Source organism: Diadema setosum, chromosome 9 (assembly GCF_964275005.1).
Source record: "Diadema setosum chromosome 9, eeDiaSeto1, whole genome shotgun sequence".
Classification (NCBI taxonomy): Eukaryota; Metazoa; Echinodermata; class Echinoidea; order Diadematoida; family Diadematidae; genus Diadema; species Diadema setosum.
The window spans coordinates 18,686,164-18,796,048 of NC_092693.1; the positions used below are offsets into that span (position 1 = coordinate 18,686,164).

Consider the following 109,885-nt stretch of genomic DNA (forward strand, 5'->3'; position numbering starts at 1 on the left):
ACTATAATACATACGGCCTCACGTTAATATAATGCACAGTATATTTGGTTAAAAAGCAATACTTAGCATTACAATAGTCATGGCCATAGAGACCCTGCAGTATCTTGACATTTTGAGGCTATTCTCAATCCTCTTAACGACATGCAATAATATTTTAGTCACCGTTTCGTAAAGAATTCAACAGAAGACTGTAACGGGGATGATCTTATTTGGAGGTACACATAATCACTAGTGATTCAGTATTTTTGAGGGGACATACAACATCAATCTTTCTATTTCCCTAAAAGAAGAAATGGGTAGGAAATATACACAGATGTGTGATTCCAACCTGTCTTTTCACCATGATAAATAAGTCCATGAAATCAAAATTATGCATACCTCAATTATATATAATTCTGCATTTCTCTATACCTGATTGTATCATAAACAGCAACTTAATAGGTTTGGCTATAAATATATTCTACAAGTTAAATAGGTTTGGCTCCAAATGAAATAGCATTTAAGGGTATGACCTAACCTTGCTCGACTGACAAATGATAATTGATGCAGTTCCAACAATAATTATCCATTATATAGTATCTGCTCCTGTGCTGATGCATTTTCTTGTGAGTTTCAACTAAAGAAAAAAATTTCCTTGGGCTTGATTGGGCAAGTATTGTTCAATGTTTAACATGTAAAAGGGTAATAGACATGAAACTATTTCTGTGAACATATTTCATTTTGCCATACCTAAACAACATCATTGATATAAATGAAACACACTTCAACTGAAATTTGAACTGCTTTAAAAGCGTCTTCAAAACATTTTCATAAATAATGACTGACACAACAAAGGCATGCCAAATTTGCAATTACACATTATTTCACATAATGGACAATTACAGGTTAGTAATAACCACAAAAACAGAATGGTACATGAAACTTTGGTAGGGCCCAGAGTTCATATTCACCTATCCTATTCCGTTACTTCCCCTACACAAATAAATGCACGCTATAAATTCTGATAACTTTCCATTTCTTTCAAATTATACAATATGCAGGACTTTGCCGGGAGTAGCGTATGCGCAGGGTCACATATTTTGTGCTGAGAATTATGATGGTACACACCCTGTTGTCTACTCATATATTTACTTTAAATCATATTGGCAAGTAATCTACTAAAAACTGGAATGCATATATCTATAAATATATATATAAAATCATCTCTAGGGAAGGAGTGACTAGCATACTAGGGGCATCCTGATTGCCTATATTACGTATTCAAGATCCGTCTACGTATGAAAGAATTACCACACAACCATGGTGTTGCCCTCTATCTAGGGTTAATAATGTTTGCTGATACATAGTCAATCAAGCATGATCGATGAATGCAGAAAACATTTCTAAAATATAGTTGAACTTACATAGCATATATATGCATGAGGCTAAATAATAGTACAGAATACTCCATAAAAGGTACATTGTATTGCCTCAAGATTTGTTTTCCCCATTTTAAAATTATTGGATACATGGTTCTGTAGAATGTATAATGGTCAAGAATCACTCCGGCTAAAATCATATCATGACTTACAACATCAAAGTATTTAAGGAGAAAATGTTTGACATTCAACTTCAGGGGGTCAAAACACAAATATTTACACAAAACTTCCATAGTATACCAACACATAAAACAGAGTTGAAAAGAAGTAACTGTCTCGCTGAAAGCGCATGTGTACATTTCACATACATGTGGTGCTAAACAGAATTGAAAGTTGATGCATACAGATGTATGAGAGTTTACTTGAACATTTCGTATCACACTCAAAATAATTCCATGGGCGTTAATCTCTACGGTCTCAACACCTTTGCATCAGATCTGGTCTTGTGGTCACATACAAAACCCTCTAAACTGCAAGTATAATTCCGCCTGTATATGAAATTTGACACGGACATGGCACTCATAAAACATTAGGCTGAAGGACAAAGGTGTTCATAATGAGGTCAGAAAATGCTTCTTCAATTTCATTCATTATACATGTAACTCCAAGCACTTCATACAAAACCTTTTTGTAGCATCTTAGTCTGAATGAGACATGCACCAGTATTTACAAATAGGAGAACCATTTGCATTTGAAGGTTATCATTTCTGAAGCTGGCCACTGATGGGATGATCATCCTACCTCATTTGGATGGAAAAGCATGTACACACATGACACATTGATGTAAACGAACATCTAAACATGCAAATGTATGGCTGAAATAAAAAATAAAAAAATAAAAAATAAATTATTGACAGCGCTTGCACACTTTTGCCACTTCAAGTGCGCCCTCTACAGTTCGGGTAAGAAAGGGTAGGTCATGACTGGTCATATATACCTGGTATTACACCATAATCATCATTCCCCATCTTTTAGTGTTTCAGTATAAAACAGGTAGGATGACCAAACAAAAAAAAAAAAAAATCAAACAAAGTCACTTACTATCCCAGTTTGGTATAAGGAAATAAAAAATTGAAAAAAATAATAATTCTCAAAGGAAAAGAAGTATACATTAACTTTCTGAATATATTTTCCACTTCAGGCTGTTTCTCATCAACTGTTCTGTGCAATGACTAATTTGCTTTTTAAATTCAGCTCAACATTAAGACACCTCTATTCCCTAATGTGCACATCGAGTTTAAAGTCAACGCCACGGTGCTAGAAACCGACTACTTTGAACGAGGTAAATGATCGACTCCAGCGAAAGATATCTCAGCCAGCAAATAAGTAAACAGTGTTCACTCTCAGGGGGATTACCTAAACAATGAAAACAGTCATGCCTACAATTCATTACAATCCACACACAGAGACAATGACAAAGCATACCAAATACAGAGAGCACCCACATTGCACTCTGCTGCATGCTAGAAAACATGAATGCGGCACATTGTATGTGAAAGGATAATGTAATGAACTGCCCACCTATTTCTCTGTCTTACCACATCCCTCCCCCTCCCCCCCCCCCCCCCCCAATCAAGAGGGAAAGAATAATTTAGTGAGTAGGTAAAACGGAAATGTTAAGGGTTAGGACTGAGTGATGGGGGAAAAAATTGGTACAGAAAAAAGACACAAACACACAAAAACACACATTTTTCACTGGAAGCAACCTTTGATGTATACCCTGGCACACAATGAGTGTACAAAATTAATCATCATACCGACAGTATCAAAATGGTATACAACTTCCCAGTTCTTGCCTCCCTTACTTCCTAGGCTGCAAAGATTTCGGTCCGTTGGTGTGTGGCGACTTGTGAAGCGAACGTGTCGGGAGGAAACCGTCTGCTCAGTCGCTCTTGATTTTGGCCTGCGACAGTTTGGGCTGGTCGACGAACTCCGTGCCAAAGACCCCCATGAGGACGATGCAGACACCGGTCGCCGCCAGCCAGAAGAGGATGTAGGCTATCTGCAAGTGCAGCTCAGCTGTGGTGTACATAGACACAAAAAAAAATCAACCGTCACTACACCGCTCTGTTACTTTTTTTGTTCTATGAATGCATGCTATAGACCAATTTGATTTTAAAACACTGAAGCCTATGCAAGACATAAATGGGGGGCTTTCAACACAAGAAGAAAAGATGATGCAATGTATTATGCAATGAGTCAGGTGCATTGCTATGTCAGTGCATAAATAAACTATTGTTTAATAGCCATACTGAAGCTCCCAAGTTATGAAATAGACATTACACATAAAAACAGCATCCAAACCCTATGGAGTACCATAGAGTACCATAGACTGATATCAAAGACATTCATTACCATGGAAACTGGTCCTAAACACTCTTGTATAGCCCAAATATCTGTGAACACAACGGTGGCTAGCCATGCTGGTACCCTGTTCCAATCCATGGCCCAAAGCTTTGCCCGAGAATATCTTGTCTGGAACCAGCACTACACTACGACACAAGACTAGTATCCTTAAGTCAGTGCTAGTCCCTATACAGAACAGAAATTTAAAAACAAAACAAAACAAAACAAAAAACACCCTAAAATCCATCAAGTTCTGACAATTCCTTCTTTTTTTTTCCATTTCAAACCACACACAAAACATGGGCAGATGTCATTCATGAGGAATTCAACATGAATACAGATATCTAATAAATCTCCCACGTGAACTTCTGTACACAACTTTTTCTGTATTCTAGGTGGTTTGAATTTTCAAACATAGAGCCAAAGAACAGAACATAATATGGTTGTAATTCTTCCTTTCATCCTCAAACTGAACTCACCGGATGGAATGAGGACGCTGATAAGCAGCATTGAGAAGGCAACCATGGCGATTGCTGGTAACTATGGAGATGAGAGAAAATGATGGGAGAACACGTAAATTACAAATTTGAAAGCTACGTTTCCATATGAAAGGCTAAACCTTGATGTTGTCCTGTCTGTGCATGCTGACTTTGAATGAAGAGAAATGCCATCACATTGAATAAATTGCCAAGAAGTCACATCAGTTCAAAGTGAATCATATCAAGTAGGATTTGGAAGAGACACAATTAATGCACATCGCTTTCAAAAGCAGTGCCTCTCACATCTTTTTAAAAAAAAAAAAACAAGAAAAAAAAATCCCTTCTACTTCTATACACTACTCATCCCTTGATATTGCTTGGCACTAAAGATAAAAATGTTCACACTAATAACAGTGTTTCCTCAACCCATGCTTCATATCATACATTCTCACATTTTCAAATAACCTTCAGGTGTGTGTGTGGGGGGGGGGGGGGACCATAGAGATTATTTTGAAATATTTGAATCTGACGATTTGAATTTGATATTTGACGATTTGAATCTGAATTGATTTGTTCGCAGTGATTGCTAAGGAAGCAATGAATGTTTGTAAGATATCTACCATAGGACCAACTGCTTAAGATCCCCACCAAAGCTAGGCAATGAGAATAAATTATCTTGCTTTTGGGTATAACTGCTGCAGCCGTGGCACTTGAAGCACAGACCTTGCAACTGACAGTTCATGGTCTTATCCACCGAGTCTCATCTATAAGGAGTGATGATTACGCGTATGGAACACAATCATGTTAAAAACCCTCTGAGCGAGCATAGTCTGCAGTTTGTCGTCTTTGAAACCTAACCTCACATTTAATGTATGGGACTATGCAGTGCAGCAGACTTTCAACTGATGCTGCTTGATGAGGGAAAACAATTTAAACAAAGGTGTCACCAAACTTTCTCGACAGGTTGTTGTCAAAATTGACATTCTGACAAGGGATAGTAAGTGCTATCATGTATTTTGAGAGACATTAAAACAAGAAAACAGAATGATGCACTGACTTACAGTACAGTATGATTTTCATTTGGTTCATGAATCTTAATCTTACCAGCATGAACTTGGCATCTCTGCTCTTGCGAAGCGGAGAAGGTCGTACCACCCCTTCACCTTCCTCTATTTCATAGTTGCCAAGCAACAGGTCGATGGCATCCTGAAAAATAATATATTCCAGCGCAAACAATAAAAAATCTTACTCAGACAATCACAAACATGCATACATTCTTGGGAGTTGTAAATTGTAAACTGCTACTTGCGTTGAAACAGAAGTGAGGACAGACATGACAACATCGTCATCTGCTGTAGAAGTTTGTGTGGGTGAATGGAGACTCATCCAAATCTGCCAACCCACCTGCCTATAGCCGTCCACAAAGTTGTTCATGTAGTATCGGATTAATGAGTTGACACCGTCCCTGACCAGGCCAAACCTGGTCCTCTTTCCAGTCCTGTAACACAGATCAGAGAGTAAACAGGCAACACATCATATATATATGTAATTATGTACACACACAAGAGGGTGAAAGTTCCTACCTTCTGGTTACTGAAATTAAGGGGGAAAAAAAGAAACACTAAAATTTGAACTGCACTTTCATTTCTAGCAAAACTGCAATTTTCCTTGCATCCTTCACATTAGAGATTGACAAGTCTTATTGAAAATATAAATGTTGTAATTACCTTTAGTATCTATGATCTAGATGAAGGGGGAGAAGGTTATATATTCATGGAAAAGGGTTAACCAAACTGAAACTGTATTTCACGCAAAGTATGAATAAAATCAGTTGTCGATCTGACCTCCTTCAGTTATTACATTTCATCAGGTGGAAAGCCGAGACTTTCATTGAACGACGTGGTCAGTCTCCAATTTTAGAACATAGAAAGCCAAGCTGACAGAACTGTGACTGCCCAGCTCAAAACCCACAAAAAGTAGGCCAAAGTTAATTTCCACATTTCTACATAGTTTAAAAGAGTAAGCTCTATGCTTTAAAATGTTATATAACTTGTTAAACTTGGATCAGCCTTACCCACTTAAAAAGATATTGTAATGAGAGAGAGTTAGGAGGTGCAGTTTCATAGAAAAAGGGAGAAAAGAGGATTTAAGAGTAAGGGTCACTCAAGCATGCTGTGGAGAAGTACCAATGAAATCATTTTCGATTTTCCTGTGAAAGCAGCACTGTCTGAAAAAATATGGGTCCAGAAAAACTGGTAACATTTCAATTTCTGTTTGGTTGAAGCTGTCAAACTTTGACAGCAGGTAGTGAAAAGATTACTCCCCCAGGTAAGACAAACTTAGAGAATTTAAGTCGGTCAACCCATGTGACTTACTTTGGTCCATTACAGAGAATTCTAATCTGCGGCTTTATTTGGGTTTTGAGGTACAGTTGTAGGTGGTCACAAATGCAGTCATTGGGAGGTTGGGGTAGAAGGAGCGGACACTGTACCTGGTAAAGTCTGTCTTGAGAGCTCCTGTACCAGCATACTGTCTTGAGCAGGCATCTGCATTGTCTGCCCATGCTAGAGACAGCGAGGGAGAGAGAGAGAGAGAGAGATGGAACACCCAGGACGACTTTAATCATTTCACTGGTTTCATGGCTATCATGCAACAAGAAGTATGTACGCCCATGATTTTTTATCATGGTTACTACTAAAACACTGATCAATTCAGTGCTTATTTACATCGATGTAGGGCAATTTGTCAATCAGTTGCAAAGAAGTATGAGGTTATGCAAATGCAATCACAAAACATGATGACATGACAGCAGAGAGGGATTCTAAGGATATTGTCTGCAGAAAGTGTAATTGCAATAGGGTGCACCTTACCAGACAAGCATTAGCTTCTTATTGGTGTTACCCAAAAGAAATCACTAAAATATTTTACCCTTTTTAATGCAAAATAAATGTGAATTGAATTGAATTGAAGGGCCCATGAGGCATCCATAGTACAATTGTTGGTTTGGAGTTTTTTTTTCACATTCAACTAGTCATATCTCTCTTATTTGTTCAATATTCAGACAATTTTTCACTGATCTGTTCTACCAAATCACTGTCTGCTGTTAAAACATCTCTGTGGGGTAATTTCTCCTTGATAAAAACAAACAAATCAAACCCAGACTAAATTTTGCTCCCAATTCACAGTTCACTTACTGTTCTTAAATGTTGATAGAAATGTGGCATTGACTGCATCATCAAATCTCTCGCCAGGTTTCAGCACTCCCATTTTCTGAAACAAGAAGATGAAGGAGATTTAAAAAATGGGAGAGAAAATTTCTTACACGTACAGTTAAATCGTTCATTCTAACACTTGTCCCATATACTGAAGTAACTTGATTTGAAAGACTGAATAAGTAAGATATAGCTGTAAATACTTCAATGTTTCTATTGCACTTCAACTATCTCATCTCAATCACAAGTAATTTTCTGCAACAATGCAAAATCACAAAATTGACTGCTTTTGACCAATATCTTTTAGGACAAAAAAATAATGCTCACTGTGCAATACTTCATATTCATACTGAAAATATTTATACCAAAAACTGAAACTTATTTGTATTCTACACTCTATGTGTAGTTAAGAAACGCAAATAAAAGCTGATGAATACAAGTAATATTTACAGATCTTATTCCACAGCGCATATTATCTGAGGATTTCTGACAAGTAGCATAGAACACAACTGGCCCTGGTTCCCATGGCAACTCACCAGGAGCTGGTCCTGTAGGGCTCTTCCAGCCAGAAGACTTTGGACCACATTGGTCCTATCTAGGCAGTCCATGCAGTTGGTCCTGAATACACCAGTCTGGTGTGTCACAAGTTCATTGTTGGCATCCATGAGGAAATACCTGACGTAAAGGGGAAATACATTACATACTTAATCAAGTAATCAATCTCTAAAATTTTATCATCATCATCATCATCATCATCATCACCATCACTATCATTATTACCAACTTCATCACTGGCACTGCTATCATTGCCATTTCATCAACATCATCACTATCATCAATCATCACCACAGACATTTTCATCTTGATTACCTTCCTGTCATAACTGAAGTAGCTACAACAATCACCACCATCAAATCTACTGACATTTGAAATGCTTAGATTTTAAACGAGCATTTGAGAAGGAACTGAGATACGATTGCTGAAATTGCCAAGACCTTTAATGTGCTGCTAACATCTTGTAGAAACAGTCTTAAAGGGATGGCTAGTAACTGATCAGTGGGAATCAGTCGGAATACTGGGGGATGATTGTTCCAATCCTTGTGGGATTCATTTTAGAGTACATTATATATCTATTGTTGCATGAAAATTATTTGCTTCAGAATGGTCTCATATTCAAGTAATGTGCAGTTTAATGTTTCCAGGTCATCATTACTACATCACCGCTATCATTACTTGAGACTCTTATGCAACTTTCAGGCTAAACTCTTTCTGTATTGCTATTATCAATTCCACTTCCTCCACGATAAGTGAACTTGCCGGACTCTAAATTTCTGAATACAGTGCACTCCTAATGCAACGAACATGGTTATAATGAAATTCCAGTTACAACGAAGTAAAAATTCAGGCCACAACATAATCGGCTCTAAGTTTTTTATTGTTTATTTGTGCAGTTATAATGCAATTTGGATATAACAAAAGAAAACTGCCGGTCCCAAGGATTTCACGTTAACGGGAGTCCACTGTACATGTGAATGTATCACAAAGGGCACACTAAGGTTCGCATTTCTCACGCAAAGTGTTCCTGGTCCTTGGCTAGTCTGTCCATGAGAATAGAGAGTCGGTCCCACCTCATCTTGCGGCATTCGTGGTGGAAATCAAACGATTCATACCTGGGGAAAGGAGACGGTACACAGTGCAATCAGGGAAATAATAATGGCACAACACCATACATGTAATGTTCACACTTTTGCATGGTCATCGATTCAAAATTGCAACCAACAATTCACTCTTTACCTCATCATGCTGTTTGCCGACTCATACACTGTTTTGGCAAACATCTTCTCCAACCGATCTTCAACTCCCTTGTGGTCAATCTGAAATAAAACAAACAAACAAAACACCAGAATTGAACAACTACAGTATTATGGACAAACTGAGAATTTAAAAAAAAAACCCTACATAATATGAAGCTTTCTAATGGGGCTACATATAGTTTTAAGAGTGAAATTCATTTCTCAGTTTGTGAGAACAATACATGTGTCATGCTCATGACTTAAATAGAGAAGAAAATGGATATGCTTTTGACATAATTTACATCAAAAACTTGAAGAATCTAGCAAAACATCATTAAACAGACACTATCTTTCCTCCACAGCAAGATACAATAATGTGGAACGAACATTCGTCATTTGTTAAGAGACATTACTCCTGTGGAAAATGGGGGGGGGGGGAGTGTGGAAGGTAAAAATAGGATATGTAGGAAACTGGAGAGGAAAAAATAAATGTGAATATTACCCACCAAGTTGATGAGAACTTGGTTGCCATAGTTTACAACTTGGTCATCAAAGTGTCTCTTAAAGGCATCCAGCTAGAAATAAACAAAGTAAACAAAATAATAGAACATTAGCAAGCTATTAAAACAGACTAATACCACAGACTTATAGCCCTACTTCAAGTCTTTCTTACCTGACATGATTTTGTATTACTGGCATGCTTACACAGCTTTCTTTTTTGTTTTATATGACTTTTTTTTTTATTACAGGGGAAAAGTTTGAGACTGAATTTCTCACTCATAAATCATAGACATCAAATGAATATCCAAATTACAGAAGGTGAGGTGTGCATTTCACCAAAAGCTATGATAAAAGCATTCTCATGGCATATATGAAGTTTTATACATTTGTATCACGCTACTCTTGTCATTTTTATGAAGGGTTTAAGAATGTTGATGACTTCACATGCTTAAATTGCATTTTTAACACTGCTTTGAAGGTAAAGTTTCCCCATGTAACCTATTTGTGAATTCAGCAAGTGCACAGAGATAAGCAACATGCTCAGAGAAAGTTTAGGGAAAATTGGATGCCCTAGCAATGCAAATTTTGTGAAATTCCTGTTTTCCTTTAGAAATCAGTATTCTACTATGCTATTCCGAAAATGCTGTAGAGTCCCCAGCTAGAGAGGACAGCATACAAGGAATTAACTGAATAACCAAAACTATATAAGTTCATTCAACTGTTTGTCAAGATTGTTTTCCTCAAAGTTTTACCAAGTGCTTCGCACCAATATTTCTGCATTCACTGAATCAATATTTCCCTTTGGAGGTAACTTCCTTATCTAATGCAAATTTCTATTATTTTCATTATGGCTACTACCCAATACACGGAATTAGTGTTAGCTTACATTAGTGAAGGGCAATTTTGTCAATTTTGTGGCAAATTTTCTCTGTCGTGCTGACAAAGGAGAAGAGCTCTGTATACTTCACTCTTGACTCATCGCGGATGGGCTGATTTTGCTACAACGCGCAATTCCCATAAACACTTTTCCGGGGATACTCGGGACTTGTCTACACCGGGTTAATTACTGCAACACTACTACTCACATGGTTCTGTGATTCACTGATCTGAATGACAGGCTTGTACTTGAGGTTTGGTCTCTGAGACCAGAACAGAGGAATGGACCCTCGTGTCTGTAGCGGGGAAGGGAAATCATGTTGGAAGGCATAATAAGCTTGTATGTTTACTTTTTAACCCATTGAGGACGGACTGATTTTGCTACAACATGCATTTCCCACAAACACCGGCCTGAGGATACTCGGGACTCGTCCTCAACAGGTTAAGGAGACAAGATAATGTATAAAATGCACAGTAAACATTGCCTTTGGTCAAGGAAGCCAGACAGCATTTAAACATGAATATGAGATACAACAGTGGGAAAAAAAAATACTTTGCCAATATCTTATTTGTTGGTTTCAAGAATGATGTCAATAATGCTACCAATCATTATACCCTTGAAGCTAACTACCATCAATAACAGTATAAACTGTAGACCAATTTTTTTTTTTTTCATAGAACTAATGCCAAATATAAGAGAGCAGAGAGAAAGATCCTTGTAAACCAGATATTGGCTTCCAAGTACAACAATTACATCAGATTTCTGCTAAGATCTCATTGATGTGCACAAAGTAACTATGACAAAATGGTTTTCCATAAAAGACACTTGAAGATGATGGCAAAACTTTCAAACAACACATAGGATGATGTCACTAATAGCAAGCAATGGATTTGGTTATTTCTAAATGGCATTTTTCCGGACATCTCTCGACTACTTCTATTCTTATATCGTAAGTCTTTGGTGAATTCCAAAATCACCTTTGCAACGTACCTGGACGAAAGATGCACGACTACCGTTGTATTGCACGATCTGTTCCGTCTCCACGAAGTTTGCCGCCTGGCCGACCTCATCCAGACCGCGCATGTAGAAGCGTGTGCCGGCCCGCAGGCAGCTTCGCCGCGAGATGACGACGTAATCAAATCGTTGCCTGTTCACTATGCCAATTCTTATTGACACGACTGATCAGAGATGAGTGCTAAGGAAGTATTTCGGATTGTTTGCTTCTCCTGAAACTTTACTAATGTGTTCTACAAATATTAACGTAATCAATCAATCCACATGTTCATTGGGGAAACTTGCCCTTAACATGGATGCTGAAGTTTCACCTGAATGAAAGATATGAATTTCTTGTCGATCTTACCAGTCATTTAAAAAAAAAAAAAAAAAAAAAAAATTAAAATCAAAGCATTTTTGGAAGCTGACAATTACATTCCAAATCAATTCCCCCCCCCAAAAAAAAAAACAACAAACAAACAAACAAACAAATTACCTTTGTTATGACACATATTCTTCAAGAGTCCAATGCTTTTGTAATCCAAATTAAACCCTAAATGGGCTGGAGTGATTGATGAAGGGGAATAATAATTGTAAGTGATTTTCACAACATTCAAGAAAATATCTATGACCCTAGGAAAAAAGAGCACATAGCATAACTAGAAAAATCACCCATTCTCATCCCTTTCCTGTTCATGCAAAAAGAAAATCAAAGTGATCAGCTTGAATGCCTTTTGGTTTTGAACTTTTCAGTGCTTATCCAACACCATTATTATTTTTCACAGTTATATTATTAATAATTATGAACATTTGTATATGTGCATATGATTATTATGTATTGTTTTCATCCAATTATAGCATTTCATATTTTATTATATACACAGCTGTATGTCACTCTGCAATTCAGCCACTTGGCTGCCATGGCAGTATTGTGAATAAACCAGATTGAATGATTGAATGAATGAATGAATGAACCTTGGAAGCGCTGTACATCAATTTCACACAAATTCTCTATTCAAAGATAAAGATCACTTTGTTCACCATTTTTCATCTGTAAAGGATACAACCAACCATGACAGGCAGAATGAATTTGGCAAGCTGAAATGAAAAACAGAAAAAATGAAAATGAAAATCAGTTCCCTCAATACTAAAATCCATTTCACATGCATCAAACATCTGCTACAATACTACTATGCAATGTGCTTTACATATTATTCAGTAATTCATTGTTAACTCTTACTCTGCTTTGTTCACAAATTGGCATGATTGTCCAAACACTTTCTTTGACGATTGGCACCTGTAGATGTCTGAAAAATATTTTCCACTGAAAGAAATTGGAAAATCCCTTAATGGGTCACCATTGCCATCCTGTTGGACTAAGGCATACTGTTACACACGAGTGGGCAAGCTAACTTTCACCAAGGACAAGACTGGAGGAAAATACAATACCCAATGAAGTAATGTAGATTCTTCGCCAGGCAGAGCACAGGCTGATTTTGCTTAACATGCATTTCCCATAGACACCTGCCCAAGTATACTGGGGGACTAGCCGTCAACAGGTTAAAGTGGTAGCCTCCCTCATAAAATGTAACCAACAAACCTGGGGCCTGTTTCACAAAGAGTTGCCATTAATCTTACACTCTGTTTATTAAGCGTAACTCGGTGAATCGAGCGTAACTTCAATATTGAGCTTAAGTCCTGTTTCATAAAGACACGCTTGATTTCAAGAAAAGTCAAGCATAACTTTCAGTAGATTGAGCGATCAATCGCAAAGTTGTTTATGAAACGCAATTTGTGATTGACTTCAACTTACGCTCAATCTCTAAAGAAATAGGCCCCCAGAAAAAGTAGTCACGTATACTTACCTCTGGTTGGGCTATGAGTTCTCTCAGCATGTGTCCATTCCAGACATATCTCTGATCAGCCTGGGTAGCAATAAACACCAACATAGGAAGATTAACTTATAATAGCAAAATGCTAAGTGTATGACAATTTTTAATAATGATGATGATAATATGAATTCATATTGCGCCAAATCCAGTCTGTAAGAATGCTTCAAAGCGCATACACACTATCCTCACCCCAATATCTGGATACATGATTTCCCGCCAGCACTGACAGTGTTCACTCTCCGCTCTCTGGGAGGATTCCAGCCAGTCGCCATTTTACAGGTGTGCACAAGCTGATCAACCAACATACACATTCTCATCCTACCAGGTATCTATTTATACTCCTGGATGGAGAGCAGCAATGTGGATAAAGTGCACTTGCTCAGGGGCAAATAAGTCGGGCTTTGTGGGGCTCGAACCTAAACCATGCTCATGTGATTCACAAACGTGCGCTCTTATCCACTCAGCCACGACACCTCCACACACCTATTTGAAGTGACAAACCTTTTTCACATCTTTTTGTAATGACAAACAGACCAATAGCCAATGGCTGGTAAACATGGCCCAATCAGATGAAAATCATAACAAATTCTGTAGTCATTCTGTAGCCCAATGATACTAAAGTTATACTTTTGAAACGGATTAGATGTGGTATGACGTACCCTTTCAAAGAGTGGCATCTGCAGGAACTCAGGACTGGTGTTGTACAGTCGTTGCAGCGAGTGCGTCAGGTCAAAGGTCGTTGAAAAGTAGAACGTGTTGCACTCCATGGCGTACTGCACCATGGACTCGTACGTCTTGTTGTCCTGCTTCTACTCATGATCAAAGCAGAATACAGTGCACTCAAAATTATCATCTATATATTTCTATACTCTTTATTAGTTCAGATATAACAAAATATTGATGTAACGAAAGAACACTGCCAGTCCCAAGGACTTCCTCATAACAGGAGTCCACTGTATCAGTAGCAGTGACAATTCTTTTACCAAAGAAGTGTTTACTGTATACGCAATATATTCATTGAGTCTAAATTTTCTTGAGTTGGGACTTCCCAACAATTACACAAGTGGTTAAATTTGTGACCATGGAGTACAGAAATCAACAGAATAATGCGCGCATGCATGCACATTGCATTCATGTATGGACTGGAGTTAATATTTTCATGTGTTGTTGAATTCGCGAATAGGACCCAACACACAAAATTAAAACCCTGCCAAATGTATGGCATATACAGGGTTGCTTTGCAGATGACATATGTAAATCTCACATCTAGCTTGACAAACTTTGACCAATACATTCTGACTGATTACCTCGAAGAGCATACAAAAATATGTGATTCAAATTTAGGTGGGACCCATCTTTTATTACGATTACTTTGTTTTAACACGTGGGGTTGTTTTTTTCATATCTCAGCCATTTTAAAACTGATTTTCATCAAATAAACTTTGAATTCTCTCTTAGAATTGTATGCTTTTTAACATTTCCTACAGTAGTTTCTAAGTATCTCACAAAAAGTTAAAAGCTGAATCCTCACCTCAACCAATACTACACCATCTCTTTAAAAATCCATCACAGATATCACAATCAAATATTTGCCAATCTCATTCTATGGTATAATCCATGGATTTTAACAGAGTTTTACAGACTGGAAGAATGTAACAGAAGAATGCAGTGAGCTCGGCATGAGGAAATTTGTCATTCTTTCTTGCAGAAACTGCAAAAATGTCTAGAGACTGCTCCCTTACCTGTTCCTCATTCAGATGTAGATCAGTTTTCTTGTAGGGTATAGTCTCTGTTCCAGCCACCTTCCATACTACTTGTCCATTGATCTCACCAACTTTTTCTTTCTTTGTGATCACCACAAGATACGGTCCTGATAAAAGTTATAAAAAAACTAGAAATGTCGCTACGGCGACTGATGCCTCCGCCATAATGCATGATTCTCCCAATAGGTGTATAGTACAATGTCTTCACAATGTGTGATGACAGTTTCACATACAGTAACTGGCAAAATATCGAAATAACAGGTTTGTCAGAAATATCTTGAATGTTCACTTTCCACGAACTGGGTTTGCTATAATTGTCTATTAAAGAGTGCAGGTACACATATTTGGGGAATTGAAAATTTTTACTTGACTTCTGACCGACCTTATTATAAGTTTATGCATTGAGTATAATTTTCAAGGTATGAAGAAAGAGTGTAATTACAGTACAAAATATTTTTTTATCATTTAAACCTGACCTTTGACCCTTAACCTTTGACCTTTGACCTTCTGGCTGGAAATTTCCAAGAGAATCTCCATCAAGTAATACATGTACATATATTAAACACTTTTAAAACTAATAATGCAATCATTGCATATACTAGTATACATGTATGAGGGAAATACAGTAGTAACATTTTGAGGAGTTGACCTTGACCTTTGAACCCCTGACTATTGACCCATGACCCCTAAATTCCCTAGATAATCCCTGCCAGTCAGTACATGCATATGTACCATGTTCCATGAAGATACATTGAACCATTTGCGAGAAAAGTGATAATGCAACATTTTCACCTAACCTTTGACCTTTTGACCTTTGACCTTATGACATGAAACTCTCTCTGGAGAATCCTTACGCAGTAGTACATGTCTACACTAAGTTTCAAGAAAATAACTGCGGGCATTGCATAGACATGGGGGAAATAGCAACATTTTTAGCATTTGACCTTGACCTTTTGACCTTTGACCTCTTGTCAATGTCACTAGAATCTACTCAACTAATTGTCCTATCATACATCATCCTTGGACCAAGTTTGGTGAAAGCTGCTTCATCCAGTTTTGAGTTATCACATAAACAGATAAAATTTAGGATTTGACCTTGATCTTTGACCTTTGACCTCTGTCCGATTTCACTGAAAAACTAATCAAGTAATCGTCCCATCATACATCATCCTCCAACAAAGTTTGGTGAAATTTGCTTCATACAGTCTTGAGTTATCGCGTAAACGGATACAATTTCATGATTTGACCTTGACCTTTGACCTTTGACCTTTAGACGATTTCACCCAAAATCTTATCAAATCGTTGCCCCATCATACTTCATACTTGGACCAAGTTTGGTAAAATTCCAGTAAATATTACTCAAGTTATCGCGTAAACGAAAGCGGACGGACGTACGGACGGACGGACGTACGGACGTACGGACGTACGGACGTACGTACGGACGGACGTACGGACGTACGTACGGACGGACGGACAACCCGAAAACATAATGCCTCCGGCACCACTTCGTGGCGGAGGCATAAAAAAACATATGAATGAATGAATATACAAATGTACGTGCACATCAGATGTATTATGTTGTGATATGCTAATATCTTTATAGATGTTGGAGTTTCACAATAGCATACAGCTAGAAAAGTATTTGTTTTGTTCAAAGCTGAACTCACTGTCTAAACAAACAATAATTTTTTTGGGTATTCTGATATGACTGGATTGAAGATTCAAATTTTCCCATAAACTTTACTAAATCATGATCACACTTTAACCCGTTGAGGACGGACTGATTTTGCTACAACACGCATTTCCCATAGACACCTGCCCGAGTATACTCGGGACTCGTCCTCAACGGGTTAATGTGATATAACTCCAAAGTTGCAGAGACTTTTTGCTAGAGTTGAATGAAATATCAAGGTATGCTTATTCCCTGCTTGTGACTGGTCCTCTCGACATCAATACATTTTATGCAAAGACCAAAAAAAAAAAATATATATATATATATATATATATATATATAAATGATGAATTAATAAAAGAAAACACAAAGGTGTGATTTTTCTGACTTCACCCCATTTTCCTTTTCCCCTTTATGATGTGCATGCATGGCCACACACAAATAGGCAACAAAAACAAAGTGATCCCAAAAATTCCTGTAATATTCTGGATTGGAACATCTAGATATACAGCTATACTTGCTGGGACCTTCCATAGCTATGGTAAACACTTCAATTACTACATCAACCTACCTCCCTGGTTTAGTAATGGGAACTTTCCAAACCTACAGCTGTATATACCCAGAGCCAGCCTCCTTAGCTGCATGATAAAATACCACATAATTGCAAAGAGCTCCGTATGCACCAGAATCAAGTACATTCTCCCTACAGACCGGGCACTGAGTGCCATTTTTTTTCCCTCATCAATTTCTAAAAACGTGAACTTACATGGGGGGATTGATTTTATACAGTCAAGTAACCCTTCAGCAACTGAAGATTCTGTACATTTTGACGTAGGTTCCCTGGAAGATATGTGCAGCAATATTCCTCTCATTTCGACAAATTTCTAAATGATGTAAAATAGCTCACTGCGTGTTTATTTTTGTCCATAATAAGTTATGTTTATTTGAAAGCCTTTTATGTCTTTACTGAGAAAAATGGTGCGTCACCGAAATAATTCTGACATATTTTTGTTAACCGTTGACCTCTTTCAAATTACATAATCATATAGTCTACATGAAAACACAATATTGGTAAAGCATAAAACTATTTTTTTTTTTAAACGGAGGGGCAGTTTTGGGCATTTTAGGGAGTATTGAGACGGATGGTTTTGGGCGTTTCAGTTGCTAATGGGTTACTGAAAAAAAAAAATCCAAGGAATGATTGTAAGTTATCAAAGCTACAAATCACACAAATCAATGCTTGAACAACACAAGCACAAAATTAGCACCTCTCTATTTTTTTAATCTATTTTAGGTGCCACTGAAATGTACTGTACCTCTGAGGAGTTTGATGATACCCATGAGGCCATGGACAGGTTTTCTGCTGGCTCCAGCAGGGATTGTTGTTCCATTTTCTGGAGGAGGGATGGAGAAGAAACAGTACTACTTAAAAGGCCTACGGAGGCAGAAAAATGTAGTAATTGTAGGAGCTCTCCTAAAAAGAGAACATTTTTTGAAATCAAACCACAATAAGAAAAAAAAAAAAAGAAGAAGCAAAAAGAGAAGTATCCACAACTGCCTTGCTCACATTATTTTGTCATATTCAAAATATGTGTTATTGTTATTTATTGTTTGGTTCACATGATGCTCCATGGAATTTATCATATCTGTTTGACAGAAATGACTTCTCCTTTATCAAAAAAAAAAAAAATGAAAGAAGAAGGTCACTTAGATGCATGTTAGAGAGACACAAAGATAAATGAATTTTATAATTTTTAACTATAAAACAAAAAGATACATTAGTAGTGAACTTCATGGCAAGGAATACATGCGGATTTCATTAAAAACTTTCATGAAATAATGACTGCTTTTAAGACGAAATCAAGATGCCACCTATAAAAAAAAAAAAAAAAAAAAAAGTTGCCTATCACTGAAAAAATAACGCTTCAAAACACCTCAAACCATGATAATCTACCCTGTTGACCAAAAAATGCGTAATACTTTTTAGGAATCTTTCAAATTCACTCATGCAACTTTGTGTTTTTTGTTTCTTTCTTTGTTTTGGATGCTAATCACACTTGTGTCATCATGCAAGTCTCCAAGATATAAAAGAAACAGATCTGTGGAGGGTGTTATAATGGAGTATTAAACAGTGTTTGTTTGTGTTGTTGTTGTTTTTGGGGTTGGTTGTTTTGTTTTTTTTTTTTTTGGTTATTTTTTTTTCTTCCAAATTCTTGCAACAATCAAAGCATCCTGTAACTAACTGCCAGACATTGTGACAGTTTTTTTTTTTTTTTTTTCATTCCTGAAAAATCTGTTAGGCAAAGGGATAAGCTTTCTTTCAATTTTCTCCATACTTTAATGTATGTAAGCTTTTAGCCTTTGAATCTTTCCGTAAGAGTGAAAACAACACTTTCTTCACCCATATAGGCTGTTTCACAAACATTACCTGTATTCTTTTCTACAATTCTTTACACGATTTGTTTGTTTTAATAACATCTTATCCAAAAATGTGACAATGAACAGAGCAAATGTGCTCCTAAAGGTATTGTCCCCTCCCTGTTGCTGTGCTGTGCAAACTTTCTGTCTACATGCTCCATAAAATTTGTGAATAAACTGAGATAAATTGTCTGCAGAGCGACATCTTGTGTACATAGCATTCTCTGGTTTCAATGACTAAACAAGCTACACAGGGCTGCCAACATTCACCCATTATCATCAGGGAGATTCCAACAACTTGAGGACAATCAAGGAGATACTTGCATGTAGCATGCATCTCTACGGGCAAATGGAATTCCCAAATCGAGGAGATTTTTATATTCTCTTATCCAGATATGAAGGGTTTATATAGAAGTCTTCAGGAGGCCTCCTGTAGAGTCAGGAAATCTTGTTCATTGGCAGCTCTGAATACAACCAAGTGAGTTGAAAAATTAGTTCCTCACCTTCTAGAATGATTTCTTGACTCAGCCGGTCTATGACTAGTACCTCCTTTGTGCCGGGATCACGACTCTCGACAAAAAATTTGTCATCTTGGACATGTCTGTGAAAGAGGTTCAAAAGAGACTGAAGTCTTGAAAACTCCTCCCAAACCCTTGAGACATTATATAGATGATGACTGGCGGGGAAGGGAACATACCGAATGTTCCATCCGAAGGGTTTGAAATGCTATTGAGGGAGGTTATAAGTCCTGAGACGAAGTCGAGGGACTTACAGCCTCTCGAAATAGTATTTCAAACCCTGAGGGTCGAACGTTTGGTATGTTCCCGACAACAAAAGTCATCATCTGTTATATTATATGGGTTAGTCAAATACCATCATTATCAATTGATTTCACGCTCTGAAAGTGGCGCATCAAACCATACACACACCGTACCTTATTGATATCATGGTACACTTAGGTCCAGCACGCGCAAAACGCACTCGATCGCGCTAGCTCGCGCAGAGAGCCAAATTCACTGTGCGCGCGGGTATTTGTTACGTGAAAATGTTTTCCCATGGGAGAACATAACAAGAATGTTCGCCCATGGGCGAACATAACGAATGTACCTCCATCACGTGACTGTGTTCAGCCATTCACTAACCAGTATTTGACTAACCCATTTAATATAATACACTATTCCCATTTTCAATTAATTCTATGCATGTACAACATCAAGAATGTGTACTTATCACAATTCACTATCTGTATGTGCCAGAGGAAACAGTAAGATAATTCATGTACTTGTAGAAAGAGACACATCATTGATCACTGACACTGTTTGTTTGTTTGTTTTTTAGACTTTTTTTTTTTTTTTTTAGAGAGAGAGAGTGGTAGTTATATAGAATGACAACAATATGTTGCAGAGAAGAGTATGATGAACACTTTATTTCAGCTTTCAATATGAGGGTTGGTTAGGCCTTTGAATGATCTTCCTCAGCATGTAGAATCTGTATCCACTGTCGCTACATTTCAGAGGAGATTGGGGGCCTTTCGCTGTGAAGAGAAAACTTACTTGCTCTACCTCTCACAAAGTATGCTAAGAAAGACATTAACAATGTGAAAGAAAACAATGTCTTTTACTGTCAAACTGCATAATTTCAATAAATTTTAACTGGATCTAGTGTTGCTGCCTGTCTCAAAAACACTATCCACCACACCATATCTAATTAGTTCTGTGCCAGGGCCAGAGTTCCAAAGGTAGAACCATCCACTTAAAAAAATAAGAAAATAAAATAATAATAATAACAATAAATATACATAAAAAAGAATAAGAAAGAACAAAAGTTCCAATTGATGATATGATTTATTTGCCCGAGGACAGTTTATATATAGGCCCTATATTATTTTGTGATGAACACGAATAAGGCACAGGGTAAGTGCTAGTGATGGATCCTATGATTTAGTATGAATACTATTAAATTCAAACCAATTAGGGGCAACTTGATACTCGATCAAGGTTGGTTTTGTCATTCTTACATTTAGGACTCATTGGCCCGAATTCACGAAGGTGGTACAAATGAAACCATGGTTTAAACCATGGACAAAAACCATGGAGCGCCAAGAGTCACACGAAATATTTCGTTACGAAAGTGGTCCTTTCGTCGACAAAATAGCCGTTTTGTTAACGACATTATCATTTCGTGGACAAAATGTTCACTTAGTTACAAAATGTTGTCATTTCGTCACAAAATAATCATTTCATCGACGAAATGACTGATTTCGTAACGAAATATTCCATGCGACACTTGGCGCTCCATGGTTTTTGTCCATGGTTTTTAAACCATGGTTTCATTTGTACCACCTTCGTGAATTCGGGCCATTGGGTGATTATATTTAAGATTACAAGAGCAAATGTATTGGCTAGGTTCAAGTAAAAAGGTATATTTTTCTACTTAAAACTCTTTATCAACAAAAATGTAAGTGTTCAGACTGTGGTCTTTACGGATAAGACAGTTGAAGGTAGCTAGCTAGCTAGCCATCAATCACATCGCGCTATCCGCATATCGCATCCGCTGCAATTATGACTCCCGTGAAGCCATAGTTTAACCACCACAGATTTACATATATGGGACCAAGTATTCGGAATAATTGACAGTGGAAAAACGAAATATGCGTTTCTCGTACCTCCCTTGAGAGCAAAGGTACGATAAATAACATGATTTGGGAGAACAAATAATACCAAACTTACAGAATCAGTGTTTCGTGAACTGCCATTTTAAAATCTCAGGAAAGCCGGAGCAAGAAAGCGAGGATCACAGTAGGTACACCGGCCGACACTCCGCCATTCCGATGCACTATCGTAATTCCTTGAGGATCGATCCTGCTAGAAAGATATCGAGAGGATCTCAGCTAGGGCCATGCTGTAAAGAGGAAATTGATAAAATAAGAACAACAGTACGAGTCGTTATGACATAGATCGTACACGTCATTCATCTGACGTATATATGTAACCATAAAGATATTAAGGGAGACATCAAAAATTATAATAGCTTGATAAAAGTGGGGGGGGGCAGTTTATACTTATCTGCTGCCACTACGGGTTTCATCAGTTCCATTAATTCACCAGCAAAAAAAAAAACAACAAAACAAACAAACAAACAAACAAACAAACCCTTCAGCGCAATTTATTGGTTCAACTTCCGGGGTTAATCGGCTGACGAGCAAAATCAACTTTAAAAGCTTAACCACATAAAGTAAAATATAAAAATCAAGAATTTAAATTCTAAAAAAAAAAAAGTTCGGGGAGGGGGGTGGGGGACAAGTGGTTAAGAAAAAAAAAACTCAAATAGCAATGTGGATGTAAGTGAAAGTGGCAAAATTAGTAGAACACGATATCAGTGAAAGTTTGAGGGAAATTGGACAATCAATGCAAAAGTTATTAATATTCAAAGTTTTGGTGTTGTAATGATTGGACAAGGAGACTACTAGAGTTCATGACGTCATGTGTGGACAACAATGTAAAGAAAATATAAGGAAAATTCCACACAAAAAATCTAAAAAATTACACATACAATCAACTTGATACTGACATAATATATTATGCTAAGGGTAGTAATTATTCCCCCTGCTTTCTAAAATCGGTTAGTTGAGTGCTCTTCCATTACTCTAGAAAAATGAAAGCATGTTGAAAAAAAAAATCATAACTTTTCTTTGATGAACGACAAGAGCAGTCAGCAGTTCCTATGTTGTCATTTCTTTTATTTACAGTCGCTGAGCGGAATAATGGACTGGATATCAAAAAAATTGGAAAGTTATAAGCATTGATAGATGGGCTCCCTCTACGTCCTTGATCACATACATGCTTCATATCTTACTTCCACTATACTTTCTTGACCCCGGGGGCAAGGTCAAGATGCGAAATTGCCAAACTATAGGCTCATTTCTTTGTATACTAGGCAGATTAAAGAGAAAACGGATGTAGAATCTTTATATGCAGGAAAATGTCCTCCTAGATAAGATGTCTTACACTGTACACTTCAACTAGATGTAGGCCTATATACACCTACACTTGGCCCAATGTCTCACTAATAAAGACACTGAAACGCATAAAACAATCATAATTATAAATACTGAGCAGGGGTCGCGGAACCGGGGGACCGAGTAGCGGCTATACGTGCACTGCCATTGACCCTTGAAACCCCTCCTCCTCCCCCCCCCCCCCACCACACACATACACTATTTTCCTAATACAATGTACCAACTAACTTCTAAGCTCAAAACAACAGTACACAATAATGTATTGGTAGAAACCTGCCCTGATTAACTCACAATAAACAGATAGATTTTGTATCCTTAGTACTGTTTACAATAAATAAATGAATAATTATGTAAATATAGGGCCTACATTATTATATATAATAGTTAGATAGTTTAACATTAATAATGATGATAATAATAATAATGATAATAATAATAATAATAATAATAATAATAATAATAATAATAATAATAATAATAATAATAATAATAATAATAATAATAATAATAATAATAATAACTCTCCACCTTCCCACAGAGGATAAGAAGATCGCGATGTGAGACAGTTTCTCATCATGATTACGTCATCGCACAGTGGGCAGCAGTCCCGAAGATAATCGCAGAAAGTAAAACGTCCCCCTCTTGTGGCCAAATAAATATTGTGCCATCCATGGATGCGAATGTTTCTGCGATGATTTTCCACGGCTATTTTGCCCGATGGCAATTTAATAATCAATGCGTGTAGGACCTATTCCGTCTCCATTTCCTGCAGATGTAGCTTTTATTAGTATCATTCTTTATCATTTTTTTTTTCGGGGGCAATTTATAGAGTAATGTCACATTAAAATTCATGACTGACTCCTAAACTCTTTGGTAAGTTCTTTGCGTGACACAGAAAATCCCTTTTTGTTATACATGTCCATAGTAGTGCCTACAGGATAGTAGTGAGGATGGAAAGGAATATGTGTTACACCGTTAGTCTGTTTCAATAATAGCATTCATAGGACATGCGATTGAAGACGACAGAACCCAAACCAGAAGAGTTAATCCGACGTAAATAGAAAAGTAACAATAGTTAGATAAAGTAAACATTTTCTGTTTGTTATATATTATCTTCGTTGAAGCACTATGACGGAAGCGCACAGTCAAATTCGTCTTGTACAAACACCAGACAAACATCATTATTACCATTCATAAATGGCAGACATCGTATACATAGATTTGTTTACCAATCTACAAGATATAAAGGTTGACGCGACCTTCGCGGTGAACCAGTCATGTTCGCCGCACTCGTCCATGTACACTGAGTGCTTCACACTGCCACATTATTTTGTCATCGCCGCGCATGAAAACGAAGTCAAAACTAAACCCATTATCGCGCGTGGGGAAAGAAAATGATGTCTTTTCGTCAGGTCTGTTCGCATCTCGAAGAGAAAAATGATAATTATATTAGTCAGGTGGTGGATGTTATATCATTGGAAAACATCCCAGGACAAAACATGTTTTTAGTAACGATGCAGAAGATGTGGTGTAATAATTGTTTTCCAGCCAAGTACCCTCAGTAAAGATGCACAAAAACAAAATTGTACTCGTAACAAAATGCAAGTACATAATGATAACGTCATATAGGATGCATGCTCTTTTCGATTGCGTGTTGTCACGACGAAATGTTACAAAGAGCGCGGCAGGAAGTTTGAAGGGGGAGGAGGAGCGAGGCGATGGAGCAGGGGAAGATCGAATCGGGAGTGGTTCAGCAAGGAGCTAGATAGAAGAAAGAGAGGGGGAAAGATGTTGAGATTTCTAGTCAATTGAGTGACAGCAAGAAGAGCTTGTGGGTAAGCCAAAAAATCCTTGTGGCACAGATGGTTGCTAGGGCTTGAGGGTTGACTATACATGCAAGGGATGATTCACGGAGTGATATCAGGGGATGATCGGCTGACAACGCGAACCGCGACTGTCTCCCTCGCTCTTCCCTCTGCCCGGGAGAGATCGGGGCATCCTTCCTGTCTCCATAGCAACGAGATACACATGCTGCCAGCTCTTATATCACCATGGCCATCCTCCTTTTTTTCTCTTTGTCAATTTCGATATTGCCACTCTCGTCATCATTATCATTATCACCACTCGATGATAATGAAGATGATGATGATGATGAGGAGGAGGAGGAGGAGGAGGAGGATAATGATGATGATGATGGTGATGAAGAAGATGATGATCATGATGATGATCATCATCATCACCAACACTGTCTATACATCATCCCCATGGCCATCGATACCATGATCTTGATTTTCAAAACAAAGATGAAAGCACTTATTCTTTTCGTATACATAATGAAAATGAATGTTACAATGTATGATCCGAAAGCAAATAATTGTCATCTTATGAAGCACATATTGTTTTATAACCATGAGGGGAGCAAAGAGAAAAAAGTGGGGAAATGATATAATTGCAATTGATAAAAGAAAATATGCAGTCTTAAGATCGCCACGCATTTGCTGTTGTCATTTTGGAAATTAGTTATTCCAAAACACAGCGGTTTGTGTCTCTGAACACACAGAGATAAAGAATGGATCGGCAGTCTGTCGTTCAGACATCTACATAATTGAATTGACAGAAGGCATACATCATGAACTATGTGAGAACATACCTAAATGTTTAATGTGCGGATACAAAATCAGAAGTCGCATAAAGACATTAGTTTTGATCTAGTGGAGTATTCTCCTTGAGATCAAAATGTTGTCATTCCGCCTTCCGCGGTTGCAAAGGACAAGAAGACATGGTTTGGGAAGTAATGAGTGTAAGGTTGGCCAACATGTTTCCACTAAATTATCTCCAAACATGTATGTTGTCGACAAAGTCTGTGTTAACGATGCTTGAAAAACAGTTATGTAATGCCTCTACATGTGTGTGTGTGTGTCTGTCTGTCTGTGTGTATGGTGTGTGCCCATAATAAATAAAATAATGATTTTTACAATGGCGATGCCTGAGTGGGGTTTGTTTCTATGTTGGTTTTTTTTTTTATGAGTGTTTGTGTTTAGGTAGAAAAATAGTAAAATTGTAGAAGGTAGGGGTGGGAAGGAAAGGATAGGAAACTAAGTAAGGGAGGAGTGGAGGTTCCTTTATTCTTTTTTTTTGGGGGGGGGGGGGGGGGTAGCTCATTGTAAAGTAGTATATTATGGTTAAGAAGGGTAGTTAGGTTAGCTAGGGGTGGGTTTTTATTAAGATATGATATATTTTCATTTTTTTTTCCTTCGGTGATTGCTGTACTACTGCCATTTTACTTGTTATATTGAAAAATGAAAATGTATAATTATTTAAGTTATCTTTAAAACAATAATTCTCTTATGTTTGTATATTATTATACCAAAGTGAACTGATGTTTCTCGTGATCATTTGATTGGAAGTGAATGAATATTATTTGAAAAAAAAAATCCATGGTCTCAGTTTCTGACGTCATAGGCAAGTATTATTGTTCTATAAAAGGCCGTCCAGATGAAATGCGCTTTACGCACTTTGCCTGTTTACAGAGAAGCCTCCAAAAATTGAGAAATTATGGAGGACAAAGGAAAACGGAGTTACAAGGGAGATAAAGGAGTTATCGCTTCAACATTCAATCTATTCATTCCGTAAAAACTAACAAAAGAAACGGTACATTTTCGGAATTAATCCGATTTTAATAGACTGACAGTCTCACCAATGATTTCCCCCCATATCATTATTTGAATCATTATAATTTCTTATCAGATCACTGTCATGATTTGTTGTTTTGAGAAAAGCGACATTATTCCATCTGGCATGACATCCAAGACGAAAAGTCTGAAGTAACTTCCGCAGTGACACGCAGGTGGTGACACGGAAAACTCAAAATATTCTTTCATGAGAAAACAGAGCAAATTTCACGCAAAGACAATGTTTCTACGATTTCAATTCTTCGGGTGACTTTTATGAAAATGTTAGGGTCTCATTATACTAGTTAGTGTCCAGGTATCCAAATGAAACTGTACAAGATACTTACATTTCTAAAGAAATCTATCGAATTTCAAGTCAAAATATTCAATACCGGAAGTTGTAGCATAATTATAATACGACGATGAACAAAGTCAGTTTTGCACACTTTGAATTATAATCTATCAAATTCATGCATTCTAGCTGGTACACCAGACTTCATTAAGTTCATTTTTCCAGACAAAGAAATAAGTAGAGGCAATTATAGAAGTAATAAGAGGAAGAGACAATTCTACTTATACAGAAAGATTATTGTACAATATGGGAGCAGAGAGACAAGCATTGTATGTAGAGAGATACAGAAAATAAATATAATCATCATGTAGATAGATGGATACTAGTAGATAGATAGATGTACAGAGATAGATAGATAGATTAGATGGATAGATATATGAATTAGATAGATAGATAGATAGATTATGATGATAGATAGATAGATAGATAGATAGATAGATAGATAGATAGATATGATAGATATATATCTATAGATAGATAGATAGATAGATTATGATGATAGATAGATAGATAGACAGATTTAGATAGATAGATAGATATAGATAGATAGACAGATCGATAAAGATGGAGAGAATGTGAGAGAGACTGGGGTAGTGATGGCTGCGCAATATCAAACGTCTTCCATATAAAACTCCATCCTCATTCTTATGTACATTATTCAGCCACAAACATACACACATACAATATATAAGATATATCAAAGTGGGTCGCATCCCTCTGTGAACGCGGAAGTCAGCTTGTGATGCAGGGAAGCGTGGGGCATCGGATGCCACAAGGAGTGGTGGTGGTAAGCGATTGATAGTATGGCGATGGGGTCAACGCGTTAACTCGGCGGATACTCGCCGCGCAGCTAGGCGGAAGTTTGTGATAACCATAGAAAGAGGGCCAGATCGCGATTTCCGGTAGCTCTGTGTTGTTGTTATTGTTGTTGTTTTTTTCATTATTCTTCTCCTGGTTACCTTTGATATTTAATACATGATGAGGCACCCGGTTCCTTTGTTCTAGGGGATCAGCGCCTATACACTATCATCACTCTGCACCCTACATTTCACCATTTTGTCTGTCACCATTATCGAAGTGGGATCACTTTACGTCTGGGCTCCATACGAGCATTCACTCTTTCGCTTACATCGTTTGTAAGGTATTGTAATTGGGTGCTCTACTTCCAAGTCAGTTAGCCACTAGCTGCTAACTATAAATTTCACACAACCTCAAGTGCGCTTTTCTTGAGAATTTATACTCCACTTTCTTGAGATGCCTGAAATGATTTGATATGAAAAAGGTTCAAATCTTATAAATTGTAAAGAATTCAGATTCCGTGTTAATGTACATCTCAGGGATCTCATCCAACACTTATCATGCAACTGAGGCTTCAAGATATTTCGCGAGCATTGTGTTCCGTATTTTTCTTTGTCTGTTTTTTTTTTTTACATTTCCCATCTAAAACCGAATGAAACCGAGTAAAAATAGAAATGCCTTCTCTGAAACCGTATATATCTTGTATAATCACATAAATTTCTTCAAGAATGGAGTTTGTTTGCAGGACACTTGGAATGCAAGTAGGGGGGGGGGTAACGAAGCTGCCATAATGTTTCAGCCCCTCATCTCTTAAAATACCTTTAAACAATTTAATATGTTGACCACCATAGTTATCTGTGTCAGTGACAAAGTTGACTCGGCGTAATGAAGTTGCCGAAATATGAAATGTCCAATATTCAAATATCGTGATGGTCATTGATTAGTGTGCATACATTAGTCTTCAAAATGCCTGTGCATGATTGTGTATTATATCCATCACAGACTCGCCAGCTCCTGTTTGGCTCTGTTCATTAGTTCTTGGTATACATTGAGAGTTTCAAGACCTGTTCCGAGTATACTCGGACAAAAGTGTCTATAGGGAATTCGGCCAAACGTCAAAACGTCAAAACAATCGGCAAATCATTGCCATTACTTGTGCTCATATAAGCAAATATGCCTTTTAACCAGGGAGGTGAGACCTCCCTGCTTTTAAACGGAGCAATGCATATGAACCGTGCTGTACATAATCTATCTCGAGGAACATACGTAGTGCCTCATCTTTGCATGGGTACTGTGTGAGCCACATCATCTCGGCTTGAAACGGTAGCAGTAAGGAACAGTTGGTCGCACTGCGCTCTCCTGGCCTGTATTTATCCGACTAGGATATCTAATCGGAATCTCTCAATTATTAATTCTGGCTTGACAAAGTCTTCAGTAATAACAGACGGAAAGGAGTAGGAATTAAAGTCAACGTCTAGTTGCTTTGCACCCCTCTTCTCATTACACCTCCCTCCCCCCCCCTTCCTCCCCGGTGCAGTTTGATTCTTGTCCCCTCGCATGGTATAAATAACCCCAATCTCATCATATTGCTTCATTGTATCTACCTGCTCTTGATGACAAAATACTTTGAAGTCAGTGTATAGTAATTGTTGTTGTTGTTGCTGCTGAAGTCGTGTTTTTTTTTTTCGACAGTCTTCTACTTCATACACGTACACTGGAAGATAGTCTTCGTTGTGACATCATCTTTCCTACCCAAGAGGAGAGGAGCGGTTCGCTAATCAAGCGCACACAGCTGCAACAAAAGGCCTTCCCAGCATAGCCAAGGACTTCTTTCATCTCTGGGGGTTCTTTAACGTGTGGTTGCAGGCCGACATTTTTAAAACACCTCTTTTATCGCTCGGCGCACAAAAGACAAGGATTTCGGTCCCATTGTAATTTTGGGTCGTGGAGCGATCATCGGCTCTATAAGCTATTATGCGCGCATATCGGGTGGACGTCTCCTGTTTTTTAAAAGGATGCGCTCGTGAGTCGATTTATGGCGCACATCTGAGCTCTGAACTCGAGCCCAGACGACGTATAGCCGCACCAAAAGCGACCTGAGCAAGTCATTGTTGCCATGACAACAGCAACAGCAGGAAGCGGAGTGGCAACAGGTGATGCTACGCGGTGTGATATCTGTTGAGGGGGTAGGCATGTGTGTAGATGGAGAGGGAGAGGGAAGAAGAGAGACAGGCAATGGAGACAGATCAATACTGGGAAAGAAACCTGACAGCATGTGCGTGAGAGAAGATGTGTGTGTGGGGGGGGGGGGGGGGGAGGGGAGGATGAGAGGAAAACGCACAGGGATTGTATGAGTCTGTGTGGGTGGGTATCTGTGTGTGGGTGTGTGCGTGAGAGAAGAGGGGAGGGGAGGGAGATGAGAGAGCATGAAAGAGGAAGTCAGTTTCTTATTCTCTTGAAGTGTAACGGTCGAAAGATGAAATAGGCCCTTAAGGAAATAAAACAATAAAGATAATCAACATAACAAAAGTAAAGAACAAGCCGGGGGGGGGGGGGTTGTCGGTGACAATTATGGGATAATGTATAATGTGAATAGATTATGATACAGATACAACAACAACAACAACATATCTACAGCTATGTCTGCCAATGATTTCTCTTTTTTTTCCCGACGGCAAATATTATAATGTTCTTATCAGTTACAATCACAAGATATTGATCTTAGTTTCAAAATCATTTCGCCCTCCTAACGTTAAAGTGATCGTACAGTTTTGGTTGAGACCTAATTTCAGGTTTCTAACATTTTTTGGTGAGATAATGAGAAACCTCTTATGAAATATGAAAAAGAGCATGTAATTCCATGAGGAATTCAACGTTATTTGATTAAAATTGATTTTCAAATAGCTGAGATATTCAAAACAGAGCGATTCTAATGAGTGTGGGCCCACACTTTATGACGATCGCTTTGTTTTACTTTGTTTTTGGATGTTTCAGTCATTCCAAACCCGATTTTCATCAAATAACTTTGAATTCCTCTTGAAATGGTATGCTATGTACTATTTCATAAGTGTTTTCTTGGTATCTCACAAAAAGTTATAGGCCCAATTCTCATCTCCACCAATACTGTACCATCCCTTTAAGTGTAGTTTCTTTATAAGCCATTGTATGAAGATACATGTAGAGGATTGGAATTTTTTTTTTTAAAGCAGTGCCCTTTTAAGGTCTGTTATAGGGTTCCTACAATCCAAATGATCTATAGATGCCTTTTGGTCTGTACATATACGCATCATGATATTATATTCTTGACTTTTTTTTTCTTATTTTTTTCTTCACAGTGTCAAGCCCCATCAGCCCTAAAATCATCATATTCATATTTCAGCAGTGATATCTTCTTCCTGTACACATGAGCTGAACAATAGACACGTCCAGTTATGTGTCTTTGCACCATTCACTGCTATCATAACTGTACTCACAAAGTCATCACACTTTCATTCTTTTTATGCAAATGTTTCTGACAAATTTTTGACACAGCAATGAATGATAAGGCACATAACTGTGTCTATTGTTCAGTTTAAGTGTTACAAGAGGATGATGTCACAGCCAGATTATGAAGGAAGATGATCTGGATGATTTTTAAAGAGGTGATGGGGCTTAAAAGGGTACAGAAAAAACAATGATTCAAAACAAATGATGCATATTTTCATGAAGTGTTTAGTGATTGGATAATGGTTATGTACAGACGAGAAGGCATCAGCAGAGGTCAACATACATTTGTATTGCAGGGACCTTTTAAACAACAGAAAATGGCAATTTCTTTATGTGCAAAGCATTGATCAATATCTTCAATTGAATTCGATTCAATTTATTTCTATCGAACAAAAGGTGATACATATAGTACAAAGTGTATAAGCAAAAGTATACACACTTATATAAAGAATAGTACTATATGACCTGTGTGTGCGAATGAATGAATACGATAGTATAAAAAAAAAAAAAGAACATGCACTTTGTTTGCTCATTTCCATCTGAGCAGATGCTGGATAGCCCATATTCAGCTACGTTAAGCTGGTCTTCCATGGGATCCAGTTGGATGCGAGTTGGGACCACTTCACCGGGTTAAACATCCTGGTCTTTGCGATGAATGAATGAAGCGGGATCTTTTACGTGCATGAGTTGTTACTCTCTCATACACGGGACCTCCATTTTATGTCCTAGTAGGAAAGTATACAAGCTCCATTAGAAAATTATCTAAGCTGTTTTATTTCTTTGATCATGCCAAAAATGAAGAAAATTTATTGAACTCTGTTCACTGTTCATTGAGAGACCTGTGAAGTATAACATACAATCCCACTATCATTTCCTCAAATTTGCATATGATTATGTGGTTGCGTTTATAGTATCGCTGTTTTGTGAAAATATTTGAGGAATTTTGAGGTACAAATTCTTTCTCATCTTTGTCCGAATTAAAAAAAAAATGATCTTCTTCTCTTCTTTTTGTTCAACTTTTTTTTTTTTAATCTGGATGTAAAAGCTAACTCAAACATGACTAATATCTACATACATAACTGCATTGGACATGTTGTCCTTTTTTCTAAATTAAACGAAAAGCAATTCATCGTCCCTAATCTATAAGGCAAAATTCAAAAGATATATATGCCTACCGTCTTGTTTTCTTCACTTGTATACTCTGCAAATTGGTTTTATTTTGTTTGAAATCAAGACACTGTAAGGAATGTTATTGACACATTATCATTTAAATTTACAGGACAAAATGCAGTTCATATCTCTTGATAATCAAACCTCTAATTATTTTTTTTTCACCTCCTCACTTTCGACAAAAATCAAAAACAATGTCAAGAATAAAACAAAAACAAAAAAGAAAAAACCCAGCAACATAAATAGGCCAGAACCCCCATCACCAATGTGCGCTATCCTGATATTCTCCATGCTTGAAGTCAAAGAACTCCCCGAGGTGGGTCCTTTCACAATACAAACTGCAAGATCATCGTGCCAGTACGCATACTTCATTGTCCATATCAAGAAAAAATTATCTCTGGTATAGTTTATAAAATGCACATATTTATCTTTGAGTCCCATCCTGTATGGAAGAAGCTGATAGACACATGAAAATAATAATGATTAGAAGTGTCCGTTGCATATCATGTGAGAAAACATTATAAACAGTAATTGAGTTTTTAAGTTTCTGAAAAGGAACCGCATAATGTCCATTTATTTTCTATTTCATGACAAGAAAAGATGTGCTTATTATTTGGGTCAAAAAAAAAAACAAACAAACAAGACGGTTGAAGACTTGCAGTCTATTTGCGAGGAATGAGACACCGTCAGCTGCAAACGTGGTTTTGGAATCATAGGTGGGTGTAGGCTGGTATTCCGCCTTCACGCAGTTTTGATCAGGGATAATCGAAAACGGTGCGGTGCCACCCGGAGGAAAGAATGAGAACGCGATAATAAAATGCCTATTATATTAAGCGGGCGTATTAGACGTACTGTATACAGTGAGCTCGTGCAATCTCCGAGGCCAAATTTACCATGAGTCTTCTTATATACAAGACATAGAAAAAGAGTAACATGTTTGATCATCTGATATCGTTAATATGCTTTATACTGTAGGTTTGTGAAAGAGCCACGCACCCAGACACAGCCCTCGGCGACCCCGCTTTGCCCCTTGCCCCCCCCCCCCCCACCCCCCCCCCCACACCGCATTATACGCCCCTCTAGCTGCCCTCTTCTCCACTTTTCTCTTTATCCTCTCCCCTTCCTCATCTACCGCCGCCACTACCACCACCACCACCACTACCACCATCACCTACTTATGGCGTCTTCGCTGCGCTTGGATACCACGTTTGCCAGGTACCCGCATCGTATGGTAAAAAGCGAGTCACCGCCTGTATCTCCGCCACGGTAAATTTGCATACCAAAGTGACAATCGCCGAAGAAAACAGAATTACGAAGAGATAACCCAACATGCGGTTTACACGCCCGTATTCTGTTGTGTTCGCCCAATGATTAGCGTATTCTCGATTGTGTACAAAGCATCGGATGCACGCACAGTGTTATATGCAAGCATCTTCCACTGTTACGGTAAAGTTCCATGGGAACCAGTGATGTTAAGTTTTCTCCTCAACCAACATCTGGCGCACAATCATGCCATTGCCCTCTCTCCCTCTCTCCCTCCTCCCTAGCTGCCTTTGCCAAACCCCCATGCATTAGCTATTCAGGTTGGTAACGAATGACCCAGTTGTGTTCCTTCATCAGGTTGAAAATTCTGTCGCCATTATTATAAACTTATAGTTGGTCGACTTCTCATGTCTCTTTTACGTGGATTAACTGTGACAGTTTCAACTTATTTTTATGATTACAAATTTAATTCAGTGCAATATAATAATTTCTATCTTCAATGGCGCCAAAGAGAAATAATCTAAATGCATTCACTTTCAGCACATTAAAATTCATGTACCCATATGCGTTCATTATACTGATGTGTACAATGCGTCTTTACAAGAACACAAATATACAAAGCAACATTAATTGTTGAATAACAATCTGATATGATGATTAAATTGTAATTTATGCATATTTACATAGCATTGAGTAAATGATGGTTATGGACCGCGAGAAACAAAACTCAGTTATAATTGGGGTCCATTAACATATTAATGATATGTACAAATTAAAATGTAATCATATACAGATTGATAAAGAACAACAAAAACTCAAAAACAAACACTGAGGACGCATTTGTATACAATTAAAGAAATCCTCATCAATTTGAAGCCATGGCAAATACAGCAAAATAATAAAAAGCGCCTTTATGCAAGATTTTTCTAAATTTTGATAATGCTCCTCTAGACTTTATATCATTGCAAGACCTGAGATATTGACAGGTATAATACCGTTTTGTCAATGTTGTCTACGGTGTCCCATTCATCATTTTTACGATGTTCATTATTTTGGAGAACGTAGCTCTTCCGCTGCTACCTGTTCACACTGAGAAAGTAATTACCGTATAGTTCACTTTTTGCTATAGACCTATACATTATAACTTAATTCTATTCGTCACTTGTCATCTGTTCTCTCCCAGTTCACTCTGTCTTTTTCATGCACTTTCTAATACTTCCATATACATTCGGTCTCTTTTCTTTCTCTCCGTATATACTCTCACTTTAATTCTTCCTAATTGTTTCCTATAGGTTCATTACTATGAGCCTGTGTTAACGTCAAGTAGTTAAGGATCAAGCCGATATTGATGGAATCTAAATCTCACTAAAATCACACCAAACGACATTCCATATCATAAAGACGGTCCCTATCGCATACATATAACCTCCGATTTATAATATAAACTATACTGGAAATTAAGAGAATTATATCAATTAAGAGAGAATAAACATACATGAAAATGCTTTCTGAGAGAAAACCCGTTGTCTATACTTGGGCGATATTGTTTCTATTTCGTAGCAAGAGAGGGAGAGAGAGAGAGAGGGGGGGGGGGGGGAGGGATACAAGAAAGAGAAGGGAAAGAAAAAGATGGCGATGAAGAACTTATAGTAAATGTCTGATAACCAGTGATTTATCAAATAAAGCAAGAGAGAGTTTGAACATACCAAAAAAAAAAAACACTATCTGTTCAAAAAACAAACCATTGTCTGGATTATGCAATATTGTGTCTTTTTGTAGCAAAATGAGAGAGTTATAGGAGACAGAGAGAGAGAGAGAGAGAGATAGAGAAGGCAAAGCAATAGATGAAGATGAAGTAGCAATGAGAAGAAAAAGAAAAACAACACGAACGGGACGAAGATAAACGGAGTGCCAAGAAAAGCACAGATCACACGTGTGCACCTTGTCCCTTACAACGTACCCACGTCTGTTTTGATTGTAATTGATCTGCTGTTTCGAAATAATGCTATACGGTTTCAGAACTTGAGAATTCATCAAAATAAACATATCGTACATCAGCATTGCGTCATGGTCACTATAAAATGGATGTGGTCAAAGCTATATATAAAGGGAAATTGAACATCTTCATTTAAAAGGTATGAAAGCACATTCAACGTGAGGAAAAAAAAAACTAATAAAAACAGACTGACCATTCCTTGTTGAAAGTCGACACAAGAGCCAAAATATTTTCATAAAAGATGTTAGGATAGCAACTCTTGCTGGAATGGCAACTTCCCATAGCAACAGCCAATCAGGAGGCTGGAATCTTGTCGTTACCATGCATGACAATTGCCATTCCAGCAACAGTTGCTATCACATCAACTTTGTTTGAAATGGGGCCCAGGACCGTACAGCGCATTGTCAAAACGTTTAAAAACTGTACAAATATATCTAATGTATAAAGGATTACCGTGTGACCAATTCTCTTTTACTCTCGTCGATTCATAAACAGTGTGGAAAGATAGTGTAATAGGCCTACTGACGTCTGTCGACGCCTTCATACCCTCTGCGCGTCATTGAACGTGTACATGATGGCCCTTGAACTGTCCATTGAATAGGCACCTAAACTTGTGATTTGTCCTTACTAAATTGGATACATTGAGAAAGTGTGTAAAGTGTAGATAGGAAGAGCTTGATCTTAAAACGAGTTGACGCCATTCTTGCCAATTAACGATATTTGCGATTAAACCTGCTTGAAAAAACCCAGAATATGATAAGAAAATATGGGATTTTTAAATCATAATTCAAGAAGGTGCTTTGTTATGTACCAAGTGAGGTATCATTGGAAAGGGTTTTGTCTAGTTTTGTTGTGTTTTTCTCTTGGCGTCTGATTTTTTTTTTCTTTAAGTGGCGTTTAACCCGTTTTGCGATAAAAACCCTTCATATTTTTTAATACACATCGCACTATACCGCATTGCTGATGGAATTCAGATAGTTGACACCGGACATACGCGCGTAATACTTTAGTTATGACAAGTGGTTTCTGTCCAAAACAGCGTCACCTCATAACCTCAGATGGCAACTTATCAAACTTGTGTATTCATCTCAAATAGTTGATATTCACGACGAAACGGCATCTTTATTAAAGACAATCTGTTTTTTCCCCAGTGATACTTACATACAATACTTTCAATTTAACAGGATATGCTATAAGAACAGACTTGATAGATACAAAAACTGCATTTGCTATCATTTATTTTTGTCTTCTACGCAAATGAACTCTTATCGTAGGGAAATAATACATTTTGAACAAAAAGAAGATTTTCTTTGATTAAAATTGTATCTTTGCATCATCATGGTTAATAGCTCCAGAAAACTGGATGTGGTCCTCTCCTCAAGATTTTGTTCTCCCGTATTCATCAGAAGGTGCATGCTGAGACGAGTCAGGTAACCTCGGTGATCAGAACGTCAAGTAAAGAGACAAGTATGACTATGGCATCATCATCTCTTGTGAATTTGCATAGCATCATATAGATGATGCTTTTAGTGTTACTATCTTGTGAAAACGATTGAAACTTTAAATGTCCATAACTTTCTTATCAGTCATTAATATAGAATAGGTCCGAGTTCTATAAACATTCTGTCATTCAGTTCGCATGGTCTTACTGAGTGGGGCTTGAACATGGTGACGTGTTGTCTCGGTGCCTTCTTACAAAGGTTGCGGGTCGACTGATGGGCTGATGATGCTATGGGTGAGCGTGCATCAAAGGCTCCTTCTTGTGTAATCTCTCTGAGGAGAAAATTTAGAGTGAAGAGGGAGAGACACACACACATAATAAAGATGATCTCGTATAAAAGAATCGCTCATCCGTGCCTATTCACAGGACAGCCTCTCGCTCATCCGTACGTGTATATAGGGGATTGGAGCAAGCAAGGAGGTACACAGCGAGTGCCGTGATGGTGACAACGAGGAAAAGAAGACCCTCTCCCCCTTTCACTGATTGCAAATAAAGACAGGAACAACAACAACAAAAACCCACACACACAGAAAAAAAAAAAACCTAACTCAGGTGCCTTGTTGCTAAACTCCGAGCTTGTTGTCATAACTATCTTTGGCAAGATATCGTTGGAGTGAAATTCCGAAGCAGACTCCGAGCTCCCCCCCCCCCCCACCCCTAATGAAGTATCAATTCTTAGCACGTCCTCCAACACCTATTGTATCAAGTAATTGACACAATGACCTTTGACATTGAACATTCATTGTCACGGTTGCTCTAGAAAAACCTGCCGTGACCATGAAGCTCCATGCCGTGACTGCCCAATCATGACGTCATAATGACACCCATTTACCGTGAGCTACCATAGCAACTATAGCAATGAGCGTTCGCCGTTTCACCCCTCCGTTGGGACTGCTTTGCTACTAGCTGACAGAAGTAACCAGAGTGATACGGAAGTAGGACTACATTTTACTTCAAACTGTAATTAATTCTGAGGCAGATGAACCATCTAGATGTTAGATCAGGGATCCACGTCATTAAGAAAATGTACAAATCAAATATTTCAAAATGAGTGATGGCGTATCTATTGACAACAGCCGGGAAATTGCCAATCGGTTTTGAGCATTTATATTGCTGTGATAACGACATAATATTATCACAATTAGGCCTAGCTCTAACCTAAAAAGAAGTAACAAATGTACGGATACCTTCTTTTTTTTTAAACCCTTTCTGTGTCAGGGACTTCGAAGAGTGTGTGTACAACTTCTGTGGGTTATGTACCAATCGGACCTCGAAACGCACAAAGGGTTAGGTAGGCACCAGGAATGAAAATCAAACTGATAACCAGTCTTAATTCACTTTTTTTCTGCTTGGGAAGACGGTTTAGTCTTCGTTTCACCTTAGAAAGGAGTGTCGTGTATAACAGTCGTAGTCACAATGAGGATCACAAACTACTCGTGGCAACCTGGCAACTGTCACAAACCGGCCACATCCGACTGTTTCAGTGGTAGGCCTGTGTGTGTAGTAATTGAGTTGCAATCTAACCCGTCCGTGCTTTCCTGATGTTGGTCAGGAACTTGAAGGAAACGGAGAGGAAGACTCAGAACAGACAAGCATCTGTATTCTGAATAATGTAGTGATTTCTTCTCCTCTGTGTGTGTGTTGTTATGTACGATCATGCGTACATATTTCCGCATCTCTTTTAAGTGGTGCATAATTATGACTATATAATAGTGTATGGGCCTACGAGGTGGGGGGGGGGGGGGGGTGCCGCCACGTCAACTCAGATTGTTTTTTTTTTTCCTGCAGGCCTATAGGTGTCTTGTAGCCTTTCAGTCTTCACGTGTGCTTTGACAGATTCCAACACTGTGGGATCAGGCCTGTAACATTTTACTTGTACTTTTGATTAGTCTGATCTAGACTAAAAACTTGTTTGGGACGTTTATGAAAGAATGCTCTCAATCTCCTTGCACTCTTCTCATTATACCACCTTACATGTCTCAAATATTGTTGCTTATATCTCCATGAATAAGAAAGCTCTGTAGCAAATGCATATTCGATTGAAACTATACAAAATCATAGTTCCCGACTAATTGCAAATGAGGGTGGCTGGAAATATTAGGTACTACACACTGATTACAATACAAGGAGGACAGAATGTCAACTAACAACATCTGTATAGACACAGGATCAGTCGTGGTAGGTAATCTAGTCCCGTAGGGCTTTTAATTATAAGCATGACAGATATAATTTATCATTCGGAGTGGGTCGAGGAAACATCAGATGATTGAAACAAACTCAAAGCCAATTCATCATCCTACGTCGATGCGGCATGAGATGTCTTTTGGGGATCGCAAGAATTGTGCGAGAAGTTGCTGGAGAACTTCAGGAACCCTGGGATCATGAGCAACAGAATGAGCTCGTTTTCAAGTTCGGGCCTGTGCGCCATATTGGCGTATCCTATCCTACAGCAGTGAGGAGGTTGCGTGTGGAGCATAATGTGAGCCATGCCGTATCTTTTACAAAGTTCCGTATAGACATAACCCTTGCATATTTGCACATCGATATACCCTCCGCTTGAATGCCCAGGTGTGAGTTCAACTTCCAGCCCGCATGACAACGGAGTAAAGTTCTCCTTTGCATCACATGATAATCTCGCGCTGCCCTTATTTAGTTCTCTTTTTCTAGTCGCTAAACACCAATGAACCAAAGAGCACGATCCTAGCGCAGCCCGCGCGCCGAACGAAGTACAAGATAATAGTCCCTCCCTATCCTCTTATTGCTCGAGCGCTCAGCGATGGATGGGTTCCACTTCCAACCACATGTTAGAGAAAGACACAAGAGAAGAGGAGACAAGTCTACTGATGAATTATTCATGACTCCGCACTCTCCGCGACTATGAGCAGTGGTTGGTCTCTGTGTAGTGTGTGTGTGTGTGTGTCTCGCTCTGTGTGTGTGTGTACGGTGTGTGTGTCTCGCGGAGGTTGAGAATGTGATGTGTATCCAGTGTGTCTACGTAACGCCTGCAGTGCCAGAGAGCAATCGTCGTTTTGTATTGCTGTAAGCGAAATCCCGCATCCTCGATCAGTCAATGCGAGCAGCGGAGCTATTGGCATCATGTCTCGGCGTAAGCAGCCCGCCCCGGTCCGACTCCCCGGTAAGTTTGCCTTCTACGTTTTTCTCCATCTTCTTCGAACTATTTCTACAAACCAACTGTAGAGTTACTCTTCGTACTCCGCACTTTTCTCCCCTTGGAAAGTATAGATGGAGATTTGGATGAATGTCTGCTGCGGTGTTTACTGCGTGATGCTGCGGTATTTTCTAATTCTACACAATACTGCGTGCATCCTGAGTGATTCTTCCCTCCCGTGGTTGCGCGGAAGTTTTGTGATAATATCCATTGGAATGCAAGCGAGTGTGACCGAAAACGTGGGAGTGAGTTTGTAATTCAGTCCGTGTCATTGTTAGATATCAGCTTGAGTATGTTTGCTGCAGATTTGGGGAGTGTGGAGATGACTGTTCATGCAAAAGATTTTGTTCCAAAGTTTGATGAAGGTATTACCCAACATCATGGCGGCAGAAAATGCCGTTCAATCACCGCTCATTTGTACATCCTCCCATTCCAATGTGCGCTTCCTTATTCGTGAAACTAAAGTAAGTCTTCCAGTTTAAAAGAGTCCCTGTATCAGTATCACTTACACATGCAGCAACGGATTTGAGAGCATCTCAGAATCTTTGGTAAGTGCAAATGATAAAGCACCCCTCCCCCCCCCCCCGCTCCGCAGAACACCGGCCATCTTTGTATAGGTTACGTTCAACCCCGACTTATAGCCCCGCACACCTTACAAGTCAAGTGAGTAGAAGAGAAAGGATTTGAAAAGGAAGGAGGAAGTTTGCATTGGGGAAGTGAGAATTAAATGACCGTATCGCCATGACCGAGGCATGGCACAGCGCGCGTTAATCGTTCTCCTCCTTTTATATCAGAGCTTCTATGATACATAGGGCTAGTGTCTAGTACGAACTGTACGAAGTCGGAGTTACATTTGTATGTTTACTCATCTCTTCTTTTGTTATGTTTCGCATTCCTTTTAAACCGTAGGGAAGTGACGCAATGTCATCTTTATGATGCGACTTTTTACGTGTTCTTTAACTATGAAAACTATGAGAAAACCAAGTGTTGGATCAGTACTGCATAAAGTGTCTAGGTTCGCTCCTTCTTTCTAAACTGCTCCGTCACACACAAACAGTAGTATTCATGGTAATTACGTTTCCTCCTTTTTAAAGCTCTCTCCACATATAACCTGACTGTGCATGTGATACACACTGCACTGTTGCCCGTGACAGAAATTACTAGTTGGCTGGTATATCAAGTGATGAATGTAACGGTGTACCTACCTGTCCTTCTACTCTGTGTGTGTGTGTGTGTGTGTGTGTGTGTGTGTGTGTGCATGTGTGCATGTTTTTGTGTGAATGCTTGAAATTTTCCTTTTTTTTTTTTGTTGAGATAACTCTAGGTAGATCCGTGACGTATCCTAAATCTTGCATGCCGTTGTGTATTTTCGTCACAATCCCGTACAATAAAACAATGGAGATTTATTTATTTATTTATTTATTTATTTTTAATGAGGATGCGCGATGCATGATGATGAAGTGCCGCAGCGCGCGCTATGTGCAGATGTGTGTGAGTTCGCGCTATGTGTTCGAGTATGGTGGTGATGTGGATGCAAACTGCATGGGCAAACTTTGAACCTTTTGCGTGAAGAGGACGGACATGGAAAAATCGGCCATGCCACTGCACTAGCGCGCTAACCCGTGGCGGGATCGTTTGCGCTTGAAGACCCGATTGTTCAAGATTTATAAAAGAATGAAGAGAGGAGGAGGGGGAAATGATCTAAACCCTCGGCGAATCGAGGAAAGCTTTAAAGATGAATCAACAACTTTGTCCGATCTTTTGATTTGATGTAAACAGCAAGCTACTTCCTTGATTCTTCCCTCAATGATCTTGTGATAATATTTTTCCCATTTTGCGTTTTGTAACGTTTCGCCGGAATTTTCTGTGCATCGAACTCGATGCATAGATGAAAGATTTCGAAGAGGTACATAAACTCTACTGAGTAGTACTGTAAATCGTCTGGAAATCTGTGCCTGGTGGTTCGTGAGTTTCAAGAAAAGTTTGCTTTGCTGTTTGCTTGATATTTCTTGTTTAATCTGTGGTAATGCCCGTGAAAATTGATGTAGGTTTGAGCTTTTGCTGAGTTATCATCACAAGAAGAGCTTTCAATAAAGTTTCATGATTACGCGTGATGCTCGATTCTGTCTTGGCACCCTTTCCCCCATAATAACGTCTCGGCTGTGCTCTCTTGGTGAAGATAACGCTGCATTGATAACTCGCGGTGCTTGTGTCGTGTGTTGTTCTCGACAACGCCCATTTTACGTACGGATCGCTGTGCCTTTGGCCTCGATTCGGTCGATCGCCCGTGCACCACAGAACTCCCCATCAGCGAAGTGGGCTGTAAAACGCACTAGCCTCGTATGGAGGAGACCTGTTTGATACGTGTAACACCTTCAACATAAAAAAAAGAAGAAAAGAAAATAGTTGTGGTACAAAGAGAAGCGAGGATAAACTCGGGCAGTTCTGCCAGTTTGCTAGAGCTGGCATGCAGTACAGCTGTGCATGGTCTAAAGACAAAAATTGGAATACCATCTGAACTTATGGGAATGATTCGACTTATGTTTTTGTTTTGATTTGTTTATGTTTCAACATACTCTGTGGGTCTAGTCAATTCATGATTGTCTCTTTGGTAATAATATGTCCAGAGAATCAGTTTGATACTTCCTTTGAAAAGTACAAATAAATTCTGCAATAGCCTATAGGGATGATTCATTTCTCTCCTTTTTATTCTCTCTCACCTGGTATCAGTTTATAGGGAGAACTTCAATGAAAAGAAAGTTATTGGTATAGCTTCATTCTGAAGATGAATGCTATTTAATGACAGGCAACATCTCCCAAATCTGGTTTAACAAGGAGATCAACAATGGGGATCTAAAGTCAGAGATTGGCCAAGAGAAGGGAAGTTCGTGGAGTCGGGACTTGGTCTTACTGGCCAGATATTTGGCCCAGTGTGTAGATAACCAAGAATTCTTTGCCATAAAAGTGAGTGCTGGCTGATTCTCGCCCTTATCACTTGTTGCCATCACTTCCTTGAGCACCTTTTTGTACATCCTGCCCGTCTTCCCTCCATCCTTCTATAGACCTTACCCCCCTTTTCTCCACTGACCTTCATCAACTGTGCACTCCACCTGACTTTGCCTTTTGTCTTTTTATTCTCTTTCGCAGTTCATTCTTTTTCTCTTCTTCTTTTTTCTTTGGTCTTTTATTGTTGGGTTTTGCCGTGGTTTGAGATGCACACACCTTGACCCTTATTCGAGAGATATGAAGAGTTTGTTGTTTAGAGGGAGCGAGGTGACTTTTGTTAGCTCAGCGTCTGCTGAAGAGGGTGTGCATATCGTGGGTCGAACTAGGTCCACACGCCGCACTCTTGATGGGAAGACCCAACTGTGTCTCTCTGCCTGTAGTCTGTACACATGTATGCAAATCTGCTGCTCAACCATGCCCGCATTAGACTATTATTGATTTGTCGTCAAGTAAGTGAGGCCATTGTGTCGCATGAGCAGCGGCAGAGTGAGGGGCCACGTTATCCTGATGCTGGAGTTCCGAGCGAGCAGCCCCCTGGTTTGAAAGGGGGAAGTGAGACAGGGACAGAGACAGCAGAAAGAGAGAGAGAGGGAGAGAGAAAAAGAAAGAAAAGAGGGTGGGGGTAGTTAAACAGAGACAAGAGACAAACAGAAAGACTGAGGCAGAAGGGGCATGATGCTGCTGGGAAAGAATGAGGAGTTATAAAAAAAAAAAGTTGCAAAGAATTGAGGAGAAAAAGAGAAGAGGAGGGGAGGCAGAAGAGGGGATGGAGCATATTAAAGAATAATCTCTGAGAGAGAAATAGAGGGTGGGGCAATTGGGAAGGGGTATTGAACACTTCATCTCCCCCCCCCCCAAAAAAAAAAAAAAAGAAAAAAGGGGAAGATGTATGTCAAGGCTGCCCAAAGGATGATGTCCATCCAAGTAAAATTAAAATTGTGATGACGGTTTCATTTTCATAATGCAAGGTCTTTTTCCTCACCTTGGATTGACAATCTAAATCAGCTTTGATAGAGACACCCTTTTCTAAGGAGCTTTAAAGAGGAAATCCACCCCAAAAGTAAATAAACCCCAAAAGAAGAGAAAAAAACCCTACAGAATGTTCAAGAAAATGTAAAAAGATCAGATAAGAAATAATGAAGATACGACATCTTGAAATGTCGTATCTTTTAGGAAAACAACTCTTGACCAGTCCTTATGAATATTCAAATAAGCAAGTTGATGATGTCATGCCCTCACAACTTTTCATGTATACATGTTGTACATATAAAATTTGTAATAGTTGTTATTTTTAGCTAATTACAGGTAAAAGCATATTCCCATGCTAAAATATTTCAGAGATAGCATTTCTTTTTTTTTTTTGTAATTTTAGGTGGTTTTATGGCAAGTTTTATATTTATACAGCTGAAATATAAGATTTTTGTCATTTGTGTATATGAAATGAATAAGAAATTAAGTGAGAGCATGACATCATCAACTGGCTGATTTGAATATTATGACTGGTCAAGAAGTGTTTAAAAAGACTAGAAATTCCAGAATGTCGTAACTTCCTTATTTCTTATCTGATTTTGATCATTTTTACACTGTTCTGCAGATATTTTTTTCTTCCTTTTGAAATTGATGAAATTTTTGAGTGGATTTCTTCTTTAAGGTGGCACTAAGTGGAGGTTTTTGTCATCCAAAAGTTTGTTTTGAGAGGGAGAAAAGATGAGTAGTTATAATGTATGAAGAAACATTCTTGTATTGATTTACTATTCTGACTTGTTTAGAACATCCTGATGATAAAGGAAGAAGGAAAAGAAATGGAAACACAAGGAGTTATGTCAGCATAGTAACGATCTATATTTGATCCTTAATAAAACACACAAATATATATATATATATATATATATATATATATATATATATATATATATATATATATATATATATAAAAGGGATCAAGAAATAAACTAGTAATGCATTATTTCGCCAATAAGAATGAGTTTATTGAACAACTCAAATTTTCGGTGGCCTCCACCTCCTTCAGGAGTCTCGACGGGGAATGTCAATACCAAAACATTACTAGTTTATTTCTTGATTCTTCAAAAAAGCATTAAAGCATTAGAGCATTAAAGCATTAAAGCATTAAAGCATTACTAGTTTATTTCTTGATTCTTCGTTATATTGGAGCCAATACGTGAATTCGCAACATATATTAAAGGGATGATATAGTATTGGTTAAGGTGAGAATTCAGCTTTTAACTTTTTTTGTGAGATAGTTAGACACCACCTTATGAAATGTTAAGAAGCATACAATTCTAAAAGGAATTCAAAGTTTTTATTCGATGAAAATCGGTTTTGAAATGGCTGAGATATCCAAAAACAGAGTAGAACAAAGCGATCCCCCCCCCCCCCCAAAAAAAAAGGTGGGTCCTACCTTTTATTAGGATTGCATGTTTTGCATATCCCAGCCATTTCAAAACCAATTTTATCAAATGTACTTTTGATTCCTGTTAGAATTATATGCTCTTTTATATTTCATAAGAGGTTTCTCATCTAAAAAAAAAAATCATCAAAAAATGTTGGAAACCTCAAACCCCATCTCGATGGAAATGCCACCCCTTTAAAAAGAAGGATGTACACAGCAATGGTGCTGTTATTTGGTAGTGTGTAGTAGAAAGGGATGAGGGGCTACAATCATTTGTGTTTTCTCAAAGGGTTCTTTTCCTGTTCTCCCAACCCTAACCCACATATTTCTCCCTTCCTCTGTTAATTATGCTGGTATCTGCTTCTCCTCGTATTTCTTTGCATCACATCAAAATACTTGACAGGATTTCTTTATGGCCTTTAGTCTCTATAGTTTGAAGGAAACGGTGGAAAAAAAAGAGACCAACATTGGCAAAAACAACAACAATAACAACCGAACTTTACTCCAGACTTAGACATCCTGAGTTGTTTTCCTTTCCAAATATGCGAGCTGCACTCTGCTACGAAGACTGCGTGTTCATAAAAGCATGTCAGCCTTGCTGAAGAAAAGAGAAGAAAGGTTGGAGCTGAGAGCTGACTGCCTGGACCCCAATGCAAAGAAAAGGGGGAGACGCAAAGAATTCTCTTTTGCTGTAGCAATGGAAAATAAGTCATCCATTCATGAGATTAGATGGAATTTGCCGTGTGCCATGGCAAGAGAAAAAGTGGCCACGGTGCATCCTTCCCGTGTGACCTCTGTGTTTCTCTGGCAGTAGAGATTGCTGCCTTTTCCCTGTCTCACCAACCCGACTACAAGGATAAAACTGATGGGTACCTGCCAACATGTGTGACATACCGTCAAACCAAATCTAGTGAAGTCAGTCGCACAGGCAGTCGACCCCGTAGGCATGGAGCCATCATTTCCTAAATGCCTACAAGAGAAGATGATGCCCGAAAAAGCAAAACCACCCACCCACCCCACACACGCACGGAATAAGGTGCCTTTCCATTGCATGCCCAAGTGTACATTAGACAGTATTGCAATGTAACTAGCCTCTGTTTGTGTTTATTTATATTCATACTGAATGATGATGAATTGATGTGTATCAAATGAATAAACTTGTGGTCACATGTATCCAACAATCATTTCCTGTAGAGAAGAAAGTATTTGGTAATAGGCATATTGATTCCTAAATTATCAAAGTTACCTTTTAGAGCTTGTGTCATGTGTGTTCACACAACAATACTTTTAAAGAGAAACTGTTTTCCTAATTTCTGAATATCATCTACCAGTACCCGAAACCACCAGAAGTAGAAACTTTTGATGAAACCTTTGAACACCTGTAAGTTGCTAAATGAATTTGTGAATATGTGGGACTTGTGTAATTAGCATCTGATAGGTTATTGCAGTGTGTTAGTACTTCAAAAGTCATGCTTATTGTAGTCTTTGAAAGAATTCCCCATGGGGAGGATGAATTAAAAATCATATTAAATGAAAGGAAAGAAACTAAAGGAATATAACAATCTAAATAACATCATACTTCTCAGGCATCCATCTTAACACCTCTATCTTATGCCAGTTATACATTTTGCAGTTGATATGACCTGACAAGATTGAAAGGAAGTATAGAGATTGGTGATTTTTACTGGCTGACACCTTTGGAATTTATATACTATGTAGTATTTTGGCTGTGGATCAACTGGATTCCCCCTCTGTGCAATAGACTGTTTGTCATGTCATAGCAATATCAAATTCATAGCTTTCAGTTGCCTGAATGTAAGATGCAATTACATACATTATATTTTGCAATTTTTAAATGATTCTTCCAGTGATATATATTAAGGTTATACTTGTACATTTGTACAAGGAAATTGGTTGCTTTGTAAAGGTACTTTCAAGAAAAGTTATTTATTTGATTGTATTTTGAATGAATTAAGTTGAGGAGTGCTATGCAAGCAGTGTCACTGCAGTATTTAATAGGGAGGGGACTGTGATTTTTATGTAAAATGTCTTATTGGTTCATATGGAAATACTTATTCTTAGATTTGTAAGGTGTCACTCAAAAGTTTTATTGAGAAGTAGTCACTTGTTTCATTGATTTCTTTCAACACCTGTTTTTCATGATGGCAGCTCCTCCCCCAGGCATATTTTCTCGCTCGAAGGGTTCTTCTCAATTGTCTCATTGTTTGCTTCATTAATGAAACACCTGAAATGAAGTAATTAATTCTTTTTTTTTCATCTCTTTTTTGTGATTTCCTGAAACCAACCATTGACGAGAATTTAGTGAGAGCGAAAACAAGATTGAGAGATGAAGAGTAGAATGTCATCTCTTCATCTGGACCACTTGTCCCTCCGACTTGGCTCCATGGCTGGTTGAGTTAAATCAGTGAGGCTCAAGTTCATTTGTTATTTGGGGATTTGCGTTGTTGCAAAGGCCCTCAACCATCCAATGTGACAATGACAATGGCAATGGCATTCCCTAGAGTCGGGATCATGAGCGAGCCCTGGCAAAAAGCAATGGAGTCCTCCCATTGTTTACGCCAAATACAGGCTTGTGCAGCAGACCGTGGCCTCAGCTTGGAATTCATCTTCCGTTCAGCCTTGGTCATGAATTGCGCGACATTCCGCAAGTTTTCAGAGCAGGGAGATGCACGGGGCCTGTGATCCATGCATTGCTGGTGTATCCCGTTGTAGATGATTGTCCTAAGCTTCCTCTTTTTATCTTTCCCTCCCTCTCTTTGGCTTTGGGCGCCTCCTCTTTTCTACCGGAGTCTGCATGCATCACTTGGGTTCTGTTTTCATCTTCTCTAGAGCTCTCCCCCCTCCGTCTCCCCCAGTCAAAGCTCTTCAGCATGGCTTTTTGGTGAACTATCCAAACAAGAAAACTGAAGACTGTTTGAACAGTTTAATCACTAGGTTTGCTGCCAAGCAGGCAGTCAAAAGAGATTAAAGACCGCCTCTTTTATCTTCATTTTTTTCTCCCGCCCGAACTCATTCACAATCTTTCTTCTCAATGACTGGTAATTATCAGGTTTATCAGGTTTGGAAAACTTGATAGTATCATACTCCTAAACCAGTACATGGTTCTGTTATGTTTCAAGTTTCAGATGAAAGAAATTTTTACTTTGTGCAGCAATTATCTCTCTGCCATTGCCATATGATCCATTTCCCTTGTGAAACAGATTTTGATTGTGTGGTTCACAGCTCTGCATGTCTTTAACGCAACTGCAGTGCAGGCGTGCCAAATTTGTTTCTCTGAGAAGACATCAAGCGGTTGTCCAGACCGTGCAGAATAATACTTTTTTTAATGTTTAGCCCCAATCTCTTGGGAGTACACCAAGTGGAAACATTTAAAGAATCCATTTAGGGATATTCTCCTTCATGTGTTTGAGTTCTTGTGTGTGTGCATATGTATGTGTTAATTTATCATGATATGACTTCATCGTGGATTAAAAGCTGACATCCATTCAAGCATTTGTGAAAGGTCAAAGGTCACAGATCTTCAGTACGTTCTTCAGATGTGCAGGCACATTGTCAGCATTATCCCTTGCACTCAGTGAATGGCTATTGATTGATCAGGATAATTTGGCAAAATGACCTCTCTTCAAGGTACCAGTAATGCTATATTGGCAGATAATACACTATAGAGTTAGTCAGTGAGAAGAAGAGATTCAGAAAGTGATGTGAAAACAAGTGAACAAAACCAGGAGAATTTACCCCCAAAAGTGAATTCATAAGTACTCCTTTAGGGCACTCAGTAAAGAGAAAAGCAACATGGCCATGAGCAAAGAGAGGTATTGGGAAATTGGTCAAATTTTGTTTGTCTTCTGTTGTGTTCATTTGGCTCCTTGACGAAGCAGTGGTATTACAGTGATGACACTGGCATGATGTATACACAAAATATTATTGGTGTTGAAAATGCAAAAAATTGTGAATATTCACTTAAAAGACCTAATCATGGTGTCAGTATTCAACAGAGGACGCATTATGAATCTCCATAATCCATAAGAAATTATTAACGACCACATGATGATAACAGGCCTTTGTTTAAGATAATTTTTGTGGTCTTTTCAATCTTTAGCAAATGTGAATTTTTGGGCATTTGATATCAAGATGTCTAGATGCCAAAATGGCAAATTTTTGTTGGGGCTATAGGAAACTATGTTAGATGATTTACTGACATTAAGATTGTCACATCTGTAGTGCTCGCCACACTGATGCATCTTTGATTTCACTCGTTTCACATAAAGCAATTTTGTTGTTGTTGTTTCCAGGAAGTGACTTTCTCGGTGTGGGTCAAACCCGCCTCCTAACACAGAGGCAGGAATATCCTGGTAACACATACCAGTATTCCAGCATGACAGTGCTCATTGAATACTGCAGCCAGGTCAAAGTTCATCAAACCATGACAAGGACTGTACCTGATACATTGTATGATCTTCATAGTGATCTTGAATGACATCAGTGCAGTAAAAGAAACTGCTGACTGAGAGAAATTGAGTCAAATCAGGCAAACTTATGAGCATTACGACAATTTGAGTGTCAGAACGAGAAAGTCACAGAAATCTGTTTAGATAGGCTGAGGGCATCTCAAAATGGCTGCCCCTGTTGCATTGCATTACAAGATGTCCTTAGCAGAGGAGTCCTCACATGCTTGTGGTATCAAATACTGCTTACTTTATTGTCCTCAAAAGAAACCAAATCTCTGATCCTGTGCCCAAGATACATCTAAGATGCTGTGTTTCCACAATGGTGAACTCTCTATGAAGCACAATTGTAGACAAGTTTGCATTTTGGACCATTTCATGTGCAGAGGGAATGAAAAATGCTGGTGTTTACAAGAGGTAGTTACAGTCCCATTACCATTGGAGCCTCACCAAACAGTCAGTCACATCACATTTTTATGATGTACGGATGTGCAGTGGGTCATTATGTGTTTGCTATTGCTCAATATTTTCAATTATCTGAATCGCTGCTCATTTCTTAACATTTAAATCACTCTCAAAATCGGTGTGATCCTCATGAAAATTTCCCCCATTACAACAAAACTGTAGCGGAGCCAGTACATGACTTTGGCCTGTGAATTGCAGCCTGAGTCCAAGCTCGCCACATCATGTACTGTGTGTGAGCCCAGTGCATCATCAGTTTCTATTGTGGAGTGTTGTGTTATCCAGGAAATAAGACCATGATATTTGATCATCCTCACTGTGTTTATGCTGGTTAGCTGTGGGGTGAATGGGTTGGCAACACTTATGGCTTGTTTCAGAGTTGGTCAAGAGCAGAGCAAGTGAGCTGACTGGATGGGATGCTGAATATCATCTTCATACGATCCCACAACATCTGCCTTGTACAATGTAGGCTTTTTATATGCCTGCAGAGTAGTCTTGAGTCATTCCTGCTCATGATTAGTGAAACATATCCTCAGGAGATGAGTGAATATAAAGCATCAAAAGCCAATCTCATACCAGTACAATTCTAGCAAAGTATGGCATGTGTAGAATGGTATTTACATTCATGTATTATACATGTGATTAATATTTACTAGAATCCAAAGATGTAGGTTAATGAAGTATACAATGTACTGTACATGAAATGAATTGCATGCATTTTCAAATGCAATACTTAACCCAAACGCATCAGTGTATTATGTTGATTGTATGACATATTCAAGTAATTTGTCATTACCGGATAAGACACATAATGGGCAGTTAAGGAGCACATTTTTTTCATGCAGACCAAGGTGTATTGCAGGTGACGGGACAAGCTATGGCAGGCCATAATTGTCTCGTCGTGAGGTCGAAGCCATCATTCGGTGATGCAGGTATACACTCACTACCTGTAGAGTAGAGAGAGATAACCAGGATGGGAAGTTTAATCATACCAGCAAATTAATTTTCTTCCCAAGCGCACTGAGAGTGTGTTGTCTTGGTGCAGTCTCTTCTTGTAGGCATCCCAAACACTGTTGCATTTATCCCACAGCACACTTTGTTTTATTCATGCAGTGTCATTTTCAACAAAATTATGAATGTACAAAAAGATCATGCTTAACCCCCCCCCCCAAAAAAAAAAAAAACCCAAAAAACAAAACAAAACAAACAATCAAACAAACAACACAACAACAACAATCAAACAAAAATAAACAATGATGCATAAATTGCATACATGTATATGCCAAAATATAGTATAATCACACAGAATCATACATTGTAAAGCAAGGTACATGTACACGATGTTTACTATTTAGTGTTCCACCATTTGCACATTTAAAACCTTATTGCCATATCTGGATCAGGATTGTGGAATCACTGCCCCTTGTATCATCTGGGGAAATTGAGTGACTTACAAAAAAAAAAATGCTTTTGGGTTTGTCAATATCTTACTCGACATAGATCTATATTTTTATGTGCTGTCACTGACTGTATAACAAAATGAGAGGAACATCATGTCAGTTGCACTACAAGAAAGTTTGTAGACATGATGAAGACACTTGGGGGAGGGGGCTAATCTTCAGTGTTGAAACTTGACTGGGAAGTCTTCATTCATGCCAGAAGATAATTTAATGCTATTATGGCTACAATTCATAATCTGCACTGTCTACATCTGTGCTGTTCTTGTTTATTCTACTTCATGATTTTGCACATGAGTTATGTTGTTATTTGACATCACTTCTCTCATCATCCTCAATATCATCATCATTATCATCATCATCATCATCATCACCATCATCATCATCATCATCATCACCATCATCACCATCATCACCATCATCACCATCATTACCATCAACATCATCATCAACACCAGCATCACCATCATTGTCATCATTTACATCATCAACATCAACATCATCAACATTATCATCATCATCATCATCATCACCATCATCACCATCATCACCCTCATCACCCTCATCACCCTCATCACCCTCATCACCCTCATCACCCTCATCACCCTCATCACCCTCATCAACATCATCAACACCAGCATCACCATCATTGTCATCATTTACATCATCAACATCAACATCATCAACATTATCACCATCATCATCATCATCACCATCATCATCATCATCATCATCATCATCATCATCATCACCATCATCAACACCAGCATCACCATCATTGTCATCATTTACATCATCAACATCATCAACATTATCATCATCATCATCATCACTTTCATTAATCCTATCGTCTTTCACAATGTGCATTGGTATCATCCCACCTCCAGATTGTCATGCAAGAAAATGAAACTGCCTCCCATACTGTTGTCATTTCCATTCTATTTTGTTGTCACGATCATGGTCCATGTCCTTCTGTGTACATCATCTTTTAATACCTACATAAGGTGGCCTCACACTATGTGGTTTTTTCGATCGCAGTGCTTGCGATCTGTTGCGGTTGCCAGATCGCAGTCATCGAGTCGCATAGTGTGAGCGCAACGACCGCAAGGCTTGCGAAATTTCAGCCGGTCGCAAGGGTTCGCAGAGGCAACCGCAGACGATCGCAAGGTTTTGAACATGTTCAAAATTTGACAGCAGTCGCAAGGCTTGCGGACGCCTCCAAGTCGTGAGAAGTCGCATGCGGTCGAGAACCGTGTGCGACTTCTCGAGACCGCAAGCAGTCGCAAGAAAAAACCGCATAGTGTGAGGCCACCTATATGTATCAACATAGATCTCATCTTCACTGTCACTATGGTGTGATGTGTAGTATGAAGTCATGCAATATCATATTTAATAAAAAGAAAGTTGATGACACTTCGTGTACATGTAAACAGTAGTGTACACACTCCAAAATGTACACATGGAAAAATAAGATCGAGGTTTGTCTGACTATAATGATCAGTCATTTATCAGACAGATTTGCTCATCTACAGTTGATTTATGGTTTTTATTTGATTGTGTCGGATATTTAACTTCTTCTCTGTGCCTACCTCCCTAATTAGGAAACTAGAAGCATCTAATGTATGTGGCAAACCTGTGCTTCTCAACCTTTTCTTTTTTTCTAACCCATGATCCACATTTTTTAAAGATAATATAAAGTTTTGGTACCTCAAAAGTTTCCCTGAGTTTCCTTGTCTAAGTTTGTGTTTCAGGTTAAAGTACCTTTCATATAACTAACACTGTGAGACTTACTCGCCCCAAAGTGCTCTCATGTCTTAGTAATCATGCAATAATGGTTTCATACAATACGTGTACATTGATTATCGCGGTACCACGTCGAGTCAAACTAACGGCTCGTTCTAATTTTTCAGAACCCGCTCTGCTCTGGTACGAAACCATTATTGCATGATTACTAAGACATGAGAGCACTTTGGGGTGAGTAAAGTCTCACAATGTTAGTTATGAAAGGTACTTCAACCTAAAACACAAACGACAAGGAAACTCAGGGAAACTTTTGAGGTACCAAATTCTATATTGTCTTTAAAGGCCCAGTTACAAATCAGTTATTGATCTCTTTTCATTTCATTTTTGGTCAACATTGCAGCCCACTAGTGGGCCGCGGCCTGTTGAGAAGCGCCTGTGATAGTGGTATGTATTTTCACTTTCAAGAAATATCATAACTTACAGTGCAGTTAATGATTCAAGACAAATCTGTCATGATAGTATACAATATATTCATATGTTTACATAAATTTCTGAGTCTCGGCCATTGTGAAACTAAAACATTTGAAATGGATGTAAATGCAGACAGAAGTGATCTTCAGTGCTTCATGCTGCATTTATATGCTTTCTTTTTTAGAGAGTCCATTTTCATTTTACCTTGTTTTGTGTGCATATGTGAATGTGCATGTGTGTGTTTTTTAAATGAAATTACATGCAACTATGCAAACAATGCTATTTGAATAAGATTTGATTCAAATGCTATTGCCTATAAAGTGGAGCTGCTGGTTATAATGAATTACATAGAATCCTCTTCAGTTGAAAGGTGAAAAGAGTTTGTGGAAAATAAATTCCTTCAGATCACACTTAAGATTGGACCGAGTTAAGATTTATTTTATTTGGCTGCTTATCAGCGGCCACGTAAAGTAGAGCTAGGAAGCAGAGAAGATGACACTTGTTGGCAGTCAACCATGGGACCGATAGCTGAAAATTGCTTCTGAAGGAGGGCATATTTTTTGAAGAATTCTGAAAGGTAGATGCGTGCTGGAAGTCAGTGAAACGTGAGCTCTGGCATTTTCTAGAATGATGTCAAAATCTATGCAGGTTTCCTTGTTCATCCACTCTCCATCCTTTACAGATCTATAATGATAGAATAATGTGAAAAAGAAACAAAAACCAAACAATTTGCAGTAAGAAGACACACTGTACAGAAAGATGACTTGGTATTATTTCAGTTTCCACCAGATGTAAGCAATTGTTTGATGATGCTTGGATAGAAGTTTCTGTTCCACTAGAAATGAACCCTATGAAAATAATGCAAGACCTTTTTTTGTATATATTCCTGATCATGCAAACTAACTTTATAATGGTGAATTATCTCAATGGTTTGACTTTAACTAAATGTAACTGTAGTTAAAAAAAAAAAAAACAAATGCCAAAGACTTTGTTCCCAGAGTACACCTTTTGAATGATGTAATTCTCTTAAATACCAACATCATCCCCCTCAATGACATTCCATGAGAGCAGATTATAAGTCAAAACCAAATTGGAATATGCGATTGCTTTATGAGGAATAATATACAGTGATTGTTGCTTGCTGTTCATCTTCGAACTGAAGAGTTGTCAGGGTCAAAGTCCTATTCAAAAGCACTCAGGGTTAAAGTATCAGAGTGGGTTTTTTTTTTATCCCCCTTTTTTTTTTCATGTAGTGAGACAAGAAATACAGTACTAATGACTTTGGTATTTAGATTCACATATAGGTAATTCCATGAAGTTGGGGCAGTGTCCATGTAGCATCGTGATATTTAAAAAATACATTTTAGCATAACTCAATATTAATTATGCTATACATTTATTGTTTGTAGGCTTTACATTTGCATTGAGGCCACACATTTTCCTGGAAATTTTGTGCCATTCAAACTCAATTTTGATGAAGTTATTAAACAATATGTAACAGTGTCCTGTAGCATCATGACGTGTCCATGTAGCATCGTGATATTTTAAAATTTGGTCCTAAGAGACAAATTATGGCAATTAGCTTGACCAAAATTTGATGCAATATGCATATTTACAAGATATGAATGAGATAGCTAAATATCTCAAATTTCCCGTACACAGTTTTAATTTTAAAAGAAAATTACAAAATGTATCACGATGCTATGCGATGTCCTTTTTTGTGACATTTGGTGGACACCGCGTAGCATATTGACACATTGTGTAATTTTCTTGTAAAAGTAAAACTGTGGAAAGGAGAGTTAAGATATTTAGCTGTCTGACTAATCTAGTAATTATGCATATTATATCAAATTTTGGTCAAGCTAATTGCATTAATTTGTCTTTTAGGACCAGATTTTAACTATCACGATGCTACATGGACACGTCACGATGCTACAGGACACCGTTACCTATCGTTTTAATAACTTTATCAAAATTGAGTCTGAATGGCACAAAATTTCCAGGAAAATGTGTGGTCTCAATACAAATGTAAAGCCTATAAACAATATATGTATAGCATAATTAGTATTGAGTTATGCTAAAATGTCACACTTTGTGCCCCAACTTCACGGAATTACCCATTTTAGCCTGTGCACCTCATAAATGGAGTTATGATGTATTTATATTCCTCCACATTTTCATTTCAAACTCTGCAAGACTAAAAAGAGGAATGCATTGAAATTTGTCGCACATTTGGAAAACATGTAATGAAAGCATACAGCGTTTGCATGAGGAGTGTAACAAAATTGCCTGTAGACAAGTGTAAAAACCTGTGATTGGACTTACTTTATGCGGTTGCTAAGGAGGTTCATAAATGCTAATTAGCTAGGCACCAAGGGACCAGCGTCTTTACCCAAGTCCCTTCCAAAGGACAGAGTAATGAGGGTTAAGTGCCTTCCCTCGGGGCACAGTGGCTGCAGCCAGGGGATTTGAACCAGGGACCTTGTGTATGTAGAGTCTATGGTCCAATATCTACTGAGGCACTGCGACTCCTCAGACATGCTTTAGTCTTAAACATTGGTATCACATTGTTTCCCCCCCCCAAAAAAAAAACAAACAAACAAACAAACAAAACAAACAAAAAAAAACAAAAAAAAACCCAGCAACAACAAAAGCATACATGTATACAAAAAAAGAAAGAAAAAAAAATGACATTCGGGTGTCTGCAAGGAGACCATCATTGCAGCCATCATCAATTAACTAAAAATACTTTCTTGTGAGCAAAAAAAAAAAAAAAAAAAAAAAATCAGTGTGATGTTGGTAGCCTATTGAGTTCATTCAGTGATACTCAACAAGTTTTGTAAATCTCTTTTCATCTGGCTGATCTATCAAATCCAACAAGAGCAGGCGATTAACAATCCATCTGAATCGCCCTTACATTGTTTTTTTATGTGATTTAATTTGATTTTAATTTGTTTCAACTCTGTGTTCACAAAAACAGAAACAAGCATAACTGAATTATAATGATTATTACTAAACAATGTCATTTTGTTTGTTATGACATAAGAAGATGAAGCATATTTTAGAAAACAAATGCTTTAGCAGCAAATGTAATATGATTCATTAGAACAAAAGTAGGGGGGGGGGGGTCTAATACCCCTTTCATAAACTCAATAATGCGGATAATATCCGCAACATTTGGTCGTAAAATCGGAGCGGGGATAGAATAATGCGCATTATTTCGACCCTTCTATTATCCGCATAATAGCAGCGTCGGGACCAGATTTTGAGTTTATGAACGCAAACCCAAATAATGCGGATAATTGCTGGGGTGCGGTCAAACGTCACCTATCTTTCCCGCAGGAGGGACGTGTGCAGTCACCATGACGATTATCCGCCTTTTTCAGGACGGACGCTCGTAAAAATAATGCGGATTATTTTCAGAGTTTGTGAACGCATTTTTTATTGAATTGTCCGCATTATTCTTATGCGGATAATAGGAGGATGAGTTTATGAAAGGGGTATAAATTAGAATGTATTACCTAGGCCCCTGGAAATTTGACACACAACAGAGCATACCCGTATACCAAAATGGTCTAAATTAGATTATTTTTTTTTTTAAATTGAAGCTGAAGCTCTGCTTACGAGAAAGATAAAGGAAGAGAGAGCAAGAAATTGTGGGAATAGACAAGACAATTTGAAATGCGAGGGGAATAAGTTTTTTCTCTCACATTCTCTTTTCCACTATATATATGAAGGGTTTGTTTGCAAAAACCGATAAGTCCATATTTGCCAAATGGAGATATTTGCGATTAAAGGTCAAGAAAAATAAAGAGAATAATAAGAAAATTTTTGCTTCTTTTGACCAATACTTCAAAAATGTACCTTTATATGTAGTGACCAATATATCATTTGAAAGGTATTATTTTGTACTTTATTACAGAGACCGTACTTCAAAATCTTCAAAAATGGACTTATCGGTTTTTGCAAACAAACTCTTCATATGTATATCTATTTCTCTGGGTTTTTTTTTTCTTTTTCTCCTTTGTAGTATTGTATCTCTCCTTCATTTCTGCTCCGTCTCACAGGAATTAAAGAAAATTGTTGTCCAAACTTGGGCTTCGGGATGCGTCAGGGGGATAGCTCAGTTGCGCCATGCCTGCTTAGTTGTGATTCTGAAGCTGGCGGTCTTCTTTCTCTTACTTTCCTCTCTACTCTTAGTGCCAAGCCTCTTTGATAGTGAGCCAAAAACAATGGGGCAAGATGGAGACCAGATGTCGCATGAGCATTTTCCCCCCATTTCTTTCATTAATAATCAGTGCAGCAGCAATGATCAATGCGGGGTGATATTTGTCAATGCACCACTAACTTGTAGGAAGCCACTGCTGTAGATTACGCTGTGATTTCCTCTGTTGAAATTGTGTGTTCTATTGTAGAAGTGTGATATTTCACCAGCATGATTGATGATGATAGAAAAGAGGGCAACGATTAAAAGATGATTGATATTCAGGTGGAGTTTTGGTGAAGGTATACAGATTCTGAGAGAAAAGTGGCAAAATTTTTATTTTGAGGATTGATAGCTGATTACAAGATGCTTCTGTAGTCCTGATTGTATGGGGCTAGGGGAAGCGAAAGAAATGGTATCTGAAATTTTCTGAAGAAGACGTACAACTCTGAAGGGTAACGCTACAAGTAGAGGAACATGTTTGGTATTTTTGTCTGCTTGTGTATAAAGATGAGTAAATGGATTATAGATTTAAGTCCTAAAAGTGATTTCATTGGTTAAAAGTTACTTGCATGCACTTGATGTCATAATGGGGAAGGAAAGTGAAACTGTGATCATCTTTTAGGAAGGATTATTCTTAATCTTTAATATTATGAGGATACTACCATATAATACAATACAACAAGATAAAGAAAATATAAAGGGAATTCCACAAAAATTCATTTTTCATGAAAATTACACATTCCTTCGATTTGATACTGAATTATGTTAGCAATTATTCCCCCAGCTTTCTGAAAATGGTCAGTCAATTGCTCTTTCACTGTGCTAGAAAATTTGCAATGTGAATTTTTGTGGAATTCCCTTTACATTTTCTTTATTTTGTTTTCCAGACATGACATCATAACCTCTAGTAGTCTCCTCATCCAGTGGTTCCAACACCAAAACTTTAAAAATTCGTAACTTTTGCATCGATTGTCCAATTTTCCTCACACAGATGTGTTCTACTAATGTTGCTGCTTTCACTCAATCCACATTTCTCTTTGGGTTTTGGTTTCCTTGAAATCTTGAAATGTGTCTTCTTGCAGTAGACTAGAAGAGGGATTCTGGTCCTTGACATTCATTTTGGCATCACATCACATCCCTGAGCCAAATGCAGTGCTTTGTTGGTTTCAAGTTTTAATCTGTTTCTGTTGGATTGCCCCTTTCTAGCATGCGATGCCAAGGATTTCTGGAATATTTGATGATGCATTTGATTATAAAGAGATGATTACAATTTCTACATCATAAAACAAAAGGGAATGGAAGGGGAAGCTTTCAGATTGGTCATCAGGATGACAGACAATTGCCAGAGCATAAGAATTATTGCAATTGTGTTGTGTTGAGATAGAAGGAATGGGGTAGAAAATTGATAAACAAATAGAAAGAAGGATGGATGGATAGATGGTTTGAAAGAGAGATTGACATAGATTGATAGTGATGGATGCAAAGAGAGGAAGAGAGAGCAGGGAGAGAATGAAAGAAAAATAGGAAGAGATGCATTCAGTGGAAGAAAGATTAATAATGCTGAACTGGTATGATGATGGATGATGCAAATATGAGAATGCACAAAAGAAAACCTGTATTTGCCTGCACACTGGTAGTGGTTTTTAATAGATGTTCAAACACTGGCAGGAAGATCATCACAACTCCCCCACATAGACCAATGCAAGTGCTTTGTGTAATGTGTCTGTGTGTCTGTGTGTTTGACTGTGTGTGTGTGATGTTTTTTTTTAGGGATGCCGTGCGAGAAAGAGATGTATATTCTCCACCCAAGTCTGAGGGGGCAACTAGGAAGAGCAAATACAGAGTAGTCAACAGTCTTGAAGCTAGGCTGCAATATGTGAAGTATTAGTGCCTTGATAACACAGTCTTTGCAAATCACTCTTGAACCCACTGAGGTTAGGCTGACTTTGCTACAACATGCATTTCCCATTGACACATGCCCAAGTGATACTGTCTATTAGACATTTATGTCCTCATAATCTCTCGACGTGGTTTGTAAACATCTCGTGACATTTTTTTCTCCCAAAAATATCAGCAACAGGTGTGTTTTCTGTCTGTGCCTGTGCTTTCATATGTATGGCATGAAGTTCAGACATTAATTTAAAAATGGTAGTACAAAATATGTATTTAGTTGTCATTGTGAATGAGTTCCTGTGAAGAACTCTTGTCGACGTAAAAATGAGGCAAGCATCTAATGAGCTTCATTCTTTGGTACTTTGTAACGCCGTGATGAGGAGGAGTGTTTAGATCTTCTTCGTAAAAGTTTGAGTGGCGATGTTGTTGGTGCATGCTACATACACAAGTGATGATCCCCCATAGAGGCAATGTCTGATTGATCCGAGCATCCCTTGAACAGGCAGGCGATGCTTGCTGCCAAAAACCACTTCTGCCCGAGAAATTAAGGAAACAATGTAGCAACGCTTTTCCAGATAGCTTTGTCCTCACACGCATCCTGCCACTTCCTCTATGCAAGCAAATAAGGTTGGAAAAAAAAAAAGTCTCTGCCCTGGCTGATACATACCAGTAGATGAGTGCATCCACTAGATAAATCCATCATATGGTGGTGTGAGCCCTCGTGTACATGGACTAGAGCATTACCAGCTCAGTGCCATGTGATGTAAAAACATATGACTCCCAGGAACTCTGCTGTGCGGACAGGCAGGGATACCTTTTCGTTTCTCGCTGCATCCCGACTGGCAGTTCTGTTGGAGTGGTTCCATATCTTGTCGTGCAGGATTCTGTTTTCATGAGTTTCTGATTGAGTTGATTTTCTTTGTTTAATCATGTGTATCATCATTAATTTCCATTTTGATTTATTCATGTAATCATCAATACATCATCTCTTTGGTTAATCTGGTGTATTCATCTAGTTGTGTATATTCCTATTGTGGTCCAGTAAGGAACTGGTTCTTTGACCTTAATTAGCTTTATCTATATTGGGCTGGCTTAACTTCAAGTTAACATAAAGGTTATAGCCAACTTTGATGATAGTGGGGCCCAAATAGACTCAATTTTCTAATTAGAGCCAGGGAGATTGCTCTTGCATCTTGGGTTATCATTGATATTTCTAACCACTTTATTTTTTTCTCGTGGTAAATCATGGATAACTCACTGATAGTGCAGCAACCCCCCCCCCCCCCCCTGCATGCAGCATCATAGTTGGAAGGCCAATGTGAAACACAGTAATCATTGAGTTCATGGTCAAACTTGACCCATAATGCAAGATCTGAATTACTCAGAACTGGTAAATGTACTTTTACACGACAAAAGAGTCTGGAGTATTCTCAGTTCTCAGTGCGCTGTGAGCACAACTAGTAGTTACCACCATTGGATGAAGTGGCTGCGCTTTCTCCTATCCACTTCATAATCTTTTGTGTTTAATTTTCGCTGTGTACATTGAAATGGAGATTGTTGCATGCGCTGCAGTTATATGACATTCTTCTGTATTTCATCGTTGAATGGTAATAGTTGATGAAAATACACAAGATTTCTCATTTATGATAACTGCCATGTGAATAGGCTCGTAGCTTAGGAACACATTCACCTGCCACCGATGGTAGCTGTCGCTAATGATAAGGCTGCCTCTCAAAACACAGCAATTCTTGGCAAGTGGCATTCAAGTGTCTGTTCTATCTTCTTTCAGCTGCTGCTGTCCCTTGGAAATGTGTTTCCTCCTCATTGAAGATAAAGATACATGCTAGTAAAGCAGTGGTTTAAAGAAATGGTTTCTGAATGTTGCCTGTAGTATTTCATTTGCAAGGTATATGCATAATGCATGCATATGTATACATTCTATAAATCCAAATTTGACTTGAAATGTTTCAATTTTCCATGAGGTATATTGCTGTTTATGTACAGGGTAAATTGATGATAGGTTTAGTCCTCGTTTATTCATTATCAGCGCTTAAACACATAAAACATGGCAAATACACGTACTTCATGAATCTACAGTGTATGTAGGACTGCTCTACTTCAGTTGTGTGCAGATGACATCAGTTTGATGCACTGGTCCATGTAAAGTTCATAGAGCGTTGCTGAGTAGAGCATAAATGAGACAATTGGTTGAGGAGGCAACCTTGCTTCATTTCCTCAAAAGTGAAACTTCTGATAATCAACAGCACATAAAAGTCATGCATCTCTTTTAATGGAAGGTGAGGTAGGAAAATCTGTCGGATGCTTGGGCATATCAAATTGCAATGATGGGGGAAATTTGTACACCAGATGCACGCCATGATCCTCTTCTTCTAAGTAGCGCAGCTGACGTGTGCGTGAGTGGAAGCGAAGTTGTGAACCGTAGTGGCTGCAAGCACAGATGTACCAGTAGATATGAAGTGTTCTGCAGGCTCGCCTCAGTGTGCTTGCAAGCTGAAACCGAAAATTGCTCTCTGGCGGACATCCTTTGTACGGCCGTGCTGGAGTAGAGTGAGATGTGAGCTCACACTTTCCATGCCAGTTTCCTTGTTAATTCTATTTTTTTTTTTCCTTTTGGTTAGTTTACAGAGTGGATGATGTGATAATTAATCAGGGATGAAAACAGTCGGCACACTTGCACGCTCACAGCTGAGTGGACCTCCCTGGAAAGAAAGATATTGGTGGAAGTGGGCTAATTCACCATGCAAGAGTTTTAGAATGGAAGATTCCCAGCATTTCTAACTTGCGGGATAATTTCTTCAGTACAGACGGTTTGGGTTACCAATCATAACTTTTTAGAGCTCCATCAAGTAACAACAAGCAGGGAGTGGTTATACAAGGTATGGTGTAGATAAAAAGAAAGAAAGACAGAAAGAAAGAGAGGAGTGTCAACACCTCAACTCAAGCACTCCGCCCAAAATATCCCATCATCTCCTCCTCAGTTTTAAGCCCTCATCCGCAGTGAACTGTGGGTAGTTTTCAAACAGCTGTTCTTCCCATTCAAGCTTCCAGGGGTGACTTATCAAGGCAAGTACAGGCAACATTTTGCTCCTTGGTCAGACTCTTTAACATCAACATCAGTCTTTGCGATCCTGAAAAATCTCAAAAAAAGTGCTCACAGAAGGAGAGGGAAGAAAAAGCATCAACCCAGAGGCTATAGCTTGATGAAATACTTTACTGGTAATAGTCTTGATTGAATTTATCATGGTGATGATCCTCTGTCTTGAAGGGGGGGGGGAGCAGGTGGTAGTTTCAAGGAATGGCTGCCTGTTATCTTTGAGATGCTTGGTTTGCTCAGGTGACTCCCCCTTTACTTGGGCTGTTAGACATTGACCTTAGCTGACCCCTGAATGACCCTTGTACAATGCATGTGCCCATCTTTAAATGTGCACTTCCTGTTGATGGTGTGTTGTATTATTAAGACTTTGGATTGTGTTTATGAGGTCCGCCGATGAAGTGTCTTAAATCACAATGGCTGATCCAGTGGGTGGTGAGGTGAATTCCAAGCTAACTAAAGTCATGCTAAGAAGGGTTGGTGAATCTCTACTAGGAGAGCATCTGTACAAACATTGTGACTTCCTTTATCAGAAATGTTGGTATTAACCCATTGAGGATGGACTGATTGTGCTATAACATGCATTTCCCATAAACACCCACCCAAATATTCTCGGGACTCGCCCTCAATGGGTTAAATGTAATCTTCTCAGACCCCTAGTACAATACTATTGACAATAGGCCTATAATTTGCAGTGTAGTTGGCAAAGATTTTTCAAATTTAAAGTAAGAATCTCCATCCCTTGTACTGTTGCTTAGTTGCCATTGAAATGAGATCCTCTCCAAAAAAAAAAGATAAATAAATAAAAAAATTTATAAAAGAGTGTGTGGAGTGGTTACTGCACATATCTTAAGTACAACTTAGTTGAGAAGTTGTGCAATCTGAAATGTTTTGCAAAAGTGTCAACATTAATCCAAAGGGGGAAAGTGATGGGGCAATGAAAAACTGGAAGAACATCAGATATGCATGTAGGTTCATAAAGAACACCAGGACCATCCAGATGCCAATGGAAAAGCTACCTCAATCTCTCAATAGTTTTAACTACTACTAGTATCTCAGAACAGCAACAATGGATTGTATGCTTGTGATGAAACATGTGTAATTGTCTTTTGGCTTGTACATCGAATGCTACTTATGTATTAATTCTCTCGAAGTTTTTAAAAAAAATATATTTCCATGACTCCGCAAGAAAAGTGTTTCTTTATAGTATTATGATTTTATCTAATCCATTGTATCGGGGAAGTTGATAACTTGCAAACTGTGGAGAGAAAGACCCAAAAGCCGTGTGTACAGATGGCAATAAACATTCGATTTGGAAGCAAACGTGCGAGAGGGCAGATTTATATGTTACAAGAAGGCCAGCTGTGCGATAATATCTCTCAGGAAATACTGTCATAGCATGGCATCAGCTGCCAAAGAGGTCCACGGCATCGGTGGTACACAGTGCCACATAGCAGTTTGAACTGGTTGGTTGGTTGTTGTAGGCCATGTCCATATTACTATAAATGTGCCTATATATATCTATCAAAGCAGTGCCATCTTCCATTGGTCATAGTTACAATTAAATGAAGGCCTCCTCTCATCACGTCTTCATATTTTGCTACTAATCGACATGGTGGAGTCATGCCTGTATAGTGTAAAATGAGGGATGTTCACGTGCATTTTGATTTCGCAAATTTTGCGAGAGCCAAGATTCGCGAAATTAAAATGCATACACAGCGCGTGAAAGTTCTTATCTACACTATATGCATTGAATGTTAGGGTCAACTCTAGCATTACTGAAGTTGATGAAAACCAAGAAGCTGAAATGTGACTATAAAAGATTGTGGAATGTTATCATGATATAACTTCTTCTGTCCCATAGACTGACAGACATATATTGGGAAAAGAAACGGTGGGGGGGGGGGGGGCAGAGAAAGGGAACCGCAGCATCAAATCATGCTGTGGATTAACAATCATCCAATATTTGAAAAGCATCGCTGCCAACGAATGTAACACTCCCATTATTATCTGTCATATACACCCTGTCTCAATCCATGAGGGGAGAAGAAGTCATGCGTATACCAATAACAAAATTTGGATGGAAAAAAAAAAGAAGAGAAATGAAGAAAAAAAAAATGGGAGAATAAACAGATGGGCTGGCTGAATGAGCCTGGAATGTTATTTGTGAAATGAAGTCATCCTGCCGCATAAAGGGGGATGAAAGGAGCAGAACTAAGCTGGAGCTTTTAATACCTGATTATCCCAAATAGAGCTGAGTCTCCTGCCTTTACACCATCTTCCCTCACAGCGTCAGATATGCCCTTGCTGCATGTTTGGCTCTAGTCTCTGCTTTTTTTTTTTTTACCATCTTAGGAGCAAATAAGTTTGCATAAACATTTGAGTGCTGTACATGTGGCCTTCTGTCACTGGCCCTTCCCCCTTTCTCATGTAATTCATGTTTTTAGTGTTGTTGTTTTTTTTTTTTTAGATTGAATTAAAAGATATTTCATCTGAACATGTGACTGTGCCTTTATTTGTTTCTTTATTTTGAGCCATGCCATTTATAGGTGTAATTTCACAGGTAGTATAATTTGGCTCTTCTTCAAGGCTGGAAATGAGAAGAGAAAGTAACTCGAAGGAAAAAATAAGTTTCATTTGATCATAGCAACGGAGAAAGAAACAACATCTTCACTGGCAGAATCAGACAGATATCTGGAGAAAAAAACAACAACTATAGATTGACTCTTGGTTATGAAGTCAACTAGTATGGTATTCAGTATCATACTACTAGTTGAATTTATAATTCTATAGAAAATGGCTGGCTGCAGTGATAAGATTTTGACATCACTGTCTTGTGCCCAACTACTAATTTTATCTGTACCCGAATACCATTCATTCTATTTTTCTCTCTAGATACCACTCTTCGTAATTTTCAAGATATGTGTATTATCCTCTTTAACCTCTTTGTTTTAAAGATAGTACTTTAGGTAATGTTGTCATTTTAGATGAAAAAAATCACATTCTTGGTTGGTTCTCATAAAAGCAAGGAAGAACTACCAAACCTGAGATAGTGTATGTTCACCGAACAAAGACAGTTTTTGTGACAAGCCTTCTGTATGTAGTGTTTGATGACATTAAAAAAGTAATGATTTTCTGGTCACATGCCAAAGTTCTGCTGGTAATTTGCTGATGTGTGCCTTTAATGGGACTGTCATCACTCCATGCAGCTTTCTGCTTGGGATGATTATGTGTTTTTGAAAGTAGTTACCCATAGCATGTAAATCCACAGCTATGTCAAATTAAATGCTAGAGGGCAGTATCCACTTCTCTGAAGTATAACATATTAGTGTCATGTCATATCAAATGACCTATGGGAGAAATAATCATTACTCTTCAAATTTTGAGTGGGTTATCTTCTTACCATGGTGACTTCCATTCTTAGAAGAACATGGTTTATTCTCAATATTGTAGGTTTGTACCCCTCAGGCCTCTGAGTTTGCATTAATTCAGATGCGAGTGTTGTCTTTTCTTCATAATTGTAACCATGCCAGAGTATATAACTGAGCCAGTTTCATGATGATGCAGAGAGGAAGGTTGCTACCTTCAAAACCACCTCCACGGTGATCCATATGACCACATCCCTACAAATAGTGGTATGGCAACCATATGGATCCAGTGTACATGTACATGCGATCGTGCATCCTGCCATGCGATGTACAGTAGCCAGATCTGAGACTGGCAACATGGCACGACTCGCCACCTCGATGTGCAGACAAGTGATTGGACTGTGTTCGAAATGGTAGCATTTCCCTCGCCAAGAACATTGATTTACACCTCTGGAAACAGTGGTCAGTATATTGGTCAGTTTGAGAATGTGATTGGTGTTAACTCTTGAGGCTTCACACTGTCTGTACTGATGCCCAACTGCTACTCCGCCAACAGAGTTCCATCCGTCACAGGTCAACTAACAGGTGTTTGACGCATTTGATACTGTGCTTCTTTATGCTAATTGCACTTACTTATTTCTCTTTGATGTACACATACTGTGGGTAGATGTAATGTCTCTTGTGTAGTATGTAGAGGATGAATTTTGAATTTGCCACAGAGAAGCAATATGTTGACACTTAGTGGAAATTCAGTGAGAGCAGCATAAACTTGTTTTTTTGTTTGTTTGCTGGTCCTATTGTAACTTCTTTAGATCTTGCTTTACTTATTTGATAGCAGAAAAGTAAAGTGGAAATGCAATTAAATATGATAACTTGATTTAAGACTAACATACTATTACATCAGAAGGTATCTTTGAAGATTTGTATAAATCAATACAGCTTATGGCCTACCATGTTCATGCACACAGTTTGCCTTTGGCAGGGTCTCTTGCAGTGACTGAACATTTATCTCTATACCTGTCAATGGTTTATGGCTGTTGATGAATATTGAACAGTAGGAAATGGCTTCCAATTCGGTTGCGCTCATTTCAGTCCCAGAAGTTGAAAAACCAGTAAGTTAAATAAGGCTACATGTAGGAGTATGGTATCTAGAAGATGACATATTTATACAACTCAAGTGTTGTGGCTCCAACTGAGGAGAATTTTATCTTATTTTATATTTTTAAGTGGGGGGGGGGGTGAGAATGAGGGGAAGAAGTAGAAATCAATTGATAAGTAATTAGTTTGTAAATGTTTTACGGCACGACATATCATCCTGAGTCAGACCCACCTCACTTCCCCCCAAGGTAATGAGCAGAGGATGCTGGGATACGGGGGACAGGATGCGGTGGTCGAGAACCAGAGATTAACTGCCATGGACGGACGGACGACGGGACAGGCTGAAGCCACTGTAGTGGAGAAGAGACGTGGGAGGTGAAAGGGAAGGGAGAACATATCGTGAGAGAAAGGCAGCCAGAGAGAGAGATAGATAATGAAAGAAAGAGATGGCAAAAGAGAGAAAGATAGAGAGACAAGCAGACAGACAGACGAGGGAGAAATATATATGAAGGAAGAATATTGGGATATTGGGAGAGAAAGGGGTAGATGGAGGAGGAGAATAGATTTACAGAAAAAAAATTGGTTATATTCTTTAGAAAGCTTTAGTTGTGAATCATAAAAGCACATTGTAAGTAGCTATGTACTTGGTGCTTTGAACCATGTAAATCAACCTCAGTGTTCCCTTGTTGAAATCCAACAAGTGGTTTCTTCAATCTTTTCCTGTTTTGAGGGGGGGGGGGGGTGAGGGATAGGGAGGAAGGAGGGCTAAATATGTGTTAGGTTGTGGTTTCATCTTACTTCAGAAAGTGGTTAAAAGTCTATTCTCTTGAGTCATCAGGCTTGGTCCAGACCAGTGGGTCGGATCCACTATGGGGGTACAGGAGCAAGATGCCCAAATGAAGATCTGATTTCATCACACTCAGTCTGAGACCAGGAGACTGGTTACTCGTAGAATGTCCGACATGTCCAAACGTTGGCTGGCGTTTTGCGGGCACATTCTTGCGTCCTCTCTGTCTCTTCCTTAAAAATAAAAAAAAAGAATAAAAGGGGGTGGGATGGTGATGGTGATGGTAAAGGAACATCTCTTATTTGGTGCAAGTACACGGCCCCAGTGCGGTGAAGTCAGCAGCGCAGTGATTGGCTCTGGTTTTTCACGGGAAGTTGGAGAGGTTAAAATGAGGTGCAGAGGTTGCGAGATGCCGGAGACTGATGGACAAGGCAGGCCAAGAAAACATGGAACAAAGGCCTTGTACGAGAAACAAGCAGGAAGATAGATAGAGAGAGAGGAAAAAAAAGTAACAACAGTAACACAGAAAGAGGAGATTCACATTTTTTCTAATGCCTTCAACAGCTATTCTCCTCACTCCAGCTATGACGCAGAAGAGTAGAAAAAAAAATTAGAACAGTGCTGAGCAAAAAACAAAACAAAACATCTCTGCACCTAAGTATGAGGAGGAGTGTGTATGATGTGCATCCATTGTGTGTGGTTTCTATTGTACTGCAAGTGAGGAAAGAGAGAGAGAGAGAGGAAAAAAAAAGTGTCATTCTTCCACTGCTGGCTTGCTGTGTGTCCCCCCCCCCCCCATATATGTTTGATTTGCATTGCTTTATACGTAATTGTGTATTGTTCCTTTATCCTGAGGGCAGTTCATTAGAATATGTCCACGTCTCAGAGCATGTTTGTGGTAAATGTTTGATGGTATCTTTCTTGAGGCATTGTTAATTATTACCGCGCCTCCCAGTGGGCATAACCCCCAATTAGGAGCCGTTAAGATGTTGGTAATGATAAAGTAGGCAACATGATGACTAGCTGTGATTGTAGAATATGTATGATACCTCATCTATGTATGGACAACCATTGTATCCAAAAATCTTCTCAGTAAGAAAAAAAGACATAAACAAAAACATTAGATCCAGATGTGAATAAATTCCACAGAATGAAGACATGCTACGATTACAAACATAGTGATCTTCAAAGGATTATGAATTAACGTCCATCTAAATAATATCACTCAGGCTGTAGCCATACTTTGAATAACCACACTCCACGTGCTACCACCAGTAACCCTCTCCACCCCCACACAACCCCGCTACCACCACCAGCACCAGCACCATCACCACCACCATCACTTGTTTCCCTTTTCTTGCGTCCAATTTGCTCTTCCTATGTATTGGAAGTTATAAAAGGAATGGTGTGGACAGGAATTAGTATCCATTTTGAGCAAATTGGCCTCCTTCTGAGATGAGGGAGATGGGGTTGCTATGGATACAGCATCCTGTTTCCTCTCCTCCTGAATTAACAATAAGAGAAGAGCCTGGTAATGATGGTAATCAAGCAAGTATAGAGCTAAAACGGAGTGTATCTCTTGCCATGAATGTGCACCCCAAACTCATGTAGTGATGGTTAAAGTGGGGGGGGGGGGGGGGGGGGAGGGGGAGGGGTTAAGAAAGAGGATGTGAGAGGTCTATCAAGCACTGGAAGAAAATTATACCAAAATTCATTACTCAAACCATTGTAACCCAAACTCATATAGTGATGGTAAAAAAGGGAGAGGGGAGGGGTAGTGGAAGAAAATTCTATCAAAATTCTTGTTTCTCAAACAGCTGTTGTAAACGTGGCATTTTTTTTCTGCCTTGAATTTTAAAGTAATGTACTCCAATTTTGAGGCTAATTCTTGAGGAGCTCTAGTTATTGCACTGTAACACAAACAAACGTATAATGGGGGGGGGGGATAAATTGTGCATCTCAATTATTATTTGGGCGTTCCCCTTCATTGCAGCATTTGAGCCACATACCAGGATTATTGCAGCTGAGAGCATGAGAGAGGGAGAGTGAAAGGGAAAGATGAGACAAAACTGGAGGATTAAATGCGCATGGAATTCGAAACTGAGCAGTAATCTTGCAGATTATGATAGGATAACAAGAATACCTCACAACGCATATCGACACGCTGGCACACACACAACAGATATGATTTTTATACACACAGATACATACATACACACACGCACATACACACGCACACACACACACACACACACACACACACACACACACACACACACACACACACACACACAAACATATGAACAGTGATTTGAGCTTGCATTGACTGGCAATTAGCACTTATTTCTTGCCATGCATCTCCCCGTAAACACATCATAGCATTTCAATGGCAATGATGGAATTTGAGAGAGAGAGAGAGAGAGAGAGAGATGGGAAAAAAAAAACATAGCAGTGCCAGAAAACGTATATCCACCCATTTTGCCTTTTGCCTTGAGCAGTGTGGGCATGGATCTCATTGGCTCCGTGGGGCGTATTGTGTTTGATCAATCCACACTGTGTGTATACCAATGTGTTTGTGTGTCTGTCTGTGTGTGTGTGTGTGTGTGTGTGTGTGTGTTCGTTCGTTCCTGTGTATGTCTGTCTATTGTATTCCCTGGAAGACAAGGAAGTAAAATATTTGCAGTTACATGCTGATTGATTGATGCTGTCTCCTCCACTCAGCCGAGCCTGGTTGAGAAAGCAACGTAGTTGCTGGGCAGATGGAAACAAAAAGTGCTCACTTCTCCCATGCACTAAATTATTCATTTCTCTCTTGTTTTTTTTTTTTTTTTCCTGATACCTCAGAAGATTTCTTTTTCTATACAGTTGTCATTACTTCTCTCTGCTTCTGTCCCATTACAGTATTGTTTTTTGTTTTTTTGCAAGATCATCGGTGTTATCCCAAACAAGTTTCAGTGCAGGCTGCAAACTTCCCCCCATCAATTGTTTAAAACTGAAAATGATTTATGCATGCTTCCTCTAAAATCCCGAATCAATTTTGAATGCTTCTTGCCAACATCACCATACACGGTGATGCTTCCATCGTATCAATAGTGTCATGAGCTGTTCATGTATAATGCATACCAGGTAATGGCCTCTGCGAGCAATGAAGTTTTACATAGTGATGTGTGCATGTTGTCACAACGACTGGTGTGTACGTGATTATTTAATACATTTCTCATCAGGGAAAGAAATATTTGTCAAAATTTGTTTGTCAAAGCCGATTCAATATCCTCCTTCACCTTGATTGAAGTTAATTAAAGAAGAGGGAGGGATGATAATTGTAGATCTCTTAATCTGATGATTTTCATGCTCATTTTTTCTTCCCTTCCACAGACCTTGAGGAGGGGGAGGGGGCAGGAATGGGGAAGTTGGACCAAGCATCAGAAGTTACAAGGAGATCCGCTGCAAAGGGCCATCACATTAAGGACAGAAAGCAGCCCACGGGATTGAACGGCTTCAGGGGAGAGAGGTCGCCAGGGACGCGACCCACCACTCGGACTAGTGCCCTGAGGCATATGGCCAGGAGGCAGGCAGACATGGTGCACGGAGCCTCTCGGTATTCATCCAGGAAGCAGGAGGAGCCCCTGGGGTCTCCAGGGAGGGAGGACAGTGCGGCCAGCAATGGTCGCGACTCTCTCGAGGGAGGGGACGAGCGAGCCTGCTCCGAAGAAGAAGAAGACTCGGCGAGCGCGCACGGTGCATCGACGCCCGATAGCACTTCCTGCGCAGAGGATACGAGGGAGAGGCTTGGCAACGGCGCTGCTGGCCCTGTAGCTGAATCTGAGTGTGAGTCACCGCTTGGAGGTGGGGGCACAACAGCCGGGGAGGATCAACCGGCTTCTGTGCAGCAACTCATGACAGGTGGTGGGGGAGAGGAGAGGGGGGAGCGAGCCGCAGACCATGCGGAGGATGACGAAAACGCTTGTGATGTAGGGGAAGAGAATCCGGGAGTGAACCAGCAGCCTCCAAGCCAGACGCTGCTAGACGTTTCCAGTGCAGTGGCGGCGGCTGGCGCGGTGGTCTCCGCGGCTTCGACAGCAACGGAGGACTCGGAGCAGTTGAGCTCCAGCAGCAACAGCGGCAGCTCGAGGGGGTCAGAGGAAGTGGGGATGGGTGAGTCAGCGGCGTTGGCAGACAGATGTGACAGCCAGGAGGGGGAGACCAAATCCTCCGATGGAGAGTGCGGACTGTCAGTAAAATCTTGTGCCTCATCACCGGACAACTCATCAGTGGGCAGCACCCCATCAAAGGTATCAAGAGTTCTTTCATATAAAGAATTATATGTATCTGTTTGTGTGTCTTATGTGTATGTGTGTGTCTGTATGTGTGTCTTTATGTTTATGTGTGTGTGTTTATGTAGCACCAACTGGAATTATTACTACTTTACACGCCTCCATATCTTCACCCTGACCTTCACCTCGCTTTCAACCTTTATCCCACTCCCATCACGTGATGTGATACTCACTTGGTTGTCATGCGTTTCACCCTCGTGACTCTCTCTGCAACCAGGGAACGAGGCGTATGTGGCCTCTGCCAACCCAAACACATCTTTAATCTGGTATTTGTAACCCGATGGTTAATGATGTGCAATATTGCTGTAAAAATGTGCTCATGATTAGAAATGGGCTGCAAAATTTGGTTGCAGATGAATAGTGTGAGATGCAGAAAGGCGAAGGAGCAGACAGACGGAGTGATATACATGGACAGATAGTAAGATACTTGCATGCGAAGACAAGATACAAGATACATAGGAAAGGACCCTAATGATGATTTCATCAGATGTAGAAATGGGCGGTGCTCCTGCATGGTTTGATAGCTTTCTGCACTCTCAACTTCGGTGGATGGCCGTTTTTTTCGAGAGATGGTGGCAGTGAGGGAGTGTTGAAGTAATATGACCAGTATTAAACTGGCACAAAAGTGGTATGTTTGCAGAGGGAGGAGGACAAGGGTAGCTGAATAGAGAGACTGGATAGATTTTGCCGTGTTCTCCTTCCCTTCTGGATGGTTAGGCGAGTGGGGAGTACTTTGTACTCAAACAGATAACTGCATGGAAGCATTGTCATAACTCCATCATGTTGTGGTATCTGTGGAGTACGTGCAGAGGCCATAACAATGCATGTTGCCGCTTCTTTGGCGGTAGTTAGGTTTGATAACGATACCCCCAACCTGAAGTGTAAATACAGGAGGATCAACCTCTTCTCTCTGTCCTCTATATATTTCTCTGTCTGTCTGTCTGTCTGTCTCCACTGTTGTATGTGTGTGGTGTTTGTGTGTCTATCTGTCTGTGTGTGAGTGCATAGTTTGTGTGTTCACTCTTTGTCACAGCTTCCCTCTTCCCACTCAGTTTCATGTACATGAAAGTAGATCCCTTTCAATTATCACTTTTCTCTCTGGTACCCTTCTATTGGGCACTCAGAGTTGTCACCTAAAAGTTTTCCAGTTATTCCTCCTCTGTATCTCCTTCCTATTCGCTGTGCATATGCTTTTCTTCTCCTTCTATGTTTTCTTTGACTTGAAAGCTTCCCATTGCTCTGACCTTCTCTGTCTTTACTTTTATCATTATATTTCTTGTTTTTCCATTTTTTTTTGGTACCTTGTCCACTTGTGTTGTGACCACTTGGTCTCAGCAAACACAATTGACTCACTGCTCTGAATGGTATTGGGCACTGCATCATGTACCTCTATATATGCATCTTTGATCTGTCTTTTGTGTCTTTGCATGTACCGCCACTCCCATTCTCCACTCATGATATCATCTCTTCTGTGTGTCTGGTGGCCAGAAGAAGAAGAAAAAAAATCACACTGATGCAGAAGGTGTTTTGCTATTAAAATTGTCAGTTTGAAACTATGGAAACAAACTGTAAGCAGTAGGGCAAGAAGTCTTTAGCAGTTGAATCATTCCAGGCAATTTTTTTTTTAGGTCTGTGAAAATGTTGAGGTTTTCGTGTAGAATAATTGCATTATGACCATCATTATCTGGGTTCTTTATCCACCCCTTTGGGTGCTTTGAGTGCCGATTGGCACAAAAAACCCAATACATGTAGCATCGCACGCACTGTCCAAAGTCCCTGGTGTAGAAAGGGTTTCCAACCTATGCAATACTAAAGGTGAAAAATGTATTTGAAGGAAAACAGGATGTACTCCGTGCTTTGCCATGTATTCTTTCTGTTACTGATGAGAAACACATATTATGGACAGCTTTGTGTGGAAAGACCATGTTTGCTAGGAAGTGGCAACAGTTGTATGGGGATGCATTGATTTTTTGTTTGTTTGTTTCATGGAATGAAAACACATTGATAAGTCTGCAAAATTTGTGTCATCAAATATATGATGTAGAATGTATATATTTATACATGTATATACACAGTGAGATGTACTTTTGTGTAATGCCAATACCTTCATGCACATAATATGATGTGTTTCTTCCATATGGTCATACAGGATAATGATGTTTTGCAATACTTCCTCACTCAAGTGCTCCGTCAAGCCATATTTCGGGCTTTAAAAGTATTCATCAAAGTGTTTTCTGCTGCCCCGAAGATGAGGTGGTGACAGGAAGACAGCTGAGATGCGAACGCGGAGATGGCGACTAGATCACCATCTGTCTTGTCCAGCCACTTGGTGGCAAAACAACTTTTTATTTGGTGGGGGGTGGGGGTGATGGGAATGTTGGAGGGAAATAAAGGAGTGGGGGAGAGGGGGGGTTGTGATGGGTATCCCAGAATAATGTCTCATCACCACGCAGGAGTGGTAGAAAGTTGGGAGTGGAGCCACGTTTGGATGATCGATGCCAGTTTTTCTCCCGTCCGTTGGTAGAACTGCATCATATTTGATGTTTGGAGCAATTGCAGAGAGTAAAAAATCTGCATGTATGCAGGGGCGTGCAGATACCAATATATTATGCACATCTTGATGCAGGTGGGAGAAAGAGAGAAAGAGGAACACCTTGCGACTCAATGCGAGAAGGGAATGTGGCATTGCTTGGTACAAAATATTATGATAGAGGATCTAGCTTTACAGTGAAGTCTATATGGACCAATTTTGATGGTTTTGAAAAGGGTTCTTGAGATGGAGTCAACTCCAAATGATACCAAGGCTCTTTGTTTTACTGAACATCATGAGGAGACCATATTCGTCGAGGGACAGAAAGTGAATATTGTGGTAGGAGAATCAGCAGATTGCAATCACGAGACATATTGTTGAAGCCAAATTCTGTGCTTGCGAATATCGGTTTTTGCGAAATGGCTACCAGACAAGAGAGGAAGACTCATGTGGCTAATGGGAGAATGATGGAGCAAATAGAGGCTGGAGTAAAGGGGTGGGAGCGGGGTGAAGGCGAGAGGATGGTGGGGGGAAAAATATGAAGAAAGTGAAGGAAAATGTCCTCATCCTCCAAGTGGTGCGCCACTAATGACAATTCAGTCTGTTTCCCAATCTCTCTTTTTTTTTCTCCTCCTGGCTTCGTGAGTTAGCAGGCGTTGGGCATCACTCCGCTCTTGTGTGTCCGTGAGGGCCTCGCTGCTTTGTCAGCACACTGCGAGACGGATGCCAGTAACGCTTGGCTGGATTGATGAAGTCTTTCTCCTTGACACGCTTTGGAGGTTCGCACAGACTCTAGGCAGAGTCCGAGCCCTGGGTTTCTCTCCTCCCATCTCTCATCTGAGGCATCATAACCATGGCGATGGATAATATCGACAGAGATGATGATGATGATGATGCTGTCGATTGGGATGAGTTCCCTTTGATGAGGAGCTGTATTATTAAAAATATTGTCTGCATCCCCCGTACACCTTTTGACATTTGAGATGGAGTATCGTGTTTTCGGGAGGACAGATGCTACCGCCGAAGAAAGATGCTGGCTTGATTAAAAAGACAATAACCAACGCATTCATCACCAGATGCCAGCGTTCCCACTTTGGTTTCCATTTAAGCTTGCCTCTGTTTTTTCCCTTCTCTCTTTCTATCATCATGTCAGGCCACTGCTGTGTTTGCTATGTCCAATATTTGACAATGGTCTGATGTTGGGGGTGTGATTACATCAGTTGCTCTCGCAGGAAATATAAGCTGTAGGAATACATATCAAGCAAAGATGGGATAGTGGGCATGATTTAATAATTTGGCAGACATGAGTTTTTGATGTGTTGGAGGATTTATGATGCAAAGTGTATACAGAGTTTCAGTTGAACATTGCTTTCTTTTTTTTTTATGTGCCTAATGAAGACCACAAAAATGGTTTTCAAACTTCAAAATAGCAATATGTCTGAAGTAAGGAGAGAATTAAGAAGGCATTATAATGACAGTGATCATCAAAGTGTGTTTTCTTCAGCAGCTCTCTCTTAACAAGCTGACCCACTGAAAACTATGTGTAGTACCTGCTTTGCTTTGATGTTTCAGCCATTTCTCCATTTTTCCTACTCCAGGGGAATAGAGTACTGTATACGCTGTTATTTTTGCGTACAGATATTTTCGCAAATGACGAGGTCATAGACATTTTCGCGAGATGTTGTTTTCGCGAATTGACGCCGACGCTTACGTTAATGCTCTATTTACAAAGCGCATGGAGACAATTTCGTGTGTTGTTAAATTCGCGATCCAACTGCAATTCACGAAATTCGCGAAAATAAAACCCTCGCGAAACTAACAGCGTATACAGTACATTTTAGTATTAATAATGATGCTTACACTGCTGATCAAGTGTCATTATGTTGTAATACTTGTGTGAGTATACTTGCTTGAATGCAAATTGCATTTTCCCAAAACAATTCAACATTTAGTGGATATATGTGATACCTTCACCTGTCAACTTTTTCTTCATCCCAATTTCACAACCAAAGATGCTTGCAAGACAAGATATGGCTACTGATTTATACTTTGTCATGCAGAAAGGTTCTTGAAAGGAACGTGGTAAGATGGAGGCGACAGATCAGCACAAAACTTTGGACTTTCTGAACCCCGACTCTGTCATGGCAGCTCCAGTGCATGATTGATATGTTGATGGTGACTGAAAGGAGTGGGGTCCTAGGAGTTAATCGTAACGGAGGAGATAGTGCTGAATGGTTGAAGTGCAGGCTGAAGGGCCCGTCAAAGTTGGCATCATTCATGTGAATTATACAGGGTGTGCATTTCATAACATAATTTGAGTCCCCCCCCCCCCCCTTCGTGGTGTCTTACATGCCACTTACGAGTCATAAAGATTGGATGTGCAACAGCATTCCAATTCATTGTGCGACTCCGATGTCTGATACTGAGGTTTAAGGTGGGCACGCTGCAATACGAGCTCTTTACAGAGTTGTCAATTTGGTATTTGAACTTTGGACCAGCATTCGGTGCACCCACTCTGCGTGGAGACCATCGGTTCGCTGGTTTTTCTCTGTGTGTGTGTGTGTAGGAGGTGTGTAACTGGAGGTTGCTCCTGTGTTTGTTCTATCTGCATTTTATTTTTTTTTTCTCTCGCTCTCTTTCCCTCCTCCATGGAGAAGAGGATGCTGATAACACAGCCATGCATGCACGGGGTCCTGAGAATATATATTGTCGTTGAATTGTTGGCTTAGATATCAGGAGGTCATAAAACATAAAAGAAAAAAAATTGTCACTGCCAAGTTAGCCCAGTACTCAGACAGAGGAGAGAGCCAACTATAAATAGGCCTATATGTCATCATAGCCAAAATGGAGGATGCACGATAGGAGTGTTTTTAATTGAGATATGTTCCAGAGAACCTAGGATGAGAGCAGACAGCATTTCTGTGCATAGATGTTGTATTAAAAAAAAGGGGAGTTATCAGCCTTTTCTTCATGAACCTACAATGTAACTAAGATCAATCACAAAGTTGTTTTTTCAATCAGTTGTCACATAACCCAAGGACTGATCAAAGTCATAAGTGACCATGCATCACAAAACCAACAAAAAGTCACATGCCCTGATTATACATGAGGACTAAAAATGGGTGAAATGGGTCAACCTAGTCAATCCGAAGATTTATATGTTTTCTGAAAGAGCGATTCTTCCTCTACATCATGTCAAAGTTTGGGATCATAAAAGGAATGGGAAGTTGTGTTTTTAGCAGGTTTTTTTGGGACACATTTTGTAGTATAATTAAATATAGAGGCCCCGTTTTATTTCTGAATAATCCTTTACACACTCTTTACTTTCAACTCAAGTAACATTTGAAAGGATAGTGATTCTGCCTTGAAAGTTGATATTAGTCATTGGCAGAATGTTTTGATAGAGCATACAGTATACGTAGTTTTAGCTTATCAAATAATTCCTTCACTGTTGTTGGTATGGTTTTTTGCATCCTGTAAACTGCACCATGAAGCTGCACAGTGGCAAGGCCTTCCTCTTGACTCACAAAACAGATGATAAATGTGCACAACAACTAGAGAGATGTGATCCGAAAGGCCTTTGCCAACGTATTTTGATAGTAGAACACGTTTCAAACATGGGAAAGGTGATAAATGTGTAAAATTTATAAAATGATATCACATTTGTTATTTGTGCAGTAAGTTATCTGATTTGTACATGAATTGTGATTTCAAGCATCCCTGAAAAGTGCCTCATAAATGTTTTTTTTCAAAGATCTTTCATAACATTTGAGCTGCCCACAAGGCAAGCTCCCATATCATGATTCAGGTTACATGGAGAGGGAACATCTGTGAACTGTGGTCGCAGGAATGATACCGGGTCAGATGTATCTGATGAGATTTGTGCATTCTCCGCAAAGGGAACCCATTTGATAAGCTGAATAAACAAGACGGAGCCATGATCAGCTAACTAGCATGTAGACCTCACAATAAGTGACTTTATGAAGTCTAGGCCACAGTGTCGAGGTCATGTGTTGGTCATCCTTCCAATACATCCACGAATAGAAAATGGATGTAGATGCATTTCTTAGATGGAACCATATACTGCCACATACCATATTGTCACTGAAAGCTAGCTCTGTGTGATTGGACATTCAGAGCATGTCTTAGAATGAGACATAAATAAAGAGACTTCTAGGTTTCATATTCTGAGATATATGCATGTGAATGAATTGGCAAGGCATAATTGATAGGGACAAAAGCCCATTAATTTACATTACACGCATCTTGTGGGGAGTGATTCCGTATTAGTCAACACAAGGGCTGTCGTTCATCAGAATTAGCCCATCAATTTCAGGGCAATGCAACAATTGTTTTTTCCCACTTACCAGAATTAGTATTTGGCATTTTGGGTAAGTGTCCATAGCACATAGAGATGTACTGGGTAAGCACACATTCATTTTACCTGCTCACAAGCGGGTATGTACTTTGGGTTTTCTAAAGAACCCTGTCATGAAGCGATGTGGTGTAGTATCCTAACTGTCTATTCCTACAATGTAGCTGCTTGGGGTGCAGACTACTTTTCAGCTCCTCATCAGTTGATCAGGCCATCATGTCACAATGTCAAAGGTCAAATCAGGTCATTTACTTTTACGGAGGCATGATGTGTACCTGGCATGCATACCTTTTTCTCTTTTTTTTTTTCCTTTTTTTAGGGGTCTACTTTCATTCAGAAAATGTGTTCTTAACATTACTGTAGTGTATCAGCTGAAACCTGTTGGAATACTATGTCGGGAGTATACGATTTCTCCTCGGATAACCTCAAAAAGTGTGTCCTGAATTTAGATGTGAAAATAATAGTGGAGGCCTACGAGCCTCTTTTCTCACTCTCTGTTCCTGAAGATGACTCCAGATGTCAATGCAGCTTTCAGCACAACTGCTATTAAAAGTACCTACATTATTGTATTACAATTGTACCAGTTCTAAATTTACATTAAAGATACAGTGTAGGAGGTCTCCTTATGCCTGGGTGCCAAAGTCTGATTTTAGGAGAAACTAGCTGCGTTACCTGTCTGGGTGCAGTGTAGTTACCCCCCCCCCCCCCTTGCAACTTTTCTTTGATATGTGGAATAGCTTGAGGTGACGTAATTAAAATATATGCTGGAGGCTGCAAGCATGCTCCAAAGCACAGAGGTTGATTTCAATATGTGGGACTGTCAGGAAAAAAAAAAAAAGTAGTGGTCTTTATTTTGTGTAGACTTGGATATGTAGCAATTTCCTGCTATAAATGGAGAAGTATTGGCAAGAACATAGATGTCGTCTGTGGTAACAATATACAACCATGCAAGAATAGCAAAACTTTACCGCTTCTCAATTTTGGATGGAATTGGCTTTCCAAAGCTGTCATAGGGCTTTACAATGCAATATTCCTCAGATGTATAATCTCTCAGTTGATACCTCTATCTATAAATGTGAATTGATTGCATTTAATGTTTCTTTCTTAAACCATCTTGCCCCCCCCCCCCAAATGCTCCTGATGTTGTAACCTCTGCATCTTGCTAAAAGGCACCTGCAGAAACTACTTGAGGAGTAGCTCCCCAAGAGATAGTGGCTCTGAAGTGCTCATTTGGTGTGTGAAGAGAAGAACTTTCCCTCTGTGACCTACATGTACCGATGGACATCGATCTCCATTGATCATTGCAATAGCTTGACCTGAATTTGAAAAATTAATTCTGGTGCAACTCGGGTTTGTAGGTGCTGCAGGTGAAGGGCTGTATAAAGTCAAAATAAAGACATTCTATCAGTAAAGTGCATCATTACTGCCACAGGGGTAAAGTAGCCCCTCCCTCTCATTTCCAGGAAATTTCATCCTGTGGATGATATTTGCCATTGATGTCATATGAGCCATTTCATATAGTTATACCTACCTCCCAGTATTGCCATGAAAAATCAGCAGACTTCTTTCATCTTCTTCACTTTCTTGAACATCCTGAGGCCTGTTCCATCTGTCTGATCGCATGATTTGTGACAGATCTGAAATATGTGTATTGTTCTTATTTTTATAAAACTAAAATATACAAGATACAGTATCACCTGAAGCTTAAGTAAGAAATAGAAGTTTTATGCAAGTCCTTCCTTCTGTGCTGATTTCGGAACAATGACAAGTAGCACATTCCAGAAAACAGTATTTTTCTTATTATGGGGGGGGGGGGGGCAGAGAGAGGGAGTAGATTCTATGAAATTTTCCAGTTCAAGAAGCCACTTCTGATACCGAGAAGAATTGACCAGCCCATATGCCTATTCTGGTAGCTATCCATTGTGTTTTTTCCAACGCCTGACCACTCGGGGTCACTCTTGGAATGGGCTGGTTGACTGTCCTATCTGTGCTAGACTGCTGTATGGTGTGCCTTTTTCTAAATCGCTCACTCGTGATCTCCCTCTTCGGGAAGTGCACCGCCAGACAACCTCCCGAGGTGATCTTCAGCTCCACTTCCTGGAACACTCCTGGCAGCACAATGGGGTCCGTTCACACTCCCGGGATGCCACTCGGGGCCCCAATGAATTTGCCACTGATGCATGCACAAACTTATTGGAGGTCTTTCAGTTTGTTGCGGTTTTGCTTTAAACTTTGTTCACACTGTGGTTATTATTATATGTCATACATGATTTAAAAATATACCTCCTTTTCATCAAATTTTTAAATCTCCCGTCTCTCCCTCTTTCTCACTCTCCCTCTCTCTTATATAAGATATAATAACATCAGTGCATGTTGTGTGCAATTCTTTAGTCTTTGAAATCAGTGGAATTTTGGCCAGAATACCTGTATTTGTGATATCAAACAATATAAAAAGAGAATGTCATCCCTAGATTTATGTTTCTTGTTACAAACATATATTATGGATGGTTGCCATTTGATTTGATTGCCAATGAGTTGTTTGTTTTAATCCAGTGAAAGCCATTACTTGCAATGGTTTACATGGAATCTGCCATTCAGTGGTGGGATATATCTGCTGGTACTCGCTGCATGGCCGATCTGTGCTGCGGGGAAGATGAGTATCATGTCATGTGATCGTCTCTCATCCGCTTCTCAGTGTGTGGAATAGAACCAGGATTGCATGTCGCAGTAGCTTCATCCCCGACAAAGAGTCACAAAAACAGCCTTGGCTGTAAAACTATCCACAAAGATTGTAAAAAAAAAAAAGTAAAAGGAGAGAGAGAGCTGCGAATTAAAAGTTCTAGGTGCATAAAAGAGGCCTTTATGTCTTATGCAATCAGAATGCAGCTAATGTCGACAAGATTTCTGCTATACCCTGACCCTACCTGTAGGCAGGGCATAATGAGAAGTGCACTGCATCCAACTTGTTGCATGTTGGAATGCATGCAAGTTAGACATGAAAGGAATCACAAAGGGCATTTGAGAGGGTAATTTGCATTGTAAATCAAGTCAGTTGAAAGTTCAGTTTTACATCAAATTGTTTCCAGAGCCTGATTTACATGCAGGATAAGAATGATGACTGTCTGGTATAGTGTTGTGGAAGTGGTACACAGCCGCCTACACACATTCCTAGGAAAATGAAACTACACTGTAGGTATCATCCTCCAATGTGACTCTGATCATGCCTGTAAGTTACTACATACTCCCAAGAAACCTTCCTAGTTCATTGGTACTTGATACCAGATGATTATGGCAAACTATTGTCTGTTGGGATGTTAAACGTTTCCTGTTGGGCATCTGAAAGGAACTGAATACTTTTCTACCATGTTTGATTATGTTGTGTACCTGAAAAGAGGGAAGGTGCTTAATTATTCTCATAGATGAGCCTTCTCTGAATCTCTGAACATCGCCACCATCACTACGGCAAACACTCATATTACCCTCGTGGTACTCCTCTAGCATGTACATCCACTGCTGCTATATCTCTTATTAAATACTTTTCATGACTGATAGCACCACCACTTCACATTTTACTGCTTCTACTTCCAATACTGTGAGTACTATACATTGTACTCCTGCAACAGTTGATGATGATAGTATCTCCTCCTGTATGTCTGTTGTCACTAATGGTGTCCTCTCATCTCTTTTTGGTATTCCTCTCCTTTTTCTTTTCTTGTTGAATTTGTTGATGTCCTCAGTTTCTCTTTCTTCACCTTTTTTTTTTGATGCATTTTTTTCTTCATCATCCTCACCAACACCATCATTGTCTTTATCATCATCGTCATCATCATCATCATCATCAGCATCATCATCAGCATCATCATTGATCATCATCATCGTCATCATCATCATCATCATCTTTGTTGCTGTCATCATCATCTCATCATCGATCATCATCATCATCATCATCATCATCATCACCATCGTCGTCATCTCCTGCTTCTTCATTCCTCTTCTTCTTTACTGTTCCTCCTCCTCCTCCATCTTTGTGTTCCCCTCCCATTCTATCATTCTTTTTTTTTTTCTCTCTCTCTCTTCATCTGTATCTTTCGACCCTTTATCGTATATCATCTTCAAGTGACTCATTGTCATCCTCACGCTCTTCATCTTTTGTGTTGAAATTATTGCCGGCTTGTGCCTGACAACGCCAACAAAAAATATCGCTTGAATCATCCTTCTATTGATGCTCTCCCATGCCAAGTTTTGTTCCGTTGCAAGTACCATTCACAACACTCTATTTTGGTCTTGAGTTACTAGACTTTTTTTTTTTTCATCCCTGCAAGTTTCATGCCAGCTTTGCAAAATGCTGCATCAGTTCTTCCACTATACTCATTCTAGTAGTTTACGAAAGCAGTGCTTGAAAATATCTTGTTGCATTTGTCATGTTTTCTACTTTTCCATTTTATATTCAATGCATTTGCAGTGTTGATATATCACCCTTTTTGTGGCCTCTAAACTTCCAACTGTAACTATTTAGTATCAGATTGATTCTTTCTCTCTAAAGTTCAGAATTAGTCTCTTCCATTGTCTTTTAGGATTATTGGATTGGCAGAAGTGCAACACTAAAAGTTGTACCAAAAAGCAGTGAAGCCAAGACTTGACAGCCTAGCTCCTTAAAAAGTTGATGATATTTAGCTCTACTCCAACTGTGTGCTTGTTGGGAGTGATGTTGCATATATATGCATTTGTGCTGTTTTGCTTGTTTCTCTGTTTTGTTTGGGAGTGATAAAGAGGTTGATTGTTGGCAGTGGTTGGAGTGGTTGGAGTGAGAGAAAACAACTGGGAAGAGTCTCGAGACCAGGCTATTATCAAAGTCTAGATGGAGGCGGGTCCAGAGTGCATGGTTCCTGATTGTTTCTGCACACGAGGTAAACTAGCGTCGGATTCACTGTGCCACTTCCTCCAAGCAGCCACAGTGTCCCATCTCTCCACGTGAAACAAATATTGCTTTTCCTGCCCGCTTTCTCCCGCGGACAAGATGTCTTCTCTCGGTCGACACTGGTGGTTGGTAGCAGCGTCATCTCTGCACAGTACTGTTGCTATGCCACAGCTCTGCCCTCAATGCAGGCATTCCTTCCCCCCCCCCCCATTGTGAACGTGATTGAAGTTTCACAATACCGATATCCACAGTGGATACTACGAGTAGTTTAGTTTAAAGAGGAGTGGAGAAACTAAGTACAATCAATGCTATTATGGGCTTTCACAGGAAATCCTTGTAGTATCTCACCTATTTGAGCTCTGTGCAGCTTTGTGAAGAACATAATGCTGTTAAGGCTACCCCACATCATCTGATACCCAATGTTGTTCCATGCAAAGCCATTGCTTCAGGCTTCATTTTCCTGGCATCTTTAACACCCATTGTCATTGATTGTGTTACATATTTCATCGAAATGGCACAAATTATTTGACATACTCGAACCAGGCCTTTACATGTAAAGTAAGAGAAGGATCTTCATTTTGATTTATTTCACTCTGGAAGAGACGTTATTTAGATGACTTTAAAAGTTGTATGAATTCTGCGATTGCAAACTTGTATTCAACATGACCACGACTGGTCAACGTTCAACTGAGCACAGTTCAAACCATGAAAAAAACATACATTTAACCATCCTGCACTGTACATTCAGAGAGTGGGTTTGTCTGTCTGTTCTTTTCATCAAGCTGACACGGCAAGGAAACAAGGATGATAAAACACCCCCTAGGTATGAAGTGGAAATGGGAGGTTAGGAAGTTGCTGTTCCTAGCATGACAAACATGTTTTCAGTGCAGAATCACACAGCTTGCTCATTCGGTACGCTCAAGCTGCAACCTTCCCCTGTTTGCTCCTATGTGTCCATTTAGTCTTTACCACCAGACTTTTGGTTTCCAATTCCCAATCATTTTTCTACTGTGACAATCTATCTTCGCTTTCGATCATGAATGAGGACTCCATTATTTTGTTAGTTAGGTACACACTGACATCCTTGAATCAGAAGTGAACTTTAGATTTCTCAAGTGGGCCATCTTGGAGGCACTGAAAAATATAAGGGTCTTGATGGTAGACTAGGAAGTTCAACTTTTTTTTTTCTTTACAACATGTATGGCAGTCTGTCTGTTGGTTTGTGCTTTCAACTTCAAGTTTCCTGTTATTGATGCGAGCTGATCATCCATTGTGCTCACTTATTTGTTAGCCATGAATACCACTTGTTGTAGCAGAGCCCTACTTTGTTGGCCGCCGGCCTGCCAGATTAAAGTTTGTTCATCCTGACTGCAACATCGTCAAGGCAAACTATGAAGTATCCAAAAAAAGGCGTGATGGGAAGGGATCAAACCATAGAAACATCTGTCTGGTAGTTGCGTGTTGAATTTATGTGTGTGGCAGAGATGAATTCACTAAAAATTATACGTGTCCCAAGTTGAATCTTTAATCACTTCCTTCAGTAACATGAAAAAAGAGAGCATGTCAAAATCTTATTCTATTTTATTTTTTTTTCATTCAATATATCATTTGGAGAGAGAGAGTCATATAATTTCTTGCGTATTACTGTTTTCTGATGTCTTTAAGGAAGCTACAATGGTAGAGGAGTCATTTTACTTCAATTTTTTTCCCCTCAGAAATGGATGTGATAGTGGATTTGTTCCTAAAACGTAAAGGTTTGCCAATTGTCAGAAAAACGACAACAAAACATGCTCCCTGCTTACAAGTGAATATCTAGGTGTTTATTTCATACAGATGTGTACAAATGTTCACATCATGCACTATTTGGAGGCAAATCCTATACTCGCCCGAGGTGACTGTGTGAAATGGATGTGTAACATCGTAGAGAAAAGTTATACTCATACAGAAAAAAATCTAACGTTAGTATTTTAGGGAACAGGTAATTCAACATGGCCCACAGTTCAGTGACAATGATCACAAGTTTGATAGAGTAGAAGAATCTGACCAAGATTTAGTGATCTTTCCAAGTCACAAGCATACCCTACCTCTCCTACCCCCCCCCCCATATGATAAAAACAGAAAAGAAAAGAAAGCACACCAGAAAAATAAGGAATGAATAATACCACGGTAATGTGCATGACCTCATGTTTCTATGCTTTGATGAAAACTTTCTCCATGGGAGCACCCAATGGCTTATTTTCACTTTGTGTTGCTGTGGCAATTTCTCTGGTTATAAACTGTCATGTAACTTGTTAGCATCCTATCTGCACACACACACACACACACACACTCTGACATAACCTTAACCACAGTAACAGCGAGTACTGCCACATCTCACAACGTGGCATACAGCTGTACACGTGCATCGCGCATAGGGCATCTCCCGCGTAGGTCGCCAGTGGGCCGCCTGTGATGCCTCGATAACGAACTTTGCATCCTAATCCGACCTGAGAAATGAATCATAAGAGAGACCTTCTGTGCTGTCGACTCAGACTCAGGGGTGGGGGGGGGGGGGGAGGAGAGGAAATGAGAAGAAAGAATAAAAAGAGAAAACTACTCCATGACTTTTTTTTGTAAGCCAGTGGGATGATGCTAATAATGATGGGTTGTGCAGCTAAAGAAATTGATTTTAAGAGAGCTGCAAAAGTTTGGCAAGAAGTTTGTAGATGTATCTTTTCAAAGGAAGTGTTTGTCTCTGATAGGAGCATTCATGTGATGACAGTATCCAACTACTGTAAAGCGATACATTTTCGTGGCATGAGATTTCTGTGAATTGCCACTGACACTCGATGCCTATTGTGTAGACAAGAACTTGTGCATGCATTCTAATCTTGCAAATGTTCACTCTCACAAAATTTGTTGGTTTACAGTATGACAATTTGGTTAGATGGGGAATAATTTGGGCTTCAAGTCACATGCTGTGGTATTCCAAGAGATATCAGGTACTAGAGCATCTCTCTTTGACTTATGGATAGGAACGTTGCTGGGGCACTACATGAGGAAAAATATGAGAAAATTATTTCTCTTTCATAAGTGTCACAGTTTACAATCGTCGTATTGTGTTTTGCACACATAAATTCTTTCCATTCAAAACATGTTTATCTTAGGGTCACATTTATGGACTTGTAGATCTCAAAAGAAGCACCACATCAACTGGCTGTGATGAACGTTCAGTAAATATCAACAATGATGATAGTACCAAAAGACTTCCATTGTACAATCTCGCTGAACAATGTAGAGCAAGTAGAGAGAAAGAGAGGGAGAGAGAAAAGACTCGTAGCGATGAGTAAACACCACTCTTTATCAATGAGACAAAGGCTTATCAGAGATGACTGACGCGACCCTCCCTTCCAGCCCGCAAAGAAAGAAAAAAAAAAAAAAAATGGGGGCAGACTGGGTGCTAAGATGAGAGCATGGACCTGGCTGCAGTGAGGCACTCGACCTGTGGGGTTGGGATGCTGCCGCTGCTGCTCCTCTTCGACAGGATGTTTTAATTTACTTGTGCCAATCTCCACATCCTCCCTGTTAGCGACTCTCCTCGCGCGGCTCTCTAGCCGCGCTAGAGAGCGAGTGAGTGAGCTCTCTCTCCCCCCTCTTTCTCTCTCCCTGCCGCCCCTCGCCTGGCATAACAACCTCCAGGAGCAGAGTCACATGATGAGGCTGGCCTGCAGGATGCTGTCATTTGAGGAGGGGGAGAGGAAGAGGGTGAGGAGGGGTAAGGGTGGGGGGTCAGAACAGTCAATGGGTGTGTGAGGCTGGAGCACAGTGAGCTGAAGATTGCAGCCATTATCCTCTATGCTGGATATCCTCCATTTTCCCCCCTTGACTTAAAATACTTAAAGATACTTATCCTCTCCCCCCCCCCCCACCCTCTTTATCTCTCTAATCACATGTCTCTCCTTAGCACTTGTCTCAGTTTCTCAGTAGTCTCATGTTCTTGTTCTGAGCAGGGAGGTGTGATGACATCTCCCCATTCTTTTTAGCATCATCTAACCAATCCTCTCCATTCCTCGATTGTCTTTGCTTGTGTCAGTAGTGTGTCCTCTCTTTTCTCCCTCTATACACTACGTTCCTTCCATCCCCCTATAGATGTCGTTTCTCACGTTATCTTCTATATTTTTCCCCCCTTCATCCACTTACATCCATGTATCCTGACCTGTCCTTCAGCTGTCTCAGTCTATCTTCGTCTTTCTCATTGTCGCTTTACCCTCCCCCTCTCCTCTCCCTCAGTTTCTCTTTCGTGCTGCCTTTGATGAATGCACCGAAAAACTTGGCCATCTTGCATCTGCTAACCTTGCAGCGATGAGTCGGTCATTGTCTCTTCCCATCTCGTGACACGTACTGGTTGTGCGCATGTTTTGCAGTGCGCTCCCCGCCCCTCATCTGCCTGGAGAGACAGCAGTGTAATCCTTACTTACGTACTTTTACTTTTACTGCTTCGGAAACGATGGTGTAGGTCAGGGCCTGTTCATTGATCAGGATTGTATCCTCGGCCACTCTTGATCCTTCCAACATATATATCCTGGGCTAATCTCATTCAAAATTGTATCTTAAAGTGATATTCTGACTGTATTTGCATGTGTTAAGGATGAGTTTCAAAGTTTCGAACAAGAGCAGAACCATGTGGTTGTTATTAACATGTGTGAAATGGATACACCACAGACAGATAGTCTGAGAGTGAAGAGACCCCCTTGCTCTTGCTGATATGTATGAAATATGTTTGTTTTTTTTTAGTTGCAAGACTTAGATAAGTTACTTAAACAACATGCCTCAAAGATGGCCCGGAGGAGATGGTATTGATCACTCCAGTTTGTCTTCCTTTGGTGTGGTTATTTGTTAGAAAACATTTGTCCACTTTGAGAGCGCTTGACAATTTAATCCTCAGCTTGAAACATGACAAAGTTGGACCTAAGAATCATTGGAGATGTTGAAGTGAGTAACTCAGGTCAGTTTTGTAATAACAAAATTGCTTCCAAGGGGCAGATCATGATAATGGGCTTTGCTTGGTAGTTGTAAGAAAATTCATAACATGATGTTTACTTTAAAGGTCAAAGTTCAACCTATGATTATTGAGTCCTCAGAGAATTTCAGTACAAATAAATGAAAGTATACACATAATTAGGCCTATAGTCACATAAACAGGACTGCATGCAATGCCTGTTACCAGAGGGAATGCAGTTAAGTTACAAGTGTGTAGTTTAATGTTGAATGGACTGCAGAGGCCTTCTTCCGAAAGAGTATTCTCATGAAGTGAAAACGTTTAATACCAACTTGGAGCTCGTGGTTCATTTCATGGGGTGTATCTTTGAGTTGCAGAAACACAATTTATCCTGGTCTGCCAAGTTCTGTCCCTCTTCCAAGGCCAATTTCAAGCTAATTTTAGGTAATCATTTTCATTTCTTGGCAACTGTCTCCCTCCGTCGGATGGAGGAAAAATGTTGGAGAGGAGGCGACGTCAGATAATTATGTATGGACGGATTTTTTTACTTTGTTTTCAATCTGTGTCGTAGCCATGTTGAACCTTTGTCAAGCTTTTAGACGCTTATCATGAGAGAGAGAGAGAGAGAGAGGGAGTATTCTTGTTGGTTCCCCTCATTTCACAATGATGAGACAGATGATTTCATATGACAGTATAATTAATTGTCAGTGAGGCCTGGGCTGAGATGAATACACGCAGTTGGTAGTTGTTAGTGGTCTTTTATTTTGTCAGTTTGTCAAAGAAAAACAACAACACAAAGAACAATAATCCAGACATAAGAAGAGTTGATATCCTTACCCTTCAGAACAATCTTAAACCTATGGAAACAGTGTCACTTAAAGATGACTTAACTGGCAATCAATTCACAACTTTCTTATTCATGATTATTTTGTGATTTAACTCAAATTTTCATTTTGTTTATTATTTTCCTTTGTCACACTTCATGTTTTTAATTAAAAAGTTTCCTTGACATTGATCTTCTTGCCATGGTAGTACCTCTTACTTGCAATGCACATCCCTGTACAGTAGACCCCAGGCTATTCTGATGTTTGTAGCCAGCTTTCAAATTCAATTTTGTAATGACTGTGAGGCCTGTGAAGAGAGTGCGGCCCTCACTTTCAGTGATCCAAGGATACAATTTGTGAAGGTTTTGGCTTAGAAAAAAAAGTGTTCATAGTGAAAGAGATGGATATTTCTTTCTTCAAATTTTGAATTCTCAATACTTGTATTATACATAAGATTAAGATTGATTCAAGTAAAAACAAAATCCCAAAGAATTGTTGCCAAAGACTGTTTGCAAAGACTGCCAGCATGGATATGGGTATGTTGGACTAGAACACTGGGGAGTTGTTTTCCTGAAAGTATCACTTTTGTCTAGACCTTTAATATTTGACTAGGCTTTATGACACACATGTCATCAAATGTTATGTTCAAAGGGCATGTAATAAACACAGTTGTAATTTCATAATATTCCCCCAAACTTGCAAATTTTGAAATACAGTGTATTGTATATTGCTTGGGCACATGTAATCATAGGAAACACTCTGCAAAAATCACAAAATGTGTGAAACCTAAGTGTTTTACTTTTAGTATTTCAGTGCAGGTATAAATGACTCTTACATGGGTATTCACAAAGTGACAATGGTGATCATATGGGTAATCTATTATGGGAGTTTTCCATCATTTCCCGTCCTTGCATAGTTACCCGTTTCACTTCAGGTATAACCTTTTTTGCATACCTAAAAACTTTCATGAAGATCATCATGTCATTATGCAACCATGCAGACAACACAGGCCTTAGTCAGTGGGACTGTAGAGATATTTGATGGGATAGGTTACAGATTGTTGTGATAAACTGTGGAAACATGTGAGTATTAAAGAAAATGTACCCTCATCACTCATCATAGACACTACATGGTAATAGAATGATTGGTTGCAGCAAATTAGATTCCATCAAAATATTTGAAAAATTTCATATTTATGTAGGCCTATACCACTGGCCACCAGCAAATGTGCATGTGAAAATCACCAATGTGGTAGCAGTCAAGAGTTGTAGATTTTTTGTTAAAACTGGGAGGCAAGTAGCCATGCAATCACTGTGTGATAACGATGTAACCACAATGACAATTTTGCCACAACAGTTTACTGTAGCATCCAAGGACTGCAACCTTTTCTTGATGTCCATTAAGACTACAACAACTAGTGGCTGCTGGTCTGGGCCCCATTTCATAAAAGATGTTAGGATAGCAACTCTTGCTGGAATGGCAACTTCCCGTAGCAACAGCCAATCAGGAGGCTGGAATTCCTGTTGTTACCATGACAATTGCCATTCCAGCAAGAGCTGCTAGCACCAACTTTTTATGAAATGGGGGCCTGCGTTGGAACAAGACATGGCCTTCGCAGCCACCCTCTACATGAAACAGCAGTGGTACAATTCTTCTGTCCATAACAAAGCCCTCTCGTGAATGTACAGTTTCTTGCAGCCACATATATATATAGGATGCGTAGGCAAGCTTTTGGGGCACAAAACCTTTCACAAAATGTCACATTCAAGGCCGCTCCTGTAGGGTGTGTTATTTTCACATCACCTATTCCATTCGTGGTTGTGACTATGCTATGAGAGTATGCAATGTAGGGATTGTCTTCTTTTTTCTTTTTAGATAAATATATACAAATATTAGATAACTGTAGATTTAGTACAGTAGTGCTGCTATTTTGTACCGGTACCTATGTTTACATTACACCATATGAATAACCTCTTTCTCAAACATCTTCATCTTAAGCATACAACTTCACTGCTTCATCAAGAACTTGAAGTGCTGGCGCTTTGTTGTTGAAAACTTTACTATGGTTACACTGTAAGTCTGTGGAAATTACCCTTCACTTAAAGCAGGGGAGGACGCGAATGCTGTGCTTATGCAATGATATCTCAATCTAGCCACCCTAGGATTATGCCCAATGGTTAATCTGTACTTTATGGAGAAATTCAGCGCTCTTTGTGAACATGAGAATTTGACACACATCCTGACTGCGTTACAAATCTAGGGTGTGTTCGTAATGTAATATTCATCTTTGCTCGCCTCGCCTGATACTGTCTCTCCCTCGCCCCTCATTTCTCTCTCTCTCTCTTTCTCCTCTGCTGCTGCTGTTGCCCTGATGAAATAGTGCACATAGCCCTGCAGTTACCATGGTAACAGTGGGGGTTACATGTCAGGCATTGGGGAGTAAGATTTATTCATAATCTCTCGCAGTCCTTGAGTTTTTGCTGTTTCCCCCTCTCCCAAAAAGTTTCGCACTCTGCATCAGGCGCAATTCTAAAGGATGGATAGTGTTGCCAGCCAGTTCTGTGCTTTCTGTGAAGAATTGTGTTATGTGTTCACATTGGTAAATTCATTTGGAGGTAGCGAGCTATCAACTTTTTTTTTTTCTGTGGCATGGTAACAAAGCCTGTACATTAGTGCAGTTATTCTACTCTAAAGGGACATATGTACAAATTTTGCATTTATCACATGCCAATTCATGTATTCTTATTCATCTAAGGAAGTTTCGAGTGATGATGGCATAGGGATATATATAATTATATGATAAATGATAATATAATTCAAATATTTGTGAAGACAAAAGACATACAATCAGGTTGTTTATAAATGAAACCATATCAAAGGTGTCATGTATTTCTTCAACTAAAGTATGTTCATTGTTTCATGTAAACAAATGACATGTATTTAGATTTCATTTGGGCATGCACAAGTTACATTGTACTTAATTTGTTTATATGCAATTGTCATATTATATGCTTTGGCCGGAAATGAAATAAAATGAAATGAAATGAAATGAAATGTATAGGAATCCACCAAGAATATTTGATGAATTGGGTTTTTAAATGTCAGGATTGGCTAAAAGATTTTGTTTAGCATCCAGGTGAAACTCATAAACTATGGATTGATATTGTCAACTCCTGTCCTGGTAGTTTGCTGTGTGCATTTTTAAAAATATATTTTAATATGTACACACATCTATTTTATGTGTTTGCATAATGAATATGTAAGCCTATCAAATGCGCATATGACCTGTAGCTTTATCAATAGGAACCTGTACTGCCAGAGATAATCTACCATAATGTATGACAATTGTAGCTGTAATACTAAATTTGGGTTTAACTACATACATGAAGTTTCAAAGTATCTTTTGAATCACTTTTTATTTTCTTCACTTTCAGTCCTGAGTTCTTTCAGTTTTCTGAAGAAAAAGGGTCCAGATTTTGTTGTTGACATTTTATATGAGAATGTCCACAATTTTGCCCATGATATTGAATCTCCATTGGGGGGGGGGGGGGGGATTACCAGTCTTAGTTGCAGGGTCCATTTAGGCATGGAGAACTTCCACAGCATTTTGCCAACAAGTGTTACCCCTGTTTCTACCTTACCCCTCTCCCTCTGCTCACCCTGTTCTACTCCCTGTTCCCCCTTCCCCCCTCATTTCCCCCTCCCCTTCTTTTCTCCCCCTCCCCCTTGCCCTTCTTATCACCCCTCCCCTCACTTGCTCTCCCCCTTTCCCTGCCCCTGGAGAGATGGACAACCCTTGACAAGTTTTTGATGGATGTGTGTCCTCTCCCTCCTCTCTTCTGGGTCCTAGTGGTTCTCTGTGTTGCATCAGTCATCATTACATCATCATCTTAGCATACAATGCACTGACAGCACCGCTTCTCACACTTGACCCAGTCCCCGAGCTGGTTCAGTGTCTGATTTTGAGCCATAGCAGAGAAACAACACAGAACACAACTTTTTCTTTACAACAACCACATGCAACCAAGACAAAATAGCAGCAATACATTTAGTGTACACTGTGCTTATAAAAGCAAACACAAAAAGAGGAAAAAGGTTGTGAGCCCCTTCTACACCACTGACTGAATGCCACACATCCATAGCCATCAAATCCGTAGGAGATTTGCAATTGTACCACAGTGCGGTTAGATGTCGTTTCAGTCGTGAGCCTCACCCATGAACGTGTTTTGAGTGTGCCCGCCCGTCCCAAAGTTCCAAACATGAGAGCCCACAACGCCTCCCCCTTCTGGGGTCCTTCCCAGCCATGCAGCCTGAGCAAAAGGCAGACGTTGAGTCTCATTTTCGTCAGCTTGGAATTGACCCCGGCATTCCTTCTTTAATTACAGTAATAAGTTACACGTTAATCATCATGATATCGAGGTCCCTTGCTTACTCTCTTGCATAGGGTTTCCCAGCAAGTCAATATTTCCTACTTTCTGGCAGGCCTGAGATCTGTGAGTAAAATCAAAATCTGTTTGTTAAACCGCATCGCAAATACTTTCACATTTGCATTTTCGTGTATTTTTTCCATTTTAGAGGAAAGCAGTATTATGATTATGGCTCGCACATGTTTATTTGTTTGTTTGTTGTTGTTTTTTCTTCTGTGGAGAAACAGGCTGCACTTTTTTATGTTCGACTACAGTAGCCATTGACTGAGTCTGACTAGACCCTCATGTTTCTGTAAATTGCCAGTCTTCGAGACTGATTGGAGATTTTGCAGTAGGTTTTTGTTCTTTTATTTGGGTTCTGACTTTTAATGGCTTCTCAGAACAGAAGTTTCTGGAGTTTGGGGTTGGCATAATCTACTGAAAATCTAAAGAATGTATGGTGACAATTCATTGTCTGTTTCCTTTCCCTTTCTGTTTCCTTTCCCATGCATTGCTCATTGAGATCGTGTGCGATGATTGTGTGTGTTTTCCTTGTCATTTTTGCAGTGAGAAGATACGGCAATGTCTGTTGCATCTCAATCTAAAATCTCAAATGAAGCCATCACATTTCGGTGCCTTATAAAGTATTAGCAACAGATTCTGTAGAGGGCAGCCTGCTATATTCAAAGATGTCAAAAAGTTGTCAAAGATGTCAATGAATAAACAAGTACAAAATCTAGATTTTCACCACAGCCTTGTAGAATGCATATGTGTATATGTTTTTCTCTTAAAATGAGTATATGTAGGGTAGAATCTCATACGTTTTCTTCAATATTGTTTTTTTCTTTTCAGAACTCAATGAAACGGCGACGGCCATTCGAATCACCGGAGTCACTCACGTGCCAGGTGTGTGGCGTGGAGTTCCCGACGGCTCATGAGCTGACGCTGCACGTTCGCACCCACAACACTGCAAGCTCGCACTCATGCAATATCTGCGGCAAGAAACTCAGCTCCACCAGTTCCCTGGATCGGCACATGCTCATCCATTCCGGGGAGCGCCCGTTCACCTGTCCGCTCTGCTCCATGTCTTTCACCACCAACGGCAACATGCACCGACACCTTCGGACCCACGAGAAGGGTGGCGAGCTGCCACCTCCAGACTATGTGGTGAAGCACGACTACGCCAAGCCCCGCAAGCGAGTTCCCTCCAGGAGAGTGTTGGAAAACATAGATGCAGATTACTCCCCGCAAATGGAGAACCAGTCCCCTAAGAAGAAGCTGAATGTAGGTGAGAAAAAATTGGTTGAGAAAAAGGTGACAACCATCTTGAAAGTGCCTCTTGCAAAGAGCATCCAGAGTGAAGAGCTACCTCCGTACATCTCGGAGCAACCAATGGATCTGTCCAGTGATGCAAAGGAGCAGGAGGAGAGTGATGTTGCTGGCGAGGAGAAGAAAGAGGAAGAGCTCTTGTGCCCTATATGCAATAAGACATTCTTGTGTCGGTACGGACTCCAAACACACATCGAGCAACATCCCAACAAAGTACTGAAGTGCAGGATATGTGACGCGTCTTTCAAAAACCAGAAGGGCCTTCGCATGCATGTTCAAATGGCACACAGGAAGAATAAGTCGAACAATTTCTCGAAGCAGGCCCTCTCCAACATGATGGCCGAGAAGGCAGGTCTGACCATGTCTGAGCTGAGTTTTGTTGAATTCTCTTCCCCTAAATTTCCCCTCATCGCGCAAGTGTGGTGTGAGAAGCATTCCCCGCAAACAAACAACATGGAGAGTAAATGTACATACAGTGAATGCAATAAAATGTTTCCATGTCAAAGTGCCTTAAAGCTACATCAGGAAAAATCACATTCCAACAGCCAGGATATGATTACAGATCTCACTGACAGCGAGGATAAGCTGGCTGAAAATGAGGAAGCTGCACGCCAGGAGTTTCTTGCAGCCCTGAATTTGAAACCACGTTCTCCTCCGCAGTCACCTGAGAAGACGAACCAACCGGAAACTGCCGACAGTACGCGCTCAGCACCAATACTCAACAGTATGCTTAACAGACCAGCTCTGTCACCTTCAGAGAAAGGGAATACCTCATTGCTCCAGCAGCAGCTGCAAGCCTCCCCTCTTCTTGCTGTTAAGCATTTCTCCAATCCCTTGGCTGCTCAGATACCCCCACGTCAGAGTTGTGCGGCACCACTGAAGTTGTCCCCAGTCAAAGGCATGACAGCAAGCAGCATCCTTCCATGTGTCAAAGCAGAATCAAAGCTCTCTGAGGCTGCCCAGGCAGTCAACCATAGTAATACTGAACCTAAGTCAGGAGACATTGCTCAGGAGATGCACACACCAAGAGAGTTTGCCAAAGAGGACCATCAGGATCAAGATGGAGAGGTATCCTTGACAGAGACCGATGGTGCCTATGCAGAGTCCCTTGAGGAAATTGATGAAGAGCCATGTGATCTTTCTTCACCTTCCAATAAAAAGAAAGGTACCCATGTCTGCAAATACTGCAAGAAAGTCTTCCCTTTTGCCAGCACCTTGAAAGTCCACACCCGTAGCCACATGGGTCTCATGCCTTATAAATGCATGCTGTGTGAATATGCCAGTGCTGATAAGAGCACACTTGTTCGTCACATGCGCACCCACAGTGGAGAGCGTCCCTACGCCTGCAAGCTGTGCGACTTTGCCTTCACCACCAAAGCAAACTGTGAGCGCCATGTGAGAAAACGCCATGAGAAGAAAACCAAAGAAGAGGCTGAAGAGGTGATCATCCACAACCCAGTTCCAAAGCATGAAAATGAAAACAAGTACAGCTCTCCATGCACAGTCTGTAAGATCTGCAATAGGGATTTCAAGTTTTTCAGGGATCTCCAGAATCACTTGCGAGTCCATGAAAAGACACCCCAGAAGCCCTTCACGTGCACCAAATGCCAAGTAGGGTTCAGCAGCCTCAGCAATTGTGCTCGCCACATCTTGAAACGGCACACTGAAGTCAATTCAGACGAGGTCGAGTCTTTCATCACTGTTTATCAGCATGAGGAGGAGGAGAGTGCACCTATCATCAAGGATCTGAAGAAAGAATCAACTTCTGACTCCCCTGTCTTGAATGATCAAGGAGAGCAGGTTGAGCCTCTAGATTTCAGTTTGAAAAAGAACCAAGAGGAGAAGAGCAACTCTGCTATTCCCACTCAAAGAAGAACGTCAATATACACTGAGGATAGTCCAATAGATTTGTCCATGCCAAAGTCAGATCTTCCTCAGAATCTGACTGTAAGAACGACCAGTTCCGCAGGGATGTATCGCTTTAAAGAGGTCTACAGGAAGTTCTACAGTGAGACCATTGATGCCTTAGTTTGCCCCCACTGCACAATGACATTCCAGCGTGGTACGCATTTAAAGACTCACATTCGCAGCCACACAGATGAAAGGCCATTCCGCTGCATGTATTGTGCAGCAGCTTTTACTTTCCAGACAAATCTAGATGCCCACATTATGCGTCGACACAGTAATGTAGAACCGCAGAAAACCCAGCAGTCTTTCATTCCCAAGAGTGCTACACCTATGCAGTTCAAGCTCATGGCCAAGTCTGCGTCTGGTTTGAGGTATTCTCCAAGAGCACCAAAGACTCAAATCCCGATGGTGTCACCAAATACGCCTGTCGGTGCCTCTCAGCAGGTTAAGCTTGGCCCTTCACCCCACAACAGCATGGGTTCAGACTCGAGTGGAGAACTGGCCAGCGTAAGCAAGATGCTAGCTGCTACTGATTCAAATCACTTCAAACCATTCCTGTCCCCACCAGAAACAAGATCTCCTATCACAGTAGGCGAAATTTTCCATCAAGCAGACAGTGACAGCAAGGATGATGAGAGAGATGAGATATTTGCCAACATCACGGGAGAGCCCCCAGAAATGAGGGCAGACGGTGATGCTGATGAATCTCTTGAAGGCGATGATGATAACAGTCAGATGGAACACTTTGCCGATGACTCCATTGATTTAAGTACATCTGTGAAACAGGAGGATACATCTTCAGATCAATATTTACCTGAGTATGAGCAGGAAGGTGAGCTACAGATTGTGGAAGACCAGTTAACAGAGGAGCAGAATGCTGTTAAGAAGGAGGAGGAGGACAAGAAAGAGAAAAAAGGAAACAAGTTTGAAAGCAAGCAGTGTTGTCCCTACTGTGGACGTCGTTTCCCGTGGATCAGCTCCTTGCGTCGCCACATCCTCACCCATACTGGTCTCAAGCCATACCAGTGCCCTCAGTGTGGGGCCAACTTCTCCACAAAGTCCAACTGTGAGAGGCACATTGTACGGAGACATGGTGGTGCTAGACCTGGCAGCTTAGGAGGCACTGTTCCAGGCGGTCAAGACCAGCCCTTCATGTGTCCAGAGTGCAAGGAGTTCAAGTGCACCACCAGGACGCAGCTTCAGTCCCACTATGAACAGAGCCACCCACACATCAACTTCTCAACCATCTACCCAGAGGCTAAGAAGGTGGCTTCCACATCCATAGACATTGTGAGCAAGAAGCTAGAGAGCAAACTGACATCAGATACACCTCTGTGCCTGTCAACAACTGGTGATGCTGCAGACAAGAAATTCAAAAGTGATGCCCACACAGACTTGTCACTACAGTCTAAATCAAATTTCAAGAAAAAGTCAAAGCCTAAATTCAATGCACTGAAAGTGAAGATGTTCGTGAATAAAAGCAACATTGCTGCAGCTGCCACAGACCTGTCTGTGTCCTCACTCACTCCAGCTGACAATTCTACTGCAGAAAATGAGGAAGAAGGGCTTGCTAATGGTGGCACAGAGTATGAAGATCTTGCTGATGGAGAAGAACAGAGGGTAGCTGAAGCCGACGATGATGTAGATGATCAGGCAGGAGAGGGAGACAAAGACCAAAGTGAGAGAAATGATGCTGAAGATAAGGAAACAGAAGATGATCAGCAGGGTTCAGAAGATGGCGAGCAAGAATGCTCATCCAAAGTACCTTCGGGCTCTCAAGCACTGTCCCAAGGGAGCCAATCAACAAATCCACGACCCACTAAGGGGAAGAAAAGTCGGGCCCAGTTTGAGTGTACCCAGTGCTGCAAGCGGTTTAAGACTGCACTTACTCTTGAGAGACATGAGAAGGTACATGAGGTGGAGCATCCATATCATTGCACGGACTGCAAAGCCACATTCACCACCAAGTTTAATTGCCAGAGACACATGATAAAGTTACACCGGAAGAAGAAGGATGAATTGAACAACACCGACTTGCGAGAAGATTGCGAGAGCAGCTTGAAAAATGGACTCGTGAATGGCGAAGATGTGAAGACTGGCAGTAGCAGGAATGCCGGACACCCTGATCAGGAGCTTGAGGTCATGTCTAACACTTCCCTTAATCTTGGTGACAGCGTTAGTGCAATGGGAGATTCATTGAGAGACAGCAGGAATGGCACACCCGTTTCTTTCAAGGCCGGTGAGAGCAACAGGAAGAGATCTGGTGGCTCCCAAGCAGTGAAGAAGACCAAGTGCCCCAAGCTGGACGAGGCCCTGATGTCGGGGGCTGTGATTGACCTACAGGGAAACAGTGACAAACTCATGGCTGTTGAGAACTGGCTGAACTCGGACATTCAACTCAAGAATGACGAGGTAAACGGCTATGCTCCAGAGGGTTACGAGGATGGCATCCCCGTGCTGAATCCTAGGTCTCCAACCTCTTCACAGGATCGGGACAGCCAGAGGAGTGCGGGCAAGAAATCTGGACAACAACAGCAGAAGCAGCAGCAGCAAGGATTGTACATGGCAAGTTTCCTGGAAGATGAGGACTCCCTTGTGGCGCAGGATGTTGCCAACCCATCGGATGTCTTTTCTGGAGGGCAGGGTGAGGAGAAGAACAGCGACATCATCTCAAACTTGCTGGGCATCCAGGATGCGTCAGTTTTAGATCAAATGTTGGAGTCTGCTGATTCTGCTGCAAGACTGCTAGGTGTCGCTGACAGTTAGATTCAAGTCATCTTGGTGCATTTACGATTGTGTTGCTGCAGTTGTGTACCCTGATGTGACATTTCTTGTACATACCTATCTCAGTCAACAGTACCAACTCTAAGATTCTGTGTGTTAAAAAGTGTTCCAGTTGTTTTAATCAACAAATGTTAACATCGTAAAAATGCAGAGAAATATTTGGTGTATCTGGTATCAATACAATTGTGACATGTACATTCCTAATTCGTGTAAACATTTGATTACCACTTTTTACTTGATACCAGCTTTCTTGGTACCTTCTCTTTTCTATACACGTGTACAATGCTTGAAAGTTTACCTACCAAATCTAAATCCTTCTTCCATATATTTTCTTGCTTTCTAATTCACACATTCCAATGCCTTAGTATCTCTTTTCCAGATTGACTGCCTATTGGTCCTTTGTGCCTTCTATCCATTCTGTATCATATTAAATCTTGTTTAAACCTTCTTTTTTTTTCTGAGACTTGTGATGCAATATATACAAAGATATAGAAATGTATGTCTATATAATGTTATTGTCATGAAATTGGGCTATGGAGAAAGCACCTTGAAATAGTGAAGGTACAAGATTAAGATCTGCATTATTGTTTCAGAGCTTTCTCTCCAAACATTGGGTCGTGTTATAATTGAGAAATTTGTTGTTTTTTGTTGTTGGTTTTTTGTTTTTTCTTAATGACTGTTGTGTTCCCAGTATGGATAAAAGATATGGGTAAAGATGGGATTGTCTTTGCTGTCATTTCAATGGCACATGAATCATCATAGCAGTGAGATTATGTTGACATGAAAATTATTAGAGAGTCTTCCTCATGTCATGACTATTACTATGTTGAAATGGGGAAAAGTGCTTCATTTTTTTTTTCGTGGACTAGGTGGTGTGACCAGTGTACTTATTAGTATGAACAGAGTCTCCACTGTACAGAAATGACTAATGAAAGGATCACACTTTTCTGCTCAAAGTACAAACTTTCAACATTTACTGTGCAAGATTAGGCATGGAAAGGGTCAATTTTTGTCTTGTGATTTTTAAAGGAGTGCTTTTGAGGAATATTTTGTAATTGTGAGAAAGTAGAGATTTGAACACAGTAAACACATTTATATTGGCCAAGAGGCAAGTACAATAGGAAAAGCAAATGTTTGATAACAATGAGAGTTACAGTGGTGCTCAAAGCCGAATATTTAATGTTCTTTCTGTTTATCTTGCTGTACAGAAAGCCTTGTGAGAGTGTTGAACAAAGAACGAAATAAGCATGCACATTTCTCTAATATATTCTTTATTTCACTACTTAACATTATGTCCATGCACTTGTCATGTATATTTCTGTAGTCATGCATGCTTTTCAGTAAGATTTTGAAAATACAGCTGCAATATCTTTTGCTGAATGAGTCCAAAGGAATCACGCTGATCAGGAGTTTTGTGGAGACACTTTAGTGCCAAGAAATTTTGTGACGCTTTCGCTCACTGTTCACATTCTTTGAAACGTTCCTAATGGGAGACAAATAAACTTTTTTTTTTCAGATTCATTATGGGTGCCTTTATCATAATGTAACAGAGAATCACTTTTTTTTTTTCAAGGCATAGATTAACATTTTGTTAAGTCTTTGAATGTGTAAATTGATAGGTATGTTGAAAATACATGCATAGGTAACATTGGAAGATAAAGGATATTTCTTGTACAACTGAAACTTGAAATAAGGTTTTTTACATATTCCCCATTTCTTTTCTCTTTCTCAGGTTTGTATGTACTCATTGATAGGTGATCAAAAGTAGGGTAAATATATAATGTATGTGTGTGTGTGTGTGTGTGTCAACACGATATTAGAATGTAGAGTGTCAGAATTCTAAGTAAACATGCATTTAGTGTGGAGTATATACCATTGTTTTCATGTGTGTTGTAAGTATTAGTTTGCCAGTTTTCCTTGCTTCCACAGCAGAAGGGCTTGTAAAAGCTCTGTAGCCTTTCTCCTGTATTTGGAAAGTGACGTATAACCACATTTTAGCAACTCACCTCTTATATAGACTTGAATTTGAATGGGATATCTGTATGGCATAGTGAAGTGTTTATCATGCTGCGTGTAATTTTGACTCCTTCATTTGATGTCCCTCTTCCTGTTGACACTTATATTGAAAAAAAAAAAGTTTGATGTTGTATGTCTGAGCTGTATCAGTGTGAGGTCATGGAAACACTGAGCAATGCCTTTCCTGTATCATCAGGGATGTAAGTTAATCTTTGCACAAATGGTTGAGATCTTCCTACAACAGTGTTTTGAGTGATAAATGGGACACTTAAAAAGTCTGAGTTACCTTGCAATTTGAGATGTCATTTTACTGTGAAAAGCAAGACTCCAATTCATAAAAGTGTCATGTAACTTATATACAACTTCCACTGTACATCGTGTAAAGTGTTCGTACCACACTCTATTTTTTAATGGTTGTGTCTGGAGCACTGTAATTTTGGAGCAGTATTGTGGATTGTCTTGACACAGATTGTAGAAAAAGCAGTTTGAATTCATTTTAGAGACCACCTGTTTTAGTCCTGTGGTGAACTTGGTGTAAAAAGGAACTAAATGGTGTTGGCTCTTTGAGTTACAGCGATTGTAATAGACAAAAATATCACATTATCTTGGAACAGAAGACTCATTTAATCTTAACAGACTTTCAAACTCCAATCCGTGTACTTTTGTGGTGTTTTTGTTTAACTTTTAGTTTTGCTGCCTTAAATGTTTGACTATTATTAATGGCACAAAAAGGAGAAAAGATAAGCAAAGATGAAGTCTGCTCTGGTCTTTGCTACAGTGCCATTCTGTCATCAGTTGAGTAGCACAAGGGTGTTAATTATATCTGTAGAACTTTCCACCCTCTTAACATCCTTGTATTTGTCAACCTAAGATATGACTTGTCCCTCTACTGGTTTTATTTGTCGCTCTGTGCTCAGTTGACTAATTTGTCCATGTATCTACTTGCACTGAGGAAGTGATGAACAGGATGAGTCATTTCCCCATCTGGTTTCTTGTGATGCGATCAAACAAATACCGGTATGTGAAAATGAATATACATGTATATGTCAAGTTCATATTGCTTCTTTGATGCATATTATACATCAGGATTTTCTCTTCTTTTTTCTTTTTTCTGTTACCGGTTGTGGCAATAATAGTCGTCATGTGTCGAGTTATATATTTGTACTGTTTGTGACAATTTCTTCGCAGATGAGAAGATGATAAGAGAGCAACAACGAAAGCAAAGCAGCTTTGCTGCATCGTATGTAACTCTTGAATATCAACAGCACTATACTCTTGCAGTGATACCCACTTGTCTTGTATGTCTGTAATTACTAAGCAACCATGATAACGTCACATTCATTCTCACAGGTGCATTTTGAAAATAGATGGTTGCCCTTGTATGGCATGTGTAGGAGAAGAACATTGTTTATGTGGTTGTTGTTGTTTTAAGTGTGTGTCTTGGGCCATAAGTGGCTAAGAAGTATTAGTCTTTTTTTATGCCTCTATCCTGAAGGGTGCCCAAGGCACTATTTCTCATGAATTAAGGTCACCCTACAGAAGGTGAAATTGTTATTGTGTTTTGAGCGCAGCTTTGGATTGTTTTCATTTACAGACAGCTACTGGTATCAGACATAGCATGTTAGCAAATGCTGAAAGTCATCTTGTGTTCCCTCAAGAATAATCTATCAATCAAGCCAGGCGTGTTCACACTCATATAAACATCATTATTGTATACCTGTGTTGAATTCCCAAAAGAAGGTGTTCCATATCCCACCCCAGTGTTCAGATGAGGTAAGGTACTCCAGCCACAAGAGCTGTGACAATGGTGAATGTGTGATATTAGGTTTATGTTATTTTTTTTCCCCCAAGAGCGGTGTTTCATGCATTCTAAAAAAAAAAAATGTTTTATCACTTCTGCGCATGTGACATGTCAACTTACCTGACGGTCTTCAGCAGTGTAGGAGCTCTTCTATGAGATTTTGTGTTCACGTTGGTTTGCATTATTGGCAGAATGATGAGAGTGCGAAGCACTTACAGATTATCACTACAAATGTAAAACAAACAAACATGATTGTTACATTGTACATGTGTGAAGAATAATTTATGAAGGACTATTTTCTTGATTTTCCAAGGGTGACTATAACTTTCAATTACCATGATGACCAGTTGGTTTGGGGTTTTTGCTCAGTGATCTTCACTCAACTGTAAACCAATATGAGCAAATCAAATTTGTTTTTATTCATTTTTTTTTTTTAATTGTGAATGATATATCAATGTGCTAGCTAGCAGGCCATTGTGTCAAATGATATGAAGTATTTACATAGTGTCTACAAGGGAAGCTTGATGCTGTTCTTGTCACTGAAAAGCAGTTGCACTGTATCACGGGGCAATGCTGGATGATTTGTCCTCCGCATCAAAATGTTTTTTCTCTCCAATGCGACCCGTCATCATGAACCATTTGTGCCTCTATTTATGTATATTTTTGTTCTCATATTCTCTGGTTGGTCAGTGGTGTTGTGAAACAAAAGAAAGAAAAATGTTTTTATCAAAGATGGCTTCCACTTTATGTCTTCCTTCACTTTGTTGTGGGTTGTTAAAAAGAGCATAGCTATAGGTCTTCCTGTAGAAGTGAATTGGCTTTTGTCAGGAAACAAACTAATGGGATTTATGCGGGTCATATATAACGTTATTTGTCAATCGCCTGGTGTAATAGGATGAAAGAAATAAAATCTTCTCTTTTTTTTAATATCATGAAATCACAAGAATTTGTGCACGTTGCTCATTCATACCCTGTTTGTTGTCATGGTGAATTTCTCAACTTGAGGCTCTGTGTTTGATGTGCATGTTGAAATTGCAAAAGGCTTGAAGGAGTGATAAAAAGGTGCATTGTACTCTGCGATGATCCAAAGGGATGTTCCATAGAGTGAAGTTTGCAAGATTTACGCTGTGTTTGAATTGTGTGTTGAAGTTCTAAAGGCGATTTTTTTTTTTCATCCAAAGGGATGATCTATAAAGTGGGCTGTCTGTGATTTGCGTGTTGAAATGGTACTAGACACTGAGGAGTTTTCAAAGGATTATTTGAGATAATCCCGCGAATTTTGCAAGTTTTAGGCTGCATTTGATGGTTGTGTTGAACTGATGGTACTCTAGGTGTGAAGGAGTCATAAAGAGCCTACTATCATAACGGGATGTTCTAAAATGTGGATCTCTCAAGGTTAGGCTGTGTGTTTGATGCGAGTGTGTTTCTCCTTGTAAACATTCTTTTCTTGACAGAGTACTTTCAGCACTTGCACACTTCAGTGTACTGTATACACATTTCTATGTACAAAGTTGATGACTTCAAATTACAGGGAGTGAACATTCTGTATCTTTTTTTTTTCTGTTTATATGTTTTAGTAAATCAAATCAAAATTACATTATTTAAACACAATTGGCAACCATTTGAAAAGTGACAAGAGAAACATTTAGGGCAATTCATACACAAAACAACTTTTAACCTATGCAGACACCAGGGTATCATTCTGTATCTTTTTGTACTGGAAAGAGATTTTGCTGAATGTGGGAGTTAGTGTGTGTGTGTATGTTTTGTGTATGTACCTTTGTGCTTGCTTGGGCATGAAGAATATGCTTAAAGGAGTAACTTGTCCTTTTGTGCCCAATACATTTTGCCCCTTGTGGCTGCTAATGATGTAAATATTATTTATTACAATCAGGGACTGAAATCTACAGAATCTGTCACACGATTCAACGAAGTTTCCATAGGAAAAGTGCTTGGAAATCGTGTGCGATATCATCTCTTAGTAGCAGTGCAAAAATGTGTTCATAAACCCTTTCAAGCTGAAGACAAGACTATCATGTGCAATACCAGTTGCTAATATACATGTAATACCATACATTAGCCAGTGGGGTTGACTGAGAATTAGGGATTAAGTGTGAAAGCGCTTTCTTTCGAAAACTCTTTTTTTTTTTCAAAGTTAATTGAAAAATGACAACTGAAATGAAAAAGAAAGCATGAGTCAAATTTCAGTGTTCGACTTTATGCTGCACTGGTACTATTTAATATTGACCACATTTAGTTTCTATTTCCTTAAAGGGGAAATCCAGTTCAAATATAAGTTAGTCTGAAGAGAAAGAGTAAAATATTACGAGTTCAACGGTAAAAGTTTGATCGAAATCAGGGGAAATGTAAGGAAATTATGACATTTTGACATTTCGCTAATTTTTTTGGAAACATTTCTTGAATGGTCAATATGAATATGTAAATGACAAAGTGAGCATATCATCCCCTCACAACTTGCCATATATTTTGTACATAAAATTTTTAAATTTCCAGTTTTTCATTCAAACAGGTGCAATTGTGCCCGAGGATAAAATCCTGATATATCTAACTGATCACCATTCTGAAGTTATTCAACCAGGAATAACATCATATTTCTGACTTCAACGACAGAGACATTGAATTGTTATAATTTTTTGGAAAATTGTGAGGTTATGACATGGTCAGCTCACTCATTTGCATATTCATATCCACTGTACAAGAAATGTTTTGCAGAAATAAGCAAAACTTCAAAATTTCATAACTTCCATATTTTTCATCCGATTTCAGTCAAATTTTGCTGTTGAACTTTTTATCTTTTTTTATCAGACTAAATTATTTTTTTGACTGGATTTACCCTTTAAGGGTGCATGACTTAGTTTTGCTGTTGAAGGTCACTGTACTTTAAAATTCTTGTCAAAATGTGCATTTTGAAAACATACATCATCTCTCAATACATGTATAAGTCCTCCAGTCTTATAAACTGAGGCTTTTAACAGTCTGGTATTCTTGATTCTAGATTACTAACAGAATGCATGCTGGTGTCTGCGCGCTCAAAGCAAGTAGGCCCTATATTGATAATGCATAACAGTACACTCTTTTGAAAGGCCATTGTAGTAGTCCACTTCATATTTCAAATGACCTCTAACCCATAAAGTGCTTAACCCATTGAGTCCTGAGTATACTCGGGCAAGTGTCTATGGGAAACACTAATGCGTGTTCAGTAGCAAAATCAGCCCATCCTCAGTGGGTTAAGGTACATTATGTACCTTTTTGAAAAGATTATCAGCTGGTATTTGGTGAAAACTCGTGATGTTTCATTGGAACAAATGTATATGAAGGGTTTGCTTGCAAAAACCGATAAGTCCATTTTTGAAGATTTTGAAGTACGATCTCTGTCACAAAGTACAAAATAATACCTTTTTAATGATATATTGGTCACTACATATAAAGGTATATTTTTAAAGTTATGGTCGAAAGAAGCAAAAAAATTCTTATTATTTTCTTTATTTTTCTTGACCTTTAATCGCAAATATCTCCATTTGGCAAATTTGGACTTATCGGTTTTTGCAAGCAAACTCTTCGTATTTATCACAATAATGCAGAAAAATGAGTATCATCATAAAGATTAAATTTTACAGTCACAAATTACAATATGTCCAAATATGTGTTCTGGCACAAAATACCACAAAAAAAAAAAAAAAAGTCCTCATATGGTACTACCCGGGTATTGCAGACATGATTCACAATAATATTATGCAACTATATTAGGAACAAAAAGAGGTGAATACTTGGAGATTTCTGCACTCATTCCCTAAGGTACTAATTTACAAAATTAGGTAGAAAATTCAAAAAAAGAATTACCATAAAGTTTGAAAAATATTGCAATTGTGTATATTTTGAGAATGATGATATTTTTTTGTTAAATAAGAAATTTATGTTTGGCACAAAATATTGTAGTAATATATCAAATTCATTAACAAAAAGAAAATTTCATTAGTGAAAATTTAAATTTATCCTCTTCAATATGGTGTGTGTGTATGATATGACATAAACACTAGAAATAATATTTCTGAATTATTTCCAAAAAATTTGAGTAGCCCAGCAACTAGAATGCTTAAAATACCCTCAGCAGTTCAAGGATAAAAGATGGATCAATATCGACAAGAAAGTGATGATATCATAAGAATTTGGCCACAAATGTATAGTAGAGTTATAAATGCAAGTTTGCAGTTCTCAAGACTCCTGTGAAATCAAATAAGGCTATGACATCATCTCCTGATAATTTTTCTATTGTCACGTAACATAAACACAATCTCTTTGATGGAAGTTGATTTAGGAACTATTATGACTATGAGCACGGAGGTTCCTAGCCCGACCAGACGCTGCTTATACAGCAAGTTAGGAGGTTCCCGCC

At 39.4% G+C, this 109,885-nt stretch overlaps 2 protein-coding genes across 3 annotated transcripts; one reads left to right on the forward strand and one right to left on the reverse strand.

Annotated features, from left to right (window-relative positions):
• Nucleotides 1-3,002: 3,002 nt before the first annotated feature.
• On the reverse strand, nt 3,003-22,192 carry LOC140232930 (phosphatidylinositol-3-phosphatase SAC1-like). Its single transcript, XM_072313041.1, has 19 exons — nt 22,094-22,192; nt 19,868-19,965; nt 18,263-18,340; nt 15,254-15,381; nt 14,171-14,320; nt 13,485-13,544; nt 12,684-12,717; nt 11,617-11,804; nt 10,835-10,921; nt 9,755-9,823; nt 9,250-9,329; nt 9,027-9,125; nt 7,992-8,130; nt 7,438-7,513; nt 6,735-6,807; nt 5,648-5,741; nt 5,348-5,449; nt 4,244-4,304; nt 3,003-3,437 (listed from the first exon to the last, which is right to left on the reverse strand). Exons 1-19 carry the CDS (start codon nt 22,117-22,119, stop codon nt 3,301-3,303), a joined length of 1,779 nt encoding a protein of 592 aa, XP_072169142.1. The 5' UTR covers nt 22,120-22,192; the 3' UTR covers nt 3,003-3,300.
• An 18,520-nt stretch (nt 22,193-40,712) lies between these two features.
• On the forward strand, nt 40,713-106,407 carry LOC140233460 (uncharacterized). 2 transcript variants are annotated; one of them, XM_072313577.1, is made up of 3 exons: nt 40,713-40,755; nt 72,644-73,560; nt 96,486-106,407. In XM_072313577.1, the coding sequence occupies exons 1-3, from the start codon at nt 40,716-40,718 to the stop codon at nt 101,634-101,636; spliced, it is 6,108 nt and encodes a 2,035-aa protein (XP_072169678.1). In that variant the 5' UTR covers nt 40,713-40,715; the 3' UTR covers nt 101,637-106,407. The 2 variants fall into 2 exon arrangements, with proteins under 2 accessions (XP_072169678.1, XP_072169680.1); XM_072313579.1 differs by lacking the exons at nt 40,713-40,755; nt 72,644-73,560 and adding an exon at nt 86,171-86,248.
• Nucleotides 106,408-109,885: the final 3,478 nt, after the last annotated feature.

Excerpts from the sequence above, each read along its gene's own strand:
- LOC140233460 (XM_072313577.1), top strand. The coding sequence starts at position 40,716 with ATGTCTCGGCGTAAGCAGCCCGCCCCGGTCCGACTCCCCG. Across the intron at positions 40,756-72,643 it reads CGCCCCGGTCCGACTCCCCG|ACCTTGAGGAGGGGGAGGGG; the intron begins GTAAGTTTGCCT and ends TCCCTTCCACAG. Across the intron at positions 73,561-96,485 it reads TGGGCAGCACCCCATCAAAG|AACTCAATGAAACGGCGACG; the intron begins GTATCAAGAGTT and ends TTTTCTTTTCAG.
- LOC140232930 (XM_072313041.1), bottom strand. The coding sequence starts at position 22,119 with ATGGCAGTTCACGAAACACTGATTCT. Across the intron at positions 8,131-9,026 it reads AAGGACCAGGAACACTTTGC|GTATTTCCTCATGGATGCCA; the intron begins GTGAGAAATGCG and ends CCTTTACGTCAG. Across the intron at positions 7,514-7,991 it reads CCCTACAGGACCAGCTCCTG|AAAATGGGAGTGCTGAAACC; the intron begins GTGAGTTGCCAT and ends TTCTTGTTTCAG.